At 38.5% G+C, this 121,896-nt stretch overlaps 8 protein-coding genes across 8 annotated transcripts in view; 6 read left to right on the top strand and 2 right to left on the bottom strand.

Moving 5' to 3' along the window:
- The first annotated feature begins 733 nt into the window (after positions 1-733).
- Positions 734-10,639, top strand: LOC140234968 (CD209 antigen-like protein A). The gene is made up of 2 exons (XM_072315005.1): positions 734-866; positions 10,206-10,639. The coding sequence occupies exons 1-2, from the start codon at positions 734-736 to the stop codon at positions 10,637-10,639; spliced, it is 567 nt and encodes a 188-aa protein (XP_072171106.1).
- A 13,400-nt stretch (positions 10,640-24,039) lies between these two features.
- LOC140234967 (fatty acid hydroxylase domain-containing protein 2-like) lies at positions 24,040-28,532 on the top strand. Its single transcript, XM_072315004.1, has 6 exons — positions 24,040-24,147; positions 24,995-25,199; positions 25,963-26,081; positions 26,753-26,961; positions 27,385-27,657; positions 28,376-28,532. Exons 1-6 carry the CDS (start codon positions 24,040-24,042, stop codon positions 28,530-28,532), a joined length of 1,071 nt encoding a protein of 356 aa, XP_072171105.1.
- Positions 28,533-33,264: 4,732 nt separating this feature from the next.
- LOC140234690 (E3 ubiquitin-protein ligase RBX1) lies at positions 33,265-40,986 on the top strand. The gene is made up of 5 exons (XM_072314725.1): positions 33,265-33,382; positions 35,691-35,769; positions 36,565-36,635; positions 37,162-37,247; positions 38,623-40,986. The coding sequence occupies exons 1-5, from the start codon at positions 33,293-33,295 to the stop codon at positions 38,633-38,635; spliced, it is 339 nt and encodes a 112-aa protein (XP_072170826.1). The 5' UTR covers positions 33,265-33,292; the 3' UTR covers positions 38,636-40,986.
- Positions 40,987-51,217: 10,231 nt separating this feature from the next.
- On the bottom strand, positions 51,218-58,176 carry LOC140235206 (ELMO domain-containing protein 2-like). Its single transcript, XM_072315239.1, has 8 exons — positions 58,012-58,176; positions 57,117-57,243; positions 55,750-55,879; positions 55,075-55,183; positions 54,148-54,172; positions 53,301-53,369; positions 52,420-52,553; positions 51,218-51,421 (listed from the first exon to the last, which is right to left on the bottom strand). Exons 1-8 carry the CDS (start codon positions 58,157-58,159, stop codon positions 51,261-51,263), a joined length of 903 nt encoding a protein of 300 aa, XP_072171340.1. The 5' UTR covers positions 58,160-58,176; the 3' UTR covers positions 51,218-51,260.
- A 6,368-nt stretch (positions 58,177-64,544) lies between these two features.
- On the top strand, positions 64,545-75,636 carry LOC140235088 (uncharacterized). The gene is made up of 10 exons (XM_072315124.1): positions 64,545-64,634; positions 66,454-66,554; positions 67,326-67,416; positions 68,503-68,591; positions 70,178-70,251; positions 71,008-71,091; positions 72,167-72,213; positions 72,745-72,828; positions 73,420-73,575; positions 74,452-75,636. Exons 1-10 carry the CDS (start codon positions 64,548-64,550, stop codon positions 75,322-75,324), a joined length of 1,686 nt encoding a protein of 561 aa, XP_072171225.1. The 5' UTR covers positions 64,545-64,547; the 3' UTR covers positions 75,325-75,636.
- A 3,160-nt stretch (positions 75,637-78,796) lies between these two features.
- On the bottom strand, positions 78,797-85,520 carry LOC140234668 (translation initiation factor IF-3-like). The gene is made up of 3 exons (XM_072314700.1): positions 84,791-85,520; positions 82,251-82,409; positions 78,797-81,217 (listed from the first exon to the last, which is right to left on the bottom strand). Exons 1-3 carry the CDS (start codon positions 85,418-85,420, stop codon positions 81,053-81,055), a joined length of 954 nt encoding a protein of 317 aa, XP_072170801.1. The 5' UTR covers positions 85,421-85,520; the 3' UTR covers positions 78,797-81,052.
- An 8,677-nt stretch (positions 85,521-94,197) lies between these two features.
- The window catches only part of LOC140234717 (rho guanine nucleotide exchange factor 17-like), a 243,320-nt gene continuing 215,621 nt past the window's right edge, over positions 94,198-121,896 (top strand). The window contains exon 1 of the mRNA XM_072314751.1: positions 94,198-97,650. Within this exon, the coding sequence (XP_072170852.1) occupies positions 95,035-97,650 (2,616 nt within the window). The 5' untranslated portion in view covers positions 94,198-95,034. The remainder of the gene's footprint in view (positions 97,651-121,896) is intronic.
- LOC140234622 (uncharacterized) lies at positions 109,505-110,809 on the top strand. The gene has a single exon (XM_072314649.1). It carries the CDS (start codon positions 109,505-109,507, stop codon positions 110,807-110,809), a length of 1,305 nt encoding a protein of 434 aa, XP_072170750.1.

Below are 121,896 nucleotides of genomic sequence, written 5' to 3'. Positions count from 1 at the left end.
AACAAAAACAACTTGATTTACGCGAACTTTAGACCAAAAGTAGATTTAACGCCTTTTGGAATTAAGCTCTTCAAATGCACTTGAAATGTGATACACCATCCTTGTTGTTTTTGATCGCCAAAGGGAAATAAAAATCCAAGTGTATCTAGGACTTCAGTGAAACCGAAATTATAAATAGTCATCAATAAGGCTTACTACCACTGGAAGGCACTGATTTTAGACATGCAGAGGAGTCGTAGCACGACGGTACTTTCAGAATTTCAGAATGAATTCCCCATGCAGGTTTACAATAATGGCATCTGATCACTCAGTGGTGGAATTTTGAAATCAGTGACATCATTAAGACGTGTTGAATGATTGCTATTGAAATGTTCGATGAGACCCTTATTACATATCTTCTATATACTCCTTTCGTAGCAACGCCAATGTAGACAAGAAAACATTTGTGTGAAATAAATCGCCTATCGTGGAGGACCTACTCAATGCTTTCCATAACATATTGCATACAGGATACTGCGCAATGGGATGGCAAATACGATTCGAGGTAAAGGAAGGATAGAAATGTGGATATCGGTAATCGGGTATTGATCATAACGGCGCTGAGTTTGATCAGGGCAACACTTGGGTTTAACGATTTGCCAACCATGTGCAATGAACAGGAACTGAAGGTCTGATCCACTCTGTAGTAATTGTCACTATTGTGTACGTGCTTAATGTTTATCACAGATAAAAGATGGCTCGTCCTTCCTGCTGCCTTTTTGTCGTTGCCCTGCTGGTGTGTGTCAATAGCACCATCTCCCAAACCGAGGTGTCCAACGAGGACAGAGATCATGCATTATACACCCTTGCTGAGACCTGCCCTTACGGTAAGTGAAGTCAGTCATTACCAAACACATCTGAACCCCATAGGACGTTGTTGAGACTCGTTTGTTCTTGTTTGTTTGTTTGTTGTGCTTTGCTTTGGTTTGGTTTAACATTTACAGTAAGCTACACACATAAAGTCCTAGGCATTTTTTTTTTTTTTTTGGGGTGGGGGGAAGAGAAATAGTAGTTTTGTTCTTTTCTCTTTATTTCCGACTTTTTTTACGGTTTGTTAGCATAGTAACAATTACATATTTTCTTTTTGTCTACAAGAAAACTATTGTCACCTAAAAGTGTTACCTTACTCTCTAAAAAAAAAATCGAGTGAAAATTTTCACTCTAAAAAGAGTGAATACAAAAAAGAGTGAATTTCGAGTGAAATTGGAGTGAATTTTGAGTGAAAATGCTCATTTTCACTCATTTTGGAGTGACGTCATGGATCACTCGAAGATTTTGGAGTGATCCCTAACGTCACTCCAAAATTCACTCCAATTTCACTCGAAATTCACTCTTTTTTGTATTCACTCTTTTAAGAGTGAATATTTTCACTCGATTTTTTTTAGAGAGTATATCCAACTCCCGCTGTTTCTACTTTCTTTCTGTTTCTATGTGGATCAGAAACATGAAGTGTTTTTACTCAAAATCATTTTTCATAGTCTTGCTGTCATTGCCGCTGTTTTTGTAGATGACTACTATTTATGCTGACTAAATGGGAGAGGACGATAGGTAAACACCGTATACAAGTAGGAACAACTTTGACCTTGATGAACAAGAAAAAGAACGTCGTGATACCCCGTTACCAAAAACAGTCAGTCAACATCACACATGTATAGACCTACACTGCATAAGGTTTCATTTATTGTACTTGTTTACCTTGATCTATCTGAGACCGAAAGTGTATGCCGCAATATCCGCCAAGATCATACTGGAGACAATATAGTTACTCAATGCTAAAAATAAACAAACAAACAAACAACTGTTCAACTGTGAATCTCTTTTTTTTATAACTCATTCTTGAAAAGACAGTGTTACAGCTCTTTCTTTTCTTTCCATCTCTCTCTCTCTCTCTCTCTCTCTCTTCTGCCGCTTCCTCTCTCATATCTCACCTTCTCCCTCTCAAGGAAGGATTCCGGGATGCACATACTGTATCAGTTACTTTCACGTACATATATTTTCGCAAATGAGGAAAGTCACAGACATTTTCACGAGACGTTTTCGCGAACTGACACCGAGGCTATCGCAAGTGCACCATTACCCGAGCGCATGGCGATATTTTCGCGTGTTCTGAAATTCGCGGTCCAACGGTTTCGGCGAAATTGGAGAAAATTAAACGCTCGCGAAAATAACAACTTACACAGTACGTGTTATGCTCAAACGCAAGACAAAATATGAAAAGCTGAAAAGTACCCTAACCTTTTTGAATGTACGAAGGAAATTGTTTTGTTTTGTAGCATTGTTATTTTGTGAGACGCACAAATAATGTGAGCCAGACTGTTCTCTTCCGCAATGCGATGCGTCGCGAACTTGAATCCGATGTCGTAAGACCCTCACTTCTACGATACGGTGTACGGTGTATGATCGCTGCTAGCGAGCGGAGCTGCTCGGACCCATAGCTCCCCTTGTTTGTTGTCCGCATTTTGTCAGTGAACATTTCTTATGACTATCGAAAATGTTAAGATGGACCACATCTGACGGTTAAATGAAATTTCAAAACCAATTACGGAAGAAAAGTGTATTTGTTTCAAAAGTACGCCAATAGCATGCTGTGTCGGTGTAGCATGATTTACCACCGATTATATAGATAGATAAGCTCTAACAATCATAATCAATGGTTGTAGTCTGTGAAACAGCAGCTTGTTCGGTTTTTAACCACAAGTTAGTGTAGTTAGGGGAGGGATTAAATGAGAAGATGTTTTGGAATATTTTGGATTTTAAAAGGTGGGCATGGTTCCGGGCAACTTCGTCCTTTGGTACGGGTTTGTTTTTCAGATATATTTCGGATATTCTTAACAATGAGTAATACAGACGTATCTGGAAAAGAGTTTATTGATTGTAAGATATGAAGAGTTTGTTCGCAAAAACCGATAAGTCCATATTTGCCCAGTGGAGATATTTGCGATTACAGGTAAAGTAAAAAATAAAGAGAATAACAAGAAAAGATTTGCTTCTTTTCACCGTAACTTTAAAAATGTACCTTTACGTGTAGTGCCCAATATATCATTTAAACGGTAATATTTTGTACTTTATGACAGAGACCGTGATTCAACTCTTCAAATGTGGACTTATCGGTTATTGTTAACAAACTCTTCATATGTTCACTTAATGTTAAGGAAATTAGAGACAGGGCGAAAAGGGTAGACATTTTTTTTTTTTTTTTTTTTGTGGTGTAAAGAAAGGTGCAGATATTGTGCTTTCACAGGAAGTATTTAGTACCAGATGCTGGTCAGTGTGGGAAGGCCCCCGTTATTTTAGTCATGGTTCTAATGACAGTAGAGGGGTGCTTGTGTTAAAACTTCCCAATGGTGAACTTTGATGTGTTTCAGGTTTTTTCAGGACAGTGAAGGTAGATATATGTTCATAGATTGTAAGATACAAGGCATTCGACTGGTACTAGGTAATGTTTATTACCCTACAAAAGATCATAAAAGTGATCAATTGATATTTTGGCAAAAGGTTTGTAAAACGCTTTCTAAAATTGACAAGAAAGGGCATCCGGTTATAGTAGGCGGAGATCTTAATAATTAGGGATATTCTGTTGATAGGACTTCAACTAGAATTAATCAAGTAATTGAGGAATTTATGTCAGAAAAGCATTTATTTTTTGATATTTCGAGAATTAGGCATCCTTTGAAAAGTCAATTTACTTATACTGAAAAAAAAATCCTTTATGCAAAGTAAATTGGATTAGTGAATAATACCCGAAAGTTTGGATGAAGTAAGTATAACATGTGAAATAAAAAATTCCAGCGATTCTTCCGGATCATTATGCAATATTTTTGCATTTATATGATAAAACAGGAAGTAAATTGGAAAAAAAAGAGAGGATCATATTGGAAATGTAATAGTAGTCTTTGTGAAAGTCAAGTATATGTAGCAGAGATTAAAAATTGAATTATTAAACTAAACAATGAATTCAGTTTGGAAATACAAGATAAGAGGTTGTTATGGAATTTTATGAATATGAAGTTACACAGTTTTACACAAAAATTTTGTAAAAGATTGGCAACAGAAAAGGGAATGTTAAGAAAGAAATTGGAAAAAGAAGTAAGGGATTTAGAACAGATGCTTGTGAATGGTATGAGTGAGGAGATTTTGGAAAAAATGGAAAACACACCAAAAAAAAAAAAAAAAAAGGAATTAAGGGAATATTATAATTGAGTGTCTGAATATAAGAACGACCCAAGCCATGGAAGATCATTTCGAGTAAACTTTAAAAAAAAAAGTCATATCTTTTTTATTTGTCCCATAATATTCTATTTAGCTGTGATGGGAAGGCAACATTGTATATACAAATTAGAGCATTTATTATTATGACAATTACATTAATTGTGGAGAGGCCATTCTGTGTGATGGACTTGGGTCGTTCTTTGAATCATATGGACTTGGGTCGTTCTTTGAATCATTATACATGATATTCTGCTATAGAGCCTATAGAGATGAGAAAAGGATGAGAGAGGGCGCTATGATATGAATGTAAGAATTACCCAAGTCCTTCATTCTTACACTCATATAAGATTTAACTCATTCATTTCAGGCACTTTCGGGGGTAATTAGGATATATCATTTATACACAAGATGAGTCCATGCATAAGCTACAAACTGAATTTGGCCAAAAATTGGACTTTGGTCGTTCTTATATTCAGGTCTTCAATTATGCAAATGAAGGAATAAAGATTCGATCGCGAATTAAAGTGGACAAAATTATTCACGATATTTTAATCAGTTTGTTTGTTTGTTTGTTTTTATTTCAGCATTCAATCAGAAACAATTTGAATACAAATTTCAAAAAGTACAAAGACAAAGAATATCAAGTGCAGTGAAATAAGTGGATAACAGTACACAATAGATAAACATAGGTGATTGCATTGAGCAATGTAGATACACAGAAACATAAAATGAAATATACAGTATTTTTCAGTAAACAACAGAGATTACAGTTAATGCAAAGGAATGAAAATAGAAGTATTATTAAGAAATTGAAGATATTGGATGGTGTTATTTGAAGTGATGAAGAATTTAAAGCAGAAGAAATTAGGAATTTTTATAGTAGATTGTATAGTAAATTAGATAGAAAGGATATAGAAGATTGGGATTCATTTTTTTTTTAAGATTTAAAGAAATTAAAGGAGGAGGGTTTGTGAAGGTTTGATAAGTAATGAAGAGTGTATACAGATATTGAAAGACTTGAAATCAAATAAATCGCCGGAAAATGATGGTCTGACAACTGAATTTTATAACACATTTTGGCCGGAGATTGGAGGAGTAATAAGAGCAGCCTTAAATGAGGCATACAAATTAGGGGAAATGTCATCGTTACAGAAGCAAACAGTAATCAAGTTAATTGTTAAGGATGGCAAATATTCTTTTTTTATTGTTATTATAGACCAATATCTCTCCTTAATGTAGATAATAAGATTTTAACAAAGATTTTATCAAAAAGTTCTAAATGAAGTTACTTTGGGAGATTAAGTAGGTTATATTGAGGGAAGAAATATTGGGGAAGCTATTCGAATTATAGATGATAATGATATCGCATACATCTTATTGCAATTTACCAGGGTTTTTATTGGATATAAATTTTGAAAAAGCTTTTCATTCTATTTCCCATCATTTTTTTTTTCAAAAGGTTTTGCTTTCTTTTGGATTTGGACCGTCATCTCAAAAGTGGGTAAAAGTATTGTATACAAATGCTTTGAGTTGTGTTTTGAATAAGGGGGTTTCTACCGGTTACTTTAAAGTGGAGAGAGGCGCTCGACAGGGTGACTCGTTGTCTCCTTATTTATTCATTGTATGTATGGAAGTAATGACACACAGATTACGAATACATAATTTTGTAGAAGGAATAAAGTTTGGAGACGAGGAAATTAAATCAATTTTATATGTAGACGTAATGACTATTTCTATACATAATGAGAAATCAATTTATAGGTTAAAGGTGTTGTTTGAAGAGTTTGGAAAAAAAATCAGGATTAAAAGTAAATATGGACAAGACCAAAGTATTGCGATTTGGATTAAGCATTTGTAATTGGATATTAATTTTGGAGAAACAGTTGATTTTGTGAAGATACTAGGGGTTTTCTTTTCTTTAGATGAGGGAACGAAGGAAACTATGAATTATAAAGAAATTTTGAGTAAGATAGAATCTCTTGTTAAATTTATGGAAGCGAAGAGATTTAACTTTGATGGGAAAGATTCAATTACTGAAAGTACTTCTCTCACTCCAGTTCCCAGATGGGTTTTTGATTCATTAGATAAATTAGTTTTTGATTTTATATGGAGAGGAAAAAGAGATGAAATTAGAAAAAAATACAATTTTCAACATTACAAACAAGGCGGGTAAAAATGATGAATTTTGTTGATTTAGATAAATCACATTGAGTTATGTGGTTTCAGAAACTTCTTAATAAAGATTGAAATATGACATGGAAGCAATATTTTAATTTTGTTACCAGAGACATGGGCGGAGAATCTATATTTTTGTGTAATTATTTACCAGACATTGAGTGTTTTTGAAAGTGAAAGCTCCACAATTTCATAGGGATTTATTAGAAGTGTAAGTAAGTACGAGAAATACGAGAAATATGAGAGAAAAAGAAAAAAACAGATATTTTGGAAAATGATTTTATTATAGGAGTTAAAATAATTGACATTAGTAGTTTAAGATTAAAACAAATGTATTTGCAATTTCTTGAGGAAAAAAGAAAGTGCAGTGCAGAAATTATGGGTTTTCTGTCAAGGAGATAGAAAATATATTTTTAAGGCTAGGACAATGTACTTTAAATAGCCGATTACGAGAATTTCAATTTAAACTCGTGCATGGTATTGTCTATACAAATCCTCATATTTTCTGATTCGATTTTGGTGAAAGTAACTTACAATATGCTCTTTTTGTGAAAAAGAAGATGAAATATACAAAACATTTATTTTACACTTGTTAGCATGTGAAATTAATCTGGAAATTTTGTGAGAGAATGATAGATGAAGTTGACTTTAAACATTGTGCTTGGGAAGAAATTCTGTTCAGGAGGAAGGAGGGAAATATGGGAAAACACCAATTATTGTTATATCATAATATTATTTTAATTTTGGTTAAATCTTTGATTTAAAAAAAAAACTAGAGAATATGGAAAACCGCCGTCATGAAATGAAATGAAATATATATATATATATATATATATATATATATATATATATATATGTATATATGAAGAGTTTGTTTGCAAAAACCGTTAGTCCATTTTTAAAGATTTTGAGCTATGATCTCTGTCATGAAGTACAAAATAATACCTTTCAAATGATATATTGGTCACTACATATAAAGGTATATTTTTGAAGTTATGGTCAAAAGAAGCACAAAATATCTTATTATTCTCTTTATTTTTCTTGACCTTTAATCGCAAATATCTCCATTTGGCAAATATGGACTTATCGGTTTTTGCAAACAAACTCTTCATATATATATATATATATATATATTAGAGGATATGATTGAGGAAAAGAAATTAGCATCAATGAGGGGAACTTTAACCATTCATTTCAGTAAATGGGAAAATTTGATAGTATAGAGACAAGTATGGAATGACCCAGAGCCAGATGTCCACGGGCAAGGGGGAAGGGATGGGAAGGGCAGTTGGGAGGGGAGGAGGTATGTATAGGAAGAATGGTTTGATGGGTATTTTGGTTTACATGGGGGAGGGGTGATAAAGGGGGAATGTCGATTACACTTTTCTGTGTGTATTGATCGATGACGAGTCAAGTATTTTTTTTTTTTTTTATGTACTGTCCTTCTGAAAGTACAACTCGATTTGATCTTAATAAGGAACGTAAGTGAGCATTTTTTTTTTCGGTGCATTGTATATTCTTTACGAATGTACTTATTTGCTGAAAGTAGAGCTTGACTTGATTTCACAATGATTGTGTTATGCTGAATCGTTGATTTTGTAATATGTGATTTCAGTTGTCATGAATTTGTTCTGAGTATGGAATCAATGAAATTTTATGGAAAAACAAAAATAATTACGTTGGGTTGATATGTTTTTATTGTAAATTTTCTTCTGCATGATTGTATGTCTGTCGTTATCAAATTGTTCCTGGCTATTGCGGATCGAAGTTTAACAATGTCAAATGTTCAGGCTAAGTAGACAATGATAATGAAGCGTATGCACTAACAGCAGGATCCACAGTATCTGTCAGTATATTCATAGTGGTAGTATCTATGGACATAATCATATTAAACAATAATAATCATAATACTGACAATGAATACAAGCTTGAAAAAAATAAGAATTAAAATTCAGACACGTTGGCAATTGCAACGGATATTACATGTATTACAAAAGTAGTACTCGGTGTTGTCGGTAAGCGGCTAATTAGAGATTATTACAATCAATTGCAATTGCTAATATCGTTCTGCGCGAAAACGATGCACTCCGTACTACGCCGAGAAAACTCGCGCCCGACGTACTTTTTCACTCAAATTTACTTTTTTTTCCGTTCCTTTTCGACTTTCAAATTCCATGAAAACTCTCTAAAACGATTCATTTACACATCTCCAACAGACGTACAAAATCTAATTGACGAACGGCGAAACAGCCATACGGTAGGTGTAACGTGATTATCGGAAATGGTAAGTGTGCATGGTGTGTATTTCTACATGATTACTATTAAATGCAACCAGCGGTCCCTTCGCGAACGGGCTGTACAACTGAGGAATGGAGCACCCTCGGGTTGCATGATTACCTAAATCGTCATGGACATTGCATTCACATCAGATTTATCTATGCCGATGCCATTCAGCCATTTTGCACAACGTTTGCTTTCTATTTCAGGGTTGGGTACTTGGAAAGCAGTTTTTTGTTGTCTTGTCGAAACTTATTCGAGCACCTGTACGCCTGACCATGGGTCTACTACGCGTGGACTAGGAACGGAAGTCTTTTTTTTGATTCCATCATCACCAACGCCACCTGATTATGTGCATCTTAATGTGTACATTCAGGTGTCTGGACAATAACCATTGTGTGATCATGTATCGTCACTTACAAAAGAATCGTTTCCCTCATTTCAACCTTGTGTTGCTGATGTGCCTTTTCAGACGGATATGTCTGAATACAGATGACGAGGAGCAGCAAAACCTTAGAACATGACAAATGTTGTGTCAAAAGATGGGTAATTGCTGATTCACACATTTTCGCATACGCATAACACCTTGTGTAATGGCAAGATGAACTTGTTTACTACGTATGATGAAATCTTTGAAAGCTTTCGTGGTGGTAGAACGTTGAGTGGTGGAAAGCTTCACGGTGCACCACGTATTCTTTCTGGAGTATGTGAGTGGCCCTGAAAAGGGCCTTCCCAATCCCGACGTTTCGGCAAGCATGTTCTCGCCTTTCTCAAGGGAATGGGAACGGCCATTCCCTTGAGAACGACAAGAACATGCTTGCCGAAATGTCGGGATTGGGTAGGCCCTTTTCAGGGCCACTCACATACTCCAGGAAGAATACGTGGTGCACCGTCAAGCGTTCCACCATCCATTGTTTACTACAATTATCATCCTCTTTCGCTCTGGAATAGACTGCAAAAAAGTGAAATATTGAGATCACAGATGGCAATCATGGCAATTTAGATTTCTCGAATCTCCGTTTTGTTCTTCGTCTCCGTCTCGACCATGGGATCAAAGCAGTGAAGCATGTTAAAAATGTCTTTGTGACGCTTTTGGGATGCACAGGAGCATGAATTGATTAACAATACGGTGAATGTCCTTGTGTAGTAGGTCCATGGCACATCTTCATCTTTGTTCGATATGTTGATATCCGAAGCGACGCACTCACAACAGTTGGGGGAGTGTATGCATGCATGCAGTGTGTACCACACGCAGTTGCGCGCAAGATCTCGAGAGGCATGAGCACTGCTGCAACTTCGCTCGAGTGGGGGAGGAAGTAAGGATCGCGCATCACAGAGTCGCGTGATTGATTTGGATACCGTACAACAGTTAGAACTGCTTAGCTTAAAATATTCCAAAATAGAAGTTAGGCATGATCTGAAGCGTATGAAATCCTCGATGTTTTAACTAATGGATAATTATGAATCTGACTCGGATTTCTTCTTTCACTGTGATTTACTGACAGACGCCTGTCCAGCAAACTGGCCACCCCGAGCTGCTGGGCGTGATGCTTGCTACATCTACTGCGGGGACCAGAAAGAATGGACTGCTGCGAGAGATGCCTGCGGGGAAATCGGCGGGAAACTGGTAAAGTTTGAATCCGATGCGGAGGTCGCCACCGTGAGAAATTTCGTCATGTCTACCTACAAACTGGATCAATTTGGTAGTGTGTGGACCGGTCTCAATGATCGCTCTAACGAGGGGACCTACGTTTGGGACGGTTTTGGTGGATCGCTGAGCACATCCAGCTCCTTGTGGGGCGCTGGCCACCCTGACAACGTTTATAATTTCTGGTATAGGTCTGACGAAGACTGTGTTGAACTCCGTGGGAGAAAACTCAACGACTTGTATTGTGCAGATGAGCTTCCATTCGTCTGCGAGTACCACCCATTGGACTAGTATTTAAAAGCGGAATTGACGGCCGGTGACAAATGAATAGGGAGAAAGACAAAAAGAGATCCAACGCATGAGTAGACACAATATATATTTTAATAATTATGTCAATGAGTACTTACATAATTCACATATTTTATGTAACTACATTATGTTTGTGCGTTCACATCATGCTATGAATTGTTATTCTGCTTGTTACGGGTGGATACGTCTCAGATTACACATTTGTACATTGCGATGATGTGAGCCTCTCGCATTAAAAAGAAAGCCAGATATCACGCACACTAGTCCATTAACCTCTGTTTGATTGTTTTTGTTGTATGGATTTGTGTATGTGGGGTGTACCTCATTACATACTATCTTACAAGCTCGTTGGCATGTGTTCAGAACTAGATATTATTTCGATAACAGTAGCTGTCCTCTGTATTTCAATTATCAATTTTGTCCCTAAAATTATTTCAAATGAATTGATAAATCAGAAATAAATGAATAATTGACTTGAGAACAGATTCAAATGGACGATAACAACGTAACACGAAACGTGCTTCCATCAGCGCATCTAGAGAAAATGCGATTAAATGTATAATATGATAATCACTGATATAATAAAGAAAACTAGCGCACATTGTGAACGCGTCTCGAGTAATTTATTTGTCGTTATGTCAACTTGCTTGCAAGTTCTAATGGTGGTTAGACTGGCAAAGGCTGAGACGGAGAGAGAGAGAGAGAGAGAGAAGGATTTTGCAACGTTCATGCATTCAAGATATAACTTCCCACAACTTACACGTGGATATTAAATCACCGATATTTGTTGTTGCTGTGATTTTTGAAGAGTATATTCTATTTTGAGTTTGGTGATGTGTACTTCATAAAATGTAACTTTTTATTACTTCGGCCGACATTTTTTTTTTTACTCCGCTGACAATAATTGCTCCGCCGACATTTTCTTCGAAGATACGGCATTTTCTCCCCTGGCAAGTGCTTCGTTGACTCTGCCGAAGATTAAATAGTCAGTTGAATTCCAAGTGTTTATGATACAATGCATTTTGTGATTTCTTTATTTTTATTTCTTTGGGTCTGGCGACATGAAAATGTTATTCAGAAATCATTTGCACAATTACTGTTTCTTTCTTAATCAATGCTTCAAAAGAGATGGAATTAGAATACGGAAATGTCTGAATACAGACGACGAGGAGCAGTAAAATCTGAGAACATGGCAAATTTTGTGTCAAACGTTGGGTAATTGCTGATTCACACATTTTCGCACACACATAAGACCTTGTCTAATGGCAAGATAAACTTGTTTACTACGTATGATGAAATCTTTGAAGGCTTCCCGTGGTGGTAGAATGTTGAGTGGTGGAAGGCTTCACGGTGCGCCACGTATTCTTTCTGGAATATGTGAGTGGCCCTGAAAAGGGCCTACCCAATCCCGACGTTTCGGCAAGCATGTTCTAGCCGTTCTAAAGGGAAGCATGTTCTCGCCGTTCTCAAAGGAATGTGAACGCCCATTGTTTACTACAATTGTGACCCTGCACCTCAAAACAAACAAAAAGTCGCCAGACATGAATTTTTAGTTAAGACCATATTCTGAACTAGCAGACCTTAAGCTTTAAAATTATGTATAACTCAAATCAAATGGACTCTCCTAACCTATCTTAATATTGGAAAGAAAGTACAGACTCAGGAAAAGTGTGAACTGAGAAAAGAGGCTCTGAAGTACGGTGTCTATTCAAGCCCTTAATCTTTACCAAACCGTGCTGGCTGTGCGATGAATAGGACTAAAAACAGGAAGTAAACCACCAGAGTAACAACAATGAAGGAATTATCATATTAAACTGAAATTAAGCATGCCTCATCAACACATTCTGTCCATACTTAATGCCAACTTTCAAAGCAGTAGCACTATCCTTTCAAAAGTTATTAGAGTTGAAAGTGAAGAGTGTGGACAAGGTTTTTCAGAAATGAAAAAGGGATTCTAAAGACACACCTAATCAAACTATTCTACCAAAAATGTTCGAGATAAACTGCTAAAACAACACACTTTCCTGCCCGTTTTATGATACCAAATTTTAGCATAATGTAAAAGAAGACCCGCTCTTTCAGAAAATATGAAAAAGTCAAATTCGGCTAGGTTGACCCATTTCACTTATTTTCAGTCCTCACGCAAAATCAGTGTGTGCGACTTTATGTTCGTTTTTTTGTTTTTGTTTTTTGTTTTTGCTCTGGAATAGACTGCAAAAAAGTGAAATATTGAGATCACAGATGGCAATCATGGCAATTTAGATTTCTCGAATCTCCGTTTTGTTCTTCGTCTCCGCCTCGACCATGGGATCAAAGCAGTGAAGCATGTTAAAAATGTCTTTGTTGCACTTTTGGGATGCACAGGAGCATGAATTGATTAACAATACGGTGAATGTCCTTGTGTAGTAGGTCCATGGCACATCTTCATCTTTGTTCGATATAGTCCAGTCAAAATATGAAATGACCCACAACTAATTGCAACAGAAACAATTCCACTTGCATTTGACCCGGAAGAGCTATCAAAATAACATATTTAAAGTTCCCTAAAATTCGAGTGGTGGATCAGTGTCTAATTTGCATAAATTCAAAATGGCCGCCATACAACCTATTTATGCCTATATCTGGGGATATATAACCCACAGAAAGTAAATTCCGGTGTCTAATCCTATGTTTTTTAGGTCAAGGAATACAATTATGTTATGTATAGCAACTTTCAAACATCCTTTTATATAGTTTTTGCATATATTTGCATATAATTACATGCAAAATGGCCGCCATATTGCCTGCGCAAGCCCGTATCTTCGTATATCATTAATGTAGTACACTCAGGAATAAGTCGCTATATATCTGGACATAAAACCCACAGAAAATAGATTCTGGTGTCTAAATCTATAGCTGTTTTTTAGGTCAGGGAATACAATTATGATATAAGCAGTAACTTTCAAACTTCCCTTTATACAGTTTTTGCATATTTGCATTCAATTAAATGCAAAATTACCGCCGTAGTGCCACTACAGGCTTATATTTCTATCTGTAAAAGGTACCTAGTGATGGTGTCTGTGGTCGTAATTTTACTGCTGAGAATCACTGATGTAGAATACGTTCCACTCAGGAATAGTTACCTATATTTCACTAAAAAATTGCATATATTTATGCATAAATCTATTCAAATTACTACCGTGAATATGATTTCATATATACGAATACAAGCTGCAGAACGTTAATTGTACTGTAATGTCTCATCCAAGATATCAAGGGAAAATTGTTATAATACCATTTAAAACCTTGATGATTATCCTACTCCTAGTGTGTATATTCTTGCATTTATCAAAAGTATTGTATTATATTGTACTCACATTTTCTTGAGATACAGCCTCAAAACAGAAAACAACTGTAAGTAGCATCGAATAGAACATACCTTTATTTAACTGTAAATTCAACTTATCTTCCAAAGTGTGCTCAATAGGTACACAAATATTAAAGTCTCAAATTATGTAGTAGGAATCGTTAAAATATTTCATGATTGCATGATATTTAATGTATTATGTTTTGTAATTTGCCCTCATGTTTACTGCTTATTACTTGTGTCTATGTTGCAATTCTTTATTCCTTCTCTCTTTTTTTTTTTTTTGCCAAAGGGGGGGGGGATATCATCAAGTTCATGATTATCCATAAGCTACTCTACAAAAGTTTCATGAGTTTGGACATATCTCATATGGCTTTCAAAGTGTGCTTACGGTACACAAAAATTGGTTTTAAATCATTCAGCAGGGTTTTTTTCAAACATTTTTTTTTCTTACCTGCGATGATTTACATCCATGTTTAGTTGATACTTGTGTCCTTTGTTGCAAAACTTTTGGTAAAGGCATGTTTATCAATGAGCAACATATGACCGTGATAATTTATATGGAAGTGGATTTTGTCATATTCTTGCACGGTTTCACCCAGTGACTCACTGAAAATGTAAAACATTGTGATTTACAGCCAGATACAAAGAAAAAGAAAAAAAAAAGAAATGCCTTAAAGGAGACCTCCGGATGACTTTCAGATTTTTGCATTTGAATAACTATTAGTTATACAGAGGACAGAGTTTCAGAATTTATGATAACTGGGTTGAAGAATAAGAATATTTTCAAAATTTAGAACAAATTGAAATGAACAAGGATGATGACATGGCAGAGTCACCATAAGAATGCTTTAATTGGGGCTCAAGGAAGCAGAACAAAAGAAGAAGGCATGCATAGATTATACACAGGTGAACTCGCAAGCAAGTGGTATTGTAATGGAATTACACTGCTACATTTCTGAAATATGTGAACCTCCAATGTCATCATCCTTGTTCAGTGTAATTTATTTAAGGTCTTTCAAAGTATTGTTTCTCTGATCAAGAACCACAATAAATTCCACAAATCTATACATGGAGTTGTCGATTTATGTACTACATGATGTGAAATTATGAAAATCGTCTGGAATGTCCCTTTAACAGTTCTATTACTAGTACTCTGGATTCATCAGTCGATCAATACAAACAGCATCCTTCTCATTGGCTTCAAGCTCATGCAACACATATAAATTCTTATCAGTCTTACTTTTACCATTTTTCGTGTTGTATCTGCAGCTTTATTAAAAGAAATGTTTCCTATTGCATTGAGGCTTCGCACTAATAACATTTTCACCAACACACAGTTGTTGTTTTTTAGAAATGCGAGCAGCATGAAGGCTGAATTCAATTTTGCTGGCGAAAAAGCAGTCTTAAGTCAGATAAAAAAGAAAATACATAACATCATTTTCTGTTCCTAACCCTTCCAAAAGGTCCCTTCCCTCCACCTCGGTAGCAGCTTTTCTTCAAGTTAAACAGTGGAAGGGAAATGACATACAATCATTGGAATTGGGACGATTTGAGGAAGATGTTTAATCAAAAAATCAAATATGTTCTGATCACTACAGACAAAGCTGCAGCTATTAAGGAACTCCTGAAGAAAGTCTGATTCAACTGCAAGACAGGATGTTAGCAACTGGCAGTGTATAGTTGCAGGGCAAGCAGATTTGACTGCACACAACCCATACCAGTGTCAGATGCGGGCCATATATCAGACACTTGTAATGTTGTATTTCTAAAATATGTGAGGAGTGAGATTATGCTGTTCTATTTGGTGACTAGGAATAAGAAGCATTCTCGAAAGACATCGACACAGTTTGCAACAAACGTGAGACTTACCACGCTTCAGTATGAAATGGAGCCGAGATCCTGTTTGCTTTAAATTAATCAACTGCAATTTCACACCATCCTAGTCCAGAATTTGTAGTAAACACATAAAACACTGTGAGTGTAAGCTATACTCGTCTTTCACTTTTATCATTGATCTCTATTTTGAGAGATCACATTACATACCTTAGTATCTGTATTATCACAAGCTAGAAAATGAAAATAATGTACAGGAAACGAAAGAAAGTTTTCTTGAAATCAAGTGACTTTGATCCATTAGATTTTAAACTCATCTTAGCCAAAGGTTCAAGACAGCAAAAAAAGTTCAAGCTAATATTGCAAATAGCCATCATTTATATTCTACTGTCCGGTCGTCGGTCATGCATACATTTTCAAAAACCATTTCCAGGTTCTCTTTAAAAAACCCATGTAATGACAGATTTTCAACAAACTAGGCAAGTAGCATCCCAAGGATGATAGACATTCAAGGTGTTCAAATAGACACCATGTCCAAAAGGTCCCAGAACCCCGAAATTAAGGAATCTATTATAAAAAAAAAAACTCCCCTCACACACATACACCCTCACACACACAAGCACACACACACACAAAAGTAGAACCAAGTGTAACAGAGCTAGGTATAATGTACAAAGTTGAATATCTTGGAGATTGCATATAGATTTAAGTTTACTTTCGCAGTTTAACTGTTTTCGAAATATTACACATTGTATATATGTATATATATATATATATATATATATATATATATATATATATATATAATATGATACTTGTAATCCATGTGTTGGTACCAGTACAGAAAAGATGACGAATTAGGGTGGTAATGCATTTCAGTCCAACAGTGCTATTTATTCAGACCAAATTTTCGACGAAAACATTCGTCTTTCTTCACAATTGTCATTGTCGATCCTGAGGAAGACGAATGTATCCGTCGAAAATTTGGTCTGAATAAATAGCACTGTTGAACTGAAATGCATTACCACCATACTTCGTCATCTATTATATATATATATATATATATTTATATATACTCCAACCCCCCCCCCCCCCTCCTCCACCCCAGGCCACAGGATGCCCAAAGGCACCTTAAATATTACTTATAGGTGCGGACGCCTTGGGGCTGGGACCAAATTATTGGGGGCCACTTTTGATTTTTGATCCTCTTTTTGAAAACATATATGGTCAAATTTTCAACAAACTTAGTACTGTAGGTGCATTTATTGCTAGTGTCATGAATATATGAACATCATACCTCCCTGGACCATGGAGGTCCCTAAAGGCTTGTAGATATGGCCCTAGAGGTTCCCAAAGTCTTCCATTTTCCTCTCTCCCAAGTAAAAGTCTGTAAGAATGGATGGAAGGTGAACTTGAGATACTCAGTGAGGGCTGGACCCCTGGGTCTTTTATTCAGAAATTGAGTGAGTGACATGGTACCAGGATATGACAAGAACATTCTCTAAACAAATGTCCAAACTCATGAAACTTTTGTAGAGTAGCTTATGGATATAAGCTACTCTTAATTTGAATAGATTTATGTATAAATATATGCAAATTTTTAATGAAATATAGGTAATTATTCCTGATTGGAACGTTTTCTACAACAGTGACTTTCAGCAGTAAAATTAAGACCATAGACACCACCACTGGGTACCTTTTACAGATAGAGATATAAGCCTGTAGAGGAATTATGGTGGCAATTTTGCATTTATTAAATGCAAATATATGCAAAAAATGTATAAAGGGAAGCTTGAAAGTTACTGCTAATATCATAATTGTATTCCCTGACCTAAAAAACAACAACAACATAGGTTTAGACACCAGAATATATTTTTTGTGGGTTTTATGTCCAGATATATAGCGACTTATTCCTGAGTGTACTTCATTTATGGTATACGAAGATACGGGCTTGCACAGGCAATATGGCGGCCATTTTGCATATAATTATATGCAAATATATGCAAAAACTATATAAAGGGATGCTTGAAAGATGCTACAGATAACATAATTGTATTCCTTGACCTAAAAAACATAGGTTTAGAAACCGGAATTTACTTTCTATTGGTTACGTATCCCGAGATATAGGCATAAACAGGTTGTATGGCGGCCATTTTGAATTTATGCAAATTAGACACTGATCCACCACTCGAATTTTAGGGAACTTTTAATACGTTATTTTAATAACTCTTCCGGGTCAAATGCAAGTGGAATCGTTTCTGTTGCAATTAGTTGTGGGTTAACCCACTTTTTGTCGTATTTTGACTGGACTATTACCTTGAACTTAAACATTGACTCCATTGTGTCGTATTAGTATCTCAAGAAACATAATTAACAAAGTTATTTTTGTTTCCTCCCAAGAATGCTCTTTTCGTGTTATACTCGACTTTTATATTGCCTTGTTTAACTTATGGCGTACTCACCTGGAAAACACATACAACTCTTACTTAGAAAGAATATGTATTACTACAGGAAAAGCTCTTCGTATCTTGTAAGGAATCACGGAGATGTCATACTGATTCAGATTTACGATTTGTATCGTTTGTATATTTTGGACGATTTATATACAAGTAATAATTCTCTCCATTCTGTATTTGACTCTATTTTCATAAAAAACGAGACTACCCATTCATATCCAACCCGGCAATCCAATTAATTTCATTTGCCTTTAACCAAAACTATTTTTGCTAAATCTGTATTCTCTTTTTCTGGTCCGACATATTGGAATTCTTTTGAAAGAAGCTTTACGTTTGAATACAAAATAAATGGTTACATTTCAGAATGAGTTATATCTTTTTTATTAAAGCTTTTGTAGTTTACCACAACTCCCGGTACACTTCTTTATTTTGAGGAGCTTATTTCATGCCTCACGTGCCCTGTCTCGTTTTTTTTTTAATGTGTCTGTATATTATGTGTACTTCGTCTCTGTCTTACTTTACTTTCTTTGCCTCGCTTTACCAGTTTTTTAACTACCTTATTTTTTTTTTTTTTTAATGAGGGGACTGCAGACTGCAGGGTCCTGCTTTTTACCAGTCCCCCCCCCCCCCATTTCCAACCATTTTTTCTATACTTGTCTTGAAATTACAAAATTGTATCATTGTTCATAGTTTGTTTTTTATTGCATTGTTTTATCATTAGTATTTATGTATTCAAATGTTGTAATCATGTGTGTTGGAAATGAAATAAAACAAAACGTAGTGCTGTCTTACTAGAATACCCATAGCAGGGTTAGCCAGGGGCACAGGGAAGAATCGGTCTGCATTGTTGTGTAAAGCTCGAAGGATTCTCGAGCTGTTTGACCAATGAGGTACTCCTTTTTTACCATTGAGCTAACTCCATGGATTGACCAAGGGGGTACAGATACTGGCCTATACGTAGTAGGCTACCTCCATTATGGTTTGACCACAGAGCTACATTTAAATACCTAGAACCTATAGCTCCATGATTTGACACATCAGGGACACCTCCCAGGACACATGCAGTGCGCGTCGCATTATGATGAAAGGAAAATAAAAATAAAAAAGGACATAAAGGAGGTCCCATGTGTGAGAGAGTCACAACTTGAAGATCATTCATTCATCCCAAAGAGCAGAGTGCATAATATAACAAGATGATCCAGTCCAGTGGTCCGCCCCCAAGTGCTCACAACACTTAGTGGACCCGATGGAACACCAGCTGGTGTACTGAAAACGAGACTATCAATCCAGCCAAACAAGCAAACATTCGTAAATCCACTGTACATTAGACTATAAGTGTTAACTGAACTATACAGACCTATCATTATCATAATATATATGCATTGTGCATATTATACTTGTATACATTGTTAACGTCCAACGAAGATTGATAGTTTCACCGTTGTCTTTTTTTTTTCTTTTTCGGGCCACTAAATATTTGAAATTTGATTATTTTAAAAAGTTTGTGTGGAGCCTTGTAATAAATAACGTGGGAGTGGGTGGTATATCATTGTCCATTAATTCTTGCAGCCTCCCCCCCCCCCCACACACACACACACTTACACTAAAAAAAAATGATAAATAGAAACAAAGAAAAAAGTTACTGAAACTATAATACGTCAATACCGATCTTATATTACTATAATTATGTTTTGCCCTTCCCTGCATGATTAACTCTGTCCTCTGTCAACACTATTGTACAAAGGTCATATTTAACAACGATCTGAATAGTGTGCATGCTCACTGATACGCTCGTCCCGCCTGCTAATCAGATCGTGTAAATATTATCCAGATATCGTTGATCTTGCTTCTTCACCCGACCTTGTCGTCTGAGCTATTAGGACATTCAAACGGGATATTGTACGTACACTGAACGCAAGTTTCTAGTAGAATTTCAAGCAGTTGTGCATAGGCCTATACAGCCACTATAAGCATCACAAAAACAGGTAAGGTCAGATTCTTATACATCACTTGTATATTTTCCAAATGAAGCAGTGTCCATTTCAATTGCAGCGGTATAGATTAGTTAATGATAACAGCAAGTGTTGATGTTAACACGTACTAATATGTAATAATCCTATACACGTATTATTTTGTATATTCGCAACTGATGATTCGATAGCAGTTGCGACTCGCTTTTCTGATCTGTGGTTATCTGGAAACAAAAGCAGGAAAGTATCATTTCGACATTCAGCGAAGAAGGAGAAGAAAGAAGAAAATGAAGAAGAAGAAGATGAAGATTGTAGAGGAAGAGAAGTAAGAAGGAGAGGAGAGGGGAGAAGATGAATCTGAGAAGGAAAACTAGTGAGAAAGGGAGGAGGAGAACTCATTCTGTCCTATTTTGATACATGAAATTAAACACGTGACAATATCAAATCTCATTTATCGATGTTTGTTTGTCTGTTTGTTTGCTTTTATTTCTGCATTCAATCAAATGCAATTTGAATGCAAACTTCAAAAAGTACAAAGACAAAGAATAACAAGTGCAGTGAAATAAATCGATAACAGTACATAAATAGATTCACATAGGTGATTGCATTGAGCAATGTTGATACACAGAAACATGAAATAAAATATACAGTATTTTTCAGTAAACAACAGAGATAATTGAATGCAGGAGACCACCATCATAAGCGATTAAGCTTGAAATGGATGGAGGCCTCATAAAATGACTATCCAATGACATAACTCTCTTGGAGGAAGGTGATCAGGTGAGTGCAGTGCAGTTGCAGGTGAGAGTGCAAGATGCAGTTGAAGGAAGAAAATAGAGATTGACAATAAGATGACAATCTATACTATAAATATTTGTTAGCTCAATTGGTTTGGAGAATATAATTGTATCAAATATCGTTTAATTGAAGCTTTCAAAGAATAAATACTTGAACAAGACTTTATATTATCCGGGAGATTATTCCAAATATCCGGACCCGAATATCTTATAGATTTATGTGTCACTAATAATTTGGGATTCAAAAGGTGGAAATTTCTACATATACGAGTAGGGTACGAATGGACAGAAGTATTGAACCTAAACATGTTATCAAACGATGATGGAAGTTGATGATGTATATATTTGAACATAATTACTGCTACTTGAATAATATTCAAATCAAAAACCTTCAATGTTTTAAGCTCATGAAATAAAGAATCTGTATGAGCCAGAAAATGCGATCCTGTACAAATACGTATAACTTTCTTTTGTAATTTAAATATAGAATTTATTTTGGTAGAGCCGCAAGTACCCCATACAACATTGCAATAACTTATATATGGGAGAATTAAGGAATTATATAATAGAAATAAAGTTGAACGAGGAAGAAAGAACTTCAGCTTGGAAATTATCCCTATATTTCTAGAAATACACGTTGTAACATGATGTAAATGCTCATTCCAAGTCAAACTTTCATCTATATATACTCCTAGAAATTTTGAATTCATTTTCTTTTCTAATGGGATATCATCAATGTTAATATGTATCAACGTATCTTCATTATGAGAATGAAGTTTGAAATGAAGAAAATGAGTCTTTTTTATATTCAAAGAAAGTTTATTAGACTTAAACCAATTTGATACTTTACTAATTTCAATATTTAGAGTGTCATTTAAAATCTTAAGATCTTTATGAGAATAAAATATATTCGTATCGTCAGCAAATAGAACAAAAGAGAGAAGAGAGGATGTATTTTTAATATCATTAACATAAAGAAGGAATAATAATGGGCCTAGAATTGAGCCTTGAGGAACACCACATTTAATTAAAAGGGGGTCAGATTCACAACCATTAAAAATAACATATTGTCTTCTATTAGTTAGATAATCTTTAAGCCATAAATGTGCTTGTCCTCGAATACCATAATGACTAAGTTTCGTGAGTAAAATAGAATGATCAAGAGTATCGAATGCTTTACTCAAATCACAAAATATACCTGCAACATGTTCTTTGTTTGCAAAAGCACTCGTAATTTTGTCATAAATTTGTATTAGTGCTAAATCAGTTGAATAATTTTTTCTGAAACCATATTGATTGGGAATAAGTAAATCATACTTATTAACAAATTTAAGAAGTCTATTATAAACAATTTTTTCTAAGATTTTGGATATACTAGGCAATAAAGAAATAGGACGATAATTGCTAATTTCATGAGGATCATCTTTTTTATGAAGTGTAGAGTTGAATTAAACACGCTCTGCTGCCAGACGAAATCTATAGCAATAAATTCATGCAATTTTGAAACAATATATTGCAACAGAGGTATCATACAACATTGCTCTCATTCAATACTATGACAGAAAGATAATACCACTGTCAAGGGCGGATCCAGGAATTCCGTAAAGGGGAGGCGCCTTTGCAAAATTAAAGGAGGGGTGCATGCATTCCAATTTTTTCTTTTTGTTTCTATTGTTTTAATCAAAAATAAATAATTATACAACTCTTGTCGAGCTTGCTGATTCCAGTCAAGGTAACTTAAGACTTACCAGGGATGTGTTATATTTAGTTCTTTGCCTCTTTCTTCTTTTACAAACAATAAGCCCTTCTCCTGAAAGATTTAGAAAAATATCGCCGTCATTCGAGTTATACATTTTTGATGTATATAACACAATGATGCTGAGTTGATTACTTTTATATTCACTCTTTTTAACTAGTTATATTTTCTCACACCGATTTATTCTTTCGTCAACACTTTTTTTAATACAAAATTTCAAACTTGGCTGTTATTTTTTTGTCATTATAATTACGTAGCTTATTCATACGTTTATAATTTATGGATAATTCATTTCATCTATGTTACTTTCTTCATGTGTCACTCTTGTATGTATAATGCACTATTTTTGTATTGTTTTGTGTGTTGTACTAAGCTGTATGCGATTTGAATTCTATAGCGTTTATGTAGTTCAATGTTTTATCATGTGTACACAAGGCTCCCTGCAAAGCAGTTGAAAAACTGTGGGGACTACTCTGTTTAAAGAAGTCTTAAAAGGACTGTACAGTACTGGTTGAGGTGGGGATTCATGTTTTGAACATTCCTAAGTGAGATAATGAGAAACCTCTTATAAAATATGAGAGAGCATGTAATTCTAAGAAGAATTCAACGTTTATTTGATGAAAATTGGATTTCAAATGGCCGAGATATAAAAAAAAAAAGTGATGATAATAAAAGACTACAGGCCACGCCTTTTATTATGATCTCTTTGTTTCATATTGTTTTTGGATATCTCGGCCATTTCAAAACCGATTTTCATCAAATAAACTTTTGATACCCCTTAGAATTGCATGCTCTTTGACATTTCATAGAGTGGTTTCTGAATATCTCGCAAAACGTTAAAAGCTAAATCCTCACCTCGACCAGATCTGTACACACACTTTAATATGTAAATAAATATTTTATAATTGTACTATTGTTGCGACATGTTTCCATGTCGTACAACATTGGCGGATCCTTTTAATTTTAAAAGAAACCATCTTTGGTGCCCCCCCCCCCCCTTACGGAATTCCTGGATCCGCCCCTGTGCAAGGCAGCTATGGAATTAAGAAAATCTTTTAAAATGCATAACTTGTGAACTCTCGATTTCTCTCAAACGTTTGGAGAAAATGTCCCCTTAAATATAAGAACAGTTTTTTTTCTTTTTGCAAACATTTCGCACATTATTTTGTTGTGTCACTTTCTTTTTCTTATTACATCCAAGCTGGAGCATATAATTTCATCATGGAATCACACCGTGAGAGGACAGCTAACACAAGGAGAAATATACAACGGGATTCGACACATTCTAGGCCTATCGAAAGAGATTTTGGACAGTGTCAGGATGATAAGGTACGCATCTTCTTAAACTTATAGGTAGATAGGGAATCCCCTCTCCAAAAAAAAAAAAATAATAATAATAATAAAAATCAACTAAACTAAACTAAATTAAACATGAAAACGTCTGATGAACGCAAAGACATGTCAAGTAGCACATGGGTTACAATATAATCATTAAAACACTATTCAAATTATCTAAATCTTGTTTGATCTTGAATAGTGTCCAAGTATTGAATACGTTTTACATTGGCCTTGTTTATAAACCTTATGTGCTATGACAACATGAAGAATAACTGATATTTTGGCACTGAAAGGCAAGGGCATAGTCTGTTTGGCTTACGAGTTTTCCTGTTATGACTTTCATATTACAATCACAATTTGTCGAATGATATTCAACTATTCAACTTCTCGAGCTCACATGTCTGCTGCTCCTATTTGGGACCATATATAGTAAGAAGCTAATTACGCATATAATACCAAACTTCATTCGATATTCAAGTTTATCCTAATAAATATACATAAAGTAAACAACAACAACAACAACAAAATAATCAAAGAGAATGGCTAATGTTTCTTTAAAATAGTGGACATGATTTAATAAGAATGTTATGAAAATTTTCGTTTTTGCAATGTTTACTATGTTCTTTACGTAATTTACTTGAATATACCAGGGGCGGATCCAGGAATTCTGTTAAGAGGGGACACCTTCAGTAAATTAGAGGGGGGCACACGCCCCTTTTTCTTTTTATTTCTTTTGTTTTAACAAAAAAAAAAGGGGGGGGGGAGGCGCGCACCCGGTGAGCTCCCCCTTGGATCCGCCACTGCATACTTTATTGCCCTTGTGTTTTATCATCCACAGTCTTCACTGGAGAAGCAAGAAACTGACCTCAAGTGGACTTTCTCAGTCTTTGCCCTAGCAACAGTCCTCGTGGGCGTGGTCTTACGTCATGAGCTTCACGACCGCTCCGAATCGCACTACTATTACCACCCGAGCTACGTCATCCGAAACCTTTGGGGCAGTTACTATGATTACTTCGCAGGAAGCTGGTCAAAGATGGGATTATGTGAGTTCAGTGCACGATGGATGAAATTATTCACTCTTCGATGGTGCGTTGGAACTATTACAGAAGAACCTCTAATATAAAAGTAATGGAAAATGATTTTGTACATGCTTGAAGTGAAATATTGTGAATTGTTTCTGAAATGATAGTAATAATGATGATTCTGTAGTATAGTCATTATAAAATTCACCAATGATAATTATCAACATTCTCATGACATGCATCTATTTGTTTGTGAGCAACCTGATAGCTTAGAATAAATTAGCATAATATTTCTACTCTACGTCTGTGTGATTTGGACCCCTTGTTGTATCCGCTATACTATTACTTTGACGCATCCGAGATCGAGCACACATTGCTTGTCAAACATCTCTGTTCATCATCATCAGTGTGTGTGTGTGTGTGTGTGTGTTTGGTTTGTTTGTTTGTTTGTTTGTTTGTTTGTGTTTTTTGGGGTTGGGCAGCCACGTGTCAGTCTATATGTGTTGAATGTAAGTTGTATGTATTTCGGGTCACACACCGATTGATTTTTTTTTAATTCATATATTTTTGTATATTGTGTTTATACATTCAAGATGATTTTTTTTTTTGTTATGTGAAATAATAGAAATAAAAAAGATTATTGAAAAACAAAAAAAAAAGTATGTGTATGTGTGTGTGTTTGTGTGTGCGTGTGTCGGTCAATAATGCCCAATACCTTGTGCAGTGCAATCAATATGTATGTATTTCTCTTCTTGTACCATGGTATTTATCTCTTTGTGTTCAGGTCTCTTCTGTTTGGCTGTGTTGGAGTACTGGGTCCTAGGCTGTTTGTTCCTTATAACAGATCTCACTCATTGGCCCTCGTTCATCGCAAAGTTCAAGGTTCAACGAGATCAGACCAAAGTAAGAACATGGCATTGTTTCGACGCAATCAGTGTCTTATATATTTGTTTGTTTGTTTGTTTGTTTGTTTGTTTGTTTTTGTTTCATTTTGTATCTGAGAAAATCATGAAAATGGCTGGATGATAATGATGATGATGATTATCCACAGCATTATATAGCGCCAAAATATCTGTTATAGAAACATTCAAAGGCGCAGACTCCTCCAAGAGAGTTAGCAATTGAATGCCTGGTGAAAAATGTGAGTTTTGAGTGAGGCTTTGACGTGATCCAGTTTGTCAATTTCACGGTATATTCCCAAATTCAGCTGCACTATCTGGTCTTCCATGGGGTCCAGTTGGATGTGAGGGTGGGGCCACTTTACCGGGTTTTATTTTTTAATCCCTTCTCCTCCCCCCCCCCCCCCTCTTAACGTCCCGTGAAACGTATGGGTAACACTTCGTTGTTCCTGAGGGCTCGTTATTCCGGAGGTTCGTTATTCCAAATGTTCTTCATTCCGAATGTTCGTTATTCCGACGATTCGTTAATCCGAAATGAAAAAAAAAAAAGTTCATTATTCCAAAGATTCGTTGGTACGCATCTGTTTTACACTGTCGGATTAACGTACCTCCGGAATAACCAACATCACCCATTCATGGTATGAATCTTGTCTCCTTGCATTCTACGTTACTAAGATTCCACGTGACAAACTTCTAAAAGCGATGGCTACAGCCTTCATCAACCAGACGGTGTTCAACTTCCCCAGCCTCCTCATGGTCGACTACCTCATGAGATGGAGAGGGTGCGGCCATACGGTCGACGAGTTGCCAACGTTTTCGCAGTTCCTGATCGAGTTTGCCGTGTTCACCATTATTGAAGAGATCGGGTTCTATTACGGACACAGGTGAAATTGCATCTTAAATCGGGCTCATCCTGTACTTTTTTTTATTTTTTTTTTTGTTATAGATGTAACGACATTTATATACAAATAAATACATTTATACAGTTGGAAGATTGTCATATCATACGTGTTTCGGAGCCCATCGGAGGGACTTTTAGAACATAACATAAGCCATGACAGAGACCTTGCGCATGCTCTGTGCGTTTTTCCGCGTCCATCGTTCTCTCAACCAAAAAATGCCAATTACAGGAGTTTCGTCGTGCGTGATTTATCAGTAACGAGAGAAATCATGTGACTCCAAAGCAAGGCGGACAGAATGACGTCATAATGTCTCAATCCAAACTGAAGAAGAATTATCCTTTGATATCACATCGTACATTGCTGTGCTGTTGTTTTTTCATATTCTCATTTACCTCCTTTATCTAGATTACTTCACCAGCCCGCCCTCTACGCCTCCTACCACAAACAGCACCACGAGTGGACGGCACCCATCGGTCTCATCACTGTCTACTGCCACCCCGTAGAGCATTTCCTGGCCAACACGGTCCCGGCCGTCGTGGGGCCCATCCTAATGGGGTCCCACCTGCTCACCACGTCCGTGTGGCTGGTGGTCGCCCAAACTGTGGCCATGATTACACACTGTGGATACCACCTCCCTCTCCTGCCGTCGCCGGAAGCTCACGACTTCCACCATCTCAAGTGAGTCGGCTGATGGCGTCGATGATGATGATGTCGATTTCATAGTGAAGTCCTTCCTTCCACTCGTTAATGTTGTGTTTTCTTGTCAGAGTGTGCGTGTCTGTCTGTTTGTGTGTATGTGTGTGTTTGTTGCACTTATGTAGCCATCCCGTCTGATTGAAGGACCTTATAATACACGTCCAAATCTTCATTGATATTGTTCATTATTTAAACAGTGAGTTGCAAACATGCAGTCACAATATTATGACAATGGACATGACGTAGCATTTATAAGTGTTACAACTGGCATCAACATTGTATACTCTTCCCAATTTCTATACGGGAAGATGAATAAACATTATTTTCTTTAGTCTAATTTCCGTATATATCAAGAAGAGATGATTTCATTACCTGATTGGATAGCAGCTAATTTCATGATTTGTCGAAATGACGTAGAATCCAAGTGCCAGATCGAACCGAAAAAGCACACAATATCCTTTTCAGGGTAGATTACCTCCTCCCCCCCCCCCCCCCCCCAAGAAAAAAAAAATAATTTAGTCTGTCAAAATAGGTGATTTATGATAATAGTAGTGGTAAAAATAATAATGATACTACTAATAATAACAATAATAATAATTGCGGTTAATTGTAGGCCCTTATTGCCAGATTGGCGCCATGTCATAACACCACGTCAAAACAAAACTGAAGCCGTTCTCGTCTGATTCTTTCATCCTTCCAGATTCACCAACAACTTCGGGGTGCTAGGAATCCTGGACTGGCTCCACGGAACTGACGTAAACTTCCGGAAAACCAAGCAGTTCCAGCGACATTTTACACTGTTCGGACTCACACCGGTTAACGACAGCATTCCTGACGAGCCCAAAATTGCCCAGTAATCAACAAAAATCGCAAAATAGTCCACAAACTGTGACGTCGCAGTATGAACTTAAAAACGGAAGCAAAATGAAATTAAACTGATCTCCTATTGCTCCTTGAGCGTCCAGAAGCAGGCGAGAAAATGAAAAACATTGTGTTTCGTAAATAGGGTTGGATAGAGAAATGCTGAAAATATGGTTTATTTGTTGTTTTGCTTGTTATTTGTTGTTGTTGTTTTATTTCCGTGGCCGGAAAAGCACAAAAGATTTAAGACATACACACGTGATGCGATATTCATGGCATCACTGGCAACTGAAGGGAATAACGAGCTCCCTTCACAAATATAATATGTACATATATATATATATATATATATATATATGTATATATATATATATGTATATATATATATATATATATATATATATATGTATATATATATATATATATATATATATATATATATATATATATATATATATATATATATACTGTATATATATAATTATTCTCTAGGAGAAAGAACATGTAGTTCGGATGGAAAAGAACTACAGAAGTATCCTGACTATCTGATAAATTCTACTGAGCATATATATAATGCTAATACCATGAGAAAAAAAAAATAAAACAAAAGAGAAGTTAAAACGGATTCCTCGACACAAAATATCGAAATAGGGAAAATATTTATCGAGCCTAAATACCGAAAGTCAACAGAGAGAATCCCATGGGAGTGGGGTTTATAGCGCGTTCGGGATCCACTTAATTGCAGCATATTAGCTACTCAAGTACTGCAGGTGAGGTGGACCAGAAACAACGGTGGATTGAAACCCGGTTGTCGGACAGACGGTATTGCTCTTGTTTGTTTGTTTGTTTGTTTGTTTGTTTGTTTTTCATCAAATAGTATCAGTTAGAAAGAAGAACATTGTCATGTAAGCGCGAAAATCCCTCCACGGCATACACTGCCGATATAATAGTGCTAAAATGAGATCGATGGAACGTAAATTCGTGTTTGGTTCGCAAGAATGCTGGTAAGCTGAAAGTTGGAATAGTATCATGATGGTAAACAGGAAAGATGACAGCCGTTATAACAGCACTCGCTGCAGTTTGCTGCATCGGATGAGATATCGTATCTATTTATCATGGATTTGTTATTGCGATTAACTGGTATACATTCGTGCTGTTCAACTAAAGTTTTCAACTGCATTAGTATTTGATTAACCCATTTTGCGTATAGATAACAAAATAATAATCGCGCTTTTCAAATTTATCAAGCTTTTGAGCTTGATTTTCCAAAGAAAATACAATAAGTACAACTCTGGTGTATTTTTATTTCTTTAAATACTAAAATAAATGTAAAGAAAAACTGGTGGTTTTTTTTTCTCAATCTTATAGGTCTGGTAATATTTCGGGTATAAAATAGATGTAAAGATAATAATACTGACTATGCAATTTAATATTCATCGTCATGGCTGTCTTTGACCAAAGCCACATGTAAATAAATTGGAAATAACTTCTTAAAGATAGTTTAATCCGAACTACTAACGTGAGTATGTGTGGGCCAATAGGGAAGACTTTGTGAATAGGATGATTTTTAGTAGAGATACTGTGGAGAATAGAATGAGTTTTAGTAGAGATACTGTGGAGATTACTTGATCAATAAAACTCTTAAAGGGAAGATAAACCCCAAGAGCAATGTGGATTGAGTAAAAGCAGCAACATTAGTAGAACACATCAGTGAAGGTTTGAAGAAAATCGGACAATCGATGCAAAAGTTATGAATTTTTGGTGTTGGAACCGCTGGACGAGGAGACTACTAGAGGTTATGACGTATGAGTGGACAACAATACCAAGAAAATATAAAGAAAATTCTACAAAAATCCATTTTTCATGAAAATTACAAATTCCATCAACTTGATATTGACATATGTTAGGGGTAGCAATTATTCCCCCTGCTTTCTGAAAGAGCTTGGTCCATTGCTCTTTCATAGATTATTCTAGGAGAGTGAATTTTTGTTGAATTTTCACTGATGTGTTCTACTAATGTTGCTGCTTTCACTCAATCCACATTGCTTTTTGGGTTTACCTTCCCTTTAATGGAGAGCGGTTTGTGCCACGTAGTCGTTGCGTTATGCTTTTTTTTTTTTCAAATAAACTGTGTGACTTATAAAGGAAAAAATAAAACAAAAGAGAAAAAATATTTTGCACTACAAACTGTATATAGTTTGGAAGTATAGTTCTCGATTTTATCGTGAGGCTGTTCTATACCTAAACTCTATGGAACTGCTGGTGGATATTAGCGTACCATTCGTTTGCATATACCCTGCGCATAGTGTCAGTTTTCTTAGGTGCACGCCACGAGTTCGTCACCAGTCTTATCATACAGCCCACGTCTACACAGGTTACAGCCCACGAGTCATACAGGCCACGAGTTATACAGCCCATGAGTCATACAGTCCATGCTTACGACACTAAGCAATAAGCCCCGAGTTGTAAAGTCGAACAAACGGGCTATTTTTACCTATAAAATGTCGAGCTCATGGGCCTTTGATATGCCTCATGGGCTGTCTGTATGATTCGTGGGCTGTATGACTCACGGACCTTTTTTTAATGTCTTACTCGTGGCGGTTCCAGTCCAGTCGTGGGATGACCCCTTTTTCTTGTAGATTTTGATGAAAACTGATGTCTCACTAAGTGACATGAAAAACATTCAAAAAAATATTTTGAAACATGGGGGAGGGGCAGATGAATAACAAATTAGCAAATAAATATAATCTATACTGTCAGATTGTAACCTTAGATATTTCATGAGTGTGAAGATCATCACAACAATTGAAATGTGGATGGTCAACAAACTTTTGTACGAACTTTTCGTGTTGGCAGTCAGCCATTCCAGAATTCACGCCGGAGTTCACACACTTGTCAGATTCATGCAGATAATTCGTGGAGATCTGAATATCTGTTTAATTGTTCATTTGCAAATACTTAGGCTCAAGAGGTGGGCCTGGCATGGGCGTCTAACTCTAAAAATAACATGTTTATTGATTTAAATGCATGTTCTAAACGAAAGATTAACGAGTCTAGTCACTCGGCAAACATGGACAGTGTATACTGTAGCCTATACAATATTAAATGTCAATCATTCATAATCAATTACACTCACCATGACATTCAGTTCTGGGCATGGTGTTTACACATCAAAAGGTTGAATTACAGTGTGGAGGTGATTCAGAATGACATAGGCCCTACTTGTGCAATTGGAAAAAAAAAAGAAGAGCTATAAAGCATCTCTTATGGGAACTTAACAGAATAAAAAAGAACACCTCAGAATGGAGAACTTATCATACCTATATTATGAAGACGCCAAACATTGTGTTGAGTGCAATACATTGTATCATGATTATACAGATGACATCTAATATAGTCTGTGTTGCATTATTTGTTGTTGTTGTTGCTGCTCTTGCTGCTGTTGCTGCTGCTGCTGTTGTTGTTGTTGTTGTTGTTGTTGTTGTTGTTGTTGTTGTAGAGGTATGAGGGTAATCAATGGGGGCTGCAATCGCAGAAGTTGGACTAAATGATAATGTTAGTGCATGGATTACAGGAGAGTCCATCGGATTGGTGCCACAGTATAGCTCCATCATCAACAAACGCTTCGCTTAGAGGCCACTATCCAAGTTGGCCTATTTTATGACTGGTTCTCGAAGTTCTAAAATTGTGTCCAAAATGTTATGACCTTCAGATGAACGTAAAGGGATTAATACCGTATGTCCAAAAAAAAAAAAATACAATGGGACCCTCCGTAATGATATCTTTAAAAATAGTGAATCAATCCAAATACAAATTCAGGGTATGAAACTATATAAGTCATTGCCAACATCTTACAGAAAATCCCACTCGATTTGCTTCAGTGGTCAAAGAGAAATGAGGAATTTCGTAGAGCATGTCAAGAATCTCTTCCCTCCAAGTTCTGTCCATTGTATTCACACACAAAAGCATCGAAGTGCTGAACTTGGAAGAATCAGACTCCACATGCTTTACAACATTCCACATTTCCCTGTGACCGCTTAACCAACTTGAATGGAGTTTTCTGCAAAATAGAGCTAAGATGTTATGTTTTAAGACCCTGAAGTAGCATTTAGACAGTTTAATCATATTGGGTGTTATCAATGCGAAAACTTTTTTTTTTTTGGGGGGGGGGGGGGCATAACTGTATACTAGTAGGCCATGTCGACAGTTTTGGTTGAGATATAGGGTTTCAGGTCTCCAACTTTCTCTCTTTTTTTGTGCGAGATAACAAAAAACCTCTTATTGATGAAAGCGCATTTAATTCTCAGGTGAATTCAAAGTCTTTGGATAAAATCGGTTTTGAAAAGACTGATTATATAGCCAAAAACAAAGCGATCTGAATCAAAGCTGTGACCCACTTTTATAGGATCGCTTTGTTTTACTTGCTTTTTGGATTTCTCAGCCATTTCAGATCCAATTTTCATCAAGTAAACTTTGAATTCCTCCAAGAATTGTATGTGCTCTTCAATATTTCAAATATGTCGTTTCTATACTTTCTTATAAATCATAAACTCAACTTGACGCTGAATCCCCCATTACCAACCAAAACTACACACCATCCCTTAAAAGGAAATTCACCCAAAATATCCGTGTATGTGGATCCCTATGTCTATATACATCATTATTATTTTTGGCTAAAGTTGCACACCGACATGCTATCGATCGTATCGTATCAGCCGATACTACTGATCGGTCATACACTAAGGTAGAAATCAACATGGCCACCGCAATGGACGTTGATCCTCCGTCAACCAGTGCTGCAGTAAGCAGTACTAAAAGCGAGAAGAAAAGATTTGAAGTCAAGAAGGTGAGAACAATCGTACAGATCGTAGTAACTGCGATGATATAGGTAGATTGACAGACGTAAAAATCGTACATTCATTCGGGTTTTTTTGAGGCAGTCGTTCACTCTCAGTCGGTTAGACAGAGACGAACGTATAAAACGAACTCGTGTGTTCATTGCATACAGTGGTCAGTGCACTTGATTGCACTGGAGCTGTGGAATGACTGCTGGTGCTGCTTCTATGCTGTCACCGTCGCCCTCAACAACCACACAGACGTACAGTAAGGGCACCGGTTTTCGACACTTTAGCACATTTCCTTGTTTACCATCAATACTGCACCGTTTTACCTCGGAATTTCGATATGAAGTTGAGCTACAAAGGCAATAATAATATGCCTTAAGCGAATTTCCATTTGAATGCACTCGCGTTCAATTTTTAAGCGATTTCCGTCACGCCGTCGCTGGCATCAGATTTCGACACCCAGCATCATTTTTCGACACAATCACAGCGCGCATCACACAGAAATCACATGGCGCGTACATAGTACGCGTACACTGCATTGTGGACGCAAAATAGCAATCATACCGGTGCAAGAACTTGTTGTTTCCGCTATAACGTGTCTTGATATGGGAATGTCGAAATCTGGTGCCACATTCTCAAAGCCAACTCTTTCTACAAGTTTGCTCATTTATCACGAATTCAGCCATGAAATTACTAAAGACGATTATGAAATCAAACATCAAGATTTGGCAAACAAACTGATACTAAAGCAAGATAACCGGCACAGGTGAATTTAATTTTACGGCGATGTATACAAAATGCGTCATATTGTTTTGAACCCCTAAAAATGGCTGACATTAACATTTCTGCTGACACTGTGTTGCTTTTATCCTAAATATTCTACCGTCGGATTATGATGACAAGTGACAAACAGTGTTTATATAAGACTAGAAATGTGATTGATAACTTGGTTGATTGCTGAAGTCAGACATTTGCATGGAGTATAAAATTTTATGAGAATTATCTGCTGGGTGTCGAAATCTGGGTCCTGTTGAAAACTGGTGCACTAACGGTATGTACGCGACTGTCGTGTAAATTTGCTGTAATCCAAGTGCTGTAGAAACAACTAACGGTTAGAGTAGTAAATAGAAGCTTATGTAAATTTACTGTAGTAATCGCGATGAGTTCATTGTCATTGATCATTCAAAACAGCGAGGCAGTGCAGCTCATGCAGTGGCAGTGCAGTGCTATCACCTCACCCACTTGCCCGAGCTGCAGACCTACCTAATGAGTCATTAATTGCAAATTCGTGATGGTGCAATGCAATATATATAGAGATCTATGACCAAAGTATTTTGCAGAGTATAATGAATCTAGAGTGTCTGATGACGTTAGTTTATATTTTACAGTTTAGTTTATCGGGAAGGGCTGCTCTAAATGCTAAGTAATGTTAAAATTCAGGCTACAGAACACATGGCAATGAGAATGGTGATTGGACTAGACATTGTAGTACAGACTGTACAATTGTTTCGAATTAAGTTTATTTCCACTGTCACAGACCACCATCTATTTTGTCAAGGATACAAATGAAATGTTAACTTTGGATTTCAGCATGAAATAGGATGGCAGTCCAGTGCAGTGGTTCTGCTGTGATCCACACCACAGTTTTGACCTCATCAAGGACTTCAATTTTAATCTGAGATACTTTGATAGAATTTGGCTTTGTAGACAAGCTATTGATATTTTACTTATTTAGTTTCTGTTTTAGTGTTCTCTTATGTTTTCAATTCATCTATGATGTCATTATGATCTACAGTAACTTTGGCCATTATAAGTATAGGGTCTATAATGAAATTATTTCAATAACCTTACTGCTGAGTCATGTAGAAAAAAACTGTGGAAGAACGTGCCCTTACGCCATGGGTACAAATATAAGGAGTAGCAATTGAATTTCAAACTAAAACGTTTGAAGACAATTTTGGGAGTAACTTTCCAAGTTGAAATCGCACTTGAGAACTACAGTGACAAAATGAAAAACAATTTGTTCCCTAAGCCTTTCCAAAAATGAAAAACGATTAGGATGTCTAGTTTCCTTTCCAAGAGAAAAGTTTGTGATTTCCTGATTTATAGGCAATATACTGTACAGGGCATTTCTGTTGCAGGAGACAATATTTTTTGATAGTTGTTAATTTCATGAATATCAGTCGAAATTTGAGAAATTCATGAAAAATAAAATGCTGTAAGAGAAGCAGCATACAGTATTGTACCAAACATAAAGCAGACAACTGCTGACACTGTCTTTATTTTACCCTCATGTATTTTCCCTTTCAGTGGAATGCTGTTGCATTGTGGGCATGGGATATTGTCGTCGATAACTGCGCCATCTGCAGAAATCACATCATGGATTTATGTGAGTGTAAAGTGCCATTGACACTTGTCATGCATCCCTTTTTGGACTTTTAACTGATAACAGAGTAATACACTTTCATTCTCCTTGGTAATTTTCATTCTTGACGTCTTTTACTTTGTATCATTGCTTTACTGTTTGGTTAGAAATATACATTGTAGAAGATACTGCATCATGCCCAATTGCTTACATTCTCATGATTTCATTCTGTAGAATTATAGCTATTCAAAATCCAATTTTCAGACCCAACCAATAAGAAATGATTTGATAACAGCTGCTTTACTGACAAATGACACCTACCTTTCCATCATAGGAATTAAACATCAGTAAGAATTTAAAAAGTATTACAAAATTGCTCTGTAAATATGAAGCCTGGACTGTATCACTCTACTGCTTCTTCATGAATGAACCATTTGTTTGTTTGTGTGTTTGCTTGATTTTGAACCATTTGTTTGTTTGTGTGTTTGCTTGATTTTGTTTTGTTTTTGCTTGTTTGTTTGTTTTTGTTTTTGTTTGTTTGTTTGGTTTTTTTGTTTTTTTGTTTCAATTTCAAGAGAAGATCATTTCCAGACTTGCATGTTACTTTTTTAAACTTGAATGTGCATTTCACCATGTACTGGTAAACATGAATGTGACATTCTGTTCTGTTTCAGATGTATAAGTTAAATGGGCAATTAAACATCCAACTGTACACCTCGAGACAAAAGGAGAGATTTTCACTTAAAAGGCCATCATGAGGACAATCTGTTTGGCGTGATGATCAAATTATGGTGATTTTATTTTAATTTTTTCTTCCAGGTATAGAATGTCAAGCCAACCAAGCATCTGCAACATCAGAAGAATGCACAGTAGCCTGGGGTGTGTGTAATGTAAGTATGAAAGTTACACACAACACATCACATACTTTATTCTAAAATACAAATGTAGTATTTAGGATACATTTCTGGGTAAGTATCAAATGCTGCGCAAATAAGTTGTGATTGGTCAACATGTTGTATGCACTGTCATGAAAACTATACTAAACTGAAGTTGTATGCTTGCATCATATGAGATTACCAGGTATTTTACTGTACATAACCTATAGAAATCAGTAGAGCTCTTCACTGACAAATCATGCAAATTATCTGTTGCTCAAACAGGATTTTCATATGTTGCACTGTTGTATAGTTATGTAGACATGTCATGTTGGGCACATAACAAACTTTTTTGATGAGTTGACACAGAACATGATGTTCATTGTCAGGGAGTCCATTTCTGTGAATTCAGTGCTCATCTTTAGTTGTCATCTGCTGTATGATGAACACCACTGAAAGATGTCATGTCATTACAAGTTATCACTTCATTTTGCTGGAGCGTGATTCTTTTTATCATATTCCCTTTTTCCTCTATTTTCAGCATGCTTTCCATTTTCACTGCATCTCGCGCTGGCTGAAGACCAGGCAAGTGTGTCCACTGGACAACAGGGAGTGGGAGTTCCAAAAGTGAGTATATTTGAGTGGTGGATAGTCTTTTATGAGAAAAAGCAAAAAAATGAGCTTTGATGTTTATGGAGCATTCTATGGTCATTAGATTTGAGGTTGGTTTGGAAGAAAGCTGCAGTATAAAAGCAGGACAGTGGCAACTTGGTCAAAGCCATGAAAATGAAAAAAACAACAACAAACAAACACCAAAGCTAATATAGAACAAATAAACCCAGGTTATTGAGGATGTTTGTTTCAAAAATGTAATGATAGAAAGTGTATGAATTCCCATGATCTTCCTCAAAGGTGTGGACTCTTTCATTAAAGGTGTGTCAAAACGTTGTGTGCTTGGTTTGTCCTGAACTTAGTCTGGGAGAAAATGAGTCTTAAGAGGAAAAGTACAATTAGTGAAACTTCATGGTCAAAGCAAAGAGCAGAGCACATGCACCAGTACTGCATTTAGCCGTGTGGTTTTTGCTAGATGCCCATACAATCCCTAGTCTGTGGATTTATTGACACTTGATAGTTATATATTGTAATGTCTCTTTCTTGCGAGTTAGTAAGTAAACTTAGCCTTTATGTCACTGTTTCTATTCAAATAACAATCTCTTTGGGATAACTTCTTCCACACAGTGTTAAATTTGATTTTGATAACTTTGTTGGAATCAAATGACAGAAGTTTCATCAAAATCGGAAATGGAATATCATATTTCATCTTTTCTCTGAGTAAGCCCAAATTAGTAGAGGGTTGTTGATTTAGCAACTGCATCCTTTTTCTCCCTAAAGGCATCCATGCTAGGTGATTGCAAGACTTAAATAATTTGATGTGAGGGATTTATCTTATTTCTGATTTCATATCAAAACAAGGATGACAAGTGACATCATCACTTCTTCCTATTTGATTCAGACGTATGTCACTTGACTTTTGAAAACATGGGAAAATTTCCAAACTTTCTTATTAAGTATCTAATTTGATGAAAGCTCTGCCATTCTGTTCATCTGATTTTACTCTATTCATTACTACCAATGCATACATGGTGTGGAATTGTACTCTGCTACAGCACTCTATGGGAGACTAAGCAGAATGAAGAAAAACTAAATCTTCAGTTTTATACAGTCCATGTACTTTCTAGATTTGAGGATGGAGAGACCATGTCTTGTTTCCAGTGATTAACATGAGAATGGAAAAAAAAAAATGCCATTTCTGATTATGTGAACAAAAGAAAACAAAAACATGATCCCCAAAGCTTCATTGAAGCCTAAAGATGCAGAATTTCACTTGTTTGTTGCTTCAATAACAGTGTTTAGAAACTTTCTGTGTGTGCTTGATATCTGAATGTTTTTGTCTTTCTCACCAATGGCATTGCTCTTTGTTACATTTTGTTACATTTTGCAGGTATGGACGCTGAGCCTTCGTTGGGTGCTGTATGGGGGATGTATTTATACTAAGATGGGGGGGCTTACTGCTCCCTGGGATGTACAGAGCAGACTTTGTACATAGTGTAGTTAAAGAGAAAACAAAGGCAGTGGGAGGGGGAACACCTGGTAGATAAGCCTTTCAATAATGTACCTAGCATTTGAGGGCGGTGGAAAAAATTCCAGTATGCAAAGCGCCCCTTCTCTTTAATTCAATGAGCCCTTCCCTTCATCACTTGCCCAATCAAATTCACTCTGTCTGATTGTGTCGCTGGCTAGATATCAGCTGCCTATGTACAGACTTAAAAAAGGGCACCTGTGGCAGGCCCCTACTCCCAGTCACATGCTGCCTGATCTGACCATTGAGATCTCCATGCTAGCTGGATAACAACTCCCTATGCCTCCGTCTAGTCAAGGAGGTTTAAGAGATGGAGTTCCAACTGGCTGTAATTATTCAAACAGTTGTCACTTATCTATTGATGTACAAAAGAATTCCACAGGTGCATCTGTGCCTTTGGTGGCGGGGTGTGATGCTGCCGTCTTGCTGAGCAATCTGAAGATTCATTTTGAACGTTAAGTTAATGTTGGCTATATTTTGCTTGTTTATCTATTAAGTGAAACGAAATCTCACATAGTGATAAAGCTCATTAAACAAAGGTCAAACCCTTCAAGAAATATGTGCAAAAGTGTAAATCAGAGCTGTATCATGTGAAAGTGTTTAAAACTGTACCCTCCCTGAAAGCCGGTTTTATCACTTTTCCACTTAATTCCTCCAAATAAAACTGATATGGAATAATCTTCGAGTATAATTCTATATTAATAGATATATCAGATTAGTGGCCAGGCACGGCCAGTCGAGTAATTTTCATTTCATCATTTTTTGCGCAATATCTATTCGCGTATCCCCCTGTCTTTACCATTATATACCACCTATCTTTTATAAGTAGGGATGGCGAAAAGTAATTACCATCACAAAGACATATTTTCATTAGAAAGTGGCTGATGATTATGCAATGAGACATGAGTCAATTGTCTTCCTATCTGCGCGGCAGATCCAGTTTGCCACATGCTTCAAATACTTTCGAGTGGTGGCATCAAACGTGACTTCAAAGAAAATACGACAGTTGTGACTCCATTCTCTTGAACCTCCTTGGTCTAGTGGAGAGCGAGCTACACTTGTAGTAATCTATGCAGGTCCCCACACTCCCTTGTGCATTCACACTCGTCTCCATACTGCCGGAGCTGTTTACAGGTGGCTCCCGTTATAAAATGTCCTCGGGACTGGCAGTTTTCTTATATTATATCAAAAGTTCGTTATAGCCGAAGATTAAAGTACATAAAGAAATATTGTTGATAATTTTAGGACCTGAATTTTCCTTCGTTGTAATGAGAATTTTGTTATATCCATGTTTGTTTAATGGGAGTGGAATGTATAATGTAGGCTTGTAATGTACAGTCAATAGGAAGAGCCGTTTTCTTACACAGCCCCTCTCGAAGGCTGGCAAGTCCCTTGACCTAAATGCCTAGATTTAATCTAAAAATTAAACCTTTGAAAAAACCTAAAACAAAACAAAAAACTCTTTGAGACTAGACAGAGGACATATGTGTGATGCTGATGGTGGCCAGATAACAACTCGATACACCAGTCATTTGCAGAGCTAGCCAGTCGCCTGTGCAGGTCACCACATACCCCACTGAGATCTCAGTTTTCTGAGCCCCACTAGATCTGAGTAAACAGTTTGCATAGTACGTGTATATTTGTATTGTCTACAACCAGAAATATATGTTTGAATATACATAATAATCTATGATAATTTATAGAATGATTATGATACAGGCGACTCCCATTACAGTATAACAAAGTCCTTGGGACCGGCAGTTTTCTTGGGTTATATTGTAATTTTGTTACTCAGTACACTGAATTTTTATTTTTGTCTAAAGAGAATTTGATTATAATTATGTTTGTTGTAACAGGAGTGCACTGTATGGTGGTAAGTATACATTTTACAGTCCATGTATTTTTCAATACATTCTGCTGCTCCTCAGCACATCAGGGAGGGCTGTTCACAAGCAATTTAATTCCCCAAGGTATATGATAGATATTTAAAGAGCAGGGTTACTGCCGTCTCTTTGCACTACAAGGTTGAGCACGTTCTTTGATTCAGCGAGGCAGTTATCTTAGGTAACTTACAATTATTAGCATTGTCTTGAAGATATGTTTTCTTTGTTAAAAAATGTTAGATTTGTGTTTTTGAGCCTCTTTTTGCAAAGTGTTAGAGGCATTCTTTTTTTCTTTTCTTTTTTTTCATCATGGATCAAAAATAAAGTCCATTATGAAAGTACATGTGCTTGGAAATATCCACTGCCTCATTTATTGTATGTTTACCAACATGTATGTGGTGGATGTGTACATTGTACATGTAAATTTTACAACTTGTAGTCTATTGTAATTATTAATCCAAGTACTTGGTGATATTTTCAAAAGATTTGCGATAATGGTACGAGTAAAGGACAATTTCACCTCGATATTGAGTGAAAGCAGCAATATTAGTATAACACATCAGTGAAACTGCGTAATATCCGACAGTCTTTTCAAAGGTTATTAAATTTTGAAGTTTCTGTTCAGTCACTGCTGGATGGGCAGACTACAATGGTTAATGATGTCACATGCATAGAACAATTTATGGAAAATATAAATAGAATCAAAAAACAAAACAAAACAATTTCTGAAAAAAGTACACCAACATTAATCCCTTGGCTTGTATTGTATGTGAAGTGCAATCATTAGTCCTCCTGCCTTCTGAAAGAAGCAAGTCAAGTGCTCTTTTTTATGCAAGAAAAGTGCAAGTAAAATATTTTCTGTGTATTTTCTTTATATTGTTCTATGCATGTGACATCACAAACTGTAGTAGTCTTCTCATTCAGTGATTGAGGCACTGAATCTTCCAAAATTCATAACTTTTGAATGGATGGTATGATTTTCCTCAAACTTTCACTGATGTGTTCTACTAATACAACATACATGTACTGTACTTGTATTGCTGCATTCTCTCAATCCACATTCATGTACTGTAAAAGTGGATATTTTCGCGCGACTAATTTTTCGCGCTAGGCCGGGTCAGAAGAGTTTTGCGTGTTTTTAATTCCGCGGAATCAAGACATCACGCACAGGAACGTATGGCAAGCAAAAATATTCGCGTGTTTTTATTTTCGCGCTAGTTTCTGGTTGCGCGAAATGCGCGAAAATTTCAACACCGCGAAAATTTCCACTTTCACAGTATATTCAGATGAACCTGTCCTTTGAAATACACACACACACACACAAAACCCTTACAATGTACTTGCACAATGCATGTCATCAATATGATTCCACTCTGTAGTGTAAGATGCTTAATGCAGCACAACAGTAGCCTTTAATGAGAGCTCAAAGGGGTCGTATAGTTTTGGTTGAGACCCAACTTCAGTTTTCTAACATTTTTTATGAGAAAATGAGAAACCTCTTGTAAAATATGAAATAGCATGTAATTCCAAGAGGAATTCAACATTTATTTGACGAAAATTGGTTTTGAATGGCTGAGATATCAAAAAAAGAGCAACCCTAATAAGAGGTGGGACCCACCTTTTATTACAATTGCTTTGTTTTACTTTGCTTTTTGATGTCTCGGCCATTCCAAAACTGATTTTCATCAAGTAAACTTTGAATCCCTCTGAGAATGGTATGCTCTGTACTATTTCATATTAGTGGTTTCTTGGTATCTCGTTAAAAGCCCAATCCTTATCTCTACCAATACTACATCATCCCCTAACTTTTGTGGACACATCAAGAACAAGACCACCGTACAGCTGTTTTCGTAGAAAGATTTATTGACAGAAGGTGTACTGTAGTTTGTAGAAATGTCACATTTTACTGAAATGACAGTAAACTGGATATATTAATTACCTCTAACATAGCTCATCAAGTTATCATTAATGTCACACTTTTCCTCGCATACGATTTGTGGGTCACACTCCTTGTGGCTGTGGGTAGTAGTCCATAGACTTGGAACCAAATGCAGCTCCTGATACTTTACAAGTTGATTTTCATTTGTCTTCTATGCGAGAGGAAATATACAGACATTTGAAGGACATTTGCTGACTTTTCGGACATGCATTTAGACCAAGGCTTTTTATGTGAATTAATGAAAAAAAATATACAAGTATATGTAGCAAGGCTGAGTGATACTAAAACTTTCATTTGAAATGCATTGGCATTGCATTGATATTCTATCGGGGTATGCACACAGAAAAAACATAACATCAAAAGATATATTGCTACGGCGACTGATATGCCTCTGCCATAATGCATGGTTCTCCTAATAGGTCTATATAATGTAGTACAATGTCTTGACAATGTGTGATGACAGTTTCACACAATTGGCAAAATATTAAAATGACAGGTTTGCCACAAATGTGCTGAATGTTCACTTTCCTAGAACTAGGTTCAATTGGATGAATGATTAAAATGTCAGAGTGCAGGTATTTGGGGAACTGATGATTTTTACTTGACTTTTGACCCTTTTATAAGTTTATGCATTGAGTGATTTTCAAGGTATTGAGAAAAAGTATAATTTCAGTATCAAATGGGAAAATAGCATTATCTAAACCTGGCCTTTGACCTTTGACCTCACAGTTCCAAAGAGAATCACTGTTAGGTTGAACATGCATAAATATGTAAGTTTCATGATACCTTGAGATACTTTTGAGATATAGAGGAAAAAGTGCAATTCAGCACTTTCACTTGACCTTTGACCTTTTGGCAAGAAACTTCCCACAGAATATATATTGGGTAATACATGCATACATCAAGTTAAAAAAAAAAAACCTTCAGGCATTGCATAAATATAAGGAAAGTAGTGATATTTTGAGGAGTTGACCTTGACCTTTGACCCCCTGACCTTTGAACCATGACCCCCAACTTCCCTAGATAATCACTGCTCATTGGAACAAGCATATATACTAAGTTCCATGAAGATACCTTGAACCATTTGCGAGATATGGAGAAAAACATGACTTTTCAACCTTTTTTTTTCACAAAATAACCTGTGACCTTTGACCTTTGACCCCGTGACCCTAAAATCCAAACAAAGTATTATCCCCCCAGGACAACCCTCATACCAAGTTTAATGTAAAACCACCACACGGTTCTTGAGATATCGACAAAAACAAAACGGGACGGACGTACGGACGGACGGACGACCCGAAAACATAATGCCTCCGGCCACTTCGTTGGTGGAGGCATAAAAAGGAAGAAAGGAAAAAAAAATCCAAACATGTATTCACAGGGTAGACAAAAGAACATGGTACCACAAATACACGTACCTTACATTCTTATTTCTTATCCATATTTGAGCGATTTTTCAGACCAATCTGACACAGGACTACAGCTTTAACCGCTCAAGGTTAAGCTCTCAAGGACTAGTTGACAAAAATGAAGTGCCTCACGTAAGGGCACAACCGCTGTAGCCAGTGGGTTTGAACCAGGGACTTCATAATTGAGAGTCTGCAGTCATGTCCACTGAGCCACAACGTTTCCTCTTTACTCATTGCTATCCCAATGTGTTCTTCCGGACACACAATGATATGATCATGCAGACTCAAAAATGTGTACAAAGATCAACCTCTTGAATTTACTTCAGCAATAACTACATCATCCATCTTCACTGCTTATCAAGTGTAATGTCATAGGTCTACAGTATGTATTTTGAGCAAAATTGCATGATCATATGTGGGATTTTGCTGGTAAGGACTTTCTGGGTTCCAATACAACATGCTGACATAGTACAGTTAACATGCTTTAGAATGACAGCATAACAAACATATACATACATGTATTAACAGTATTTAAAATTGGAATGCAAATCTTGAACGACAGAACATGTACTCTTCCACAAAGGGTAACAAACTTCAAACCTCAAGTGCTGTTGTATGAGAATGCTTTGTTATTTTACTGATAGGAGAGATAAGTGGGAAGGGGTCATGTCTTCTTTAACCCCTCAAAAGAATTTATCCTGCACTGAGAAATTTATCCTTGTTTGAATCAGATGGAATAACATTGTACAATGCCTCTGCTGCCCTCACGAGTTTGAACTCAAACAGGACATTCATAAGCACAGGTACACTGAACAACTGTATAGACCATATCTTTCGCGAGTCTAAATTTTCGCGAATCGGGAATTCCCGACGATTTCGCGAGTGGTTAATTCGCGATTGTGGAGTCCTGTACAGAACGGAGAAATGTACTAGCGTATGTCACATCTACATCGGGAACACAGTCAATATATTCGCGTGTTTTTAATTTCGCGAATAGCACCTGACTCGCGAAATTCGCGAAAATAAAAACCTTGTGAAATATTCGGCGTATACAGTATGTCACTGGTACATTCATGCTGCCATGTGTACTCACTGCCACTAAACCATCTTTGGACCAATACTCTAATATAAACAACACTATATTCAGTGTAGTTGCCTGTGAATATGACAGATCAGAGTTAAAGGCACATGGACACAGGACTCAAGAGGGCACTATTGCAGTCTGGCACTTAGGTATCTGCCATGTTCTGAACGTCATAATAAAACAAATTTGAATTTGTCAATATGACGATAATGGTCAAAATAATGTTAATCTCGGTTCGTGTCTTGATTCTGCCCATGGTCCTGGCTGGTTATGCCTCCTACACGAGGCTCCTAGAAAGACAAGATTTGCTTGCTGGCTATCCCGGAAAGCTTGCGTGCAAACACCCAATCTACTTTGATCGACAGTTATTTACCTTTACATCATCAATGGTAAATGATCATCACACCTTCCAACAGTGCCCTCTTGACCAACAGGTCCATGTACCTTTAAGAAATATGCACTGTATTGGATAAGTCCACTGATTGCACTAAAAGGTTTCTTCAAACTGCTCTGTAGCTAAAAAAACAAAAACAAAAAACAAACAAACAAACAAAACAACACAAACAAAACATTTGTTAAACTCATATATTAAAAAAAAATGTTAGCATTTCCAATATTGTGCAATGTCAAGCCAAATATGTATATCAGATAAGTATCTTCCTTTAAACTATACATTCTCTACTTTTTACAGTACCCATGCTGTCTATGGGAATATTCTAATATACAGGTACTTCTTTATTGCATCTGTGTAAAAGACTATTTACACAACAAAGTTGTCTTCTTTAGAAGAGCAGCATCAAACTGTGACATGATTCACTCAAAAACATACTCCATCTCTACTAATAAAAAAGAACGAAAGAAATAGAAATGGATAGTTTAAGAAATACATGCATGACACACACGATTGATATTTCACTGGAGTACAAGACAAGAAAAATAAAAGGATATTAACATGTAGAAATACAAAAAAGTGCCAGGACTTCCAGATATCAAAACCAATTCTCATACTGTAAAAGTGGATATTTTCGCGCGACTAATTTTTCGCGGTCGGCCTAGTAAGAAGAGTTTCGTGTGTTTTTAATTCCGTGGAATCAAGATATCAAACTACTGGAACGTACGGCAAGCAAAAATATTTGCGTGCTTTTATTTTCGCGCTAGTTTCTGGTTGCACGAAATGCGCAAAAATTTCCACTTTTACAGTACTTGAGAAGCAAGTCCCAACCTTCTCTGAACTCTTGCCATGTGCATGCACTGCAGGGCAAAATGAACAGACATGTCTGTTTGCCCACGGCACTAGAACAGCCGGGAATATTATGTTTTGTAACACCCAAAATACAGTATTATAAAATCCAGTACTGATCTCATACAATCACAAGTGGTATTGGTATCACACAGTCGTAAATCCTAACACAAGAACTGTACTGCAAAATGTTCACATGCCTTTTAATTTTGCGAATTTCACGTGAGCTAAGATTCGCAAAATTAAAATGCACATGAAAGTTCTTGTCTACACTATTATGACTTGAATGTAAGAAGCAACTCGCGAAAATTTCATGCTGCGAAAATATTGTGTTTTACAGCATACATGCCTCTTTGCAATCACCACAGAGTCCACTGTTTCTGAGTGTGCATACACCGACCATTACCAACATCGTTACCATAGTAACAACACACAGCTAATCGGTTGTCACCCAGCAGTTACTAGGGCAACTGCATTTACAGTACGTTGCAAGTATTGCACATGGCTCTGCAAACTGAACCCCAGGGTTGCATCTAGACATTTAGAAATTCCATGCATTTACAAAATATACTGAATGTTGATTGCCACGATTTCATGCAGATAACATACTTCAGATAAAATTATGTCTCAACTTTGAAAACTGTTTCAACAGGTTTAGCTCACGTAAACTGTTTATATGTGTTCAGGCCACTGCACACTATATAACTTTGACTTTTTTGGTCAGTCGTACGACTGACTGACTTTGGATCTGAAATAAACATGCGTATTTTATTCTGAGGCTATTGCGATTTATTTCAGATCCAAAGTCAGTTGGTCATGTGACCAAAAGTAGAATACTGTAAAACGAGGAATGTTTCGCAAATTTTGCGTGAGCCAAGTTTTGCGAAATTTAAATGCACGCTAAATATCTTGTCTACACTATATGCATTGAATGTTGGAGGCAACTTGCAAAAATTTCATGCTGCGAATAAGGCCGTCGGCTCCCATTCGTGAAAATGTCATGCCGCTAAAATATCATGTTTTACAGGTAGTATACGGTGGTCTTAAGGCTGCGTTCACATAGAAGTATTCGCTATTCGCTATTCGCGCACTGAGTACACCATCACCCGCACCGTCAACTCACCATCCCATGCAGTGAGGATTTCTTCCTCCTACATCCCAGCAAATCTTATTAACAATTTTTAGACTGCATCAGAATGTCAGCCTACATGCTTACTTTTGCTAAAGGGCAAATCCAGACCAAAATTGTCATTATTTCATAAACGAGAGACGGTATACGCTGCAAGAAAATCGAACAAGCTCGATTCCCACTTTGCTATACTATTTGCAGCTATTTGGTACTTTCGAATAGTGCCCTCCTATGTGAACCGGTGTGAGGAAATCCTATCGTTTGATTCAAGCTATTCGCGTGCCCTCGAAAACGAGCCCCGAATACCCGAATAGTATACTTCTATGTGAACGCAGCCTTACGCTTTATTCTGCACTGCCCATAATGAAGCACTTAAATGCTTTTCAACAAGTTGCCACAGATGGATCGGACAGACAGCTTTAAGTCCCCTCTGAAGAATTTGACAGTGAGGAATGAAGTATCATGTGAAAGGACACAACCGTTTTTTGCCAGTGGACTTGAACCAAAGACCTTGTGATTGATAAGCCATAGTCCACTGAGCCACAGTGGCTCCCCACAATACACAGCATTTCAGGAATAGCTTTATTATTTATGTGTTAATGATTGTATCACTGGGCTCCCCATAAACCATTCAGAATGGTTAGGATGCAATAATATACAGATTTATCTTGCCAACTCGTACATGGGAATCCAACTTCCCACACTGCTGTAAGTTGCAAAGTTGATAAATGAAAGCACATCCTCAATACAAAGTTACAAAATGATTTACAAAGGAGGCAAAAGAGAAATTAGTGTTTATAATAAAAGAAATGATGCCATATGACCACTGTTAGGTCATGAGGACTGTGAAAGGAGGAAAGTGATGAATTAACAGACAACAGAACACATAAATCAATTTACAAACTATACAAGAATCTGGTACCTATTAACTGTAACCAACATAACAAATTACAGACATTAAAAAGGGTTTTTCAAAGATGATGAGCAGAGAGCATGAAATGTTAGAATGTGAGAATCTGTCAAGAGTTGAAATCTGTCATTATACATTTTGTAGTAAATAGCTCTATATGATAGTCACACTTTGGCAATACTGATCTTTCTCCGTCGTTTACTCATGACAGGTACTACTCAGGTATAGATGAACCAATTTCACAATGAATTCAAATTGAATGTTTCTCCCTAACAGCTCAAATGCATTAAGAGTACGACATCAAGTCCTACATGTGAAATCAAGGGTAAATTTTGTCTGCTGGCATTGACAACCAATGATATTTTTATACCAAATGTGGAATACTGTAAAAGTGGATATATTTTGCGTGACTAATTTTTCGCGCTCGGTTCGGTAAGAAGAGTTTCATGTGTTTTTAATTCCGTGGAATGAAGACATGAAGTACAGGAACATATGGCTAGCAAAAACATTCACATGCTTTTGTTTTCGCGCTAGTTTCTGGTTGTGCGAAAATTTCAGCCCCGTGAAAATTTCCACTTTTACAGTACAAATCATGTAATGAAATCAGAAGTAGTCATAAAATGGGTGTACTGATTCAGTGGGAGAATCAGAGATTCAGAAACTCACACCAAATGACATCTGGTGTGTAAAGCACACAAAAATTACAGTGCTGTAAGTCATGTTGCTATGGGTGCAGCCACACTGTCCCAAATTGACGCAAGATAGCCATATGATTATGGAATCTTTAGTGTTGCACAAAGTTGGTCCCGAACTTGTTTGAAAGCCAATCAATAGCTGAAGCAAATATGATACTTACAGAGGGTCACAAAATGACACCCAATCCACACTAGTAGGCTACATAAAGATGTGAATTTCTATTACAAAATGAACCTTTGCAAGATCTTTCGTCTATTTTTGGGCTTGCCAAAGATGTTGCCGCCGCTCACAAAGTTGCTGCTGGAGCGTGAGAAACTCCATGGGCAGTCATACAATGGCTTTAAGATGCCCTCATGAATGACGGGAAGTTTATACGTTCAGAGCCGAATTTGAACATTTCCTTTTATCATGTGTCCGTCTCTGCTCCATTTTGGGTCAGTGTGACGCCTGCATTACTATGAACGACAAAAGACACTTGTAGATGAGCTGTTAGTCTCATTTCAGACCACTGTCATGAACAGCTACTACCCTATCTCTAAATGGTGAAAGATAATGTGTGGTTGATAAGGGGCATCATGGCTCGATTTCTTTTAAAAAGTTTGTAAGCATGGGCAGTGTCTCATTTCAGACCATTGTCATACAGGAACAGCTACTCCCCTATCTATAAAAGTAGTGAAAGATAATGTGTGGTGGATAGGGGGCATCCCGACCCCATTTCTTTAAAAAGAGTTTGTACTCATGGGCAGTAACAATATTTGTGGGTTGCCATGGCAATGATTTCAATGTTCAGAGCTTACTGGCTGTTGCCTACTTGCTGCCACGGCAACTGCAGACACCATAATTTCTGCCGTAGCCTTTAGCTTTCGGGCCATGCTCTTTCTCTCTTGTGCTCCAAAGACAAACATGAATAGTAACTAGAAATGTCGCTTTGGCGACTGGTATGCCTCCGCCATAATGCATGATTTTCCCTATAGGTCTAGATAGTACATGTGGACACTGTGTGATTACATTTTCACAAAATTGGCATAATATTGGAATGACAAGTTTGTCACAAATGTGTTGAATGTTCACCTTCCTTGACCTAGGTTTAATTGGATGAATAAGAGAGCATGTACAGTATCTAGGGATTTAAGGACTTTAACTTGACTTTGACCCATTCATACATTTAGGCATTGAGTAATTTTCAAGGTACAGGTGTGGAGAAAAAGTGAAATTTCTGAATTGAATAGTAAATTGTTACCATTTTCATCTGGCCCTTGACCCTAAAATTCATAAGATAATTACTTTCAGGTAGAACATGCATAATATGTACCAAGTTTCAAGGTAACTTGAGCCACTTCCGAGATATGGAGGAAAAAGTTAGTTCAGCACTTTCACTTGATCTTTGACCTTTTGACCTTTGAGGCAAAAAGAGAAAAAAAAAACTTTCCAGAGAATTTCTATTAGGTTACACATGCATACACCAAGCGTAAAAAAATAACCCTGCTGGCATTGCATAAATATGAGGGTAATAGTAAAATTTTGAAGTGTTGCACTTGACCTTTGACCCCTAACCTTTGACCCCATGAACCCTACATTCTCTAGATAATCACTTCCAGTCAGTACATGTATATACTATGTTCCATGAAGATACCTTGAACAATTTTCCAAGGTACGGAGAAAAAAAAAGAAGTTTTAATATTTTTACTTGACCTTTTGACCTTTGAACTTTGACCTCATGACCCAAACTTTCACCAGAGAATCTTAATTGGGTAATACATGTATACACTAAGTTTCAAGAAAATATCTTCAGGCATTCAATAGATATGGTGGAAATAGTGAAATTTTATGTATTTGACCTTGACCTTTTGACCTTTGACCTTGAGCATGTGTACCCAAAAGTTGATAGGCACAACTTCACCCCCTAATACACATACATGCCAAGTTTCATTAGGATACCTCAACAGGTTTCGATAGTTACCTTGTCCACAAAATTCATTACGGACGGACGGAAGGACGGACGGACGGACGGACGGACGGACGGAAGGACGGACGGACGGACGGAAGGACGGACGGCGGACGGACGGACAACCCGAAAACATAATGCCTCCGGCACCACTTCGTGGCGGAGGCATAAAAATGTTGTGGATGTACGAATGAACACTGGCTGAAGGGTAATTACATGCATCAAATCTGAATACATTAAGAAACTGGTCCAGCTAGCTCACACTTCATGTCCACGTGTAGTTATTCTGGAGGACAGCCTGTAGCTGGTTGTCCTTCAGAGTTTCCAGAAACTTCTTCTCAAACTTGTCTCTGATGCTCCCAAACTCCATCACACTCTTGGGTTTGGAGGCGAACCAGAAGCGATCAAACTCGCTGAAGATGTAGCCTGGAGGCGAAAGAAATGATAAATGGAATATTAACTCTTACTGCTCTTTAGTTGCCTACCAGTACTAGCACATCCACTTGAGTGCTTTAAAGGGATCGTATAGTTTTGTTTGAGACCTAATTTCAGGTTTCTAACATTTTTTGTGAGATAATGAGAAACCTCTTATGAAATATGAAAGAGCATGTAATTCCATGAGGAATTCAACATTTATTTGATGAAAATTGGTTTTGAAATGGCTGAGATATCCAAAACAGAGTGATTCTAATAAAGTGTGGGACCCACCTTTCATTATGATCGCTTTGTTTTACTTTGTTTTTGGATGTTTCAGTCATTCCAAACCCGATTTTCATCAAATGAACTTTGAATTCCTCTTAAAATGGTATGCTCTGTACCATTATAAGTGTTTTCTTGGTATCTCGCAAAAAGTTAAAAGCCCAATTCTCATCTCCACCAATACTGTACCATCCCTTTAACCACAGACTGGCACAGATGTCTGGTAAACTAACTGCCAATGAATAGAGATTATCTTATCTACTTAGTTCCTATTGTGTCACCGTGGCCTTACTGTTGGACTGAGGAACATTTCAATGCCCAAGCTGGCTGGTTAACCAACAATTAGGTAAAATGTGGAGAAATTGACTGATTGCTAAATGACAAAGCATAGCAAGTTGCGGCCTTTAGGTGCCACAGAGAGTTAAGGTGGCAGAAAAGAAATGTAGTAACAAGTAATCTCTGATTTCTTGATTTTCAAATAACATAAGTAGAATGGAAACAATGTATACACATGCACTAGTGTGGAAATATGTGGACATGAACAAGAATGAAAAGACATATGGATATATTTTTATCATCAACTATACTCTGTCTTCAATGAGGTGGCATAAATTTATGATTACAGGGAAAGGGCACTTATGATAAATTAAGTTATGCCTCCAGTGCCCCTTGGGAGCACAGAAAAAAAAGGAAAATTGTGATGGATTTAAAGACACCATACTCACAGTAGACTTTGTGGAAGTGGTAGATGGATGGCTGGCCGGTAATGGAGTGGTAGAAGTAGTCCCTGAGTGCTCCATCTCGGAGAAGATGATACGTCATGCTGGTCAGGTTGATACCGACCACGGCATAGGAGTACCTAATGGACACAGCAAGAATATGGGTATAATGTAACTCGACATTTACTCATGCGACAATTGCTCAGGTCTAATCTTCTCAAAGGACTTATAAAAATAGGGTTCACTAGGTTAGGGTTGTGATAGGGTTGACAATCGCCCCGGTCTTATTTTCTCCAAGGTCTTGGGGTTAGCATTGTAATAGGGTTTTAGGTTAGGCTTGATGTGAGGATTAGGATTGGGATTAGGGCTAGGGTATGTTTGTGGGTAGAATTTATGTTTGTCTTAGTGTGCAGATATTTCATGGGAGCAATTGTCCCAGGAGCAAATCTCATGGAACCATGCGTAATATGTGGGCCCATCGTGTTGTTTTTCTTTTTAGCATGTGAAATCAATTTGAATTTGAATTTGAATTTGATCTATTGAGATGCACACACACAGACATATTACCTGACAACAAATACCTATCTCTGCACAGGGGATACAATTCCTTCAATAAGTCAGTGTGGAAAATTTGAGAATTTCTTGCCTGGCAATTACTACTTAGTACATCACACTAGTCACATCAAAAACATAGTGTACACTTGTTTCTCATGCAATGCACTAAAATGTCAGAAGTACTTAAAAAACAAACAAACAGCAATGTGTAAACAATGTGTAAATTGAATGTCAACATCAATATTTAAAGTAGAAAAAAAAAATATATATATCATTTGTGTAAACTTTCAGTAATGACACTGTGGGGAAGTTGGAGGCACAAGGACACTTACCACAGTGTGGGGTGTTGAGAGTGTGTCAACACTTGCCGCGCCACACCATTGTAGTTCTCAGCAAAAAACCTAAAGGAATCGCAGAAGGAGAGAGAGAAAAAAAATGCATTATCCCCTTCATGTACCCATGTACTTAACTGACACATGCCAGGTTATTTATTCAGCGACCTCTTCATTCCCTCAAAGATTTTTTTTTTTCAATTGCTGATGATGTGACTGTTAGACAAAGCACATCAGTGGATACATGCACATTTAACTTTGACATGAAAGCTAATGCCTAGCAACTAAGAACTACAAAGAGTAGATGAGGATTGAATTACCAATTGGAGCACTTAATTAACGTGAAAATTCACTACAGTGGGCTCCCATAATAACAAAGTCCAAAGGCAGTTTTCTTTCACTATATCAAATTTTCATTATAACGGAACAAATAAACAATAAAAAACAGAGTGGATAATTTTGCGGCCTGAATTTTTACTTCATTGTAACCAGAATTTCATTATAGCTGTGTTCGTTATAACAGGAGTGCACTGTACTAAAATTTGTTTAGTCATTTCAGTTTGTCTGCAAAACAAGGTGTGACAAACTTTCACATGAACTTATAGAACATACAAACAAACAAACTAGCAAATGATCAATCATTTCTTTCTAATGTATAATTGCTGCAATCTGTGAAAACAAAAATTACAAAAGTCACATGAGCAGTCTCAAGAGCTATAACAAAGATTCTTTGACTATTGCAAAAATAAATTATGTCACATTTTCCCTTTAATCATGTATTTGGACAAACTCTATCTCCTTATTGTCAAGCTGGTACAATGACAGGGAAAATATCCATGATACTTACAAAAGGTTTTGAAGTCCCAGCACACCTGGAAGTATCAAGACAAATTAGAAAGAGAAAAATAAACATGAAGTAAGATATGACTAACTCCGCATGTAGAGCTACAGAGAAACTATGAAAGTTAAACAAACAAAAAATGAAGCAAACAATGTGTTCTCAAAAGGATATGGGAAAACATAAACCAAAAAATTTCAATGACACAATCTTGCCTCAGTGACCCAGTTTCTTACACAAATCCAGCATAATCAACTGCACATGAAAAATCAAAAATTTTAAGTACAATTAATCACTAAACTTATACTGGTGCTTGAATGAAAGTCAGGAGCTATGAAGTGCCACTGATAAAAATAAATTTTTACCAACTGATCTCAACATATTGTTCCTTTGTTTGTACATATACAAACACCTTACAAACAATTTCCTCTACAAACTAGTCCTCATTTTGTTTAATCTCAGAGGATGCATATAATATTCTTGAATAACCTGCCAAGGCATGTTCACACCATTACCCCCTTGGATAGCAATTGTTTCCACATACTTCCCAGGGCTGCCCACACTTGTGCATTACATGAATCTCGACAAGCAAAAGGAGTTCCCACCTCGGAAAGACTTGTACACCTTATACACATTATACTTTGTGAGGTTTGTATTTTCATGTCCTTCAAGAATTGGGTTCTATTTGTAAATTCAGAAACACACAAAAAAAATTAATTCTGATCCTCCCTTTAATGCAACGTTCACACTTACATCTTTTACATCAACTGCTGTGTACACCACAATTGCACTATTTAACCACTCATAAAAATGTTGAAATGGTCCAGATTTGCGAAAAATTAGAATAAATGGCGCATAGATTATTATCTTATCAGAATATAAAGAAATGTTAAAGGAGCCCCCTTCAATCAGAGAAACCTGGCAGCTCAGACTTACCCATTCCTCTGAAATCAGTTGCCGGGTCATCGCCTTGGAAACCGATCTCTCCCCACTGTTTACAGGTTCTCTTCTCAAGCTTGTCATTTGGCTTCAGTAATCGCCATAACTACAAGAGAAAAAGGAGAAAGCACTTCTAGGTCAATAACTGTGTGATAATATTCAAATATCATGAATACATATAGCATGTTCATCATTGGTCATCTGCAAACAATATGTACACATATTCATGGCATGCTTTGAAGTGCATTGTGACATGATGTTACACTTTTCGGTGCCAAAAAAAGAAAGAAAAAAAGAGACAGACAGAAAGATAGATTGTGTGTGTGTGTGTGTGTGTGTGTGTGTGTGTGCGTGTGTGTGTGTGTGTGTGTGCGTGTATGTGTGTGTGAGAGAGAGAAGAGATTACATTCCCAACAAGGTTTGCTTGGAGTAGTGTATAATGTTGTGTGAAGGAAGGCAATGCGGATCAAAAGTGCACTCAGAACATGTCTTGGCTTAGGCATGAACCCATGACCTTGGAATATTTTTGACAGCTGCTTTTACCGCATCACCACAGGACCTCGAGCTTTTGACTCATGAGCCAAAAGCTTCTCCTGTTACATAATGTTACTCACATTCTGAGAACAACCTTGGATTTTCTTGGCAGGCACATAAGGTAGTGCAGGGGCTTACCTTCAACAAATCCTGTTCGTGTGCTGGATTCGCTGTGGAGTATTTCTCTTTCTTCAGGGCTTCGATTTCCTTCACCAATGCATTGTAGCCACATATTTGTTTGAGGGAGCTTTGCAGAGTTGGAGAAAAGCTGGACACAGCAGAGAGACATTGTTCATTTGATTAGCTTTTTCCTGCACAATAGAAATTCATACACTCATTCTAATAAGATGAAAACATGGATCAAACTCACAGGGGAAACTATAAAAGCTCCAATCGCAGTGACTTCACGAGCATAGATCAGACAAAGTTTTGAGGAAAGCAGGAAACAAAAAAGAAAATCATGACTGTCAGAGCTGGGTGATCTAACATGATGTCTAAATGCCGAGTCCTTTCAACAGTTTCCAATATGCACAAGAAATTCAGATCACAAACATTAAAGGGTGTGTACAGTTCTGGTCGAGGTGAGGATTTAGCTTTTAACGTTTTGCGAGATATTCAGAAACCACTCTATATGAGATGTCAAAGAGCATGCAATTCTAAGGGGTATCAAAAGTTTATTCGATGAAAATCAGTTTTGAAATGGCTGAGATACCCAAAAGCAAGGTGAAACAAAGAGATCCTAATAAAGTTGTGGCATGTCACCTTTTATTATTAGCACTTTTTGGGATATCTCAGCCATTTGAAAACCAATTTTCATCAAATAAATGTTGAATCCTTCTTAAAATTACATGCTCTTTCACATTTCATAAGAGGCTTTTCATTATCTCACTTAGGAATGCTCAAAATATGAATCCCCACCTCAACCAGTACTGTACAGTCCCTTTAAACAGTGTACTCTTTCCATGCTGCGTTTATACAGAACATGAGATGTTACTGATTGCAACCCCCCCCCCAAAAAAAAAAAGAAAGAAAAGAAAATAGATACATGTAAATAAATAAATAATGAAAGTAATAATCAACAGATTAAAGGAATGGTAAGGTTTCATTTGGGATGGGACTTCAGGTATCCAACTTTTTTTATGATAATTTTTTTTTTATATATATAATGAGAAACCTTTTATGAGATATGGAATGAGCATATAATTCTAAGATGAATTCAAAGTTTATTTGATGAAAATTAGTTTTGAAATGGCTGAAATATCCAAAACAAAACAATCCAACTAAAAGGTGGGACCCACTTTTTATTAGGATTGCTTTGTTTTACTTTGTTTTTGGATATCTCAGCCACTTCAAAACCCATTTTCATCAAATGAACTTTGAATTTAGATTGTATGCTCTTTAACATTCTACAAATAGGTTTCTAAGTATCTTGCAAAGAATTTATGGCTGAATCCTCACCTCAACAAATACTATACCATCCCTTTAATTCCAAAACTCTGACTCACTCTGGGTAAATCTTGGGGTCTATGTTCTTGACCGTCATCACATACTTGACAGCCTCGAATATGTTGAGGTCATCATCGGTTGCGAGTCTCTGGAGCGAGCCCAGATGGGATTGGCGCAGGGATTTTTCTGAGAGGCGAGACAGATGTACAGGTGCACTTGCATGGTATAATCCACATTATGATAACTAATATAATCCATATTTTAATAATCATAACCATCCATACACATTCAAGCTTTAAAACCTGCATCTACACATCCTATCAGATGACTCTTTCTGAACATACTATCAGGGGTAAAATACTCACAGAATATCCTACAAAATGGATACTTCCACTATCTCATAGGAAAACTCTCCACGTTACAACATCACATTCCAAATCACCATTCCTGGTTATGCTGGTGGGCAAGTACAGTGTAGAAATATCAACTGAGTTGGCAGAACAGAAAGTATGATGCACAGGTTGCTTTCTTTGAAAAAGATATGCACCCATAATGTTTTTGATGAATGCCACATACAGTACAATAATGCTTCTTTCTGAAGCTTATGTCTCACTGTATGGCATACACTGTACATACCATGATTGTGATTGCGGCTGGCCTACACAAATGGGAAACACCACAAAATATTGACCACTCTAAGATAATCTACTGTCACATACCTTCTTCTTGTAGGTGGGCAAGAATCATCTACAGTATCTTTTTCTTTTGAGGAAGCCATCAACCAGTAACATCACCACCTCCCCCCCCCCCCCCCCGTGGGGAAAAAAAATGAGAGAAATAAATAGAAAATATACTGTACATATACACACATAATTATCTGAAAGATGCAGTGATATATGAGAATTAAAAGTTCACATACATTGTAGGTATGAATGCAAACAACCTCAAACTCACCAACTGCTCTGGTCTTGCGACCCCCTTTGGAGTGGTTGCCACAGCAGATGCGCAGCAGCTCGCACTTGCCAGTGGCGCGCCTCAGTGCCCACTTGAACATTGGTCGGAACCAGGTAAAGTACACATAGAGCCAGATTCGATACCACATATCCAGTGGCGAGAAAGACGAGCTGGAATATTTGGACAGGAAGGAGAGAAAGAAGAAGAGGGGGGGGGGGGGGAGGAGGAGGAGGAGGAGGAGGAAGAAGAAGAAAGATGCTGCACGTGTACCTGCCCCAAAAAACTTACATAGTCACCTCATTTGGCATCAGCTTTGTTACTGTAAAATACAAAAGACAACAAAAGAAATATGAATTCTTAGTGTTTTGTCCAATCTAAATACCATGTTGTAATACCATGTAACTATAAACAGAATGAAAAAGAAATTAACCTGTTGAGGACGGACTGATTTTGCTACAACACGCATTTCCCATAGACACCTGCCCGAGTATACTCGGGACTCGTCCTCAACGGGTTAAGAAGGCTGAATGATGTATTGTATACAGGATGAAACCTCTCATAATGTTCAGTCACTCATCGTGACTGAATTCTGCTCTCAAAGCTTGTCGCCCAATTCCAGGGCTCCTACATTAACTTTTTCCATCACTTGCCCATCGGACAGGTAGAATCCTCAATTTTCAAATTTTAACTTGCCTGAAAGAAAAAAAAATAACTGCCAAAAATGGCAACCATGTACAACTGACCTGATGGGCTTCTGATTTTCACCTTCAAGTCAAAATTTAATTTGCCCAATTGGATAAGTAACTTCTAGCTTTCTTTTTTTTTTTTTTTCATTTGTTCAGGGCCCAGGGCCGCAGGGCAAGGGGGCAAGTGCTAATAAAGCCCTGCCTATTCTACACATTTCTTGAAATAAATTTGGCTTTGATGTAACTATATACACAGCCCTGTCGCTGTACACAAGTCTGGTCGGGCTAGCTTTATCAGAATGCAGATATCTTTCAGTTTTCAGAGGAAGCTTGTGTCAATCTAGCATGTGTCTGATTGATCTTTGCAACCTTCCACAATGTCAATGAAATTTAGACCTAAAAACATTCCTTGAATGTTCTTTATTCTTGTTCGATGCCAGTGGCTTCTGTGGTATCTTTTGTGTCACCTTTTAAGGAGAGACTACTGTAAAACCAGAAACATTTGCAGCCCTGTGCAACAACTAACTAGATCCCTTCTAGACCCAGATAGACTCCATATCGACCTAACCCCAGGGTGCTCCTTGTACACAGTTATACTGAAGCGTTGGGGCTGGTCGCAGTTAACATCGACCAAGAATCGCAAGACACTAGTCACTACCACCAACAAGACCAAGCAAGGACACTTCCACTTTAATATTAAATCTGCTTTTAAAACAGGAAATCAGTGAAATAAAAACATCATTGGCATCAAGGACAGCAGTGCCAGAGCTCATTGCATTGGACAGGTAGACAACAACCCCAGTTTTTGTGTCTTCTCACTCAGACTCACATGACTCAGCAGAGTCTTTCTGCGATGGAAGGGCAAGGCCAAGGGTAAATGCCATGGTTCCACATAAAACCCTACAAATGTAAACTTGAACAGTCATTCTTATTTAATATTTTGGGAATTGGAGCTTAATACTCTGCGAGACCACCATGTAAAGAGCTAATTAAAAAGAGTAGAGATGTCGACATAATATGCTCACCACACAAATATAAGAGGATTATTAAAGACGGCGGTGAAGCCAAGTATTTCCACGGCGGCGCGACCGAAGCGAAGTGAGACGATGGCTGAGTCGAAATGAGGACGCCGCTTTGCTCTTGCCTCTTCAACTGCTTTTACCGAAAACAAACTTCCTGAAAATCCCACTACTATTATCATATATTATCCGTCGTTCACGTCAGCCTTGTCGGTCACTTCTAGACCTCTAGACCTATATATGGACAGCATCCAAAGCAGAAATTAGCTAGGCCACCGACCAGCGACAATGACTCCTATATAGGCCTACGTGGTTTCCGGATCCGCATAGTAAAATGTTATGCAGGTACATTTCCATGGGAATCTCCCCATTCCGGATACCGTATGGTGTCGTTAAATGTGTAATAACTGACGAATTATCTATATGCGGGTGCTCCCTGGCAGCATAGGATTATTATATTCCATATAACAAACATAAATTTTCTGCGACTGCGACTGAGTGAACTTGTTTATACGTAGGCGTTCTATCAACAAAAAAGTAACATCAACATCAACATCATCATCAACATCTTTAACAACAACGACGTGAAAAAAAAAGACTTTGTAAAACCACTCGATGTCCACACAATAGGAAGGAGAGCAGCAGTTGAGAGCAAACGTTTGTAGCTCCATGGTAAGGTTAACCCTGATTGATGAACAGACCCTGTCCCATACCATCCTTCGTAGAGTAAAGTAGAGTAGAGTAGAGTAGAGTAAAGTAAAGTAAAGTAAAGTAGGGGAGTGTGGGGAGAAGTGGAACAAAACTTGTGATTTGATGAATTTCCTCCTATAACTTTTCTGATTTTTAGAATGGGCCTCTCGATCATGTCTCGGACCCAGACTCAATGCTAGGTCTCACCGCCGGCGGATCGTTTTCAAAAGCGGGGGGGGGGGGGGGGGGGGGGGTGGGGGGGGGCACTCCCAGGTTTAATGAGCTGACAAGCAAAAACAAACGAACAAACAAACAAAAAAGGTCTTCACCGCAAAAACATCTATTTGTTTCTAGTGCCACTAAGTCTTGTACGCACTTAAAAAAAGTGGGGGCCCAAAGTGGGACAACTTATATGTATTCCTTTGTATGGTGCAAAAAAAAAAAAAAAGTTGGGGGGGGGGCGAGCCCCGCCCCCCCCCCCCCCCCTCCCCCGGTTCCGCCGGCCATGGTCATGGGTTGTTACTTCATAATTACACAGAGATACATTAAAAAAAATAAAACGAACTTGGCATCTCTGTAATTATTCCGAAACGTCTCATATTTGTGGTATTATTAATTTCAAAAAGGCTTCGGGGTGAAGTGGGCCACCCCCTTGGAGAAGTGGGACATTGGTTGGGGTGAAGTCGGACAAACAGTAGTAACTATAGGCTAGACGATATTACACGCATATAATATAATAATGTATGTGTGTGTGCACTATGGGTGTGTGTGTGTTTGAACATTATTTTTACACATGAAGAGTTTCATCGCAAAACGTGATATCAGTATCCATGGTCCACTAGAGACAATTGCATGAAAAGCATCCAAAATTTAAAGTAAATAATAAGAAAATCTTTGATTTTTGTACCATAACTTTGAATATAGGGAGAAGTGGGACAGTGATGCTGTCCCAGTTCACCCCAGCACCCCAAACAATTCAAAATGGTGGCTAACACCACACATCACAATTTAGACAATTTTTGCAAAATCTTTAAAGTTAAAGAATGCAAATTATTGGAACTCATAAGGCCTACATAATATTATACAATGTAGTATGCTATAGTGCCTGCTAAAGCCGAACGATGAATTCAGAAAGTTCTTCACACTAAATGTAAAAAAAAAAAAGTGTCCCCCCAAAAAAATAATTCAGAATTAACCTGTCCCGCAGAGTTGTTGCAGAGCAGCTACCATGCTTGTACTCTGATGCCAAAATATGCCTGACAGGTGATAAGATGATTAGTTCAAAACTTTTTGAGATAATGAGAGGTATCCCATTTTTCCCGCGTCCCATTTGCAGTTCAACCCACTCTCCCCTACGGTAAAGTAAAGTAAAGTAAAGTAAAGTAAAGTAAAGTAAAGTAAAGTAAAGCAAAGCAAAGTAAAGTAAAGTAAAGTAAAGTAAAGTAAAGTAAAGTTTAAAAAAGTAATTATCACGGAAGACCAGTCCACGTGTACTGTGGTAAGCAATAAATCCCCTCTCTCCTTCTGCATAATTATTATGTAGTCATCCTGGATACACTCACCTCATGTGCTGTGAAACTAAAAAGAAAACAAACAACGCGGTTTCATTTAAAAAATAAATAACGTGAAAGCGCAGGAAACGATTTACATCTATTGTATGCCTCTGTTTACGGGTGCTGTTCGTTATTCCGAAGGTTCGTTATTCCGAAGATTCATTATTCCGAAGGTTCGTTAATCCGAAATACACAAATTCCCTATACCTAGAGGTTCGTTAATCCGAAAATGAAAAAGGGTCCGGTAATCCGAACATTAATTTTGTGACGTCATTGCAAAGGTTTGTTTATCCGAAAATTAAATAAGGTTCGTTATTCCGAAGGTTCGTTGATCCGACAATAGGGTCCGTATGTGAACCTTCGGAATATCGAGCTTTGTTTCATTTTCGGATTAGCGGACCTTCGGAATAACGAACCTTATCACATTTTCGGAACAACGAACCTTCGGAATAACGAATCTTCGGAACAACGAAGCTTCGGAATATTGCGAAGCTTCGGACCAAAGAACCTTCGGAATAACGAACCTTCGGAATAACGGACCTTGTAACCGTGGGACCCTCCATTTCCATCCCCATCCTTAATTTACTTGTATTATATGCATAATTATGCATATATTTGAAAAAAAAAATACAATTGTGTTTTCTCGTTTGTTACTCATATTCATATGTATTTTGTCAATTTATGTTTTTGCAATTATTACAAATGTGTTCTGCTTGTACATTGTATTCTCTGTTTATTTAATGGAAATGAAAATAAGTTTGAATCTTGAAACCCCCCCCCCCCCCCCCACACACACACACAGAGAGACTTTTAGCTAAATAGAAAAAAAAAAAGATGATAAACCAAAAAATCACCCCAAAGAGGCAAAGAAAGAAATTAGAAAAGAAGATTAAAAAGAAGAAGAAAAGAAAGAAGAAATCTAAGAATATTCTTTCCTTCGAGGGCGGGGGGGGGGGGATGTGACAAATTTAGTTTATTTACACTCAGTTCACTTAGTGGTTGTCAAAATAAATAAGCAAAACTCAATGTTTACTAAACTTTGTAGGACCCTATACAACAATAAGCATTTGCTTTTGCGAGAATTGCTCTGGTCTTATACTTTCTCCTATAGACGTAGGCTTTCATAGGGTTAGAGTTGAATAGCCTTTTAGGTTTTTGATCAGTGAGGATTAGATTTAGGGTTAGGTTTACGTCCGGGGTAGATTATTTTGTGTTTGGCTTAGCATGCAGATATTTCATGGGAAGAATTGTCGATGGATCCGGGGAAATGTCATGGAACTAATACAACAATAACTACTTCTTTTTAAATTTAGAACAAAACGTAGTAGAACTAAATTCAAAGGTAAGATCAGACTAGATTCCCCAAAATATTCCGCTTATTAGGAAAGCTTCAGCAAAGGGATGATACCATAATAGGCCTACGGATGAAAACAACCCAGCAAAATCAAGGAAATAAACAAAATATTAATGAATGGTAATATGGTAGGCCTGTATAGGGTCCTAGGCCTATAGACACAACGAACAATGAATTATCGGTAATCAATTAGGCCCTAATTGATAAACAAATAAATCCCTAGACAGATACTCGTGTAACTGTAAATACATGAAATCATATCCAATCAGCCAATCCGACGAGAAATTATTAAGTTTATATAGGTGTGTGTATTTTTGTTTCCATGCTGCTTGGTAACAGAAAACAGTATTTTTTTTTTTGTATATCTATACGTTTTAATGATTCCAACCATTGGCATACAAACTTCATCATCATCATCATTTCTAAATATGGTATATAAATAACACAAGCAAGAAAAATAAATTTTGAGAGAAAAGAAAAAAATGATAGAAAAAGAGAATAAAGTAAATTTTGATCTCGATCCCTGCGAAAAGTACATGATCATAATTTTGCCTTACTTTTCACGGATGTGAATAAAAAAACCGGAGATCAGAAAGCACAGAGATAATCATAGTAAATAAATAAATAAATAAACAACAACAACAACAACGACGACGACGACAACAACAACAACAACAACAACAACAACAACAACAACAACAACAACAACAACAACAACAACAACAACAACAACAACAACAACAACAACAACAACAACAACAACAACAACAACAACAACAACAACAACAACAACAACAACAACCACAACCACAACCACAACCACAGAAGACCCGGAGAGATAAATACACGTATACAAATTCAAGCTGTGAGGCCTTCTTGAACATTGCACGGGGACGATCGTGATATAGGTGACACAAAATATACTAGCACTGGCCAGTAATTTATCATCCATTTATGATACACGTGGGTTCTACATAGTATACCGTGATATACTCGATGGTACTAGTATACTAGTATTATATGTACACGTAACACATTACATCTTGCTACAAATTCAATCATGGATTTCATACTAGAAATTAAGCAATGTGGGCATGCACTGCAGGCGCATGCGCAATATTGTGCATGCATTGCGTGCAATAGTCCATGTGCATGTGTCACTTGCTACGATTATGACAGGTTGAAGCAGAGCCAGAAGGTTCAATCAGGGTCCTTCCACCTCCCTGGTTCAATCATGTTTCCTTGTACCATTGAGAATTGTTCGGCAAGTTTTAACAAGAAGTGGAAATTGATTGAACATGTTGCCAAACATACCGGTGAAGTGAGTATCATGACGAGGTGGCAGTATCACTGTAAGACAAGATGCGAAACGACGTAGATCTATGAAGACAGATCGCGGTCCCACTCGTTGAAATGAGTGTTGTGCTGTACCGGTGTTTCCAATTCATTGCAATGCATTAGCCATTGCAATGCAATGTCAATGGCAAATGCGAAACTAAATGTCGCGGTCGCGCAACTATTTTTAAATTGTAAATTTATTTCCTGAAAAAATGGAGGCAGTGTATAACAGCCACACGCATGCATGGGTGGTTATGAAGGCTGCCTGGCGCAACGGCTGGCCTGATAGTGATGGCCTTAGCTTGAAAAATAGGCTTACATTGTAGCAATCACACAAGCTGTTAGTGTTACTGATAACTAACCCTAGTATTGTAGTAAACTTACATAAACTGGCTGGAACCTGGATACAGCTAACATTAATGCAGCTCCATACGATGCCTCCAGCCAGCAATGCAATGCCAATGGCAATGCACGGACCCATGGCCATGGTAAAGTTTTATACTAAACTATAGATCTAGACTCTATTAACGTTAGATATCTAGACAGTATGGCAGTAAATTAGTAGGCCTAGTACATTCTGTATTCATTAGGCCCTATTATTCTTTGATGTAAAGTTTATCATGTAGGTTCTATGTGACATCACAAATTGTAAATTTAGAGTAAAATATCCCGTTTGCGGCAGTTTAATTTTCCAACTTGTAAACAAATCAGGCAAATTATTTTCAACCATTTCATATATCATAGACAAGATTATTCATTAACGCAATTGTTTTCATAAAAGAAATTTACCGTTGACCAACGCAGTTTTCATGATTTACCAGGGCAAAAACCCGGCACAATTTTCGCCGATAGGGGCGATATGCGACGTAGTATTTCTGCTTGCGGCACGATGTACAATCCCTATGCAATACGCGCGTGCTCCGTGATCTTTAGCTGAACGCCTTCACGTGTCTCGCAAACATTGCGTAAGCGCCAATTCCCATTGCGAAAGCACGTGAAAATAGCAGGCGCACATGCATTGGCCGCAAACAAGATCGCAATTCTGGCGGTGTTGTTGAGGTCTTTCTCGTGTTTTTCTCATTTTTTTTCGACGGTAACATCCACTTTCCGAAAAAAATGGCGGCCCACATCGGCTCGCGAAAGTTCTATTTTACGTGAGGATATGTTTTCAAAATCCATGAACATCAAGAAAATGACAAAAAATCAAGTTTCTTGGACCATTGTTTCTTAACTGTTATGTTAAGAAGTACCGAAAATTTCATTTTGGATGCGATATGTTGTCATTTAGGTGAGAAAATTTCACTTTCGTCAGAGATCGTGCTTATTTTATCGGTTGGTTTTTGTTGATTGCTAGTGTGTTAGTATATGTGTAGTGTGCATGTAACAGTGCAATGCAGTGTTTAGCGGTATATTACCGTGTATGTTGTACCTGCCGCGAACGGCTGCACGGCCGCTTACTGACGCAGTTACTCTAGTTATTTCTAAATTCTAGTAACAACGAAAAGTCTGGTTGGAAACTTTAGAAAATTTATAACTCCTGAACGAATTTTCTGATTTTCCTTAAACTTTCACTGATGTATTCTGTGACTTCTACTAGAGAAGTTCTCACATGTAATATTGCTGCATGCACTCGATCGACTCGTATACTGTATTATAATTTTGGTTTTATTCCCCTTTAAGCTGTATTACTTCATGTCCAACAGAGTCTACCGTGTAAACATGGTAAAGCAGCTTGTTAGCTGCATCAAAACTACTCTTCTCAACTATAATGCATCTCTCTTTGTCAATATTTGCTGCACCAGAAACCGTTCAAGTGCACCCACAGTGGATGCACAAAGAGCTTCACCAGACAGCCGCATCTTCAGAGACATCTGGGCTCACACTCCAACGTCAAGGGGTTCCTGTAAGTACCGACTCTACGACGTATACTCGTTCCTCCACACAATTTGTGTCATGTGTAAAAGCATGTCCTGTCTAGTGGCTTATATAATCTAGAATGGAAATTTGTAGTCATTGTCTCTGTATGTCAAAATGAAACCATAAACTCCTGAAGGTATTCAAGGCATTATCCAATGTTCCCCTTTGTCTTGGTCTCTGTCATACAAAATACATTTTGTTTGGCAGTCAGTTTACAGCATTTTTCATCTTCAGCTGGTCATCATACTAAATCAGTTTGTGCAACATATATGTATCATACATGATTTTTCTTTTACTTTATTAACCTGGTAAGCAGGAACTGCTGTGCAATAAATCATCTCTTTACAATATCTCTGAACAGTTTGAAGGCAAATTATTTGTTCTCCCTTTGCTTTGCTTTTTACTCAGTGTTATCCAATTTACAACCAGTTAGTGGTACATACTGTGTTACAGCTGGTGTTACTCTGTGATGAATTGGTATGTCTGTTGAACTTACCATATATAATACACTCAATCCTCATATGGGACTAGTGTAAGCTAAGCAAGGTATTTGTAAGATGTTACTAAACTGATTTAAAAAATACAGCCACAAGCATGCCATGATGTGGATTGATGCTGATCATTATAGATTAGCGGTTGATATGTCCTCAGAGTATCCATTCATGTTTGTTGGTTTGTTTGTTTGTTTGTTTGTTTGTTTGTTTGTTTGTTTTTCTTGGTAAGGTAGTCTCACTCTCTCATAATTTGATTTTTCTAGATGCAAGGAAGAAGGATGTGGTGGTGCATTTAGCAGCAAGGATAGCCTGAAGAAACACATCCAGCGGGTACATCGTGGTCGCCAGTTCAAAGTAAGCTTGAAGCATGTTCTCTGCATCAACCAGTGGAATTTGTTTCTTTGATGAAAGAAGGCATTGCCTTAGACCAAAATGTAACTCTCTAGTCCTTTGTTTTTTCTATCATTAAAACAAGACGTAAAACTCTGAACAATTCCCTTACTTCTTATTGAAGTCTTCCCAGCATTTGTCCAGTTGGTAGAACAGTAATCCAACAACTGCTGAATGAGACCCCTCTAAAGAATACAGTCATGTTCTTTGAATGCATGGCCCTGTACTTCTGGAGGAGAATCAAGTATCTCTTGCATTGGCAGTATGATAATTTAAAGTATCTCTTGCATTGGCAGTATGATAATTTAATATCAAATTGTCATTTAAAGGGGATGGCTAGTACTGTACGAGCTGAAATTTTCGCGGTGGTTTTATTTTCGCGAATTTCGTGAATCACCTTTGAACCGCGAAAATAACAACACGCGAAAATAACAACGTGCAAATAGTTACGCTCAGTTAGACCGTCGCAACAGCGAAATTAACAACACGCGCAAATGTCCTCCAAGTAGCAATTCGCGAAAATATCTGTACGCGAAAATTTCAGCTCGTACAGTAACTGATCAGTGGGAATCGGTGGAAATGCTGGGGGATGATTGTTCCAATCCTTGTGGGATTCATTTAAGAGTACATTATACATCTATTGCTGTGTGAAAATTATTTGCTTCAGAATGGTCTCATATTCAAGTAATGTGCAGTTCAATGTTTCCAGGTTAGCATGCCTGTACAGTGTCGGGGCGATCATTAACGAGCATTTAACGATCGCCCCATCACTGTACAAGCATGCTAACCTGGAAAGTGAATTTTTCCAGTTGTCAAAATCATCCAGATCAATCAGCATCAGATTATTGTACATATCACCAAGATATGGAATGGTGCATTTCCCTAGACAGCCATAGTCGTGGTTGCTCGCAAAGATCCAAGAAGTTAAGAATCTGTTGTGCGATATAAAGATCAAACATAAAGACAGAAAGTCTGTCATACATAAGATGCTGGATTGTGAATTGGTAACTCCTTTATCACTGATGCAAACTGTCTCTCTTTATCCACTAGTGTGAATATGATGGCTGTGGGAAGACATTTCACAAGCATCAGCACTTGACCGTTCACCAGTATGTCCACACGAACATCAAACCATACAAGTGAGTTTAGATTTACCGCTCTGATTTCTTGGAGAGAGAATTTTTTTTTTCTCAGGTCTCTGAATTTTTCAGAATTTTTCAGGAATTTCGGATTTGTTCTTTCTCATTCATGTATGAAAAGCTTTATTCTTTTGATTATTGTTCAAGGTTAACATCGTGAAAACTGATTACATAGATTAGAAAGGGGGAAAAAGTAAGCATTTTCCTTTTTCATGGTCTAACTTTAACAGTCAATGTGTACTTCATTCTGATGCATTGCGACCTGCTTTCTGTTGAGATTAAGAAGAAACAATAAATCTATGAAGTATAAACTTGCAGTGGTTATTGTAAATGGAAGTATGTGAGAGGAAGCCCTATTTTGGAGTCAAAGCTCCACCAGTCAATTCATGCACTGACAGTAGTGAACGCTCATTTTGGAAATATGCCATTTTGTCTGCCTTACAATTTTGCTAGATTTACAGCAGAAAAGAGGAAGTGATATTGGTTCTAGGACAATTACCCTCTGGACAATATTATCCCCTGGACCCTTTCCCTAAGCCTAATCCTAAACCTAATCCTAACCCAAATTCCAACCCTTAACCTTAACCTAACATTAGCCCTAATCTTTACTTTAACCCTATCACTGACAGGTATTTAGCTGGGGGAGGGGGATAATTGTCCTTGAAGGGTAATTTTCCTGATACAGTGATATTGTTTGGATATATGCATAAGAATGGCTTTTTCTAGGAATTTGAACCAGGATGAAATCTCCTGTGCTGTAGTAGCAGTCATTATTAGTAACAGCATATGAAGATTTGGTGTCATGGGGAGAGTAGATTGACCAGAATAAAATCGGCGTTCTTTTGCCCCCCCCCCCCCCCCCCCCCCCCCCCCCCGGTACATTGGAAAAACACAACTAATGCAGGCAGGCCTGTTAGAATAGAATAACCTATTAGCAAATATGTACATCAAAGCATACACTCATTGATGAAATGCTATCCCCATGCTACCAGGTCTTTAAAGGAGACCTCTGGATGATTTAGATTTTTACATTTGAACAACTATAAATTAGTTATACTGAGGACAGAATTTCAGAATTTTGGATAATTGGGATGAAGAATAAGAATATTTTCAAAATTTAGAACATATTGCAATGAACAAGGATGATGACATGGCAGAGTCACCATAAGAATGCATGAGTTGGGGCTCAAGGAAGCAGAACAAAAGAAGGAGGCATGCATAGATTATACACAGGTGAACTGGCAAGCAAGCGGTATTGTAATGGAATTACACTGCTACATTTCTGAAATATGTGAACCTCCTATGTCATCATCCTTGTTCAGTGTAATTTGTTCAAGGTTTTTCAAAGTATTGTTTCTCTGCTCAAGAACCACAATAAATTCCACAAATCTATACATGGAGTTGTCGATTTATGTACTGCATGATGTGAAATTATGAAAATCGTCTGGAATGTCCCTTTTAGCTAAGATGATATGGGCAGGGCATTCAAGTTGTAGTAACCAAGTAGTTCTTCATGTGAAATAACACATCAATGCCTTTCTCCTAATTGTTCATTTGTATGATTGTTGCTTCATCATTAATGCCAGATGTGAGCACGAAGGATGTGAGGCCAGATTTCTCATTCCCAGCAAACTCAAAGCACACATGAAAGTCCATGAAGGTAAGTGCATGATTCTCTCGAAGGTGGAGTAATTTTTCACTTTTATTTTCACACTATTATGCAAGACACCTTTCTCTTGTAAAGTAAACTCCCTCCCAAAGTACAATATTCAGGTATACCTCTTGATAATTAGCTGCTTTCGACCACCCAAAGTCACTTGTTATACCAGGTATCTTGTGATGTCAGGAGCAAGCACAGAAGGATATATAAAGAATGGGACCTGCACAATTAGCTTGTTATAATGGATATGTCACTATATCCTACCTCATGGTAACATAGATCCACTGTAAAATTTGCTTTGCTCAAAGATATTTGGTTGTATACTACTGCCTCATCCTTCTTTCACTAAAAAAAAAAAGAAGTGTGTGACAAGTGAAAGGAAAGAAATCTGCTTGTTGAACTTATGGCCTAAAACCAGAAATATTTGTGGCATATTTTCATGAATTGCCACTCGCTTTCAGTGCATAAGTGTGCAGAGAAAGACATTCACTTGCATTTTAATTTCGTGAAGCCTGCCCCCTCGCAGAATTCAAAAAAAAAAATTAATGCATTCAAAAGTTTCTCGTTTTACAGTATACAGCAACAGATACAAAGAATGTGCAATGTCCCCCCTTCCCCAACACATTGTATAAGAACATAAAGGAACAAGTGAGGGAATGCCTTCTTCATTATCTGCAAAATGGTGTTTGTAAGAAGAGAGCTGGCAGCCTTTTAGGATTTGCTTGTTTAATATATTTTTTGTTTGTGTATGTTTAGGTTACACATGCACCCAAGACGGCTGTGAAGCATGGTTCAGCAAGTGGAGTGAGCTCAGGGCACACATTGCAGCCCATGTGACAGGTAAGCCTTTGGTATGAGGGACGATTTCTCTTGGCCATTGGACATAACAATTTGAAGTAAAGTATAATTATTATGCAACCACTAAGGAAGCATTCAATGTTTATCAACAGTAAACAACCACAGGATCAGTGGCTTTAAGTTTCCTCCAAAGGACTGAGCAATGAGGATAGAGTGCCTTGCCTCGAGGCACGGCCACTACAGCCAGGGACTTGAACAAGGGGCCTTGTAATTGATAGTCTGTGGTGTAATCCTCTGAGTCACAACAGCTCCCATTTCTTTTCATAGCCGGACATTTCAACAAACACCTGCATGGTTCCATGCCGATCAACTCTTTGTATTCCATTCGTGCTCATTAATTCCTTCTCATTTATACAATCTGTATTTATGTCATTCTCATTTATACAGTTTATTGGGACTCGCTTTAAAGGTAGGGAATCCCATTTGCATGCCTTAAATGAAGAGTTGTATAAACACAGTGGTATGTTGAAGAGAGTATCATTTTAGAAACTCCCATAAAGTATTGAAAGTGGAAGGTAACATTTAGTACATTTTTATTGACTGTTAGATTTTGAATTGAATTCTTTTTCGGGGCTCACCGTAAATTCCAGTACATTACTAGGCTACCTTTGCAGACCCATGCACTGCATGTGTGTCCATCATGTATATTTTGCGAATAAAGTTCATCAAAACTTACAAACATTTCTATATACATTCTTGCCACACACTTTATATGTTATTACATCAGCTCTTATACTTTTAGATTTGTGTTTATAGATGAAAAATACAGAAGACTGCGACAAAAAGGCTTAAGTGTGGCTGACACACAGAACTACTGAGTAGTTGAGTTTTGTGCATTATTCAAATTGTAGATAACTGTTGACTTCCAAATTTCTAAGCAGTGGCCTAAACAAATCCCCTGAGGTTCATATTTAATGTTTTGCTGCATTTTGGGAGTTCTGTAAAAGGTATCCCCTACCTTTAATGTAAACAATGATGATAATGGCCTTATTGTGCTGTTTTCTACCACATGTATTCACCCACCATGTTGACTTTTTATTGTTGTAATGTTCTGCAGAGTTTCGATGCGAGAAATGTGGGAAGGTGTTCACCAAGAAGTACAGGGTAAGTCTTGTCAGCTGTAGGTTTTCCCATATCCCTGCATCTTTTTAAGTGTCAAAATGCTGTCACTAATTAAATACTTATATCACTGCATAGACATTCAACCATGTGATGTGTTCTTTTAGTTCCAAATGTTTTGGTTCAATAATTGCATCGATAGACATCATTGCATTTTGTTCTATAATTGATTAATTTGTCTGCATTGTTTAAGTTTACTCTTCACCTAAAGCATGACAAATTTGGTATGTAACATAAAAACATCAATGGACCCACCCAAACACACACCCAGCAACCACACACCACAACCACGATTACGAACAACGAGTGCTATAATAATATAACTAGTATCTCTAGCCCCAACAAGTAGACATGCAATCTCTATGTGAAAAATGTAGGCCTCTTGAATCTTTTAATTACTTAATTGAATATTCTTTAAACATATTGTCGGATTACAATTGAAGACTTTAATATGGAAAAGAGAAACATCTTATTAAACTTTGTTCAAGTAATCATTTGTTTCCGTTTACCTTCCAGTTGAAGAGCCACTCAAAAGTTCACAAGGAAGAACGTGACGCCTTCGTCTGTCCAAGAGACGACTGTGAACGACAATTCATGAAGGTGAGATGGACTAACTGTGTCTCAAATTAACCTCCCAAGTACAGGGAATCCTACCCTCTTGCTGCCAGTTGTTTGTAGTGGCCACCTGTGTGTAATGACTACTTCACATTTTCCTTTCACATGTACATAGTCATATGCACATAGAGGGTGTTTGTAAGGTCTTTGGCATTATTCTTTTCTCTCTCTCTCTTTTTTTTTTTTTCTGGAGTGATCACTATGGCCAAATCTGTCCTTATCTTATGTATAACCGCAAGGTAGACTATCTTGTTCAGGGTACATGAAAGTGTATATGTTGTAAGTGCGATTCCATTGTTACACATGTAGTTAAAAAGAATCACAAGTATATGGTGTACCTCTTGAACACATCATTTGTGGGAGCTGGCTGCCAATTTGGGTTTTGTACTTTTAGCCTTTGAAAATTGACTATTGGCGGCGTAGACTTGTCAGAAGTACAACAAGACCATGCAATTTTATTGGTGTTTGAACGTTATGTTTGTGTTGCTGGTTTGCTTGTTTCATTTCATGTATTTATTGCATTGAAAAAAAAACACAAAACAAGACCCAAACATGTTATTCGTGTTTCATCTTCAGATGGAGAGCTTGCAACTTCACATCAGAAATTACCACGAGGGCGCCAGACCGTTTTCCTGCAGCTATTCAGGATGCACCAAGACGTTCAGCTACAAAAAGTCCCTTGTGCAGCACCAGGTTGTCCACGAACTGGGCTACAAGAAACCTCCAGCTAAGGTACTCCTTGAAATTTACATTCAAGCTCTGATACCATGCTTTCTAAATATTCATTTCCTACCTTCATCATACTGTTAATGTACTTACCCCTCACTATATCTATCTATTGTTTTTCTTGTTGTTTTATGAGGAAGTGTCAAGAAGAAAGGCTTCTGTATTTTTTTTTCGTTAGTTTGTTTGTTGTTGTTGTTGTGTTTTTTGTTTGTTGGTTTGTTTTTGTTTTTGTTTTTGTTTTTTGTTTTGTTTTGTTTGTTTGTTTTTTTGTTTGTTTTTGTTTTTTGTTTTTTGTTTGTTTGTTTTTGTTTTTTGTTTTTTGTTTGTTTGTTTTTTTTTTTTTTGGGGGGGGGGGGTATCCAGCATTGATTGAATGAAATACTTATAAAAGAAATAATTGGTGTAGTCTTTGCTATACCTGCAAATATTCTAACCCTGCACTTCCTTGATACATGTACTTGTAAGAGTAGTAGTTTCATATGGAAAACACTGTCAGAAGTGGCTTTTTTTTTTTTTTTTTTTTAGATAAAAAGATTCTTGTGGGCACTATATAGCGAACAGCTGATAATATTAGTGATGAAATAGAGAACAACTGATATTATCAGTTGAGGGCAGTATATTTCTTCCTTGAAAATCAAAACTTGTGAAAATAGCTGATGTCATATTGACAGCATATATCTTCCTACAAAATTTGGAGACCTTACAACTTTAAAAATCTCCAAGCTAAAGTATTATAGAAAAATCTTTGTCTCGCAATGCAGGCCATCAAAGTACTTAGATTTTTGTCAGATGTGCATGTGCTGGCCATGAGCAACAATGGTGGTACTTGCAAAACTTGTTTGTGAAAGAAGACCTTAATTTTGTGTATTATCTTACTTGCAGCCGAGAAAGCGTCGCAGTCTGGCCTCAAGGCTCTCGGGGTATGCTGATGTGAAGATGTCAGAAAGTTTGTCCCCATCTTCAGTCACTTCACATGATCCCGCAGGCTTGACCCCTCCAGGCAAATCAAATGCAGATAGAGGGAACCCTGAGAGTCGTCCTCCACCCCCGACTCCAGTTTCTACGGCAACCGCATCCAGACTCCAACCTCAAGAATCTCAAGAACAGTTGCGAGAAACTGAATTGAAAATTCAAACAGCCAGTGACTCTGCAGGCGTGAACCCTGCAGACAAATCAAATGCAGAGAAAGGGATACCAGAGAGGCCTCCACCACCAATAACTCCAGTTTCTATGGAAACCGCATCCAGACTTCAACCTCAAGAATCTCAAGAACAGTTGCGAGAAACTGAATTGAAAGTACCAGCAGCCAGTGACCCTGCAGGCTTGAGCCCTCCAGGCAAATCAAATGCAGATAATGGGATGATACCTGAGAGTCCGACACGGCCACCATCTACAGTTCCTATGGTAACCGCTTCCAGACTTCAACCTCAAGAATCGCAAGAACAGATGGAAGAGACTGATTTTGATAGTGGATCAATGAGTGCCTGTCCTTTGCCAAAGGTGGTGCAAGCAAAGACTGCCAGCATGTCAAACGATTCCACGGAAACTTGGTTGCGACGACAACGTGAACGGAATACAAGAAATCGGAGGAAAGCTCAACCAGAGCCTGAAGTCGGCCTTGATGACTGCGCAGCACAGATCCTGCTCGCGATGCAGAATGCAGACATTCGGGACTATGCAGGATTCTTGTCAAACCGTGAACGCTTTGACTGCCACAAGGCGAAACATAAAGTGACAGTGAAGAATGGATGTTAGAGACTATCAGCAGAGATATCAGCACTACGCTATTGGACACACTTGTGTCTGCTTTGTTTATTTAAGTAGTCATGTCCTATAGAGATATGCACCATCAGGGCATTACCTAGCTTCAAGAATTGAAAGCTGTCAGGAATTTGTTTTATGTAGCAACAACAACAACAAAACAAAAAATAGCTGCTGAAAACTTCTATCTAATACTGTAGTGGGGAGCAAGTGGAGTAAAATGGAGTCAAAAGGGGCCTGAGCTTGCAACAAGCACAGTCAGGGGAGGGCTAGGGACACAGAACAAAGAAAACAAAAGGGATTGGGTTGGAAGTCAAGGGCAAGGGGCCTAACAAGTAAGGGAGGGGGATTAAAGCAGTAGGGTGGACAGGCAAAAGGCAAAGGTGGGTTAGTGATGATCACAAGGATCACAGAGGGCAACCTGCGAATGATAAGGATGAATAGGGAGGCAACATCAAACAAGATGAGGAACAACAGATTGATAAAGAATAGGGGAAAGAGTGAAATAGCAACAGTATGAGCGATTGGGTGGGGGGGGGGGGGGGGCTGAACAAGCAGCGAGCCCTAACCTGGTAAAGAAGAGGCAACAAACTGAAAGTGAGAGTCAACCAACAAGAGCAAGTTACATGTACTATATAATAATATTTGTTATTTGCTCTATTATAGATCATGCTTTGTAAACACCAATAGTTATTTATTTAATGGTACGTGTTGTCTACAACTCAAGCGCTCGGGGGTTCTTGATTGACAAATACTTTACTGTCATTGCAGCTTGTGGCTAGTCTTATCTGGAGGTGATGTGCTCTCCAGGTAGTTCATTCAAAAGTGTTGCAACTAATGTGAGCTGAAGGACCCAAATGTAGTTTGGGGAGCCCATCAAAAAGCATTTGTAATTCAGTGACAATGAGTCATCATGCTTTATTTTTACATATCCATGTATTCATTGTATTTTATAAGCTTTGATTTACATCATATGAATCTTCAACATCTATTCTTTATTTGACTTGCATGATTTGTGTTGGTATTTTGAAATGTGACTGAATGCTCTCTTTAGAGTGTGCAGGAATGCAGTATGAATATTTTGAAGATCCTTCCTAATCGATGAAGTGGAACCTCATTATAACAAGAACCTAAAAAAAACCATGACAATTACCTTGTTATATCATGTTTCTCCCTATATCAGTGTACACAAAGAAATATGAAGTGTTGGACCTGTACAATCACTGTGGTGTATGAGGCTTTTGCTATATCCAACCTCTATATAACAAGGTTCCGCTGTATTGCAGAATGTGGCATGAAGCGAAAAGCAGAGGACTGGCTATGAATATACAGATCTGTGAATGTGTTGCACATAGCAGTGTGGTTATACAGGGGGACCTTGTTGTAGCAAGCTGCTCAGGAGCCTCTGAAATTTTGTTCTATTGGGTATCTCATGTTATGAAGGATAAAAACCAACAAATTTAGAAAAGAATGGGACCTGCCAAATTACCTTGTTATATCACATAATCTTGTTATATCCTACCTCATTATAATAATGAGGTTCCACAGTTGTTGCCATGGTGGCAACTACTGATCCCAAAAACTTATTGATGGTTGCCATTGAAATAGTGATTGCATAAATTCTTCAAGTCCTTTATTCAATGGTAACATGGTGTATGGAGTCAAAATAATGACCATCCATTGATAAAGATGTGTGAAACGTGTATGGTGGGTATGTTGTTTGTTGTTGATTGGGGCGAGTGCATGGTTTACTTTCCAAAGTGTGTGATCCATGAAAGGGTGTGTCAAGTTGGCGCAAAGTATTTCCAATCTGTGCATCCATATTTTGTCAAAATTATGTGATACATATCTTTCCCCCTGTTACATGCACACAAACACATGTCTACATGAATGCACACACAGACACAGACAGAAAGACACACACACACTCACATTGTGCCGCTTAAAGGGACTATACAGTACTGGTTGAGGTGGGGATTCATGTTTTGAACATTCCTAAGTGAGATAATGAAAAGCCTCTTATGAAATATGAAAGAGCATGTAATTTTAAGAAGGATTCAACGTTTATTTGATGAAAATTGGTTTTGAAATGGCCGAGATATCCAAAAAAGTGCTAATAATAAAAGGCGACATGCCACAACTTTATTAGGATCTCTTTGTTTCACCTTGTTTTTGGATATCTCGGCCATTTCAAAACCGATTTTCATCGAATAAACTGTTGATACCCCTAGAACTGCATGCTCTTTGACATCTCATAGAGCGGTTTCTGAATATCTCGCAAAACGTTACAAGCTAAATCCTCGACCAGAAACTGCTCTATGAGATGTCGAAGAGCATGCAACAAGGTGAAACAAAGAGATCCTAATAAAGTTGTGGCCTGTCGCCTTTTATTATTATCACTTTTTTGGATATCTCGGCCATTTCAAAACCAATTTTCATCAAATAAACGTTGAATCCTTCTTAAAATTACATGCTCTTTCAAATTTCATAAGAGGTTTCTCATTATCTCACTTAGAAATGTTCAAAACATGAATCCCTTACCCCAACCAGTACTGTACAGTCCCTTTAAGACACATTTGTTTTATAAGCATTGCAAAATGCAATAATGGTAAATGACTTTTGTATATTAAGATGGTCTGAACTGTAATATTTGGCTCGTCTTCTTTTTTTTTCTTAGAATCAATTTTTCATTTTGAGAAGGAAGTACAGTAGTTTTGTTTTTACTTTTTTTTAAAGTCTGTTTTTACAAAACAGACTTTTTACTTTTGCCAATACAGTAGCAACAGCTGTGACCAACAGCAGGTTTGGTTTTAAGGGGATGGTGTAGTATTAGTTGACCTGAGGATTCAGCTTTGAACTTTTTGCCAGATACTTAGAAACCACTTTATGAAATGCTACAGAGCATACAATTCTAAGAGGAATTTGAAGTTTATTTAAATGAAAATTAGTTTTGAAATGGCTGAGATACCAAAAAAAAAAAAAAAAAGTAAGACAAAGCAATCTCAATAAAAGGTGGGTCTTATCTTTTATTAGGTTTGCTTTGCTTTGGATATCTCAGACATTCCAAAACCAATTTTGATCAAATAATCTTTGGATTCCTCTTAGAATTATACCATATTTCGTAGAGGTTTATCATTATTAAAAAATCATCATCAAAAAATATTGGAAACCTGAAGACCCATCTCAACTGAAGCTGTATCCTCCCTTTAACACTGAACCTTCCATGAATCGACCGTGTGCGCTTACATTTCTCCGATCATTACTGTACAAGTACTCCACTATCACAAAATTGTCAGAAAGTCCTGATTTGCACAAACTTAAACTAGCTAAATATATGTCATATACAGTACATGACCCAAGTTATAGCTAGTAAATCTCACAAGCATTAGATCATAAATAGCAAATCCACCATTTTATGTACTTGATCAGATGAAAGAAACACTCCTGACATCTCATGCTGCATAGATAATGATTGGTTCCCTTTTTAATTTTAAATCTGTTTATTTCATGAGTCCGATGCACAGTACATGTACTACATGTATTTCTCGAACAAATCAGTTGGTTTCTGGCCCATGCACAATAATGCTGAAGTCATCATACTGACTGTCAAAATGTACAATTGCAATGGCTTTGGCTGCCAACACATGGCAGTAAATTGCCATGCACATACATGTAGTTGTGCTAGATTCAAAGTTTACTTCTTAAAGCACAAACACAAAAAGGGTAGAATAGTCTTCATTTGCCTGGCATCAGAATGAAGTTGAGGAGTTGATGCCACAATGTCGTCATAATAACATGAAAGCTTGCATACATTACAATACCACAATATTGTGGACAGCGAATAATTTTCCAACTCAAATGTGATTGGCAATTTCAGCTGATGAACAATATATGTATTTCACATGGTATCCTGTACACTTCTGCAGAAGAAAACTGCTACACAAAAATTAGTTTGTGTAGCAGTGGTGTAAATTTGTAGAACAAATTGCGATGTGATACCAGGAAAATTATTCCCTGGTGCATATCATAACAACACCTGCAACTGCTTGAAGTTCAGTACAAATGCGATGCATTATGAAAGAATACATTGTACAAGGTGGAGATGTACAGAGGTAGACACACTAGATGCTACAGATATCCCATACAAGTACAGTGTATCCCATACAAGTACAGTGTATCCATATGAGAAGATTAACGTACAACCAACCTCCCTAAAGTCAACCTCGCACAAGTCGAAAAATTGACTAAGTCAAAGAAATTTCTTCTACCCCAGACGGATAAAAATACAACGTTAATTCTAGAGTGTACCGGTATGTCGAAATTCACGCCAGTCAAATTATTTTTTTCTGGTCCCTACAGATTCGACTTTGGTGAGGTTGATTGTATCAAGGCATGGATGAATTCATTGGCAACGTTCACACATGGGAATGTTGTCACAAGTCAACTGAGTACATTTTGCCCGATAGTCTGTTATACGATATCAGTCCCGAGATCATCCTCAGATGACATTCCATGAACTTAAGAGTCAGAACAGAAAGCACCTTGTACTGTGAATTCTTTGCACATGCTGCCAAAATCAGAAACGGGTTTTTAGCAATTGTGGCCTTCTATTCGCTAGATCAAAATCAACTTATTCATAGTTGCTGAAATTGTAGAACACACTGAATGTGCAGCTAGAAGTGACGATACCAGCCATCCCCCACCATCTCACACTGTGACTTGAATATTGTTTATAGAAGTCAAACGTGAATAACAACTGGCTGGAATGGAAGATCAGTCTTCCAAAGAAACCATGTCCTGAAAAAAATGTCAGTGCCTTCATGTCTCTTTGTTTCTTCACCAACGCAAAATCATGAGGATTTTCCACGGTTAACAGGATAAATGATTATTATGAGTAAATTCCTGGTACTATTGTACAACCATGTGAGCTTGCACAGTTTACAGAGAATTCTACTTTAATACAGACATTGATTCGTACCAAAGCAACTTACAGCCACATTTAAAGAATTTACATTTTCAAATACCATAGTCAAACCAAGGTAGTGCTCATTGAGTATTCTTTCACTTTTTCAAACATGAACCTTATATGTTTTCCATTTGAATGATGATGAAAATACCCAACTTCTCACAACTTAACACTAGAAAATGATGATGAATCTCAGTACTGTTCACTACTGACACCAAGTAAATATCTAGCCCTTGGTAGTGAAAGAAATGTAATATTATAGCCTCTTTCTGGTAATCCTCACAACCTATAATTTCATTCTAGGGGAAAGGTTTCTTTAAAAAATCAAATTCAACTAAAATTTCATTGTTATTTTCATAACTAAATCAAACAGACTTTCTCATAATACTCACATTTTGTGAAGCTCATACTATAATAAAGTCACTAATCACATGCTGTCCTTGTGGCTCACAAAAAAATGCCCACAAGCTTTCAAAATGAATAAGATGTCACACAAGGAGAATTCTATTTTTTTCACCTCCATTAAATACTGTTTGAAAAAAATAACGTGCAGTGCACTCCCGTTATAACGAACACGGTTATAACAAAATTCTGGTTACAACAAAGTAAAAATTCAGGCCTTAACATCATCCACTCTATGTATTCCTATTGTTTATTTGTTCCGTCTTAACGAAATTTTGATATAACGAAAGAAAACTGCCCGTCCCGAGGACTTCGTTATAACGGGAGTCCACTGTATATGAATGTCGTCTTTGATTAGCTCTTTCCAGCAAGTGTCTTTTTATACGCTGCTTTCTCCTTGGCCGACATGCAGCGAATGGTAACCATTAGTGTGCTCTGATTCTTGCCTTTCATTTGGGGAGGGCCATTCAGTGTGAGTCGGTCCTCCATCCCTTCCATCAACTGCTTTACAACATCCATCTGGAATTGTGAAAGAGAGAGAGAGAGAGATAGAGATAGAGATAGATAGGTTTTCTCAAAAAGCTGATTTCCTAGACCACTTGACATGGTCTCATAAAATTACTTTTATGAGTCCTGTTATATTTGAAATTAAAGTGGAAGAGTAAGGGAATAATGTCATGTCATTTTCAGAAAATCGACCTCCATTGACTTTCGGATCCTTTTGTTGTAGCGGGTCACAAATATATAATAATAATAATGATAATAATAATAGTAGTAATAATATAGGGTACTTATAATGCGCCAATTATACGTGGACTGAGTGAAAGTAACAATATTAACATATCAGTGAAAGTCAAAGAAAATTGGACCATCAGTATTACACAATTATGATTTTTTTTTCCAAGTTTCGGTGCTGTTCTTGCTGGATAAGGAGAGTACTACACTTCATGACATCATTATTTACGATACATAGAAAATTGAACATATTTTTAATTTTCTAGCATACTGAATGAGCACTTGACTTAAGAACACATGTACTATCCTTTGTAAACATACAATATGTCAATAACAATTCGACGAAATGTGTACTATGTTTTAATGTCGAATTCTCCTTATATTTTACATGGTTGTCCAAATTGACATTACGAACTGTAGTAGTCTTCTCATCCAGCAATGACACAACTAAAACTTTTGAAACGATTGTCTGATTTTCTTCAAACTTTGACTGATGTGTTCCACTAATATTGCTGCTTTCACTCAATCCACATTTATCTTTCGGCCTTGATTTCCTTTCAGAGGCAAAATGCAAATGTTTGAGAATGTGATTCATACATGTGTGCCATACTACATGATCTTAATCCTTATCCTTAATCTAGAGTACAAGTCAGTTAAGATTATACATATCTTTCCTCTGGTGGGTTCCTACAACCATTGCAATCAGAAATAATCCACTTGCTTCAGAAATGTATAGTGTGTGTCATTGGAACTTTTACTTTTTATGGTGCAGTTTGAGATGAACCAAGAAAAGAAGCCAAAATCCCACACAACTCACCTGTTTACCATCAGGCACAGTATCACTTCCTCGTCCGCCGCTGACAGAAACGCGAACGTGAATATTACTGCTTTCATCTGAAAACCAGTTCTCGAGCTGACGCCTTCTCACAGCTACGTCGTGTTGACCAATGTTCCAAGACGCTTTAATCTCCTTTAGCTAATAGTAAGGCAAAGACAAATTGAAGATAAAGGCTTTCAAAATGGATGACAATTCAGCTGCTTAGAATTCCAGGAGCCCTTTTGATCCTCATACGTCATGCTATGGACAGACACTTATACAGTAGCAACCACTTTCCTCCTGATGTTATTTCTAATTTTGTATGTATCCTTCATTACAACAAGAGACCCGCGGGTCTAGCGCTCACCTGAGTATCGCAAGTTCACCTTTCACGCAGTCACTAATCTAAATTATTCACAGCTCTACTAAAATTTGACCAGGCATTCTCAAGTAGAAGATGAAAATGTAAAATAAAAAAAAGGGCCCAAATTTTTTACGATTCCTTAATTTGGGAGGATTGGGGCCCCCTGGGGCCCTCTGGGTGGGGCATGGTGCCCATTTTGATAAATTGAGATCCTGACCCCCTAGGGATGCTACCTGCCAAGTTTGACGAAAATCCATCATGAGGTTTTCAGGAAGAAGATGAAAATGTACGATTCAGGCCCCCATTTGGACCTTCCCAAACCCCCCCCCCCCCCCCCCCCAAGAGGGGCACCCCTGGATCTGCTATGAACAAACTTGAAACTACAGTCATTAATGTACTCACTCATAGTATTATCTTAGCTCTATAACTTCTGATTCTAAGGAAGATTTTTAAAGATTTCTTCATTTTGGGGGGTTTGGGGCCCCCTGGGGGCCCCCTGGGTGGGGCATGGTGCCCATTTTAACAAATTGAGATCCTAACCCCCTAGGGATGCTACCTGCCAAGTTTGGTGAAAATGGGTTATGGGGTTCTCAAGAAGAAGATGAAAATGTACAATTTAGGCCCCATTAGGACCGCTCCCCACCCCCTCCCCTGGGTCCCATGGGGGCACCCCTGATTCTGCCATGAACAAACTTGAAACTACAGTCATCAATGTACTAACTCATAGTATTAACTGAGCTCTATCACTTCTGGTTCTAGAGAAGAAGATTTTTACAGATTCCTTAATTTTTTTTTTTTTTTTTTTGGGGGGGGGGGTTGGGCCCCCCTGGGGGCCCCCTGGGTGGGGCATGGTGCCCATTTTAACAAATTGAGTTCCTAACCCCCTAGGGATGCTACCTGCCAAGTTTGATGGAAATCGGTCTTAGGGTAAGAAAGAAGGAGATGAAAATGTAAAAAGTTTACGCACGACGCACGACTGACGCCGGACGAAGGGCATTCGCAATAGCTCACTTGAGCCAAAGGCTCAAGTGAGCTAAAAATCATAATTTTTGATTTTTGATTTAGGCCCCATTTTGTCTCACCTCGGAGGAAACCCACATAAAGGTGTCAGAAAGATCTTGGTAAATTCACAGCGAACATTCAAGAAGTACTGAATGAAAGTTATTATTGCAATGCTAATGTTCAAATGACATATTAAACCACACTGCCAGTTGTGTACAGTTTGTTTAATCAGCCTTCCACTGTCATCTGACATATCAAAATGATGCTCAACTCTCTCAATACATGTTCGGTTTGAGTGGCAAATAAAACAATCAACTCTGCTAGACAGGAAGTCATTCAGTGGGTCCATAAGGTCCAATTATTGGCAGATACATGTTGGATCCTACATGAAAATTTACAAAACATGTAATCAGGTGATACACTATGAGCAATGATTACCTCTTCCAGTGACGAGAGCAAATATATCATGTAAAGCAATTAAAGGGACATTCCAGACGATTTTCATAATTTCACATCATGTAGTACATAAATCGACAACTCCATGTATAGATTTGTGGAATCTATTGTGGTTCTTGAGCAGAGAAACAATACTTAAACAAATTACACTGAACAAGGATGATGACATAGGAGGTTCACATATTTCAGAAATGTAGCAGTGTAATTCCATTACAATACCGCTTGCTTGCGAGTTCACCTGTGTATAATCTATGCATGCCTTCTTCTTTTGTTCTGCTTCCTTGAGCCCCAACTCATGCATTCTTATGGTGACTCTGCCATGTCACCATCCTTGTTCATTGCAATTTGTTCAAAATTTTGAAAATATTCTTATTCTTCATCCCAGTTATTAAAAATTCTGAAACTCTGTCCTCAGTATAACTAATTTATAGCTGTTCAAATGTAAAAATCTGAAAATTATCCGGAGGTCTCCTTTAAAGTCAACAAAAATCTTTGAAGCAAGCCGCTCATAATTCAACCATAGTGCCGTCCAAATTTAACCGCCGGCTACATATAAATCCTATGCTTTTGCGTGCCGTTGAATTTTGGCATGGGGCGTCAAACCTTGGCACATTCTTTTTTATTCTGACTAAGGCATCGTTTTCTCAAAATACATACTCTACACAACCTGTTAAAGACCACAAGACCAAACTAGAAGTGTTCTAGGCCTAATTCTTACCTGGGTAGGTGCTGCAGACTTCTTCACCTTTTCATTACGTTTTAGCTGCTCCTGATGCAGCTCCTGTCCACTCATCAATTTGTACAGGGGCAACGGTTTGGCATTCGGGTTCAGCAAAACCAGTTTCAATTTTCTCTCCTGACTCAGCGCCACCGCTTGGCTCCTGTTCAGCTTCCCCAGCCTGTCTCCATTCTCATCCATCAGCTCGATGAGTTTGTGGGGCACCATCTTCCCAACGTTGACCATCGAGTTTCGCAGATCTGCCGCGGCCCGTTTTTGCTTCCGTGAGAGCTTGTTCTCGGCCACGAGTTCCTTTTCGATGTATTCCAGGTCGGCTTCTGTGGTCTCTTCCGCCCCATGGAGGCGCTGGTATCTGCTAAAGGTCCTGATGCTACCGCATGTTTGCGGAGTTCTTGGGCTGAGCAGCAATGATGTGATGCGAGTGATCCTATCGCTTCCATAACAAACACAAGGACTACTTCTCTTCCCTACTGTAGACCCAAATCTCACTGAATATCTCCCCGAATCCTTCATTACCATCCCCAGCATGCAGTTTGAAGACCTCCTGAATTGTTGATTCAGGACAGATAGGCGTTGCGTTAGTGTCCGAAGTTTCTGGAGGCAAGCCATTTTCTTTCTTCCTTCTCTTTCACCGATTCATACTCAAGCAGAATCTTTAAAGCTCTCTTTGAAAATGAGCTTTCTTAAAATTCAGTGTTGGTCCTACATGTAGGATCTGCAGAGGGGGAAAAGAGGCTACAGTGTATGATTATGGATACATTTTCTCAAAGTCCTGTGCAGCTGCAGGCAGGTGAAATTCATCTCAAAACTTGCATCACCAGAACATATTGATTAATTACAAACTTTGGATAGCACAAGAAGACAGAAGTTGAACAAATGTCTGTGCAACGCTATGGAAGTTTTTTTTTTTTTTTCCATTCTTATCATTATTCTTTTTTGCAATTGAGCCACATCTTTGTTAGAGGTGGGGTTCAGTTTGAATTTACTTGGCATGACCATTTGCCTCTAAAGGTCCTGTTTACCTTTGGGAGCAGAGATTTTATATAAGCCTAAAATATAAGGAGATATCACTATTTTTCTCATTAAACCATAACTGTAGATGGTTTAGTCTGGAAACATTTTTATTATAACTATTGTTCACATTTTGAATTTTTCACAATACTTTATATTAATTTTACAGATTCAAATTTTTACAGTGGTTGTTTCTATCCTTAACACACATTTTAGAACTATTTCAAAGTACTAATGCTGGGATTTTTCATCTGCAAATGGTAAATTATGCCTTGTTAGTTCTACTATTTCAATGGAAGCATGAAACAAGCAACCATGGCACAAACACAATAGCTTAACAACCTCCAACTCACTTACAAGTCCATGTAAAATAACTTGTTTTGGCACACTACACTTGACCACAGTCGAGTCCCCAAGCTGCTGTGAACAGACCTATTTTGAAATGTCTTGATCTGTCAAAATTGGCCTATCTATGGAGTATTAGATCTAACTTTAATAGTACAAGTAGTAGGCAGTCTGTAACCTTTTAAAAAAGGAGTCTACGGCATACCAATAAATTTCAAAGCAAAAATCCCCTCCGCCTCCAGAATCATGGAAATTCACTCATCATGGGTTGTGATCGTGTAATTGACCTGTACAGACTACAGTTGAGTCTGAGGGACTCTTAATGAGATCGTTTCTTTTAGAGTCTAGCTGAATTACAAATGATGAATTACTATTTGAATTACACTTGTAGTGTCTCATCTCGCAATCTTGCTACTAAGTGGGGAATGTGTGAAACGAATTTGCCCAACAAGAATTTAGCTTGTTTGCTACTGTAAACTTTACTGTAGTTTGGCAGACTAAATATTCATCAGCGTATGCGTGGACCCAACAAACAGCAACAAAAACATGATTTCCGATATCAACATTTCGAATAGACAACGCTCTTGAAACTATAATATTGATTAACTATACACAGCCCAGTCGCCGCTGTACATGCGTAGTCGCGTAGCGTATTAACAGCGTCTGGTCGGGCTAAATATTGATAAACTAAATAAGCGCGTTGACAATATTCCAACAATAAAACGAACACATGGGACTGAGTTAAAATAAAGGCCGTCGCTGACGTTTCCTAATTTAAAAATAAAGAAAAGGAATTTACACCTGTCTCATAGAAGAAGCTTCGAAGAAGAGAACATCAAAACAAGTTTCAAACTGTACAAATTCAAAACCTATTGCCATTAAAAGAAAAAGAAAGAGTATATAGAACTGTACTTGAATACGAAACATGGAGTTAACTTACAGATACGCTTGTCCCTGAAACTGAATAACTAAATATTGAATAGCGCCATCTACTGACAAAAACCTGGTATATCGTCACCCTCCTTGTTGACTATTATCTGTGTTGTTGAGTTGTTAGACGGAATGTCTTTTTACCAACGATATTTTACTTGTGGAAAACCATTACGGAATCAGAATCGAAATTACTTTATTTTCACGGTTATCATTGGCTGATAGACTTTTAGCCATTATTTTTCATCCAGTAATATACTCATGAAAGGATGTAATAAGCAGCTTCGAGTACCATGATGAAGAGTTAAAGAACATGATTTCCTCGATTAAAGTTAGTTTTTTCTTACATTAATTTTTCACTAGTTACCCAGAGTTTTAATTCTTCTCTGATTCGTTTGTTATCTATGTATTATAGTATGTCTTCAATCAGTACTGTTCTTCGTTGTAATACTATTTACCATTCATCCTTTGTTACATCGTGTGTAGTGTTAATGCCACAAATTGAAGAATATTATTATTGATAGTAAGCACATGTTTGTACGAGCTTGAGCGTATGTTTGTGTACGTGAGTGAGTGAGTGAGTGAGTGTGTGTGTGTGTGTGTGTGTGTGTGTGTGTGTAGAATATGTGCATTTGTGATATTTTCGATGTGAGACGTAATGTACACTTTTGTTCCAAGATCAAAATGATCAGTCAAGATATTTTTTGAACCACGAGATAATTTTATAGAATAGGATGGTGGAAAAATTCGATTGATTGCATACTGTGGTGGCGAGAATATTACATCTTACAGCACAGACTGTTCATGACCTCACCCTGTGATAGTAAATGGGTTTCTCACTTTAATTCTAATGTCAATGAACTGAGCTCTAGAGGAGTATTAATACTATAATACATACATATAATAGTAAAAACTTCGAGCGAAGAAAATGGGTTGCACTATTTATCACGTGCTTCTGGTCAGTTTTCCCTTTGTTTTGTTTTGTTTTTCATTATGATACATATAGATACATATGTATAAATGAAGAAATAAACTAGTTTATTCGACTCAAATTTTCAGCGGCCTCCGCCTTCTTCAGGAGTCTTGACAAGGCTCCTGAAGAAGGCGGAGGCTGCTGAGAATTTGAGTCAAATAAACTCATTCTTTATTGGTAAAAAAAAAATGCATTGCCAGTTTATTTCTTCACTTCTTCGTGGAACCAATATGTGAATTCTCAACATGTTTGGATACATTATGTATGTATGTACATATTTTTATCAATTGGTTGGTCACACAATCATTCTAGCACCTCTAACATTTTTTTTTTTTTTTACTTTAAAAGAAGGTGAAGTCAGAACATGATCTTTATATTACATACTTTGTAAGATTTGACAAGGTTATTATTATCAACGAAAAACAATTTCGCCCACAAATTGCGTTTGTTTGTTTGTTCGTTTGTTCATTTTCCACCTGAGAAGATGGCTGGATATCCCATATTCAGCTACGTTAAGCTGGTCTTCCATGGGGTCCAGTTGGATGTGAGGTGGGACCACTTCACCGGGTTAAACACCCTGTTCTTTGCAATGAATGAATGAAGCGGGATCTTTTACGTGCATGAGTATGTTGTTACTCTCTCATACACGGGACCTCCATTTGAAGAGTTTGTTTGCAAAAACCGATAAGTCCATATTTGCCAAAAGGAGATATTTGCGATTAAATGTCAAGAAAAATAAAGAGAATAATAAGAAAAATTTTGCTTTTGACCATAACTTCAAAAATATACCTTTATATGTAATGACCAATATATCATTTAAAAGCTATTATTTTGTACTTTATGACAGAGATCGTACTTCAAAATCTTCCAAAATGGACTTATCGGTTTTTGCAAACAAACCCTTCATTTTATGTCCTATCCGAGGGACAGAGTGTTTTGCCTCTTGCTAGAGGGGACGGTATGCTTACACACAACATTGCTCAGTCCAGACTTGGGTTCGTAACGGGAGACAAACGGGCACTACGAAGTACCTGCATTACAACTGTGTGTTACCTGCGTGGGAGTTGCCTGGAAGGCGCTGGACGCTACGGACCTCCTACTGGTGATCTGCGTGGACCTCTGCTGGCAATCCCTGCGACTCACCCGGAACAGGTTTCGAGCATGCTCAAGGGCCTGTTGCACCTTTTCTGGAGCAAGCCTTGCGTATGACTTGCGGGGGAGCTACCCGGAACTTTTTTTCATTCACTTATGGAGTGAAAACACGATTTTGTATAACATGTACGAACCATAGTTTTAAGAGCAGTGGAATGATTTTTATTAGCTTTTTTTAATTTGCATGTTCATTTTTCAGACTGATTTTAATGCAAATGAATACATTTTACTGTGAGACTTTGAAGTTTTATGACTTTCTTATTTCAGGTTCCATCTGGATAAATCTTCTTCTTGATCGTGGAGTGGCAGTTTGAGTTCCAAAGGCGTTCATGTCGCAGACTCCAAGATCTCAGCTCGGGTTGAAGTTGCACCCCCGCCTTAAAGGCCCGGTCCCACTGGCCGACGGACACAAAGCGTATGCAGAAAGGACACAGCGGACGAGCAAAATTTCGGGGATGGCTTCATCCGCTTTCATCCGCTCCAGAAATTGACAAAATTGGCGAAAATTGGCGGTAATAGAACGGAAATAGAACGGACGTGGGTAGTATGTAGCGGGGATGTTAAACGGATGTCCATCGGAAACCTAGCGGATGAAAGCGGATGGAAGGGGATGACAGCTCCGAAGGGGTTACCGGAGATAATTGCGAAACGGACGCATAGCAGAAAAAGCGGATGCAGAGTGGATGCAGAGCGGATGCAGAGCGGATGCAGAGGAGATGCTTTCGAAATGCTTTATATACGAGATGCATACGCTTACATCCTTTCCATTAACGTGCTATTAACGATGTAAAGACGTTCCACGTACAATATCTTTCCTCCCTCTTTCCGTTTTTAGCTGCAGCGGATGTGAGTTGCGAGGATGCCCAGAGGATGCAGAGAGGATGCAGCGGACGTTTAAGGGATGCCGCACGGACATACAACGTTTGTTGCTCGTATGTCGCGGATTTACATCGTACACAGCGGAAAGTTCATCCGTTCTAAAAGTTTTAAGCAGCTTAAAACTTTTTGCGCGGATGAAATCACAGTGGACGGATGCTCGATGGATAGAGCGGATGAAACACGTATGCGATGGGTACACAGCGGATTCGTAGCGTTTTCCAACGGATGGCAAGATTTTTTGTACGCTTTACATCCCCTTTGCATCCGTAAGTGCAGTGGGACCGGGCCTTTACTGACTGAAACCACCGACTGAACTCTACCCTGAACCACGAATGTGTAGAGCGCCACCTACTGGTCTAGTTTGCCGTTTTTTTTTTTTTTTTTCATTCAGTGCCAAGATCTCGATTAGATGATGGAGTTACAGATTACACCATGAAGCTCCATGATTAGATCTCGCGAACTGAGTAAACCCGCATGTCCAACACCTATCATCTTTCAACACAATAACTGTCATAACTTTTGTTGATAATCGTTACTCGTGATGCCGATATTAAAACAAAAATCAAAAAACAAAGACACGTGAGCACATTGACTGAAAAAAGGTAAACAAGCCTGTCTCTGTGGACTCATTCTAGAGAACCTAGAGAAACTAAATCACCAGTTTGAAAGTGAACACCGTAGTTTTCAATCATATCTGAGCTTATATCCATAACTCACAGACGGTGTGTGCATATTACACATGAAATCAGAACCCTTTCTTCACCCTTGACCCTTCAGATCATATATTCCACTCCAGGTGTAATGGCAGGTACCCACTTTGACAGACCAACATGAGTTTCCATAGTTACCAAACACGCACATCTTGAGTTTTGATTTATGACTGTCGTGCGCATGGGTATGCAACAGTGTAAAGTAGTCCTCCCTACATTTTTTTTTATCTTCGATTTGAGAACAAATGCTTTATTCATCTCTTTGGTATGTCTCCCATGCATGGTATGATTATTTATGATGGAAACGTGGAAAATGGCCAAACATTCGATATTATCGATTTTTCATCAATCATGTTTGTGTCTGCCCATCCATCCATCAGTTGTCAATCAGTCTATCTGTCTATCCCTACCCATCTATCTACATATCTATTTATCTACTTGTCTATCTATCTATCCACCTATCTATCTACCTATCTATATCTCTTTCTATCTATCTATATCTATCTACCTCTATGTATAGCATATATCCACCTATCATTATCTATTAGACATATACGCATTGACATAAAAAGGTGATACACATTAGATTCTGCTAAGTGCTTTGGGCCCCAAAATGTGTAGGAAAGGTGTTTGGAGAGAGATATATGCATACTCGTTTACACAATAATGGCAAAAGAAATGGACGCAGATCTCAAACTAACGAACTGGCGGATGAATAGGCGGAAAGACTGTGCATAAACTCACTAGAGAAGCGCAGGAACTATGGGGAAAGTAATGATTATAGAGACACAGAGGTTCATTTGTTTTCATAACGTTGTATGTATAAGCCATCAAAAAGTTCAGGATGCTGGTCTGCACAATTCCCAGGGTGCCCTTCTAAATCATAATACAAGTCAAATAGATATCACGATACATCAGGGAACAGGAATAATGAACCAAGGAGATGGAAAAATATTGTGTCGCTCGTCATTTTTTTTTTCTCTCTCTCTGGCATCTGGTGCTTGTCGCGATTTATGATCCAATATGTTTGGGAAAAATCCCCATCCATAAATTCCAGCCATGACCCTGTGGCAGTGTATATAACATCCCGGCTTACGGGACGGATTGGGTATTATCTGAGCAAAACTGGCTTGGTATGATGGGCTCTAGCATCCTCGACTCGAGCTTTCATCATCAAAAGTCGCTGTTGAGTAATTTTGATGGGATGCCGGACTCTTGCTAGACTAGATTTTTCTTTGACTGGCGGCAGCCAACTTTTTGGCTGCATGACAACAAAAGTGCGGGAGAAATGATGACTCACGAAAGAGGAACAAGTGCTGAAAGGAGATCGTCTGTACCTGACGTGCATGGCACTTTAAATGACTTATTGACAGGACAGGAATAGCCCTGGATCTAAATCGCACACTCTCACTCAGCTATCTGATTGAGCTTCCCCTTTTTTCATACATTATATCTTTCTTTCTCTGCAGAGGCGGCTAAAAAATCACGTCAGCTTTCCACGGCATGTAAACGACTGGCTGGAAAGTGGTTTTAGTCGGGCTTATACGTCAACAGGCTACCGTCTGCCGAGGGGTTTGCCTCATAAAGTAAGGGGGCAACGCCAGGGATACACACTTCTCAAATCATGTCCGCTGCTGAGCTGCGCCGGATGGCCCAATAAAAAAGATCTGACTCGGGAACACCACATTACACGCCGGAGAGACAGTGTCCACACCATAGATTTCAACGCTTTCCCAATCCATAACTCACTGGTTTTGTTTTTGTTTTTGTTTTTGCTTTTGTTTTCCCCATTGTCAGAAAGTTAACAAACTTTTAATGTGTGTGGGAGAAACGCAATCGATTCTGGCTATCTCTTGGGACAATGATTGAGCCAACGGACTGTATTTGCGGGGACGTTTTGATTGCGGAATATGTAAGCAACTGGATATATAGCGTTTGGAACATGCAAGTTGGACAGTTGGACATTTAATTTAACTCGAAATCACCGATGGCCGGTTGCGAATGAGTGAGCTACTCGAATATCTGTTGAGGAGCCGAATCATTGTCGTCACTACACGCGGGCTTCTGTGGAACTTTTATTCTTAAATTGTGCCCTAATCACTCAAGAAAGATTCCGCACCAGCACTTATTTATGCCCATTTCTTTCTTTGTTTGTGTGAAAGCAACAAATTAACGCGCTTTTTTCCCCTCTAAATGACCGTGGAACTACGAGCAACACCCCATCGGACCATAGAACTTTATCAACCACTTCCAGAGATGGTTTGAAAGTTGTCCAAGTTTCTCATTTTGTCGTTCTTTTTCCTTCATCATAACTCTTTACAGCGAGATCTTTGTAAGCGATCCGAAGTATCAAATCCTTTCGACAGTCCCCTGTTTTTCTGCATTGAGCCCCGTTCTGCGGGACACAATGATAAAATCCCGTAAGGAGTGACTCAACCGGCGACCTATTACAATTCTGATTGTCTCTGATTTATCTTTTGTGTCGTCACTTCAAACTCGTCGCGTTTGTTACATGTGTCTCTGAGGAAATATCAGCAGACGATGGGGGCATTTTCCCGCGTCTTTTGTCCGAAATCGACGGAATGAAGGCCCCAAGACATCGCTTAGGAAGGTATTACTGGATATTTGTACAAGAATCCGTCCTGTTTACTCGCCGCTTGTATTCTTCAGAGAGATTAACGTAAAATACCTGACTCAATGACGATTTAGGTCTTTGCTCGACACGAAAGAAAAAAAAAGTATTCGTTTGTTTATTTTCTAATTGAAGGACCATCTTAAATTTCCCTTATTGAGGGATTACATTCTCCGGAAATATTTAAAAGATGTTGTTCTCCTCGTGGGCGATTATTGCGTTGAGCGGGTTCAATAACCCTGGTGTTTTTTCTTGTTTTGTTTGCAAAGGAGAGTTTTGTATTCAACCAAATTATTGTGCGTGAAAGAGTGTTACGATCGGCGCTCCAATGGCCGAGTTTGGCGGTCGATTTCGTCATGGGGAAAACAACGCGCCGAACGGGAACCCAATTTCGGCAAATTCTCGAGCAGTCTCAAAACTAACAATCGTCTTGGGAAGTAACGGAAATGTTTCTTCGCAGGATGCTGAATACCACACGGAATATACCGAGCATCACACAGCAGAAACTGTGACAGAGTATTCCTCGTCCACTTTTCCCCGCCGGCATGGGGGCGGCAGTCACTCAAGACGGAATAATTTGGGGGACACAGGTGCATACGCCTATGCATTTCGACGAGGAGAGTGTCGACCGGTTCACCCTAATCATATATTAGATGTGGGAGCGTACGGGTCACGTGGCAGCGACTCAGCTGATAGCGGCACTGGCGATCTGGAGTCGTCGTACTCGCGAGTTGAACGCACGACGGAAGTGAGGGTCGCTGTCTCGTCTGCGGATCCGACGGTGCGGTTACGAATTGTGCCCTCATCTCATACACACGCGCGAAACGGTGATAATAATTTGGCGACCGTCACGCACCTCGCTACCACTAGCAGCTCGTTACCAGGATTATACCAAGATTCGAAGAGGTGTGGTAATGAGTCGGAGTTTAAAGACCAAATTCGCGTTCACCGAACTGCTCAACATCATAACGTAGCAACCTATTCTACGGAAGGAGGGGAGCGTGCTGCCTGTGTAGCGAACCGGAGACAAGCTAATGATGATACGGGGATTAGAGCTCAAGGTGTGTACAGCGGCGGGGTTTTCGTGAAACCTAGATCGGAGTGCTTTGTTTTAAAGACAGCTCGTCAATTTGACAATAACGGTGGAAGCACGTCTGTGAAAAGGACTGCCCCTTCGACAACGGGATCGTGTAATGATGGTGATCGTGGAGGATTTATACCACAGGCGGAGTATCGGGACAGTGGATCGTCAATAGAGCGGAATAATTACACGCTCGATGGACACAAATTGAAGCCATACACCAGTGCCGCAGCGAGTGGACATACAAGCAAAAGGCCGAACGTTCACCAAATAGTGCAGCAGCTTGAACACGAAACATCAAGCGCCGAATCGAATAGAAATAGAAGTCGCAGTTTCAGCGTCGCTCGTCAATCTGTAAGTGGTCGCAACATTGACTTCAGTGACTTGGCGGCCGATAGTAAACGTGGTAGGAATAACAGGAGCACGTTGGAAGACCCGCAGTCGCAGCAGTCATTAACATTATCCAATGCCGGAGCCTGGGGCGGCCGTTATCGGGACAGCTTGGATGCCATGCATAGCTCTCGCGCGCCCAGCTGTGAGGGGCAGCGCACCGCTGGTTTAGACATGTCAACTCCAACATTTTCAGCGTCGAGCGACCCCGAAGTAGCATCTGGTGAGAGAAACTATACTGCTACCAGCATATATCTATCCAGCAACCAGGTAAGGGAGAGCAACCCTCAGTGTGGCAGTCTGTATGTGCGAGATGGGAATCAGTCTTCTGTTAGTGCACCCGTCACGCCATCTTCCGAGGCTGATTTTGATTTGCCAATAGATGAACGGTTTGATAAACAATCTCTCGCTGAGTTGGCCTCTAAGGACCATTCACAACGGTTCAGGGCAGAGACTGAGAGGCAACGGAAGCCAGGAGGGATTTTTCCCAGCCCCTTTCATGGTAGCAATGAACCCAGAGATTATGCTCATGTCGGAATGCACCAAGATACTTCTCATGCGTCACATGCACACAGAACGAGAGTGCTTAGTCCCAGTCGAACGGCAGAAGTAGAAACGGGGAGTAAGCCTCTTACCTCTCCCTCCACCAAAGCATTGAGCGGTGCTAAGACCTCCCCCACTCGACAGCTCAAGCCGCTAGCCGTGCAAAAAGTCTCGAAGAGATCTCTGCAGACCTTTGACAATTTGAGTCCGATCAGTTCGCGCTCGACCAGTCGCCGTTCTAGTGTATCCAGCCAGAGCGGAAATGATTCAAAGGACCTCCAGAGTTTGGCGAAAAACCTCAGTGATGCAGTGAGCAGACGACGGGCTGAAGGACAGGTCTTCACAACACAAAGTGCACAGTTGTTGAGTCATGAGTTGCACAGTGGTCATGTTGCACACCAGGGAGAAGCTATGAATGCAGATAATACCAGAGCAAGTGGCTTGAATCCGCCACACGCCACTTCGAGTGACCAAACCATTCATAGTGGAAGCTCGCTCAAAACACCTTTAAGCCCCGCAGAGACCAGCACTAGTCAAAACATGAGTGGACCGGAGACAGTGACTATAAGAAAGGATTACAGCAGTTTGCGGGTTCCGAGACCGAATGTACTTGTACCTTCTGGATCGACAGTGCGCACGTCTCGTTGGGTGTCAAATCCTGAGAAGCCATCAGAGAAGGCAGTCAGCGCGCCAACATCGCCAGATCGATCCAGGCTGCATGATCTCACTGCGAAACTGAACAGAGATTTGCCCCCAAAGAGCCCAGAGCCGACGGTACTCCAACACACGCGGCAAGATTCGGGTCTCTGCTCACCGGACGAGGAAGACCAGGGATGTATCATGGAATTAGATCACGAAAAGGAGCCGGAGACCCAATCGCTGCCGCGGAGCTTCAGTCGGAAGAAAGGCATCAACCTCCCGGAAGTTCCCAAGATTTTAGCCAAATTTAATCGTGACGACGCCTTCGCTCAAGAAGTGGGATCTCCTACGAGCATTGACAAGTTTCACTTGAAGGCTCACTTGAAGCCTCTGCGGCCAAAGCAGAAGGCTAGCTTGAGTGAAGATGAGGAAAGTTTTACTGAGAGAGATGAGGAGATGGATATTGAACAAATGAAGAGGAGGAGAAAGAAGAACTCAGCTTCGGGACACACCTTCCCAGAGCACCAAGGTGGTGGCTTGGAAGGGAATGGTAGGTCACGTAGTGACCCTACGCAGGAGCGAAAGCGCGTCGGGGCAGACATCATTGACAATAATGGCTCAATGGATGCCGACCTCTTTTCTTCCCTTCGTTCGGACGAACCTATGCTGCCACCACTGATGGACAGTAGTGAGATTAACATCAGTGCTGAGAGTACTCTGTCACTTTCAAGTAACGCTACTTCAATCAGTGATGCCACCGCTGATGCCATGTACATCAATGTGTGCAAAGATGTTACCAAGGCAACCGATGTCATCATCAATGCATCTGTTGAAAATGCAGAAAAGAATGGAAAAACAATGAAGAAGACAAAGTCACTTACTTGGCCGAATGGAGATAAAACCTCTAATGAGCTCAGTCAGTATGCACAGGGCATCCAAGAATCGACGAGTGCTCCTATTGTTTCTGAACGCCAAGAAGAGGTGATGAAAGTGCGAGAAGTGGCGCGACAAAATGCTTCTGGATGTGATGCGCAGGGCAGATCCCAGTCGGAGGACATCCTCGGAGATAAGGAGTCTGGTAAACGTTTAGGTCTCACTGCGACCTCACCTCACCATGCCAAATACCAATCGGGACGCGGTGGTGCTAACGGGAAGCGCCACGGAAGTCTCTCGGATCCTACTTCGGATGTACAAGCCATCAAACACGAGCGAGCGGCCAGCGAACCGGCGACCATGCCGCTGGTACCCCAGAATGCGCCGAGTGCTGAAAAGCTGCCGGAGACATTTGAGAGGACAAAAAGTGTTGGAGAGCAACAAAAGCCGGCGCCGCGGCGACGCCAGCCGATTCTGCCCGACCAACATTTCCTCAGACCGCAAAATCTGAACATGCAAATGTCGGAATCTACTCCTAATTTATCGAAACACAAGTCTCCAGATTCGCCCTCGCTTTCTCCCGGACCCAAACCAGGATCTTGTGCTACCCTCCCCCGTGCCACAGCAGACAAGAAAGGCGGAGAATTATCACCAGCATCAAGGAGGAGACAGAAACAGCAGGTAAGAGCTGCTTTAAAATGTCACAAAAAATTTATTTCATACTTCAAAATGATTGAGATGTGTATCACATGTTGTCGTACATTTAAATTATGTACAGTCTCTCTGCTTTGGTTTTGTAATGGTTTTCGTTGTGTAATATGTGGTCTCACAATGGAAAGGTACCAAGGTTATCATTCCTGCGTGGTAAACAACAAAACTTTGTATGAACATTTCAAAGTATTATAAGACATAATATATGATCCTGTGAAATGATTGTATTCTCATACATGCATCTTCCAAGCCAGCAGTACCCCTGTGACATTTCCTCTATATAGCAGAGTGAATGGAGGGAGAGATAAACTACAGGGGTATTGATAAGTTTGGTTTGTGAGTGATAAATGCAGAAATTCGTACCTGATTGTACCTGATGAGATGATTATTGAAGAGAGATGAAACTTCAGGGAGCAGAGGTATAAAATTGACCACTGCCAGCCAGTATCATGCAAAAAGAAGAGAGTTCATCACAAAAGGAATCTTTTCTACTGTCATCGAGCATGTCTGGCTGCACGCCAGAGTTCAACAAAGTTCAAAATGGTAGCACTGATGTACCACACCGTCATAGCCAAGTGGCGGAAATCTCATAGGAAGTTTGGCTGGGCTGTGTGATTTGTAGCAGGGCTCATGAATGGAAAAAGGTGAGTGTGAGAGAAAGATACTCTGTAGAATGAGAGAGAGAGGGAAAAGAGAAAGGGTACAATTGTTCTGCGATATTTAGAGCCAGTAGATGTGTGTGTGCGTGTGTTTATTTGTATGTCCATATATATTATATCTTCATCTATTTCTATGCATTCATTTTATATCTCCTCAAAGCAACAATAGAAAGATTTTTGCTTTTGACTTTTGTGTCCCTGCATATTATGTTAGATGGGTGATGAATATTTTTTTTTTTATTGAAAAACACATTAACTTTTTTTACACTTTTAGTGTGATGGTATAAGTGATTATAAGTCTTTCACAGTAATCTTTTCCATTTTTTATCAAAGTTAAACTGTTTCTCAAGGTGAAAGTTTAGATGCAAAATTGCATCCTGCCATGAAATAAAAAAAACAATATTAACCATGAAAATAACCAGAAAGATGAGTACCGGTACTATTAATGCTGTTTCTTTGTACATATATGCCTTCTGCACTGTGTGCAACAGAAATGTTGAAAAGATTCAATGAAAAACTCAATGTTGATTTGAATTATCAGCATAATTAAGACATTCTCAGGGAAAATTGTCATGTTGATAATCCTATTAAATACCTTTTAAAAGATTGATGCATTTTAATAGTCAGTGATCTTGGACAAGGTTGACAATCTCACTTGTCATTGTCTCCATATAATTAAATTAATATAAAAAATGGAATTCATGTATTCAACAAATATGAATCAAAATTCAGGGAAATCCTAGTATTGCTAATATTTATGCCTAAAGTTATCCTGCTATACAAAACTGTATAGATGCGAATTTTTGTAACAGAGAGAGAAAGAGGGAGGGGGGGGGGGGGGGAGGGAGAAAGAGAGGGAGAGGGAGAGAGAAAGTGGTCTTTCTTTCTGGAGGAATTTGTCTCACAACACAAGAGGAGGGGCAGGAAATTGACTGTCATTTCTGATGAGCGTACCATGTGAACGGCACGCTTACGAACTTGATTGTGGAGGGGATCGCGATGTCAGAGGCAGTCCGCATAGTTGTCATCTAGCAGGGCCCCACATGGTGGAGAGAAGATGGACTCGAGACAAGAGTGGAGAAAGGAGATTTGAGTTTTCCTAGCTGTCGTCCTGAATTGTTTGCCACGGTGTGCTTGTGTGTGTGTGTGTGTGTGGGTAGATGCCTTGAGATGCAGATGATGTCTAGAGAATGCGGAACTGCGGTGAATTTTGTATTCCCTCGTATGTGAAATCGGAGAAACATGCAACTTTGGAAGAGCAGACACATGACATGTGTAGCCAATGGGCACTGCATGCTAGTATGATGGTATCTACTTGGAGGTATTGGATATGTGATAGATGAAATTTGAAAAGAAATATATAAGACTCAGTTGAGGAGCATGTAGATAGGGAGAGACAGACAAATTGGCATAGAAAAGGCAAACATGTTTGTGTGAGTATGTAAGTAGAGATATGTTTTGTGACAAAAAATTCCCACATTCCTGGCAGAAATTGTTCCCGCAATGTCTTTAGAAGTTTATATGCCACCCACTGTTATTTATTCGCTAACATGATTTATAATTTGTTGAAAGAAGGAGGATCAATGTGTTTCATTTTGACAATTCATTCCACTTTGTGTGTGTGTGTGTGTGTGTGTAATGTAGTTGGGGAATTATACTGAAACCTATGGAGTAAAATATAGTATTGCAAATATACATATACCATGTTACATATATTTCTTAAACCTATATCTAAGATTTTTGTGAAAGGTTATCATAGATTTCTTTTTTCTGTCAATCTGTCAAATATATTTCTGTAAATTCTCACCAACGATATTGCTGTGAGCCCATGACAAAGAATATTTACCCAAATGGCATAGCTGAATAGTCAGTACTTTAATAGGGCGGTGATGTTATGCAATGCCATTCATCAGTGCAGACAGTTATTTACAGAATCGTCAGGTTTAATGTTGTGAATCGGACCGTGGAAATAACAGGAAGAAGAGCCTGTAGGCCTACTCATTTTATTTATTTTTTGTGTGTGTATGTGTCTCTCACAAACTGGTCAGAGACCCATTGTTAATGATACACTGTACATCTTCTTTCGATGAAGTTCAGGCTACTTTGTGTATCAGTGTACATGGAAGAAAGCAGATGAAGAAATGAGAAACTTGCGAGATTTGAACAAATTGTGCTGACTCTCATCAAGGAGGTGGAAGCACTTCTACCCCCTGCTCTCATATTGAGATGAGCACCAACAGTGCCGACACAGATGCAGATATCTGGGACTTGTCTAGTCGTATTTGATTTATAAATGCTACTCGGATATCAGAAGTTACTTCATCCAAATTTATGTACGCCAACAGTTTTCTTGTTTCAAATGACTTTTTTTATATTTTTTTTTTTACACTGGCATTGATGCCATGATCATACACAATATACCATTATACAATAGTACAATTATGCAAAAGTTAATGAATAGTTTTCAGAAAATGTTTAGAAGAAAAAGTGAACTCGCATCATGACACACTCGTACCTACAGCTGCAGTTCCCTTTGTATTGGTTTCTTGGAAAATCAGTGACACATGACAAGGAGAAAGAAGAATGAAAAATGCAACTTTTTTGTTATTGCTTTTGTAGAGTTATGGTGACTCAGTCACTATAAGCCACCCCCTCCATCCCCGTTAAATCCACAACCAGCTCCTTTACTCATCTATGATAGGACACTACTGTGCTTGATAGCGGTGGCTACACTCCCTACACGTTTGACCTTTGTTCTCCTCCCGAATGTTTCTCCAAAGCTCGGCAGCAGAGCGTGACTCCAGCCTTTCATCCAACAAGTGGGATAAATAAGTACCGAAGGGTTTTCTTTCTCGGGGGCCCTGATACAAAGGAGGGAGAAATAGCAGATAAATCTTCCAACCACTCCGTGGCAGTGCAAAGTGCACCTACACCCTTGCAGGATTGCTTTGTCCAGTGGAATCAGATTTGTATTTTACACCATATATGTGCACAAGTAGGTACTGCTGGCACTTGCTCAAGAAAACACTTCACTTTGAATGCAGTTGAACATTTCATATAAATGTTTACAGTGAGTTAGTGGTGGGCCAGTCATTGTTAAGGGTGGAAATTTAATATTGTTCTAGATCATTTAGGGTCTATTTTTTCTTCAATCTTTTCTGTCAGTCATACTTTACTCCAAACTGAACTTAACTGTCTGCTCACCCATGCATTCCAAGTTTATACAAAATTACAGAACTTCCTGAAAGCCTTTCTTGCTAAACTACAACTATCATGGAAATCGGTATGTGGGACTAAGATGTACTGGTGCACTAGAATATACACAGACTCCCTATTTCCTTATGCAGGATGTTTGCCTCAATGATACTTTCGTTTTGAAATTGTAGTGTAAATCCATCTTAACTTTTTCTTTCTTGTGAGAGAATGTCTGTGCATATGCATATTTATATCAGTAGCTTTTTTTTTGTGAGTGCCTATTCCCCATGTGTCATGCTCAGTGTGAGATACATCAGTAATTCGTTCTAACTATTCATATAGTGATAAATCACAGGATTTGTTGTTTTTAAGTTACCTATGCAGTGTGTTTGCTTTGTTTTACTCATGTGACTCTATGTTTCCTGAGTGGCTCAATACATTGTGAACATTTACAAAGACTTCACAAAATACTCTCTCTGCATGTTGTGATGTATATATAACATGTACAGCTAAGACAAAAATTATGTTTTCAGTGAAGGCAAAATATTAGAGGATAAAAATGTCACATTGTGAAATATGTATGTATCATAGACCGCAAATACCCCTCGCATGCTGTAGAACACAGCCTTTCTTGTGTTATTATTCTTCTTTCAAAGAATGCAGTACATTTGGCAAGATTTCTTTAGTTTCGTCAGTCTACTTGCTTGTGACTGGACCACTAAATCACTTACTGTATGGGGATTTGTATTTAATGCATAATCAATCATTCAGTACTGAAGTTTAGGTAGCTTTAACTCAAAATTTACTTGGTTATCAAAACTTTTACAGGGACATTGTGGTCTAGAAGAGAGAAAAAGAAAGGAGACCCCCCCCCCCCCGAAAACACTTCACATATCCCCAGTGGCTCCACTTTTGTTATGTCTGTGCCCCGACAGCATGAAATGAAGCCATGCAAATGTGCGTGTGGTGCCAGAGTTAATTTGGGCTGAATACTACCTGCAGGATGGTCAGGGAGCCGCAGTTGGAAATTACAGTTGACCCAAACGGATGGAGTCGTCATGCGCGACAGATTTAAAGGCACAATTTGATCATCACCCGTGGGAGGAGTGGAATTTTATTGATTTATAAAGTGCACCAGATTTCTTTTTGTGCATAGGTGAACCAATATATTTTCATTTCAATTCAGAACAAGAAAAAAAAAAATGCCGGCTAGTAAATGAAGAAAACAACAACAACAAGAAGCTTAGAAAAAGTGGTAGTTTTTGTGTTTATGTGCATTATAACTTCTATGCCGATATACATTTGTAGCTTGGCATTTTTTGTCTGTTTTATCTGTTGTTTCAACTGCGTTTGTTTCTTTTTGATAAAAGAGCACCACGCTGGTGTGGAAAAGACTGTGGATCTTCGTTAGAAGGTCCTGGGATCAAGTTCCACTGGTGCTGTTCATTCATACGTGGACAAGATGCCATGTATTTTGCCAGCTATGTCCCTCATAACCCAGATGTGTCAATAGATATCCGGAATTGTATTATTGCTATTGTTGTTATAAATTGTTATTATTATCATTATTAATTTTATTGTCATTATTATCATTATCATCATCATCATTCTTATCCTTACTCTTATTATTCTGGAATCCCTTTTTAGAAACATTCACAGTAGTGTGTCATTTACAGAGATCCATATAGTATTAACCCGTTGAAGAGGAGTCCAGAGTAAAGGCCCTACTTGGGCTGGGGTCATGGGTGTTGAAGCAAAATCAGCTCATCTTCAACAGGTTAAGTTGGATGCCCATGTACCACCCATAAATGTCAGAGCAACCCCAACTGCTATATTCATGTCCTTTGCATTCAGATATGCTTCTTCCTTGAATAGAGAATAGTTTTGTATATTTTGCTGTCAACACCATGCATAACATGCAAAAGTTATGAAGGTTGAAGTTATTTCTTTCTGCTCGCAATGATAGGAAATAGGATTGGTGGAAGCATGGATACCAAATTCTCCAAGATATGTAGGGATTTAAAAAAAAAATCAAAAAAGGAAAGTCTATCACTTTCTGACTGCTCAGAGTTTGCAGATGTATACCATGACGACATGAAACCTATGCTGAAACAAGTGAAAGAGAAGCTCATGGTAATGGTATAGCATTCTTTGTATGAAAACCCACACTTACAAACATGTTACTGTACTTGTTTTTATTACGATCTAACATGAAGCATGACAAATGTCCCCATCTTTTATTTTCCTGGGAATTTACTGGGGATGGCCCGTGATGTGTGATGCTATTATTATGTAAATTGTTTGATACCATTAACACAACTGCACTCTGTGCTTTAAAATCACCACCCCTCTGGGTGTAATTACATTTGCTTGCAAATGTTAATAGACAGTTATGTGTTTTGAGACTGAGGCCCCTCGGAACAAGGCTTCATCGTGACGTCAACAAGGTACCGTCGAAAAGTTTGGCTTCAAAACATCAAAGTGTTTCACCTGGCATTTTAAACCTCCCATATGAAGCACGAATGTTTGCACTGGTACGGCTTCCGACATTCCCAGTGTCGTATTTGTTGCTGGCATGTGTACATTTAAGCACGCAAATGCCAGGGAGACAAAAAACAAATTTCGGAGGTGGGGGGGGGGGGGGGGAATGAGAGATGCAAGGGAGAAAAAAAAGAATAGAAAATTGTCGGCCTTTAAACATTGATGTGAATATTTCCTTCCTCCATCCTCCTTGAATGCAGAAGGACGGTAATCCTCAGGTAGACAATTGACTTTGATCAGAAAAGTTGTGACAACGAAAACAGAGGCAATGTGGCCGGGTGATTGTAATCGATCACAAAGAAGATTTGGTCCCTCCCAATATGGGGCGTCCTTCCGCTTGTGTTAGCCTTGCGTGACAAAGGAGAGAGCTAAATCCTGCTGCGCCAGAGTCTGAAGTCACATTCCAGAGTCTTATATTTTCATGTTGTTGTTCTTCCTCTCCTCAATGGAGCACACCACCGTTATGTAGAGAAGCGAATGAGTTCATATGTTGTGAATGACGTCTAAAAGACTTGATGCCTAGCTACAAACTGTAAATCGAAATTCACATTGAATCACAGACCCCTGCTTCTGATGCTGGGAGCCCCCACCCCCCATTATATAGCAACAGAATTTGTCTTGGCCAATTTGTCTTGATGGTTTAATGTTCATAACCTTGTTATTGACATAAATCAACCTCAGCGCCCAAATCACCTGCAGGTTTTATAACTCTATTTGTATGTAAGCTCAATCCAGCACAGCCACTTTGAAAGAGAGAGAGAAAAAAAAATCCACAAGGACTATGAGTATGAATAGGAGCTTTGAAGACTGATGCTGTAATTATGGTCATTCTTTTTATTAGTCAGTAAAACTGGAACTTTTGAGGAGATACATATATCTCTTACTGCACTGCCAATTCTATTCTACTACAGTAATATCCTAAGAATATTGCTTAAAATCTCTGCCTGGCCAAAATGTTGGGAATATTGACTTTGAATATCAGTGAGTGAGAGTGCTAGGCATACAGTTTGGTAGTGGCTCCAATAGAGAAACCCTCGTTTATTGTTGCCATTATATGCCTTTCAGAAAGTAACCCTGTGAAGTTCTGCTTGTGTGACCATCAGCGCACTGGCTGCAGGTGTTTGCACACACTGTGCAGGCTTGAGTGTTGTATACAATAGTACACCTGCACTGTTACATATGTGTGCTTTGGTGTGCTCTGTGCAGATTCACAATGCATTCGAGATTGTATGTGTTGCACACTATTGATAACACAGAACAAATGGAGTTGGGTTTGTCAACAATTGGCATGCGGCATGTATAGTTCTGCACGAAAAGACTTTGGGTTGTGTGTGTTGTCAACAACTGGTAGCTTGTCCATGTTGTTCGTCAGTTGTGTATTACACCATGGAGCTCCATGATTACACCATATATTATGTCTTCTTTCTGTGTGTGTGTGTGTGTTTGCGTGTGTTGTGTGTGTGTGTGTGTGTGTAAGTGTGTGGCGAGTATGAGTGTGTAAGGGCTAGAAGGGTAAAAGCGTGACAGTAAACACAGATGCTAAGGGATGGGCTTACTTCGGGGAGCTTGACAGTTTGAGAATTTAACTCCGGCAGACTGGGATAAAGAATAGATCTAATGAATCAGAAATAGTTACTGTCTGCCCGCTCTGTTCCTTTTGTCCTGTCACGGAGGCGATTGGCCGCGAGGTGCAAGATTTTGTCATTGTGCTTTGTGGTTGGGGGCGAGTTTGTCTGTCTCCCGTATCGCCGCACAAGTGTTTTGATAACATTCATAGGTATTGCGTATGGGCGAGTAAACGATATGATTTGACGCATTGCGAATACAAAAGAATCGGGAGTCAATGTTATTGTTCGCCTTACAATTGGACCACAATCTTGAATTTAGCGAGTTTGTTTGACTGGTTGGAGGAAAGAAAAAAGGCCCCAAGCCCCATGGGCCTGTCTTGACGATATTGAGTTCTATTTATGTTACAGTTAGCTGGGGAGAAAGCTTTTTACAAGCCTTTGACAGATACCTGGCTTATCGTTAAACGAAATGAGAAAGATATTCCTTTCAACATATCCAACAGCCAATTCAATCTTAGTCAGTGTGATTGCAATCTTTAGCAACACCCACAGCAATAATGTATTCCCTGGAATTGTGGAATGAAAAAGCAAAAAAAAAAAAAAATTCTAGTAATGATGCTACACCTCAGTAAGAGCTGACACAAAAATTAACACATTTCATATTAATAAAAATGGAGATAAACATAATAGTGAAAGTAGATAATAGTGACAAAATTTTGTTTTCCTTCCAAGAATTTGTTGCAAAATATGAGAAAAAATTACTATATCTGAGCTAAAGTCATGAAGTTGGTATCTACATCATTATAGATATAGAGTTGATGCACTGATGGAGTGAAATTAAAAAGATGTTATCAGCTCATGATGAGAAATAAACTTGACTGGAATTTGCATTTCATTTAATGAAAGAGGAGATGCTATAACTTCCAGCTGTTTTTACATTTATTCAAATTAGTCTAGAAGTCAAGACTAAGTGCCATGGCTAAAGATAGAAACTAACAACATTGGGGAACTATTCTGACCCCCTCTTAATCCCCTGATCTGTTAATCAGTATCACTAAACACCAATTAACCCCATGCCACAGCTGAGCACACACATCAATATCAGTGCCTGGGGCCTATCTAAGGATGATCCCTTTGTAAGTTGATGTATCGGAATAAGCTGGTAGCAAACATCCATCATTATCGCTCAAATGGTCGCTGAATAGATCAGATTTATTGTCAAGAAAAAGAGAATATGATTCTGTTTTGATTTCAATTGATTTTGCAATGCTATTCATTGTATCAAAATTGTATTCATTTTAATTTGTTTGCCTACATTTCCCAATATTGTCAATCTTTCAAATTCATGATTTTCTTCCGTCGAGATGTTTTTTCATTGCAACTGATTGACAAATTGCCCTACATCGACGTAAATAAGCACTGAATTGATCAGTGTTTTAGTAGTAGCCATGATAAAAAAATCATGGGCGTACATACTCGAGCAGGATTCGAACCTAGGGCAATTTGTCAATCAGTTGCAATGAAAAAACATCTCGACGGAAGAAAATCATGAATTTGAATAACAAAGCAGTACCCGCTGCATGCTATAAGGATTAGAACCAACACTTGCTTTCGGGCGAAAGCTCGGTGGTCTAGTGGAGATGACGCCTGTCCGGTGATCAGGAGGTCGTAGGTTCAAATCCTGCTCGAGTATGTACGCCCATGATTTTTTTATCATGGCTACTACTAAAACACTGATCAATTCAGTGCTTATTTACGTCGATGTAGGGCAATTTGTCAATCAGTTGCAATTGTCAATCTTATTCTTTAGGGGAGATAAATTATATACATACGTATGAAACATAATAACCATACATGTAGAGTATATGCTATTATTCAGTTCAAGTAAACAGTGGGCTAGCTGTAATTACTAGACTCCAGCATTGTGCATTATATGAAGAGTTTGTTTGCAAAAACCGATAAGTCCGTTTTTTAAGATTTTGAAGTACGGTCTCTGTCATAAAGTACAAAATAATACTGTTTAAATGATATATTGGTCACTACATATAAAGGTAAATTTTTGAAGTTATGGTCAAAAGAAGCAAAAAATTTCTTATTATTCTCTTTATTTTTCTTGACCTTTAATCGCAAATATCTCCATTTGACAAATATGGACTTATCGGTTTTTGCAAACAAACTCTTCATATGCTTGAAAGCAGCTGATTGTCATTTCTGAATTTGACTCGCACTAAAAAACAGAAATATGTTTTCATGACACTGTAATGAGATTATGGTTAAAGATCAAAAGCTGACTTTTATTGTTATTGCTCCAAATACTTATCATTCATAATCTCATGTATTCCTGTCTTGTAAAAGGACAATGTAACAAAACATTCATTCATCAATGTGTTAAAAATGTCAGTGTGATGAGAAATGGAATCACAAGGCTTGTCATGCAGTTTCTCTGAGAGAGGTAAAATATGAAGAGACCATCCCAGGGATCCAGGATGCATTGCCTATCAACATTGTATCTTCATCTGTGGGATGATGGTGATAATGATGATGATGATGATGATAATGATGATGATGATGATAGTCGTCCTCCTCTTTCTCTGTCCCCTCATCACCACTGCCATGATGTCCATCACCATCATTGTTGAAGGCATCACAACTCTCACCCCGTCATCTGATATCTCATGAATCAGTCTCATCTTTTCTCTTGGCGTCCAGAAGAGCCTCATAGTCGCTCCCTGTGTGAATCATAAATTTCATTCGATTTCTGTTGCCATGGTGTCATATCAAATCCATCGTTTTCCCAGACTCTTTTATAGCGATTTTTATGCATCCCACAGTTTGTGATGCATGCATGGACTGCATCAGTATGTTAGTATTCATCACCACGATTGTAATCCACCATCTATGACCATTTCTTGTCATACCAGTCCTGTGAGTACATAAATGTCCCATCCCCAGTTACTTCACTGCCACATCGACGTGAATGCCATTTTAAAAAGGGACCATCCAACCAGTCGAAATCTTAGCCGCACTATCGTCTGTCACTGCATTCATTTCAACATTCTTTTGGAAGGGTTTCGTTTCTTTTCTGCAAACCGTCACTTCGTGCCATGTTTATTCAGAGGTTGTGCATTTTACATGACTGTCATCTAGACTTGGTTTAGTTTTTCTGTTTTTTTTTCCTAGAGTTTTTTTTTTTCTCAGTCCCACCTTCTTTTTTTTCTGACATATATTCTTCATCACAGCAGTGATGTAACGATGGATAAATGTTGTTGCAGCGCCGCTCCCTGCCGGAGTAATTCTGTAATCAAGAGGCCCTTAATTCGGCTCTTGACGTCACTCAGCTCGGCTCGTCGGAAGATGAGCTTCACGGCAAAATCAGGCAGCTAACATTCATCCATCTGCCACCAAATTATATGAAAGAGAGATAGAGAAAGAGATAGAGATAGATTGATAGAGAGGGAGATAGATAGGTATATAGATAGCAATAGATAGAGAGATAGAGAGAGATAGAGAGAGATAGAGAGAGAAAGGTGAGGGGAAGTGAGAGAAGGAGAGGAGATATATATATATATATATAAAATAGCATACATACTTATGATACAGGCCGGCAGTGCATGACAGAAGTTATAGTGCACGTAAAATATAACGATTGCCAACGATAACCCACTATCGATTTGATATCGGTTTTTGCTCCCTCATTTCAATCATCAAGTACTGAATCCCGCACCTTATCGACGCGATTGCGCAACAATCACGATACCTTTTTTCGATACTATCGTTATTATCGAAGTTTGATCCATCGCCGCCAGCAACTATGTAGTACTGTCAATGGGGGACTCGACTAGTTCGGCGGTAGATTTAAACATGGATGCTGAAAACAACAGGTTTGCTACTCTAACAGAGACTGATCTAAGCGACATCTTGGACAATAAGGACGCAAAGAAAACTAAAGATGTCATAAAATACGCGCTTCGAATTTTGGAATCGTACTGCTCGGAAAAAGGAATCAGCCTGACGGATGTTGAAAGCAAGTCAGCCCAAGACTTGTGCCGCTTTCTGCGTACATTTTACGCGGAGGTGCGTAGGGGAAATGGGGAACTATACGCTAAGCGCTCTCTGATCACACTTCGTTATGGTCTTCAGCGACACTTTCAACAAACGCTTGACGTAAACATTTGTAGCGATGGTGACTTCAAAGGTGCAAATGATATGTTTAAAGCTGTGCTACACAAAGTGAAAGAGGCTGGGAAAGGATCCGTACGGCATAAGGACCCTATCACCGACGAAGATATGTCAAAAATCAAATCTTCACCTGCCGTCTCACCTACGACACCAAGGGGTCTCCAGAATAAGGTTTTCTTAGATCTAATGTTGCATTTCTGCAACAGGGGAAGAGAAAATCTCCGCAACATGAACAAGGGAGATTTTGCTGTCACAACTGACTCTTCGAATCAAAGGTATGTGTATCTGGCTAGAGACATGAAAACCAAGAATCACCGTGGGGAAGGGCTTGATGACGAGCAAAGTCAACAAGGTCGTATGTATGAGACCCATAAGGATGACTGCCCCGTTGAATCTTTCGTGAAATATGTCTCACACCTACATCCACACTGTGATGCATTGTGGCAACGACCAAAAGCAACCACAAGGCCTGGCCATCCATGGTACGACAATTCTCCCGTAGGTGTGAATACTCTTGCGAACAAAATGTCGTCGATTACTGCTGAAGCGCATTGTTCTAAAGTATATACCAACCACTGCCTTCGGGCAACTTCAATTCACAAACTCGATAATGCTGGATTCGAAGCACGCCATATAATGGCAATCTCCGGGCACAAATCTGAGACAAGCATAAAGCATTATTCTCGAGTTGAGGAAGAGCAAAAGCGACGAATGAGTTTGACCATTTCTCGGGTCCAGTCGACGCCTACAATGCCTGCCACAAGCACGTGCTTGAATCCGGTTGCGCCTAGACCTGGTCCTACTCCTACTACTACTAACGTTAGCTCTGTCGCTCGCAGATCTAGGCCTACATCTAGTCCTAACGTTACGGCTGGACTCGCGTCACCCCACACTTCTCCTATCAACATCAGTTCCAACATAAGTAGATCTACTCACCAGCAACTTCATTTTCATGGATGCAAAGTCAAAATTTATTATCAGAAGTAAACGAACAAACTCAATGACGATGTGATGGGCATGGTCTCATGTTATAGGCCTAGAACTATGCCATTATGGAATTTCACGTTTGGATCTTGTGTTCGGTGTTCCAGAGCGTTAATTACGTGTTAACTGTTGACTGTTAAGAGTTTCTACTGTTACTTCCGGATTTTGTCTACACAGCTTGAAAGAAACTGGTATTGGTAAGTGATCTGGACTTCCCTATTTCTACCTATTTTTGTAATTCACCTGGGTATGTATGCTATTTTATATAACACATAGTGCATGAGTTCTTCTTGCACTATAACAATACAAGCACCTCCAAATTCTGAATTTGCCCTCAGGCAGTTATATTCAATTCGGCCTGCGGCCTCATTGAATATAACTGGCCTTCGGGACAAATTCAGAATTTGTCGGTGCTTATATATTGTTATAGTGCATTCAGCCTCATGCACTATATATATAATATATATATATATATATATATATATATATATATATATATAGAATATGATAAGAGTGGAGAAAGTTTGTGAGAGAGGGTGAGAGCTGGACAATATTGAAAGGAAAATATAGGCCTAATGTAATGGTTTGCTCTGATAGGGTGTGCAGTTTTTTTTTTTTTAACCCAAGATTCCCATCAAATTTTGTTGATTTATTCTTCATGTGGGTTGCGAGTGACATGTAGCAGGCTTGTGTTATATTTTCCAATTTTATGTCCCTCTACCTAGGGGGGTGGGGAGTAGACATTTCAGAGAGATATATGAAATATAGAATATATGGTAAGAGAGAAAGAGGGATATAACCCTGTTATACATTGCATGCCTACATTGTTATGTGTAGGCCTATATGTTTTGTTTCTTCTCCTGCACAAACATATGCCATTGTGCCTGTGTGATGTTCCTGGCATTTATAATAGGAACAATACCTTTATAAGTGTTATGCAAATTATTCACTCATATCTCAAAACCAAATCTAGTGGTCTCAGTTTCCATTGATTTGTGTACTTGTAGATTTCATCTATGTTTGTAGTTGAAGCTCTTTTGCTTTTGATGGATTGGAAAGCATTTCTTCTAGCCAGACATTTGCTAGTGTAGATTTCATGGAGGTAGATTTCATTCATGTCTACAATGCAAAGCAGTCTACCATGCCATCGCCTTGGGGAGCAGAGTGAGATATTACATTATATGAACCTGCCAGACTGTATGTGTGTCATTTATTACACAGGGGCTGCAGGTGCTGGTCCCTGTACACTTGCCTCCTCAAATCCTCATTTCTCTGTGTACCAAGGTCTCGCTTAAAGGGGCTGTTCAGCTGATGATCTCTATTTCCCTCACTCAGATATACATACACTCATTGTGATAAGTAACACAGATGGTTAAGTGCCTAACTATGGCTGAATGTATGAAAATAAGAAATTTAGGTCAAAAACTTTTGTGATCATACTTTCCATTCCCCCCCCCCCCCCTCATGAAGCACAATACAAAGTTCTATTATTCTGATGACCTCAAAGAAAATCAAAATATCTGGCAGGCAGGTACGTGTAACCATTGTGTACAAACAGAATATAGTGTAACTGCTTAGCTAGTAGAGAGTAAATGTAAAAACTGTAAAGAAATTGAGGCCTTTACAACTCATTAGATGAATACTTTGCATTCTTTTTTCTCTTAAAAAAATTGTGATCCATGCATTTTTTCAAATTTATACACTTCAGTGTGATGAAATCATCAAAGAAATTCATAGTATTCACAGTAATCATCATGTTTTGGGACTTCACAATTCATATTTATCGGTGTGGTTACAAGGGATTGAAGTTCACACCGATTATCATGCCACCGCTTTCAGAAATTAACCCGTTGAGGACGAGTCCCAAGTAAACTTGGGCAGGGGTGTTTGGGAAATTGGTGTTGTAGCAAAATTAGCCCATCCTCAATGGGTTAATGTCTGCACACACATATTGTAGTCATATGTTGGAATGCAGCAGGCTTTTGATACGGTCAAGATGTTACTGCACAAATCAGTGATATGCAGGGTTCTGTGCATTCATGGAACCTAGACTGCAGCAATGGCTTTGGTATTGATGGTATAATGTAGGTACTACTGTGTGTGATTAATTAGGTCAGTTAGTGTGAGCATTTTAACCTGGAAGCAGGGCTTATCCCTTATTTACAGATTTTCACTGCCCGGATGAGCTTAAACTCTTTGGGCAGTTTCCGGCGAGCTATAGGGCCCGCCCTCTGAACGAAATCATGCATTTAAAGAACCGACCAGTACATATCCCATATGAGGCCATGTGACCTTGGCATAATCACATGATACATGTACTACCATGTGTATGTGTGTGCAGTGTGTGTGTGTGTGTGTGTGTGTTGTCACAAATGTACACACAAATAGTTATGTGCATGTATCAAGGCTGTATGCATGGCTGTTTTAGTGTGTATGTACACAGGTAGACCAGATTAATGGAGAACATTCTATATGATATAGATATAGTACATACAGGCTGACCAGATCAGTGGAGAATTTTCTACATGGTATACAATGTAGCTACAGTACATATATGCATGTGACAGGAAATACATTATAGCTCACTCAATCTAGAATGATTTAACCCATTCCAGAAAATTCTAGGAAGTGCTGGCTGAGTGAGGCACTGCCCTTGTAACCCAATGTGATTGGTAGTTAATTTTGGCAATGATGTTATGCACATAGTTAGGCAGTGAGTCATCCAGGATTCCTGGAATTTGGACTTGCTAGTATGTTCAGGTATGTGGCCCCAGGTTGGAGAAAATTACAGAATGTACTAGAAAGGGGTGAATGGATAGTATATAAGCTGGAGAAATTCTGCAGTAGGCAGAGTACCCAACACCTCTGCTCTGAGAGTTACGTCACTTCTGGCTCTGAAGCAACTTGTTATAGTCAGTCCTGTGTTACCTGCTGACCTGCTATACAAACTGTGTTTGTGGAGATAAGGCCTGGGAGACATTTTGCCTGCAGAGAATTAATTTGCCTACATTGGAGAGAGACTCCATATTTTAGTGTCAACGGACATTATTACGGCAAAGCTGTGACGGGCTGGATTCCTTGCTGGACATTATAAAGTGAATCATCATTCAACGCATCAACTGGACGTGGTCGTCATAACATTTGGATTCTGCCCGTTTCCTGTGGATTCTGCACGTTTCGCTGTGGACATATATTGTGGACATATACCCTGGATTTATAACGCGGACTATTGTAACCTGTGCCTCTGGATTTACGTCGAAGGAATCATTCATCGGTGCATCACGGATCATTCATTTGTGCATCAAGCATCGTATGTGGACACTACCAGGAAACTGTAGGGATTTCATGATTTAGTGAGTAAGTGATTCCATTACTGACTTATATTTGTTTATAGTGATCATTATTGTACTGATGTGAAAACCGATTACGAGTCTGTACCCACAATATCACTGTTAATAAACCGCCTGAACATCAGTTGATTGTTTCTTTTGTGCGATCATTCTCAGAGTGATTTTGGTCGTAACAAAATTGGGGGCTTGTCCGGGAAGTGAATTTAAAGCCAAAACTTAGAATTTGGAACGTTCCGGAATCTAGAATATTGGTACAGATATAATATCAGTTGAGTTGATTGTTCAATTGTACATTGTGTGTAATACATGTGACAATGTCAATCAGTACAATGGATGTTCAGGCATTTGTTCAGAGGACAGATTTGTCCCTCAAAGATTTGCAAAGGTTACGCAAATGTGATTTGACCGCTATTGCACAGCATTTAAATGTTGATGTTCCACAAGGTGTAAGAAAGGCAGAGATTCTTGACTTAGTAGCTGGTCACATGGAGCTCAAAGAAGAAATTGACACTCCAGATCAAGCTCAAATGTCAGATCAAACACGGCTTGAGCTTGCTAAATTGGAAATCAAGGAGAGAGAAAGAGCAAGGGAACTAGAACTGGAGAAAGAGAAGATGAGATTAGAAATGGAAAGAGAGAGGGACAGAGAACAAAGAGAAGTGGAAAGGGAAATTGAAATGAAGAAAATTGAAGTGGAGCAACAACTGAAATTGCGTGAGATGGAATTGACTCATGCACAGACTGTTGGAAATCGTGAAAGGGCTCCCTTTGAATTTGATTTGGCCAAGAACATTCGCTTAGTGCCAAAGTTTGAAGAAAACAGAGTTGATGCATATTTTGTGTCATTTGAGAAGGTGGCTGACAGTTTGAACTGGCCACAGGAATTTTGGCCCATGCTCCTTCAAAGTGTGTTTGTCGGCAAAGCAGCTGATGTGTACTCATCTCTCTCAAAAGAGCAATCACGTGACTATGCTACAGTCAAGAAGGCAGTGTTGAATGCTTATGAGTTGGTGCCAGAGGCGTACAGACATAAGTTCAGAAATTCGTACCGCAAACCAGGCCAGACACATGTTGAGTTTGCTCGTGAAAAAGAAATGATGTTCGATAGGTGGTACAGATCCCTGAAAGTGGATCAGGATTTTGATAACCTACGTGAGGTTGTTCTTTTGGAAGAATTCAAAAAGAGTGTTGCTTTCAGTGTGCGGTCACATTTGGATGATCACAAAGTGACAAGTTTGCATAAAGCAGCCTTGATGGCTGATGAGTATGAGCTGACCCACAGAAATGACAACAGACCACCTTTCAGGAATTTCTCTGGAAATAAGAGAGACAAAAATCAATCGAGCAATCCAAAGAATGCTGGTCCTGAAAAAGGCACGAGTTCTGAAACTTCATCGGCACCAAAGACTCAATCTGACAAAGGGTCCAGTACAAATGCAAATGTCATCAAATGTTTTCACTGTAACAAGACAGGGCACGTAAAGTCACAGTGTTGGAAGTTGCAAAACAAAACAAAGAAGGACATGGGATTTGTCATGTCAAAAAGTGTCCTACCCGAAAATAGTGTCCCTTTCAGTGAAACACAGGCCATTGAAAGTCGATCTCCCAAATTCAAAGATAGGCTAAAGCAGGTGGATGAGAGCTATCGTAGCTTTTTGTTTGATGGTGAGGTGACCCCATGTACTTCTGGTGAGGCAGGTAAGCCAGTAGTCATCCTGCGGGATACGGGGGCCTCTCAGTCATTGATGGTGGATGGTGGTACGACTTTTCCACCAGATAGTGCAGTGAATGCAAAAGTCTTGATTCAGACTGTTGATGGCAGTTATATGTCAGTGCCACTGTATAGAGTGGATTTGAAGTGTGACCTAGTTTCTGGTCCTGTCACTGTTGGAGTTGTTCCTGAGTTGCCCATGGTAGGCATTGACTTCTTGTTGGGGAATGACTTGGCTGGGGACAAGGTGGTTGCGTCTCCAGTTGTTTCGGATAAACCAGTGGTGGTTGCTGAAACTGAGCAGTTGCAGGAGGAGTTTCCTGGGATTTTCCCAGATTGTGTTGTGACTAGGTCTCAGGCTCGTAGAGCTGTTCAAGATGATGCGGATTCTGTTGATGTGGAGGAGAATTCTGGTGTTTGGTTGGCAGAAACCTTTTTCAAGGATTTGAATGATGGGGTTGCTGTATTAGGCTCCGAGGCTAACAGTGATGGGCTGTTTAGCAAGTCTTCCTTGGTTGAAGCACAGCAGGCAGACTCTGAGTTAAAAGGCTTGTCTCAGACGGCATGTTCTGAGGCTGAGGCTGAAAAGGTCCCTGAGTGCTATTATGTCAAAGATGGCATTTTGATGAGGAAGTGGAGACCTCCCCATAGGCCAGCTGATGAGGATTGGACGGTGGTCCGTCAAGTTGTTGTCCCTCCCTGTTACCGCGGTGAGATCTTGAGGATTGCTCACGAGTTACCTGTCGGCGGCCATTTAGGCGTCAGAAAGACAAAGGATCGGATCATGAGGCATTTCTATTGGCCAGGGTTGAATGTGGATGTGGCTGAGTTTTGCAAGACTTGTCACACATGTCAGGTGGCTGGTAAACCACAGCATTCAGTGAAGCCGGCGCCATTGATTCCGATACCTGCGTTTGAAGAACCATTCAGTCGGGTTCTAGTTGACTGTGTTGGACCTTTGCCTAGGACTAGGTCGGGTCATAAGTACCTCTTGACAATCATGGATATGTCTACACGGTTTCCAGAGGCTATCCCATTGCGAAATATTACTGCTAAGACTGTGGTAGATGCTCTAGTGCAGTTTTTCACTAGGTATGGGTTGCCCAAGGAAGTGCAGTCTGACCAAGGGTCAAATTTCATGTCAGGCATATTTCAAGAGGTGATGTATCGTTTGGGTGTGAAGCAGCTGAAGTCGTCAGCTTATCATCCCCAATCCCAAGGTGCGTTGGAGCGCTACCACCAGACCCTAAAGACAATGATTAGGGCATTTTGTGAGGAGTATCCCGAGGATTGGGATAAGGGCATCCCTTTCCTGCTGTTCGCAACGAGGGACTCCCCAAATGAGTCGACGGGTTTCAGCCCATTTGAGTTGGTGTACGGTCATGAAGTTAGGGGCCCACTGAAGCTCATCAAAGAGAAATTCATGACTGAGAATGATGAGGTCCACCTACTTGACTATGTGTCAAAGTTCCGTGAAAGGCTTTCAAAGGATTGTGAGGTAGCTAGGGAACACTTGAAAGTGTCACAAGACTCTATGAAGAGAAAGGCAGACAAAAATGCCAAAGCCCGAACCTTCAAACCAAGTGACAAAGTTCTTGTACTGCTGCCCATACAAGGTGAACCACTGAAAGCCAAGTTCAGTGGCCCATACTGTGTCAAAAAGAAACTCAATGATGTGAACTATGTGATCAGCACACCAGATAGATGCAAAGAACAGAGAATGTGTCATGTCAATATGCTGAAAGAGTGCTATGACCGAAAGTCAGTTGGTGTGACATAGGTAGTGGATAGCACTGTAGAATTCAAGGGTGAAAAGTTTTCACCGCATATCACTTACAGTGTACATTGTATGTGTTTAGCATATTCATTAATGTATGCAAAACAGTTTGACATGATTGTATAAGCTCCGAGAATCCAAGCAATATCAATGTACAATGTAACTGGTATCCATGAAAAGAGAACATGGAATCAATGCAGCTTTTCAAAAGGCATGTGATAGTATGTGATTATGGTTGCTTGATTTGGATTTTACCTCACATTCGTTGTAAATAACAATGAGAAATTGTGAAGGTAAAAGAAACCCTTGCTACGGCAAGGCTTTCTTTTTCCCATGGGGGATGGTGTCACAAATGTACACACAAATAGTTATGTGCATGTATCAAGGCTGTATGCATGGCTGTTTTAGTGTGTATGTACACAGGTAGACCAGATTAATGGAGAACATTCTATATGATATAGATATAGTACATACAGGCTGACCAGATCAGTGGAGAATTTTCTACATGGTATACAATGTAGCTACAGTACATATATGCATGTGACAGGAAATACATTATAGCTCACTCAATCTAGAATGATTTAACCCATTCCAGAAAATTCTAGGAAGTGCTGGCTGAGTGAGGCACTGCCCTTGTAACCCAATGTGATTGGTAGTTAATTTTGGCAATGATGTTATGCACATAGTTAGGCAGTGAGTCATCCAGGATTCCTGGAATTTGGACTTGCTAGTATGTTCAGGTATGTGGCCCCAGGTTGGAGAAAATTACAGAATGTACTAGAAAGGGGTGAATGGATAGTATATAAGCTGGAGAAATTCTGCAGTAGGCAGAGTACCCAACACCTCTGCTCTGAGAGTTACGTCACTTCTGGCTCTGAAGCAACTTGTTATAGTCAGTCCTGTGTTACCTGCTGACCTGCTATACAAACTGTGTTTGTGGAGATAAGGCCTGGGAGACATTTTGCCTGCAGAGAATTAATTTGCCTACATTGGAGAGAGACTCCATATTTTAGTGTCAACGGACATTATTACGGCAAAGCTGTGACGGGCTGGATTCCTTGCTGGACATTATAAAGTGAATCATCATTCAACGCATCAACTGGACGTGGTCGTCATAACATTTGGATTCTGCCCGTTTCCTGTGGATTCTGCACGTTTCGCTGTGGACATATATTGTGGACATATACCCTGGATTTATAACGCGGACTATTGTAACCTGTGCCTCTGGATTTACGTCGAAGGAATCATTCATCGGTGCATCACGGATCATTCATTTGTGCATCAAGCATCGTATGTGGACACTACCAGGAAACTGTAGGGATTTCATGATTTAGTGAGTAAGTGATTCCATTACTGACTTATATTTGTTTATAGTGATCATTATTGTACTGATGTGAAAACCGATTACGAGTCTGTACCCACAATATCACTGTTAATAAACCGCCTGAACATCAGTTGATTGTTTCTTTTGTGCGATCATTCTCAGAGTGATTTTGGTCGTAACAGTGTGTGTGTGAGTGTGCGTGCTTATCTGTGCATATTTGTTTATGTGTGATTGAATATGTGTGTACATGCATTGTGTTCATGTTTTATGATTGTGAGCATGTGAGAGTATTTTTGCGGGTGTGCACTTGTGTTTGTAATCATGTGCAAGTTTTTGTGTTTTTTTTTTTTTTTTTTTTGTAAGTATGTGCCTATATATGTATTTTGTGTGTGTGTATATCAAATTTTTTTTTTTGGGGGGGGGGGTGGGGGATGGGTAGGGATAGAAGGACAAGGAAAAATTCCAAACAAATGACAATCAAAATCTAACTTGTATGAAGGTGCTCTTATTGTGACACAAGTGTGAAAACTTTTAATAGCAAACTTGAGCCAACGGCAATGAAGTCATTATGTCAGTGCAATAGTGGCTGTTTTTAATCACACCCACATTGTGAGAGCATTGAGGTGATAGGAAAGGTACATGGGAAATTTTCAGTGGAGGTGCATGGTGGAGCTGTATTAGGGCCTAACAATGTCACGCTGTGTGTAAGAGAGCATGGTTAGAGTAACCCGGTTTAGAAATCTACCCCTAGTATAGTCTTGCCTTGACTGTGGCACTGCCGTGCCTTTGTAGATCCAAACAGACCAAGCTTTGACAGCCGAGGAGCACTTGAGATGAATGTTCACCGGCATTTTCTATCACTTTTTTCGCCTCGGTCGGGAGGAGGTCAGCTCTCCAGAACTTTGTATTTGATCTGATTTGATTGTGTCTTGTGGTTCTTCCCAATCAACCCGGCCAACTGTGCCAAATTGAAAGAAACATAAAGCAGATTCAATTACCCCGCAGTATTATCGCAGCGGTGGAAGGCAAAATTTGATTTGCCGCAACGATGAGGAATGGAGAAAAAGAGGCCAATGGATTGTGTCGGACTGGTAGAAGGAGATTGGGGATGCAAAAAATTTGTGTCTATTGTTTGACTTTTCGCGAGCAATGCCGACCGTCGTGATTTACAAATGTAGCCTTGTAGCTCCTGCCCCAAATGTCACTTTGAGGTAGATGTGGGCTGAACTGAACTTCAACGCTTTAAGAAGAAAACGGGAAGGGAAAACAGTATTTTCTTTGTTGTATTTCTTGTATATTGGAGTAGATGGCTCTTTATGAGTGAATCCAAATGTATAGAAACATTTTAAGTTGTCTGTGAATCATCCAGTTACAAGTATAGACTGTGTACATTTAGCTTGTGAGTAATATCAAGTGTTGTTACCATTGTTTGCCATCTGGTTTATCATTTAATCCAGTTTCTATTTACGTGCAATACATTCTACACAACAGGTAGGCCTATTGGGTAGAGTTGTTCAGAAAGAGAAGAAGTCAAAAAGCAAAGTTTAGTCCTGTAGTGTATCACTGTATGGTGTCATTGTTGATGGTTTGGTGGCTTCACTAAAGGGGCGAGTCTTGCTTTGAGTCAGAGGTTGGGGATTTGCTACTTCTTGAAGCTGCTGATTATGTGCTGGGGCATGTTCAAGGTGCATAGCTTGACTCACTCTTTGTGATCATGAGTAACACATTTTGAGTTTGTATACCCCTGGAAGAGTGCACATACATTGTAGATGGCATGGTACATTGCAAGTGTTGACAGGTATTGAACTTGTAAAGAATTTTCCAGACTTGAAATCATTCTGTGCAAAGCATGCATGTGTGCATTTCTGGTACAAAGAAACAATCAGAAGGTTGATTATGTAAAAAAAAATAATGTTATGTCTTAATGCCAATCAGTGATGTTATAAATTGTCAAAATATTTCCTTTAATAGTAATGGTATTATTTATGAAACAAAAAAGGCAAGGAGGGAATACTGTGGATGAAATATTAATGATTAATGATTTGTGCAATAATATGCTTGAAATATATTTCAGATGTTCTCTTACTTTTTATTTATTTATTTATTTATTTTATTTTTTTTACATTTGGTGGTACTTCCTACAATGTATATCTCTGTCTTTATTAACTAGTTGTAATGGAGCCATTAAAATCAAACAAAAGAAAACAGCAACAAATGAAAAAAGAAACTAAAAAACAACAACAGCAGCAGCAACAATTCTTCTTGAGATGGATTGGCATTGGCTGCTTTGATGCCCAGTCTGGAAGTAATTCCATCCTCCAATATAGGAGATGACCTTGGTATGACACTGATAGATAATTCATCCCATCCCCTTCTCCTTCCCCCAAGCACCTGCCAATCTTATCCCATCCTCTCCCTGTAGCCCCCTTTTCTATTAGCCCCCCCTAAACCCTCTCTTTTCAACCACACTATTTTCTTCTCCCCTCTCTTTCCATCAAGACCCCTCCCTCAATACTGACTACCTTAACCCATTGAGGACGAGTCCCGAGTATACTCAGGCAAGTGTCTATGGGAAATAGTGTTGTAGCAAAATCAACCTGTCCTCAATGGGTTAAAGTGCAATTCTCCACAAGGTTCACATTGACTTATGGAGGTAGAATAAAGTCAGATGAAGAGAATAGAAGGAATTTCATAAAAATTGGATTTGTAAAATTACAGAACTCTAATTATTTTGGTATTGATCACTGCAGTGTAAAATAGTGTGTCACTTCAGAATATCATAGCTTTCATATATTTTTGCTCCTATTTTAATGAGACTGTACTGTTCCATTTGGTTCATGTTTCTATTCTATTCATAAGTAAAGTCAGGTTGAGCACAGGTTGAAGTCTCCCTTTAAGAGAGTTAAGGAAAGCTGCTATACTGTAAGC

Source organism: Diadema setosum, chromosome 11 (genome assembly GCF_964275005.1).
Source record: "Diadema setosum chromosome 11, eeDiaSeto1, whole genome shotgun sequence".
Classification (NCBI taxonomy): Eukaryota; Metazoa; Echinodermata; class Echinoidea; order Diadematoida; family Diadematidae; genus Diadema; species Diadema setosum.
This window is presented reverse-complemented; position numbering and strand designations above follow the sequence as displayed.

Bases quoted from the DNA above. Each gene is read 5' to 3' on its own strand.
- LOC140234968 (XM_072315005.1), top strand. From the start codon at position 734: ATGGCTCGTCCTTCCTGCTGCCTTTTTGTCGTTGCCCTGCTGGTGTGT. The intron at 867-10,205 runs GTAAGTGAAGTC...ATTTACTGACAG, and splicing joins TGCTGAGACCTGCCCTTACG to ACGCCTGTCCAGCAAACTGG.
- LOC140234967 (XM_072315004.1), top strand. From the start codon at position 24,040: ATGGAATCACACCGTGAGAGGACAGCTAACACAAGGAGAAATATACAA. The intron at 25,200-25,962 runs GTGAGTTCAGTG...CTTTGTGTTCAG, and splicing joins CTGGTCAAAGATGGGATTAT to GTCTCTTCTGTTTGGCTGTG. The intron at 26,082-26,752 runs GTAAGAACATGG...TACGTTACTAAG, and splicing joins TTCAACGAGATCAGACCAAA to ATTCCACGTGACAAACTTCT.
- LOC140234690 (XM_072314725.1), top strand. From the start codon at position 33,293: ATGGCCACCGCAATGGACGTTGATCCTCCGTCAACCAGTGCTGCAGTA. The intron at 33,383-35,690 runs GTGAGAACAATC...TTTCCCTTTCAG, and splicing joins AAAGATTTGAAGTCAAGAAG to TGGAATGCTGTTGCATTGTG. The intron at 35,770-36,564 runs GTGAGTGTAAAG...TTTTTCTTCCAG, and splicing joins AAATCACATCATGGATTTAT to GTATAGAATGTCAAGCCAAC.
- LOC140235206 (XM_072315239.1), bottom strand. From the start codon at position 58,159: ATGTGGTATCGAATCTGGCTCTATGTGTACTTTACCTGGTTCCGACCA. The intron at 55,880-57,116 runs GTGAGTCAGAGT...TGCTGTGTCCAG, and splicing joins GACCCCAAGATTTACCCAGA to CTTTTCTCCAACTCTGCAAA. The intron at 51,422-52,419 runs GTGAGTATGGTG...TTTCGCCTCCAG, and splicing joins CCACTTCCACAAAGTCTACT to GCTACATCTTCAGCGAGTTT.
- LOC140235088 (XM_072315124.1), top strand. From the start codon at position 64,548: ATGTTTCCTTGTACCATTGAGAATTGTTCGGCAAGTTTTAACAAGAAG. The intron at 66,555-67,325 runs GTAAGTACCGAC...TGATTTTTCTAG, and splicing joins TCCAACGTCAAGGGGTTCCT to ATGCAAGGAAGAAGGATGTG. The intron at 70,252-71,007 runs GTAAGTGCATGA...GTGTATGTTTAG, and splicing joins ACACATGAAAGTCCATGAAG to GTTACACATGCACCCAAGAC.
- LOC140234668 (XM_072314700.1), bottom strand. From the start codon at position 85,420: ATGGCTTGCCTCCAGAAACTTCGGACACTAACGCAACGCCTATCTGTC. The intron at 82,410-84,790 runs GTAAGAATTAGG...CCTTACTATTAG, and splicing joins AGTCTGCAGCACCTACCCAG to CTAAAGGAGATTAAAGCGTC. The intron at 81,218-82,250 runs GTGAGTTGTGTG...TCACAATTCCAG, and splicing joins CTGTGCCTGATGGTAAACAG to ATGGATGTTGTAAAGCAGTT.
- LOC140234622 (XM_072314649.1), top strand. From the start codon at position 109,505: ATGGATGCTGAAAACAACAGGTTTGCTACTCTAACAGAGACTGATCTA.